We start from the raw sequence: 144,179 nt of genomic DNA, 5'->3' as shown, positions 1-144,179 counted from the left end.
TTAAGTTTTGAGATGATACAAGAAATACTAGATACAAACTTCCAGCTTGGGAAAGAAATCATTTGGAATTAGATGAAAGGGTCAGGTTACATAGGATCCTATCTAGTGTTTAGGATTTGTTTTCTGTTTCTGGGGTAGGAGTTTGAGGATGGAAGTCTCAGCACATATTACTGAACACTCTTCTCTCCCAAATCCTTGACAGGGTAACTCAGCCATAAAAATTACCTTAACTAATTGTCTTTAGCCTACTTTAAAAAAGAAAAATCTCCCATGTATCTTTCATTTCTCATCAATTCTCCACTGCCCAACAGACTCTGACAGCCTGATCTTCACAGGCATTAAGGGTTCTCACACCAGCCAACATAAGCAGAAAAAGAAAGATCTCAATCTTTCTACTTCCTGTGTGACATAGGAAAGACCACGCTAAATAAATACAACCACGCTAAGCAAACACAAGAAAATTTTAAGCAAAATACATGCGAGCCCTTGAGAATATAATTTCTAAGAAAGTACCAGAGAGGAAAATAGACACCCCAGGGGTACAATGGTCTGTTAGGCAGATAGGCAGCTCACAGTCAGGGGTAAATGAGGAAGCTGAAGTTCAGAACTCTGCTGGTGAGCAGAAGACTAAACCTATTCCCAAGGATAGGTTTGTGATGGACAAAAGGGCAGCAGATTTCTTTAGACTTCTCTAACTGTTTAGAGTAAATCTAATGAAGCAGAAAGACCTGGGTCTGGCTGGGACTAACCTGGCTGGGACAGACAGTTTCAGATAACACAAGTATAGTTGGAAAAGGGATAGATGGACAAACAGTACTTGCTGAATAATTCAAAACTTAAATACTCCCATATTGTCTCAATTAAATACTGAATTTTAGGGCTTCCCTGGTGGCGCAGTGGTTGAGAGTTCGCCTGCTGATTCAGGGGACACGGGTTCGTGCCCCGGTCCGGGAAGATCCCACATGCCGTGGAGCGGCTGGGCCCATGAGCCATGGCCGCTGAGCCTGCATGTCCAGAGCCTGTGCTCCACAACGGGAGAGGCCACAACAGTGAGAGGCCCATGTACCACAAAAAAAAAACAAAAACAAAAACTGAATTTTATTAATATGACTTACAGTATAATCAGGAAAAAAAGAAATGTCTACTATCTTATATAATGACATTTCTATTGTATATGGGCAATATCAAGTTTTAGAATAATGAAAGTGAGTTTCCCAGTATAATTTTTATGATATATAATTAGTATTCTATAATCTTTGTGTGAAATAAAAGGAATATGAATTACCGAATATAAAAGCAAGTGACAAAGAGAAAGACAAACTTTATGGGAGCACCACTGCAGTCTCTGAAGATAAGATTTTTGCAAGTACTAAGCTACAAGATTCTTAGGCACTCATGAATCTCAGGTCTGCAGTGTGGAACAATTGAAAACAGGAAGCCTATTTTTGCCTGGCTTTATTTACTGACAATTTGTAACACCCAGAATCCTGTGTAGTATTTGTGTATGATAAAAAGTAGACACTGGAAGTGAGGTAGTTCTTAATTAAGAGAGTACTACAGACAAATGTTAGCAAAATACAAGACATACAAACAACAACAACAAAAGTTATGAAAGCTCTCAGATGAAATAGCAGGTGATATTTTGCTGTCTGGGCTTATACTAGTGAGAGAGTCAATGTAGGACACCAGCAATCAGCAGCTCATAAGGCAGACTTTAGCGTAACAGGCCGAGGTCAATCTTCAATATTTTTCTTAATTAGACTGAGTTCTCACGTGATGAAAATTGAATGTACAAATTGATGTTAAAAACTAAAATGTATAGACATTTAGTAAACTTTATTCAATCAATAAGTTTGAATTTTTTATTTGTTTTGTCTTGCTTTTCAGATGAAGTAGAATCTTGCTTAAGTTCCCAACTGCCTGGGTTTGAATCCTGACTCTAAAATCTACTAGGTCCATGGATTTGGATAATTTACTTAACTTCTGTGTCTCAGTAAAAAGGCAATAATAGTGTAAACTATCTAATAAGGTTGCTATGAGGTAATCAACTCATAAATTAGTTAATTTGTATAAATTGCTTAGGATAGTGCCTGGCACAAGTAGTCACCATGCAAGTGTATGCTATTATTTTTATCACTATTTTAAGAAATTTTATGAATCTTACTTTGTACCAGGCACTGTAGGAAACATTCTCAGCTCTTCCTAATACCCACTTCTTCCTCCCCCTGAGAAATAATATTGAATTCTGCACCTAACATAATAATCCAATTACTCTTGAAACAGAAAAATAAATGTTTAAAGCCATCAAAAATGACCAAGGTAAGTGTGTGATGTCACTATATAATAGCAAAAGTAAGACTATTGTTAAAATTCTCAAAATTGTCCAAAGTTAGGTTGACATTTAATTCCCTTTCATCCCTATTACTGTGCTTTGTACTTTTTGCTGGTATTATTATCTTCTAGGACTGATGCTCCGTGGTCCACATGGGCTCCTTATATAGAGACAAAGGAAATAATCTAATTAATTAATTAGTATTAAGTGATTTATTGACTTTAGCTTGGTCTTCTCCTACAATATAATTAAGGAATTTTCAACTACGAGAGACATCCAATAGCATTCATTAAAGGATATTTTACAGTGTATTAGGCTGACCATTCCTAGTGCTCTTTGAAAGCAGACACACACCTATTTTTTGCTATTGTTGTGTGGCTAATCAATGTTCAGCAACCATTGATAAATGATCAATAAATGTTTCCTGTGGAACTGCACCTTTGTCTTAATATATGTCAATAATAGATATAGATTGTTGTAAAAACCAGGCATAGGCACATTTAAGTTAATCAAGAATAGTTTCCCATCTAAAGTTTCGGAAGCCCGAAACTGGTAAAATTTATAACCACTTATACAAGCTAAGAATGTCACTGTGTGATATCTGGCACAGAGAGAAACAGAATCAACGTGATTGTGTCATAACTTTGAATCATACCCTATGTGTTAGAGGGCATCTCAACATTATCTTTCAGAATTTTTTCTGAAAGTGTCAGTGCTATGTGTAATTTTTAAAGTTTAAATTTCACGGAACTGTAAATGGCCCTTTAAAAAATTACTATTGGGCTTCCCTGGTGGCGCAGTGGTTGAGAGTCCATCTGCCGATGCAGGGGACACGGGTTCGTGCCCCTGTCTGGGAAGATCCCACATGCTGCGGAGCGGCTAGGCCCGTGAGCCATGGCCGCTAAGCCTGCGCGTCCGGAGCCTATGCTCCGCAACGGGAGAGGCCACAACAGTGAGAGGCCCGCGTACAGAAAAAAAAAAAAAAAATTACTATTAAGGCTAAGAATTCAAATACTTTTACAGGAAATGTAGGAAAACGGTGTTCTTGCAATAAGAAAGGCAAATGCAGAACCACAATGCCACTTTTCAGCACATTACTAAAAACTCATAGAAATAAATATGTATTCTTGTGGTTCTGTTCTCCTGACAGAAAAAAAATGCCTAAATTCTACATCACAGCATCACCCCATAAAAGGGATATCAATCTCCACCCTCTGTTACTGCACCTTCAAAAATTCTGCTGACAAGAATATATAACATGATAGCACCAAATATCAGATAACAATCAGCCTACCTATCAGTCATGAAGTCTCACTGATATGCTTCTAAAACAGATTTTTTCAGGTCATTTTGCCAATAATATTATAAATTGAAATATTAATATGAGGGAAAAAGGTTCTATGCACAATAACCATTAGAATTGAATAAACATTTCATTATACACTTTAGGCTTCTTCTTGCAAAGAATTATGCAGTAAAAATACATTTGATAAAATATTCTAATCTTTCATTCTGTTTCCAGGCCAGTGGTAACTAGTCTTGTATATTTACTAATCGCAATAATAGGTCACAACATGTATTCCCATGCCACGTACTATCAGCAATCACTTAGAACAGCAGCCTCTTCAGTTGAGTAGATGAGACACAGCTGGCTTTGGAGACAGTAGCCAATGATCAGCACGTTTATTGGATCTTCCAGCAGGTAAGATCATTTTAAAAGTTGAACCTGCTGGGACTTGGTTTTCTGAAGAGTCTGTTGTTTTTGCAGTAGTGAATTTCACATTAGCACACAGTATCAAGAAATTCTGACACCTAGATCAGAGGGAGTTAAGTACTCACCAGTAGGGCTTATCGTCAGGGAGCTTGCACTTAACACTGGAGAAACAGAGATTGACAGCCATAATAATGCGGTTGCAGCAAACCAATCCTGGGAGCATATTTTCAGTATTTGGACTTATATGCATTTATTTATTGTATCAGAGTTGGGTGACAAGATAAAACATCTTCAAATACAACAAAGTGATAAATGAAGTAGATAGTGAAGAATAATGGTGAAAAAGAATAATGAACTAATCAGTGCTTCTTCTCAAATTTCTTAAGCAACATTGAGTCTGGCTGAGAAACAGCATTTTATAATTATGGTAGCCATTGGCTACATATTACTTAGTGTCACATGTATTATTTCTAATCCTCACAAGACTCTATCAAGGTAGTTATACTTTATTTTAGATATGGGAAAAATAAGTCTAAGTTAATTTAAATAACTTTCCCATAGCTAGTGTTTTTTAGGACATTATAAAATGGTTTTATGAAACAGAAAGTTCAACTACACCTGAATTAAACAATAAGGAATTTGTTGGCTCTAAAAGTGGAAGACCCAGACGCAGAGTTTGACCTAGAAAGTTAATAAGATAAAGACCTTATTTATTTTTATTTCTCCATTATGTCACCCGCAATTTTGTCTTGGTCCAAGGTTGCTGCTGCTGCAAATTTAAGACAGATCCCAGCAGCAACCCAGGTACATAGGCTTACTCATCATGTCCACAAGTAATGACAGAGAACCTTGATACAATCAACAAAGTTTTGAGCTTCGCATTAATTGGGGCTTTCTAAACAAATCTGTAAACACAATACTATGCACTAATTGTTAAGACAGTTCTACATGTCACACTGGCACAGGGAATGGGACTTAAGAACCTACTCCTAGACAAAGACTGAGAACTGAAGTAGAAAAATCTTGGTGTTTGTAAGAAATTCCCTAAGTGACAATGAGAAATGCCAATTAACATTAAGAGAAAAAACAAGAGCAGTAAACATTGAGGCTAAATACTGACATGAGCTAAATCATGCAAGGTCTCATAGGCCATATTAAAGATTTTAGGCTTTGCTCAAATTTAATGGGTAAGTATTCACAGATCCTACATAAAAAAAAAAACATATGATCTAAATTAGGTTTCAAAATGAGTAATCTGGCTTTTGTGGGGGAACATGATTTCCAGAGAATAAAAGCAGGAAGCCTTATTTGCAGTCTAGGAAACTGATGGTGGTCTCCGGGACCACAACTATATCAGTGCAGATAGAGATTAATAAATTGACTTGAGATATACTTTGTAGACAGAATCAACAGGACATGCAGATGCCTCTGTATATGTTGAATATCATGTATTTTAATTCAAAATAATTAGTGATACATTATTGGGTATCATATTTCCATCCGACAGTATGATGGGTTTCAAAAACTGTCTTCAAAGATAGATAAAAATACCCTTCAGATAACTTACGGTTAGGAAAATAGATAATTAATGAAAAACTATCTTTAATGTGGTCTGGTAAGAAATATAACTAATAGGTAAAAAAGAGTGCAATAGATACAAGTGGAAATAAACAGAAGTAACAAACTTAGCCCTAACTGGCCTGAGGGTTTGAGGAAAAAAATATACTAGAAAAAAGAAAGTAACACATTATTTACCTAGTTAGAAACAATCATAGATTTCATGCTTATCATCAATGCAAGTCTGTCAAAGATATACTTCAGCAATATGAAATCTTGAATTCTAACAGATCTACTTTTTTAAACAAGGAACATAACCTTTAAGTCACTGTTCCACTTGATGGTCACAGTCCATTTGTATAAACAGACTTGTTTGACCATGGATATAAACACAAATTCCAAAATTGCTTTTCATACATTTCAGGCTGACATTTATTGAACACTAACTTGATGCCAAGGTAAGTCTATTTCAGCCTCAATAAAAACACAATTTATTGCAAACCATCTCTCAACCAGTCACTGTTAGGTGTTCAGCCAGTCATTCAACTAATATTTATAAAACACTTATTGTGTGGGTCAGGTACTTGTGACAACCACTGATGATACAATAATGATTTTAAGAAAAACAGACATATCCCTTGCCATACTAATATCATTGTATACATAAATTAATATGCTATAAAGAAGAGAAACAGTTATAAATATTTGTAATAGATCAATTGATTCATAAAAGATATGTGGGAAAGCTCCATAGTTATGATTTCATACAAAACAGTGGAATCTGGTGAACTGAGGGACAGAGAGGAAAGCATAATCAGGCAGAGGGGACAGCACACATAAAATTATATGCTGAGAGAAGACATGGCGAATTTGAGGGGCTGAAAGAAAGCCACTATAGCTGCAATTAGGGACAGTATAATGTAGATGAACTTGGGGAGTTAGGTGGGTGCCAAAACATGCAATTTTAGGCATTGAGGTATGTTGTCTTCACTCTAAAAACAGTGAAAAGCCTTTGAAAGGCTTTATGTATTGAAGTGATACATTTTTATTTGATCACATAAAAGATTTCTCTGAGTACAAAAAAAAAAAATTGAAGGGGTAAATATAAGTGTTGTCAGACTTAGAGAAGAAATGATGGTGATGTGGACTAAGGGAGATAGAGAGATGTGTTCAAGCTTGCGATATTTTTGAAACCAACAGACTTTTCTAGGGTTGGAATATCAGAAGCGAGGCAGAGGCAGATGTCATAGATGATTTTTCAATTTCTCATTTACATAACTTGACGGTTATGCAGACATCTGTGAAGAAAAACAGTGGTAAAGAACTAGGTGTGGGGATAAAGATTATAAGTTTAGTTGTTGTCTTTATTATGGAAGAGGGTCTTTGAAATATCCAAGAATTTATTTCAATTAGGTAGTTAAATATTATCTGGAGCTAAAAGGCAATTCTGACCACAGACATCAATTTTTGAGTACTCTACCTAATGTAATAATGGCAGTCATGTATGTGAATGGAATTACCTAGGAGTATAGTCTACCTGTGATCTTGCAACTAAGATTTGACAAGTCTAATACTTTATTGTAGATCATAAAAAATGAGAAGTAGGCATAAAATATGGAGAATTTAAAAAATAAAATATAAAGAGAATGTTTCAAGAATAAGGGAGTGTTTGGCAGTAAAGACACCCACCCCACACACAAAAAACTTATTGAATATAGTGACTTTGGAAGTAATAAGTGAACTTGGGAGAATTTCAATAACAGAGAGATGGGGGCTAGAAGATAGATTGGTGTTGCAGTGAGTGAAGAGAACGAAAAAGAGAGAAGAAAAAGGAAGAAAAGAAAGATAAAAAAGAAAGAAAGAAAGAAAGGGAGGGAGGGAGGGAAGGAAGAAAGGAAAGGAGGGAGGGAGGAAGTGGAACATATAGATAAGCCTTTTGAGAGCTTTGTGCATAAACAGAAATAAGACTGAAACTGTAGAGGTATTTGTGGACAAGTAAGATTCTGTTGCCTTCTTTTTCTTTTTCCATTTCCCACAGGATATACTGGCATTGATTTACAGGCCAATGAGAATGATGCAATTGTGAGAAAGATATGGAAAATCAAAACAAGAATAGATGACAGATATCATAATAAGAAAGCAGATGAGATGGGATCCAGAGTAGAGACTAATTATCTTCAAACAGGAGGATGGATTTCATTGTGACATGAGGAAGGAGGAGAGAATGGGAGCAGATGATACTAATAATCATAAAAACGTTAATAATACAAGCTAACATGTGAGAACTTTACATATGGAAAAAAATAAGGCACAAAAAGTTTTGTGTTTCCCAAGGTCATCTATTTCAAAGTTAGTGGAAAGTTAAAAGTTGGGTATTTGAGGAGAGTAGAATAATGTTGAATAAGACATTTAGAAGAGAGGCAGGAGACGCAGTGAGCTGACCAGACATGTAGTGGGATTACAGAACAGTGTTGGAGACGCCAATTAAGTTTGGTGGTTAAGAATTTATAGTGAAAAATATTCTGTTCGGTTATATGAAAATCTCATGCAGAAATTGGATGATCAGGGTCAGTCCTGGAAAAAGATTATTAGGCTCAAAGGGGATGGAATTTTGCAATATGTGTGACAAAAATTCTGAGAAGTAAGGGAGATTTATATATACCAAACATTATTGATAAAAGTCACAGTGAAATCAATAAAGTTTAACAGAAAAGGAAATGAAGGGGATATCTAATGAATTTGTAGAGAGCAGCAAGTTCAAGGAACTGGAATTCCTGATAAAGTAAAATAAATAAAATAGTTAATGATAAATGATGGAAATGGTTGAATAAGTCATAAGGAAAGGAGACACTGGGCATGAAGTGGGATTACTGCATCAGTGATTTCTGAAGACTGATGAGATTCAGGTTATGAAAAGACTCAAGGTATGACCATGGAAGTGAGAGACTTAAGTGGAGAAGATAAAGAAGATCACTGAGTATCAGGAATTTTTAGAACTAAGGAGTTCTAGAGCTGGAAACACTGTGCATGTGAATGTTGACATTAATCCATTTGACATTGGGACTTGGAATAAAGAGAAAGTTCTAAAATCTTTGAGGAGTGGAGGAAACAAACTGGAACATCCACAGATGACAGTGTTAAAGAGAGAGGCTGGTACAATACAACCACTTAATCCTCAAAGAATCTGCATTTTCTTTTTGTTTTGAATAAGAATGAAGTACTAGGAGTCTGGAATTATAATGCAGAATAAGAATAAAGCACACTAATTGTTAAGAAAAAAAAAAAGTAAACAGGAACAGGCACTATTTATCTGTCAATATTAACCTTAGGGCTTCCCTGGTGGCGCAGTGGTTGAGAGTCCTCCTGCCGATGCAGGGGACACGATTTCGTGCCCTGGTCCGGGAAGATCCCACATGCCGGAGTGGCTGGGCCCGTGAGCCATGACCGCTGAGCCTGCGCGTCCGGAGCCTGTGCTCCGCAACGGGAGAGGCCACAACAGTTAGAGGCCCGCAAAAAAAAAAAAAAAAAATATATATATATATATATATATATATATAAAAACCTTAAATTTTCTACCATTTTCCCTGTCAAATGAATAAACCTTCCTTATCTTCTTTTGTATCACTCTTTTTACTTGCCTTCCTCAACAGAAATCAGGCCTCACTCTGAGAATACTATTTGCCTTACAGAGTGCTCATGCCCAGCAGAGTCCAACAGAGCCCAGAAGGACCCAGCAGAACTGCAGTTGAGAAACAGTTTGTTGGGGTAAACCACTGTTTTGTGACTATTTGTTATGCACTATTGTTGCAGTAAAAATTGAATATTTTATTTTTATCTTTTGAGATTATATACATATAAATATGTGTATATATGTATATAGGTACATATGTATGTACATATGCATATTGTGATATACTAGATTGCAACGCCTTGTAAAAATAGCTGAACAAATACTCTTTACCAAAACACATGTATGCATCTTTTGATCTGTTTCTTTTATTTATTTATTTTTTTGCAGTACGCGGGCCTCTTACTGTTGTGGCCTCTCCCGTCGCGGAGCACAGGCTCTGGACGCGCAGGCTCAGTGGCCATGGCCCACGGGCCCAGCCGCTCCGCGGCATGTGGGATCTTCCAGGACCGGGGCACAAATCCGTGTCCCCTGCATCGGCACGTGGACTCCCAACCACTGCGCCACCAGGGAAGCCCTGTTTCTTTTATTTTTAAAATATTTTTCTACAAATATAGATATCCTTCTTTCCTTTATATTTAAACTTTTTCAAAAACTCAGAATCAGTAAATAAGTTTTTCTTCCTCTGTAAATCTCCATAGGGCTACTCTGTGTTGACAATCTATGCTAAACAATTGATATTGACTAACTAGATACTTCTATCAAGAATGACTTTTCTGGAGTAAAGAAATCACAATGCTTATATCCTTGACAAGTGCAGACTTTGCAAAGTATGGAGAATGAAATAAAATAAACCACTTTGCATTAGAATCTGTATATTATTGGTTCCCCTCATTGAATCAGATTAACTTTAATACTTAATTTTCTTTCCAATGCATCAAATAGGATACTTTTAATATACTCTAAGATAAGGAAAATATTAGCTCTGCTTTTATACAAAATTATCACTTCACTTTTTCTGTTGTATCCAGCTCATTTGATGCAAATTCATGGTATTCATCCACTTGAACTTCATTGGTAACAGTGAGAAATTATTTCTGTTGCATTTGATGGAGTCTAACCACGAGTCACTCATTTTTCTAACGTAAGAGTGACCGGAATGGATTAAAGGAAAACTTCAGACTATAAGAAATGTTTCACGATTGCTTCTTCCTGACCTGATGACACTGATATATGACTTCTTGGTTGAAAGAAATTTCCTGTTCTCCCTACCCATGGACTTGATGCTTTTCTATATGAAAACATGAGTGGTTAAATGTTAGCCTTCCAAAGCTCTGACACCTTGAGATTAGTGATGGTCAAAACTTTGGATATGTGTTCTCTAAACTTTCAATTGCCTAACTTTTCTAAAATCCTACATACTTATTTCTCTTTCTTTCATCACCATCTGTCTTGACAAAGAAGAAAATATTTTGGCCTTTCAATGTATTATAATAATCATAGGAAAAACCCATTGATAAAACTTCCATTAAATTATGTTGTGAATAAACAGCTTCAGCAACATCATATTTTTTTCTCTTAAAATACAAAGTATGGAAGAACAATATTTACACTGATATGAGGGTCCTTACACCTTATATTTTAGAGTTTCTAGTCCAATGTGAAGGAAATGCTAAAGACCATGTGGGCAAATATTTTAATTAGCAAGGCAGTGACATAAAACTTAAATGATTTTAACTCTTAGAAGATTCTCGTACACTTGTACTTTGCCAAGACAGAAGAAAATATCATCAGAAGATTAGATTGTTTCATGGTCATTTTCTAGAGTTAATACTGCATATAAACCACTTATGTCTGTGGTATTGATCCCTTGAGTTGATAGAATTGATCTGCCCAGGTAAGTGAATAATTTCTTTCTCCTTCAACACTCCACATTTTTATTTCTTGAATATATACACTTCTTAGGAGACATTGGCTCTCCTGGGTAGAGAAACCTATATTTTCTCAAGATAAACAAAACCATGCTCTTCGTGTCAAGAACCAAAACAATTTTAAAAAATGGATCTAATTTAAACTAAGGGGAAATTATCACTTATTTAGGATGTTCTTAAACACTAACTACATTAAGATTATTGTGATAAAGCAGTTTGGAATGTATAAGATACAGTTCTATCTCTCCTAATGTGGTTTTTGGTAAAAGAAAATTAATTAATTATACTGTTAATAATCCTTCTGACACTCAAAAAGATGACCTGTCCTATGAAACCCCTTTAGATACAGAGTTGATACAGGGACCTTACAGAAGAACAGTTTAAAACTGACACAATAGATGGGTCTGTTGTCTTGTTAGGTCGCAACATTTTATTAGTTAGGTTAACTCTAGCTACTGTGATACACTAAAAATGGATGAAAGCTTAACATAACAGAATGCTATTTTATGTTCATTTAATAGTCCGAAATAGGTGTTCCTGGATGACAGGAGACTTTCATTTTATGTGTGATTCAAATACTCAAGCTCATTTAACCTTACAGTGCCATCATCTCTTAGGAGTACATGGTTACCTGCACCTATTTGGTGGGAGAACTTGTGTGTCGGTGGTGGCTGGGGCACACATATCTCTCTAAAGTCTTGGCTCAGAAACAGGCACATCAAATGTCTGCACATATTTACTGCTAAAATATAGTCACAACTTTCCCACTTAATTTTAAGGGAAGATAGGTATTATAGGCTAGGTTTTTGCCAAAGAAGAAAATCACCTTTCTATTGAAGAGCTAGTAATACCAACCATAATATAGAATTCTCATCTCCAGATCTACTTGAAGATTTCTTTCAACGTATGGAATATAATCAAATCCTCATGCAAGGAAGACAGCCCAAAGTACCATCCAATAACTACATCCAGTTCAAAGGCTACTATCTGTTAGTGATGCAGAGTAGGTCCTCAATATACTCAAGATACAATAATGAAGCAGCACTGGAATAACTGCAATAAAAAGTTCTATTTAAAAAAGAAAAGAAGAGAAATAAATAATAGTGTAGTTTATAACAATTTTGCTATTCCGCTGGTCAGATACTGTGAAGACACTCTTGGACTAGCTATGGAGAAAGTCATTGATTAGTCCTTGAGTCTTCCCTCTGGGAGGAACCTCCTTGACCATTACCCTTGTTATGTTAGAAAAGGTGGAGGTTCTCAGATTTTACCCCACTTGCCACTTACCAGATAACAAGTAAGCCTGACATAGTATTCTGACAAAACGGCATAGGAGCCCTGGATCAGTCAATCAAAATAGCAGTCATAGCAGCAGTTTTCATCAGTTCTTCATGGCCCAGATCCAATAGGCAATACAACGTGGGTCAGATATTACGTGCACATAAAATAGCGTTCAATACAGGAAAGGGACACCAACTTTTAAGAGACGCTCAGGTTTCATGGAGCTGCTAGCACATCCACCCACTATCTCTAACTCTTAGAAAGAGAGAGCTTGCTCATTACCCTAGAGTGTAAGTACCTCTCTGGAAGGGAAACAAAAGGGCTTTATCTTTATTATGCTGGAATGTCTTTTGGGAGGTAAATCACTAATTCTCTCTGGGGAAGGATATACTATCTCTATCTTCTAAGGCTGTTTTCTTTCAAACATGTCCTTTCTCTTAAGTCCCAGACATTGTAAAAACACATTGTCTCTAACGATTCACCATGGGCACATATGAAATAGGTGTTGGAATTAACTTCCCATAAGACTATAAAGTTTTTGTGTTCCATTTCCTATTATGCCAGTTTAGTGCCTTAGGATGTTAAAGCTGGTACATTCAAAAACACTTTAGCTTCAAACCATGGTTTTTTGGAAGTAAAATACCCTAAAATATTTAGTAGGCTTCCACTGTGTTTGCTTCTAGTTAATTCCTTTGGCCTATAACCACACCCATCATTATGTCTTGCATTTAATTTTCCATTCTGCTTGATTTTTTTCATTTATACTATCCTTGGCACTCCTGTACTGGTGGGCTACCTTAAGCCATATAGAACAACGGCGTTTGGCGGTTAGCTAATTACCGATAAACTGATTTTGGCTAAATCTCAACAGGTCCTTGTCTCAAAGTCTTTATCAGTCATATTTCCTACTTTGGTGGGTCCAGAAAGAGTTGTCACCACAAAATTGTGGATTCTTAATATTCCTTAATATCCTTTTTATTTCAGCTTATAGATAGTTCAATTCTGCTTGAGCTGATCTTTTTCTTATAATGTCTTACTATAAGGTTCAAAGAACAACTAACCCACTGTAGTAAACTAAGTCTGCTTAAAATTTTGCCTGGAGCTACAGTCTATAAACTGAAAATAAAAACCAGTAGGCAACTTCAGGTGACAAAGAATGTAGTTATAAGAATTGTCCCTGCTAGAGAATGTATAGCATTGTAGGCAATAAATCTTAAAAACCTGTTTTCAAGTTCCTAAGTGATAACAAAAGACTTGCCTTTAAAAAATAAAATAAAACCATAAATAATCAACTTTGCATAATTCTAGAACGTTAGCTTGATAATGGCAATATTTATCTTTGCAGTTTGTAATTGTTTTCACATGCACTAAAATGCTTATGATATTGTCTCTCTAGCTCACTACTGTATTCCCAATACCTACCAGTGTGCCTACCACATAGAATAAGACAGTAAGTACCTGAAGAATTAAAGAATAAATGTGGGTAACACTTTCAACAACCTTGTAGCATAATCAGCAACTTAAAGGTTCTGCACATGAAGAAACTGGGAAATACAAGATTAATTGATTGTTTAAAGTGAAACAGGTACTCAAAGAAGCAGTAAAGTCTAATTTACATGAATGAAAACCTGTGTTATTGGTTATAAAATATGGCTATAGTTGAGATAGAAAGAGGTTACAAGAGTATATACATGTATGAACATTCTAGATATAATTATAGACTACATGCAAATTATTAGGAAAAAAGCACATACAAACTGTACTTAGAATTATGGAGCTGAAAAAAACTCTAGATGGCATCTAGCCTACCTATTTCATCTTACAAAATGAAAAGAATGTATACATAAATATGTAGAGGGACTTCCCTGGTGGCGCAGTGGTTAAGAATCTGCCTGCCAATGCACGAGACACGGGTTCCAGCCCTGGTCCAGGAAGATCCCACATGCCATGGAGCAACTAAGCCCGGGGGCCACAACTACTGAGCCTGCGCTCTAGAGCCTGCAAGCCACAACTACTGAAGCCCGCACACCTAGAGCCCATGGTCCGCAACAAGAGAAGCCACCGCAATGAGAAGCCCGCACACCACAATGAAGAGTAGCCCTCACTCGCCGCAACTAGAGAAAGCCAGCACGCAGCAATGATGACCAACACAGCCAAAAATAAATAAATAAATAAATTTATATTTTAAAAAATGTATAAAAACTTGGAACTAGCCTATTTATATATGTTTAGCATTACTACATTCATCATTAGCCAGTTTAATTACAGTAACTGATATATCCAAGTGTGATATCACTCTCACAGAGCAGATGACATTTCCAGGTAGAGCAATCAAGCTCAAGGCACGTATGCCAGTGGCACTGTCACTTTTTTTTTTTTGAAACTCTTGTACTCAGGTTGTATACAAAGTTCATCTTCAATAAAATGAAGTGATTGGATTGGTTGTTTCAAAGGTCTAGCAAATTTTAAAACTCGGTGATTCTACTTGGAAATAATAGCTGCATATATGCCCTTAATAGTCATTGGTTGGAACCATGTTTAACAAAGTAAAATGTAGAAATATTTCAAAGATTAAATGGATGAATTTTTAATAATTACTGTATCTGGAAATAGTCACATACTCTGAACTTGGGAATTTAAAAGTAAAATATGTGCTCTTAGGCTGTGTAACAAGAATAAGTCTTCACTACCTCTGTAAGGACACTTAGAATATTAATAGAAAGGTAACTAAATATAGTCTTGTTCTATTGCTTCCATGTGTAATTTATTAACAACTGAATTTAATAAATAAAAATAACCAAAGGATTACTAACAAAACTGAAGTAGATCCTATGTTTTAGTGTCTTTTTCTCCTAGCAAAATTTTTGAAGTATTAATTTCTTATATTTTTGTCTATACATTTTTACTTTACCAAATGAAAGAAAAATAATTTCTTAAGGCAAAATTTTATGAAGAAGATGGAAATATCAATATAGCAGCAATTTAATAACTTACAAAAATAACATTTCTAAGGCCCAATGATACAACTAAATATTATACCCTTATTCTGATTATAAGAATCAATCTAGCACTGCAATAAGAAATTACCTCTAGTTTCTTTTTTTTCTCCATAAATGCTTTTGGAGTAGTTTTAAACTCTCCAGTGGAATCTCCATCATTCTTACCATAATGATGGCAAATGCAATTTTTATAAAGAAAAATACCAATGTATGAGTTTTATGGCTCCAATAGTGAAACTGTCTTGGGGGCTACTGTGGGAGCAGTATCCAATGCATTTTTTAGAATAAAAATGCTATATTGCTCTTCATCAATATGCCTAGATAAGCCACATTTAATGTTAATTTGATATTAATGAAACATTATTAAAGAAATGCAAGAAAATCATATGTTTTATTAATGAAATGTAGTTTATTCTCTTAATGCAGAAAAGAGGCATTAAAAGATGTCTTCTAAGAGCATAGGCCTTGAGCAAGACTGCCAAGATTCAAATCCCTACAATTACGTACTTATCATATGAAAATAGTTAGGGCTTTATATCACTTTGCACCTCAGATTTCCTTATATATAAAATGAGAATAATAAATGTACCAACTTTATAAAATTCTAATGGTTATATGGTTTAAAATAATGTCTAGTACATACTAAATACTTCATAAATGTTAGCTGATATTATGATTGGTGTGTCCAAAAGGAAATTAAAAAATAACGTTTCTGAAATATTTTCATTAATCTGCATCCCTTTTTACATGTGGCATTCCTTAATGGAAAGGAAAAAAAAAACACGTTCCTTTAAAGCAGTTGTCTTATATTCAGAAAATATTTAACTCACAGAAAAATTGACCTACTTTATGTAGTATTAATCTTAAAATGATTAAAGGAATTTGCAAAGACAAAATCTTATTTGATATTTACTTTTAATAGCATGAAGGATCATTTAAAAACTATGAGCATTCAATATCGTATTATTATAGTATCTAATCAAACTTGATAGTTACAAAGATAGTGACATATATGAGAGGGTAGAATTGTTAGCAAAGTTGAGTGATGGGGTGTATACTGTTCTTCCTCATTTACAGTTCTGTCTTGAAGGAGCAGTTGGAATTAGCCCAGCTATAAAAAGCGGAAGGGTTATAATATAGAATATCCTAGGCAAAGAAAACCTTCACAAAGTAGGATGTGCAGGGAATTTTAAGATATTTGATTACTGTACAAAGACATGAGAGGGTGGCAGAGTTTTGAGGGTACTGAATGTCATCCTAGAGAAATTGGGCACGGTCCTGTGAAGGAACAAGTTTGAAGGACTGGTGTGTCTTTTGACCATGGGACTTAATCAGAAGCATCTGTTCAGAGTTTTATCTTCACCTTTTTACATATTATTTCCTGAAAAATTGTCCTTGAAATTTACCAGCATTCATCTCAGTTCAGATTTGCCCAATAAACATGTCTTAACAGTCATGGCATAAACACATAGGAAAAGAACCCTTAAAACCAATTAGATATTTGTTACTGCTCAGAAATTCGCAGACTAACAGATAAAACTGTATTAGCTAATATTTCAAAATAAAATGATAAAAATGGCTAAAACTCATATTCCTCTAAAAAAAGATGCTTAATGGAATTTTGCATCCATGAATGGATGAGCAAAAGAATTAAAATTTAATTGCAATTTTGAATGAGAATAGCACAGTTAATATCGGCATTTTTTATTTTAAAGAGATTTCATTTCTTTTTATTTTATTTTGTGTCAGCTTTGTCAGGGTATAACTGACAAGTAAAAATTGTATGTATTTAAGACATACAATGTGATGATTTGATATAAATAGAAATTGTGAAATGATTAGCACAACCAAGCTAATCAGCACATCCATCACTTCACATAGTTACTATTGTGTGTGTGGTGAGAGCACTTAAGACCTACTCTTGTAAATTCCAAGTATAAAATATCGAATTATTAACTACAGCCACCATGCTGTACATTAGATCCTCAGAACTTATTCACCTTGTAACTAAAAGTTTGTGCCCTTTGATCAACATCCACCCATTTCCTCCACTTCTCAGTCCATCACAACCACCACTCTATTCTGTTTCTGTGAGTTTGACTTTTTTAGATTCCACACGTTAAGTTCACACAATATTTGTCTTTCTGTGTCTGTCTTATTTCACTTACTAAAGTGTCTTCCAGGTTCATTCATGTTGTCACAAATGGCAGTATTTTCTTTTTTATCTTTGAATTATATATATATATATGTGTGTGTGTGTGTGTGTGTGTGTGTATGTATAAACCATATATATACATATCCATATCAAAATTCCATTTTTCACAGAAAAAAAAAAGAATCCTAAAAATCCATAAGGAATCACAAAAGACCCTAAATGGCCAAAGTAATACTGAGAAAGAAGAACAAAGCTGGAGGCATTCCACTTCCTGATTTTAAATTACGTTACAAAGCTATAGTAATCAAAACAGCATAGCACTAGCATAAAGCCAAACATATAGACCAGTGAAATAGAACAGACAGCCCAGAAGCAAACCTGTGCATATACAGTCAACTTATTTTTTGGATAGTTTGTTGTCAGTGTATAGAAATTCAACTGATTTTTGTATTCTGATTTGTATCCTGTAACTTTACTGAATTTATTATTTCTAACAGTTTTGTTGTTGTTGTTTTTTGAGTTTTGGGGTTTTTTTTGGTGGAGTCATCAGGGTTTTCTACATATAAGATCATGTCATCTGTAAATAAAGACAGTTTTATTTCTTCTTTTTTGATTTGGATGCCTTTTATTTTTTCTCTTGCCTAAATGCTCTGGCTAAACTTCAAGTACTATGTTGAATAAAAGTGGCAAGAATGGGTACCCTTGGGCTTTCAGCTTTCAGCTTTTCACCACTGAGTACAATGTTATGGGCAGGCTTGGAATATACGGCCTTTATTATGTTGAGGTACATTTCTGCTATACCTAATTTGTTACGACTTTTTTTATCATAAATGGATGCTGAATTTTGTCAAATGCTTTCTTTACATCTATTGAAACAATTATGTAATTTTTATCCTTCATTCTGTTAATATTATATATCACACCCTATTTGTGTATGTTCAACCATCCCAGGGACAAATCTCATTTGATTATGGTGTATTATCCTTTTAATGTTTCATTGAATTAAATTTGCTAGTATTTTGTTGTGGATTTTTGCATATCTGTTTAACAGGGATATTGGTCTGTAATTTTCTTGTTTTGTCTTTATTTGGATTTGTTATGAGGATAACACTGGCCTTGTAAAATGAGTTTGGAAGTGCTTCCTCTTCTACAGTTCTTTGGAAGAATTTGAGGATTGGTGTTAATTCTTTAAATGTTTGGTAGAATTCACCAGTGAGGACATGTGGTCCTGAGCTTTTTTTCTGTTGATGGATTTTTGATTACTGACACAATCTATTTTCTCGATATTGGTCTGTTCATATTTCCTACTTCATGATTCAGTCTTGGTAGGATATATGTTCTAGTAATTTATTCCTTTCTTTTAGGTTAGCCAATTTGTTAGCAAAGAATTGTTGATAGTAGTGTCTTATGATCCTTTGTTCTTGTATGGTATCCGTTGTAATGTCTTCTCTTTTATTTCTTATTATCTTTATTAGAGACCTTTCTCTTTTTTTTCTTGGTTAATCTAGCTAAAGTTTTGTTAATTTTGTTTTTATTTTCAAAAAACCAACTCAGTATCATTGATTTTTCTATTGTCGGTCTAGTCTCTATTTTATTTATTTCCACAATAGATTTTCTCATTTCCTTCTTTCTGCTATATTTGGGCTTAGTTTCTTTTTTTTTTCTAGTTCTTCAGGTGTAAATTTAGGTTGTTTATTTGATTTTCCTTTTTTCTTAATACAGGCATTTATAGCTATAAACTTTCCTCTTAGAACTGCTTGCTCTCTCCTATAAGTTTTGGTATGTTCTATTTCTACTTTGGGTTGTCTCAAGCTACTTTTTGATGTCTGTTTGCTTTATTGTCTGACCCATTGACTGTTCATGAGTGAGTGTGTTGTTTAATTTCCTCATATTTGGGAATTTTTCAGTTTTACTCCTGTCACTCATTTCTAGTTTCATACCATTATGGTAGGGAATGATACTTACTTGGTGGTACAACATTTGCCTGATTCCTCATGATCTATGTAGCCTTGCATTGGTATCTGCGCATTTGAAGGAGCAATTGCCTTTTCCAGTCTTTACATACTGATTTCAGCAGGTAAAGACCTTCTCTTGCTGGTTCCCTAGGCTGATGGGATTATACCTGCAATCATAGTCCATTTGGGTTGAGGTCAGATCATGTGGCTACTGCTGGGTATTTAGTGGGTTGGCAAGACTGTTGCCAGGGCCTTGGGCAGGCATGGATTCTGTTAGGTCCCTGGGCAGGCTGAACTGCTTCTAGGTTCTTGGTCAGCAGGGCTGGTGCTGAGACAAGAGTCTGCTTCAGGGTCTGCATTTGATGGGCTTGTTACCAGGTGTGTGGATGGATGTGGCTCCCACCTGGCTTCTAGGTAGGTTCTCGCTGGGTCATTGAGAGGGTCCTTTGGCAGGCAGGATAGGACCTGGTCTGTGGCTGAGAGAGGCAAGAACCAAGACACAGGGCTACTTCAGGGTCTGCATCTGGGACTGGGGTCTGCAGACCTGCTTCTGGGGCATGGATGCGCATGTCTCCTGCCAGTTCCTGAGCAAGCAGGACTGTCCCCAGACCATGGCTAAGAGGGGTTGGAGTTGAATCACAGGACTGCTTCAGGATCTTCAGGTGGAACAAGGTTAGTGGGCCAACCTCTGGGGTAAAAGATGGGCATGTCTTCCACTAAGTCCCTAGGCAGGCAGGACCACTCCTGAACTGAGGTAGCTGAGGTGCTAGAGCTGGGTCTTGGGCTGCTTCAGAGTACAGAGCTGAGACCAAGTTTGGCAGGCCTATTACCTGAGGCTCAGGTCGGTCCAGAGGGTGCTGGTGGCAGGATCAAAACCCAAACAGGGTTGTAGCAAAGTCCACACAGAGATGGGGATTCTTCCAGGTCTGTAGCTGGGACCACGGTTGGCCAACCTGTCAACTGGACGTGAGTCTGCCTTCTCAAAACTGCCCTCCTTGGTCTTGATCTCCACCAAGGTTTAGCAACCTTCTTACCTAAATCCCAAAGCTCTCACAAAGGTAGGTTTGTCAATAGATGACTGCCACATTATTGTCGCTGTGTGTGGGACAATCATCAGAGGACCTTTTATCCTGCCAGTTTACTGACATCACTCCTAATTTTTTAATATGCAAATTTGATTGAAGTCACTAAATAAATGCAATAGAAGATACTTCGTCACTTTAGGCACATTTTTGTTAGCTCTTCATACCAAATTTCTTAATTGTAATATAGAAATTTTTTAAAAAATATTGACATTCCTTATCCAGTATGGTTTGTGAATTAAGTATAAGATTAATTAAAATTTGTAAAGAGTAAAGATTCTAGAAATTATTATACTTCTATACTCACTAAAAATCATTATTTTCTGGTGTTTTCTTAGCAGGTGTTTGTATCTCTTCATTAAAAAATATTATCAGTTAAAGCATATCCTCAGAGGTTTTAACAGAAGCTTTGATACCAAAGCTTTGATACCAAAATCCACTGGTACCAAATTACCTGTAATGTTTAACTGTCAAGGTTAATTACTTAAGTTCAGCTTTTCTTGCAACAATTCTGGTAAGAAACAAATTGATTCAGCTGAAGCAATTAACATTTTAACAACAGCATCAAATACACAATAAAAAAACAAATAATTCCCTAAAATCATATTATTTTTAGCTTTAAAATTATTACACAAAAACAAGTAAAAAACTGAGTGGTGTTTAATGTGATCTGTGAACATATTACAATCAGTTCTATTATAAGACATTTAAAAATTATCTATATTTTCCTGAGAGCAAACATATCCACATTCTTTAGAACTTTGTTTAATATTTGGGAGGTTAGATAAACTGATCTTTAAGTCTCCTTCCTTCTAAAAACTCCATGATTTTATCCTCTTATATTTTACTTATTTTGTTTTATTTTATTTTGCTTTTCCATTATTTTTTCAATTCCTACTTTCACACACTGGTCAAAGAGCTTACTGACAAAGGTTTTCATTTTTCTTGGCATTTTCAGGGTCCCTATACATGTTCCTACATTCATTTCTCTCTTGCAAATATCGTCAAGTCTGTACACTAGTCATTCGGAAGGAATTCCTTAAGGTCACTGACATGGTAGCTAGCTAAGAGCATTCTTAAATTTGCTCTATACAGTACTTGCCAATATTTGCTGAGGTACCTGGTTTTGCATAAATTCATTACAATTTTCCATCTTTCTTCTTAAGCTCACAATAGTTATCTAACCCACCATTGTTTCATTTAATGTACTTTGCTTCTGCATGGTTTTTGTCTTGGAAGTATCTAATATGTCTATGTCCATATCGCCAAGTAGCAAAATCACTTTGTATTCAATTTCTCCTTCCAGATGCTATTAATTCCAGATTCAGATGGAATACTTCCTTTTACTGAACCACATGAGACCATTTACTTTGTAACAGCTTTTCTTTTTAAGGCTTAACTTCATTTTATATATTTGGCAATGAAAATTCTGTCCTCAAAAGTCTTTAGCTTATATTATTTCATTGCTTGGGCTTTCTTAACTTGGATCTATGTTAAAAACGTGTCTTCTTTTTTACAAAGTGAGATAATTCTAACTCTATCTAAATGATCATATTTCGATTTTCCTTCATAACGAAAATGAGAAATGAGGCATAGAAGTATCTGGGTAACAAACTGAATATTCGTTTAGTTCTTCAATAGGCAGTGAATTAGTAAGAGGACATGTATTTACCATGGGTTATATTTTAAAATGCTTATTATTACTCCTTTCTTAAAAAATTCTAAATCAACAGCTCTTTTATTGAAGAAGTTGTACTGTCATAGTTTATTAAACTTTAAGTCCCATGTAACAGCCCACCTTAAACAAATTATATGTTTAAAAAGAAAAAATGGTTGATTTTAGCTGCAGTTTCTATTAGCTTAGCAAAGAGATGGGAATAACAGGAGTTGAATAAGACAGTTTTTGGTGTAGGAGACAGATTGACAGAAGGAGTGACCAGGGTAGTAAACCAAGCTTAGATGGAAAAGCTGGTGACGAGCGTAAGATATCTAAGATAATGGGATCAACCAAAAGGATCCTCAAAATTCAAGCACACAAGCTATTGCTGTGAACAGTCCTATGAAAATGCCTGGATCCAAGCTAGTAGAAAACAGAAGAGCCACTCTAGAGGCAATCTGGAGTGGGTATGGAGAAGGTGCAACAAATTATCTATGGCATTGTTCTTAAACCTCTTTGCCTTATTAGCCTCTGGCGTTTGAGGATACCCACATATCAAAAGGAGGCTAACGAATAAAATTAAATAAATATATTTAAGAAAACATCTGGATGCTATGTTACTCAAGATATAATGCTCAACACTGGCACAACACATTGTGTAATCAAAACATTAAGTGTCCTACCACTGTTGGGCCCCCAGGAAATACTTCTTCTCATCTCTTGCCACCATGTCTGAATTCCAAGAAGATTTGCTGGTTGTTCCACTGCTGTCATAGAAAGAGACAAAGTTTAATTAAGAAGAAAGACAAATTAATAAGTTTGACAAATTTTTCTCAGATTGCATGAATATAATAGTTCCTTGCAAAATAAATTTTTATAAAAATTTGAATAATTTGAGGTGAATTAAAAAAATTTACATCAAATATAGTACATGTGAAATATATGACTAAAGTAGCCTTCCAATATTCCCAGAAAATTTGAATAATAAAAAAAACATTTGTATGACTATGAAAAAGATTCATTTCCAAAATAATGATTTAAATTCAGATGATTTTCTGGCCATTTTCAATCAAGGTAAATTTTCTGGTTAAAATTTTTTGAAAAAAATTGAAAAATAAATTGATTTATTTCCTGATTTCTTTATAACACTGTAGCTTGAAAATATTTAAAAGAATTCAAGAAGTATTGTATGAATTTATACATTGCATGAACTAATAAACATGATGAAATTAAAATATTTTAATAGCTTATGTGATGATAATATTTTATTATATAAGATTTCTTTACAATCATTGAATATTATATCTGTGGTTAATGTCTGAATCTTAGTATTCCTTAAAGAATTCTATTGATAATTCCAGTTTTTCCTGTTTCAACGAAGTGTCTCCAAACTTGAACTTACTAGACTATCAGACTTTTAAGGACTCAGGAAACATATAAGTTTGCATTACTGTTAGTTGAACACAAATTATCTTAAAATATCAAATGTAATAATGTTAATATGATTTATCTTAAATATCAATATATAACAATATATATTTATACATATTTATAATTTATATTTTATTATTCATTCAGACATCATTGGCTCATCAAAGAACACTAATACATGAACAATAATATTTAAATGTAGTTATATCTGATATTTTGCTGACTTTCAGTGATAAATATAGTTTTGCATACATTTTTCAATTTTGTTTTATAGAGGTGTACTTTTCAAGGTAAGAGGATAGATGACATATTATTTAACAATTTATTAGCTTCATTCGTAACTTTTATGTGAGTTTGCATTTGTACTCGCCCAATGCCCTGAGGATATTAGGGGTAGGCCTGGTTATCTGAAAGAGTAATTTCTTTTGTTAGAAGTTTTTAAAATAGATTTACTCACTCTTTGGTCACTTTTTTTACATCAACTATTTATGAATAAAAACAACCAAAATGAAATATGTTTTAGAGATATAATCATGGTTCACATTTTAATGTTTTCTCTCTTATTCACTTCACCAATGTTCACCTCCATATGAAACTCATATCCTACAATATTAGGATGTATTCCAATTTTTTCCTATGTTCCCACTCACTCTGTGAGTAAACTGGCCCAATTTTTTTTAACCAAATACACATGAATTACAAAATAATTGCTGTATCTCATTTAAATTAATTGATGCAAAATTATATCACATTATAAAACAGTGGTATCAGTTATGTCCACTGCCTAAATATATTTTTCTAAAAATAATAAAATTTTATGAAATAATAATGGTGTTTGATAATTTGGAATCATATCCCTGATCAAATAAGGTTTTTTGTTTTTTTTTTTTACCAAGTTAAACCAATTATTTGGGGTGTATAGCTGGCTATGAAAGATTTGAAGAAAAATCTTGACATATTGACACTAAGTATATCTATATGTATTAGCACATAAAATCAGAAGTACACTTTCTGGAAGTAAAGTGTGATACCATAAAGTACATCTATAATGATAACTTGAACTGTGGCAACTTTCATTTTCTTCTGATAAAACAAAGTAATAGTTTCAATAATTTAATAATAATAATGATAGGTGCTAATGTCAATTTCTGTCCTACAAATGGATCCCCTAAACTCAAATTTAAAATATGCTTTCCAATTTAAACTGGAAATGTATTTTTTACAACATTTTAAGAGAACACAGTTGATGCAGCACACATACATTTTAAAGCAATACCCACACACTTTAAAGTTTGCAGTGCGTTATCACTCAAAATCTAACACTTTGTTATTGAATCTAGGAATGGCTTTCCAAACTCGAGTTTCATGCTGCAGTCAATGAAACAACCACTGATTCTTTAAAAATTAAAACAAGAACATTTTTATCATTCAGACATTTAATTAGAACTTCAAAAATAGATTAATTGTAATTGAGTAAGTAATAAAATATAGCTTGGCATTTTTTAGAGCAATCTAAATTAACATGGTTAAGTTACTTTATTTTTTGGTTTGTCAGTAAACTTAGTCCTTCCCATGTCCTTAGAGTTGAAAAGCAAATAATCTGTAAAAATAGATGATCTTTTTTCCCTTAACCCCCTTGAAATTGCAAAGTCTATTAAAGCAGGTTTCACTTTTTATAATAACTGCACTTTAAAATGAACTTTTAATATACGTTTTTATTTCTTTCCTTTGCCTACCAGAGATACTTCATTATATAACATCGTTTTTTCTTATCCTTCTTGTCTTGGTAAACAGACTATAGAAAATTTTAAATTAGCATAACTGTATTAATCTTTAGATAAATACAAAAATTAATGTGAATGATAAATATATGTATATAAAATATGACCCAACTGATTTCTTGTTTAAAATATCTTTTGGTCAATAGCTGCTAATCCAGCTGTTGCTAACCTTCATTCATTCAAACAAATTTATCAGTGCTCTACTATATTCTAAGCCCTGTTCTAAGTACAGGACACAACAAGACAAACTTTGTCTCTGAACTAAGGAATACACATTTTGTTCGAGAAGGGGTGGATGGACTACAAACAAGAAAAAAAATCACACACAAAACAACATAGTATCATCTAGGGATACATGCTTTGATGAAAACAGAAGAGAGTATTATGATATTAAGTAAAGGGGGGAAGTACCTTTAAATATTGGGAGGAGTATTACAAGCAAAAGGAACAGAAAATACAAATGCTCTGAGTTATCTGAAAGAAAACCAATTATAGTGGTAGTGACTAACGGGCAGAAACAAACTAAGTGTTTATGAGCCGCTGCAAGGAATTTAGATGTTATTATAAGTGTGGAGAAAAAGGTTCTAGAAGGTTTTAGACTCTTGAATGTCAGAAATTTCAAATATTTACTCTGATGCTTGGGGAACGGAGAGAGAAGGGTGCCTACGGAGGGACCAGAAGGAAGGCTATTGGCACAGACTGGTAGTCTGGTCTAGAGATAATCATGATCAGGTCAAAGATGTTAATGGTACAGTGGGAGAGAAGTGAAAGCATTTATAATATATTTTGGAGACAGGTCTGAAAATATTTGCCAAAAGAAAAAAAAAAACACAAACATCAACAAAGATTCTCAGGAAGTTGGTTTAAGCAGCTGAGTTAGTTTTGGTACCATTCACTAAGAAAGGGAAGCATAAGACACAACACATTCGGGAAAGAATATCAAAAGCTCCATTGGGATGTCTTGAGTTGGACATGCATATTATCTAAGTGGAGATGTCCAGTAAGCTGTTGTATGTATGAGTCTGGATTTCAGGTGAAAAGTTAGGATATGTTACTGACAGCGATAAGTGAAAGAGTCTGGATGATGGAGAAGAGTGCAAGACTGGATTAGATTAAATGATGTACAGAGCAGTTTGGAGATAAAAATCTGGCTAGCGATGGATGACCTGGGAGGCATAAACATGGTTGTTGACTCAAGAAAATAGGGAAAGGAAACAAAATGGTAGTAGTGCCAAATCTCTCAGATAGTACTTCTCAAACTGTGTGTGGTGAAAGACTATTTTTCCCCTGTGCATCACAGAAGAATATTTATTTATGTAAAAAAAAACTTTATGGGAAATGATTACATACTTGGATACTGTAGCAATATTTCTATAACTATTTACTCCAATTTCTGTATTACTTTTCTGTGGACCAGTAAAAAAAAAAATTGCTCACTGACAACAATTTGAAAAATACACTTTGACTAAGACTTCCTTAGGTTAGTGTGAGAAACCAGATAAAGCTATACTTTAGAGCAGCATTTTGTTTTTTGTTTTTATTTGGTGAAACCAACAATAAAATGTAGGCAAACTACAAAATTTTTACTTAGTTAGAAACTTTATTTTTACTTGTAAATTATATACATGCACTACTGTGCTAATATATCACATAATAACATTTAAATAAAAGGAACAAGATATCCACTTAAAGTGTACCTGTGAAGTCACTGAAGAAAAGATGAAAATTCATAATAGTACTTAAAATTAAGGCTATCAAAATGTAATGCAAAAACTGGCACCAATATAAAAGATTTGGATCTGAGTTAAGAAAAATTTTACTCAGGCTTCGTATTATGGCACACCCAAGCATCATTTAAGAAATACTATTTTGACTATGCTAATGTTGAGCTTCATAGCACTACTAATAAGCATCACCTGACTCAGTACATGTAGATTCCAGAAGCTGAGTAATAATACTTCCTCAGCCCTGAATACTATTACACCTGCCATATTTCTGCATTTAGACAGAAATTTCATAACACAAAGAAGAACTTGGGAAGGAGAAGTGGGACTATGAAGAAAAGCCAATGGCAATTGGGAGGAGTTGTGGGATGCTGATAAGAATTCAAGCTTTCTAGAAGTATTACCTTGAATAAAGCCAGAAGGATATGAGAAAACATAAAAAAATCCAGATATGGATGAACCGTACCGAACATTTGATGTATTTTCCCCCCTGAATTATATTTATTCAGAATTACACAGAAAAAAATAATCGAGATAGAAAGAAGTATGGAATTGATTCAAAAATCTAAATTCTATTAAAAATAAGGAATTGTCTTGAATCTTTACATATCACCTTGTCTTCCATGACTGTGACTCCCATTTCTGTAGCACTAATAGGTCACTAAGAATTGCTACTATGTGCCCAAGGAACAGTGAAAAAGACCAATGCTCACTGCCTCCACTGTAGATTTCAAAGCCTAAGTCATGCTGAAAATAAGTAGGAAAGAAATTTTAAATTGGATCAGAGATCTATTTTCTTATATTAGCTTGTATAGGACTTTATTTAATAATTGCAGACTGAGATATTTGCTATTTTATGCAAATGAGTGGAAAAGCTGTGGAAGAGATTTGAGATTTTATGCATATGTGAAGAATGATCCTACCAAACAGATTTCAGAGGGCAGTGTTGCAAATTAATATTTATTTCTAAGGATTCCCAACTGAGTCCATCTCATCCTGGTTTATATATTAACAAATCACATATTGCCTTGTTTGAGAGTCTCTCTGAGACCGCTACCAATTAACCAAACTCATTTCCTGTTCTTTGGCACATGGATGGTCTCACTTCTCAGGCTCATTCAGAGTTAGATGTATACATGTGACTGAGTTCCAACCAATAGCATAAAAGCAATAATGTGGCACATATATACAATGGAATATTACTCAGCCATAAAAACAAATGAAATTGAGTTATTTGTAGTGAGGTGGATGGACACAGAGTCTGTCATACAGAGTGAAGTAAGTCAGAAAGAGAAAAACAAATACCGTATGCTAACACATATATATGGAATCTAAGAAAAAAAAATGGTTCTGAAGAACCTAGGGGCAGGACAGGAGTAATGACACAGACGTAGAGAATGGACTTGAGGACATGCGGAGGGGGAAAAGGGTAAGCTGAGATGAAGTAAGAGAATGGCATTGACATATATACACTACCAAATGTAAAATAAATAGCTAGTGGGAAGCAGCCGCATAGCACAGGGAGATCAGCTCAGTGCTTTTGACCACCTAGAGGGGTGGGATAGGGAGGGTAGGAGGGAGACGCAAGAGGCGGGGGATGTGGGGATATATGTGTGTGTATGGCTGATTCGCTTTGTCGTGCAGCAGAAACTGGCGTGACAGCGTGAAGCAATTTTACTTCAATAAAGATGTAAAAAACAACAAAAAAGAAATTGTATACCTTCAACATGTGTAGTGTTTTTTTTTTTTTTGGTATATTGATTATATCTCAATAAACCTGTTAAAAAAAAAAAGAAAAGAAGAGAAAAATAACCTCTAAACATGACTCATTAACTACAAGTTAATGATACAAGTGGCCTCTACATTCTTAAAAATTAAAAAAATAATCTCTGAAAGACCTGTAGAGAAAACAGAAATGTCAGTTACATTTTCATTTCAATGTTCTTCTCAAACTTTGTCTCTTAGTATTCTGGGCAAGAAAAGAGCATTAAAGATTGGAAGAAACAAAATAAAAAAACAAAAATCATGAGCTAGACTTTTCTCATGTAGAAAATGAGTAAGACAATTAACTCAATTTTTACCCAATTTGTATACAGCTATACATATCTTTACACAGACTATAAAATAACTTCAAATCTACCTTCTCATTTGAAGATTTCTATTCATGATTATAATTTGCAAGTGAGATAATAAATGTAAATAAATTTATAGAATATCAGAAATCATTTCACAGATATACTGTGGCTTTTTATTTTGCTATCATATAAGTATATTTTAACCTACATACTTTCAAAGAATGAAGGTGAGGGTTGTTTCAAGAAGCAGTATTATTATCATGGAATTAATAGGAAATTTGTCAGTGGCTTCTAACAGAATCTAAACTGCCTAACTAACTTACAGATTCTTACATAATCAGGGCCATTTTTCTCTATTTTTCAATTTATAATGTTTCTTTATTGCTCACTACCCTCTAGCAAAACTAGTCTTCTCAAGGGGTCTAAATTATGCTGATTTTATTCCCACTTTAGGAGCTTGCATTAGTGTTTCTTTTATCTTTGATAGCTGACTCCTGGTCATTTAAACATTAGGCCTTCCCTAATCACCTGATCTAAAGTAGCATCTAACAACTCTATCAAATCACCTTACAGTGATCTTTTATAGAATACTCATCACCACCTGATATTTTCCTGTGTCCTCATTTATTTTTCCTTATTTATTGTCAACCTTCTCCTTCTAGGATTTACCTTCATGAATGCGGGAACCTTGCCTTTGTTCTTCATCTCAACATATGTTTGTTAAATAATCATAGAGAACTTCCAAGCTGAACACTTCTATGGTACTGGGGACTAGAGTCTCAGAGGTGTACTCTTTGTATGAATACACAGCCAGTTTCTTGGATCTGAGTTCCATGACCTCTCTACTTTACCCTGCTAATCAGCACTAATTAACTCTTTTATTGGTTTTCTTGTCACAATGTTATGTTCAAACTTACAACAAGCAGTATAAATCTACTATATTTCTATAAAGTTGAGAAATATTCCCAGTATTCTAAGAAAAGAGCTGGCATTCTGCTGACCAAATAAAAAGGAATGCTGAGAAGTTGATCTGGGTCAATCATCCCCTCAAGTAACAGAAGCAAAAAGTGTATGTATAAAAGAAGTACTGTCAGCCAGAAGAATCCTAAAGGCACCTAAAATTCCAGATGGAGAAGTGACATTGGAAAGAGTTAGATCAAAAGGCTTATTGATTATTATGATTCCAAAGTGTTATTTCTAGTAGTTTTGACACAGGCATTAAAAACGTGAATGAAGAATGGTCACAGTTACTGATGGATATTTAAAGATAAGATAAAAGTCCATACCCAAAAATGACTGGCTAAAAAGGTTAAGGAAAACAGTCATCTCACGTAAGGAAGAACCAAAAGCATAGGTACTTACCCATTCACTTTGAGTGTGAAGGAAAAAAAAGGAAGGTTACCAATTGTTAAAGTATTTTAAGTCTGATAAGAGTATCAAACACTTTCATAACATTTAATAGTTTATAAAATCAAATTATTTTCATTCTCAGATTTAATAATCCTTTGTAAATAGTATTTTTAATTTCCCTTTTAAAGATGAAGGTAGTCACCTCAGCTCTGATATATAAAGAGTTTGGAGATGACCACTCCTGTCCTCCTTATAAGGAGAAAAAGCTGGACAAGAAAAAAAATTAATGACTTTTCTTGGACCCATCAAAGAGCTGATGTCACAGCACAAAGACCCACTATGAAATCTGGAAAGACAGGAACATCCAGAGAGCTATAAGACCCAAGATTTGCTTATCTGGAACAGCACCTGCTGGGCACTGTAAGCTGGGAGGAACAGTGGGCAATTACTTAATTAGTAATTTTGGCTGATTCTTGAAAGCTGGGTATAGATCAGTGTGCAACTGAACAAATCCTGGGGCAACAGTCGTAGCTGGGCCACACACTTTCATTAGCTTTCCCTCCAGGAACGCCACCTGGTTCTCCCAGCAAGGATTCAAGGACAATCCTCCTTGTGGCCCTGGCAGTGGGAAGAAGAGTAGCCAATGCAAAAGCCTCCCACGTTCTTCTCCCTAATAAAGGCCATCTCTCCAGGGGAAGGATGCCACAAGTGGGCAATACTGGAAATTTACCCCAGTTAGGGTAAGGAAACTCCAATCCCACTCTAGACTGCTACAGTCTTCCTGGCTCAACTAAGAGGAAAAAACCCATAGTCAATAAGGGAGAGAGACTGAAGTAAACAGATTAAGAATGCTGCAGCTAAGGGAGGGGTAATGGGAAGGGGATAAAAAGCTAGACTCCTGTAGAGGAGAAAAAACACTTGTGAAGGCTACATTCCTGAAATGCAGTCTCAAGAGATTGTGATTTAGTCAGAGAATTATAGAAGACTCCTCCTCCCCACACTTCACCGCCATATTAACAGCATTCCAGCATAGCAGCAGTAAACTATAGCTGCAAGATATAGGCCCTCTTAAGAAGCAGTATAAAGGAAAGCCCCAAAACAAAGAAAGGAGCCCAAAATAAGGCCACTAGAGGAATCTGAAGTCTCTGATACCTATAACTACAACAAACATTGGATGCATCCCAGCTCTTAGCCAGGTTAACATAAATCCTTACATTAAAGGTCTATTTACCAGTTCCTATTACCCAATACAACATTACAAAATATGTCAAAAGGCAAGAAACAACAAAGTCTGAAGAGAAAGAAGCAGACATCAGAACCAGATTCAGATATGGCATGGATATTATAATTATCAGACAGAGAACTTAAAATAATTAGTATGTTAAGGCTCTAATGGGCAAAGTAGACAACACATAAGACCGGATGGCTAATGTAAGGAGAAAGTTGGAAACTATAAGAAATAATCAAAAGGAAATTCTGTAAATCAAAAACATAGTATCAGAAATGAATAATGCTTTTGACAGGTTCATCGGTAGACTCAGACAACTGAGGAAAGAATCAATGAGCTAGAAGATAGGTCAACCTTAACAATCTCATACAAAAGTAAGAAGCTCATTTTTAACTTCAGTTCCTCAGTATCCAAATTCTACTACCCGCTTTTACCTTTAATTATCTACTCTAGCATAGTTAGAATCATTACCTATCAAAAATAAACACAATGGGATATAATATTTAAAATAATAATTTACTTGAACATTTGGTAAGTGAATATAATTTAAAAATAAATCCATGGTTTTACCAGCATAGAGATTCTAATAAAATATCAGTTACATAAATGCTAAGAAATCTAATTTGATTTGTATTTTCTCAGATTTACATTAGTACCAATTTTATTAACCAAGGAATCACCAAGACCAGGGTACATGGAAGACCCTGCATGAATGTCTATTTAACAAGTGAATGCAACTCTGTGCAAGAAGAAAAGAAAATATCAGAAGCCATTATTTAGCTAATTATTTCTCTCATTTTAATTTCACTCAACAAATTATTACTTTATGCCTACTTTGAATCAGAGGTTCTGCTGTTCGTTGTTTTAACAAGAGTTATAGATTAATACACATAAAAAGTCATGGTACCTTCCCTTGAATTGGTAACTGTCAAGTAAGAGAAGGTGGGTGGCTGGTGATGCTGTCTCTTAAAGGACATAATACGACAGGTTCTGAAAGGTGGGGAAGAAAAAACCTCTGAAGACTAAAACCAACTATATCATTGCTGAAGCGACCTTGGTAGGAACAGGTGGCAATACAAAAGGTGAAATCTCCCCCTCCATATTCCAGCCTTTCTGTCTCCCATCAAAATCCTCTATTATTTTTGACCTTTGAAACACAACAAAACAAAAACACTTTCTCTTAGCCAGATATAACTACCCTTGATATGAACAAAGATTTCAAAGTCCAAACACTCACTGTTTCCATCTCTGGGTGACATGTATGGCATCCATGTCTAAATGATGTTAACTGATCCCTAAAATAGTAACAGTTCTACTTTTAATAAACTAAGGACTAAATTATAAAATTAAATACCAACAAAAATCTTTAAATAATGAGAAAAAATGGGAAGAGGGAGAGGGATCAGGAAGAAGATGACGATGAAGACAAAGAAGAAGAAGACAGTAAATATATAAACTAAACATATAACAAGCAAAGGAAAAATATTCATAGCAGCTAAAGTTCTCATTTCTGTAACATGTCACAAAGTCATGGTTTATATTTACCTTTTCATTCTTCTAGTATTCATTTGCCCTCTCCACAACTTCAGCTGGTCAGGTTCTTTACCTCATGGAGTAATTCATACCTTAATTACTGAATGTTTTGACTACTCAGTGGTTTTGACTTTTTATGCAGCTTTTAATATTTGATATAGAAGTAGTAAGAGGTGCCTAAGAGAATACCCTGCATTTCAAATCCTGTCTTTCCTTCTACCACATTCTGAGTGGTTAGGAGGAGATGCATGTTCAATTAGAAGGATTTTTTAATAAAACATTTTTGCTTTTTGATTTTTGCATTCTTCTCTTGTTCTATAGTTACAAAGTCACGCTTAGGGAAAACAAAACAAAAAAAAGTTGTTTTTTTTTAAACCAATTAATAGCAAATGATATGGAAGGAAAAATAATCAAGTAGAGATCCTTCCTCTATCTAATCAAACACAACTTCTTTTCTTATATTGATTGAAATGCTATTTGTTTACATAAACTGAGAACTTTTTGCACCTTTTCTACTTCTATTCCAGAACACTGAGCACAAAAGTGCTGACACAATCTTTTTATTTTTATTTTTCTTCCTTTTAAACATGCTTTTATGTGACAGGTCAAGACTATGGGTTATAGAACAAGATTCCAAAGAAATAAAAATATGAACTATATACAATTTCAGTGGCCTCTTGGGGCTTTCCAGAATTAAGGTCAACACAAAAATCCCACCTGTACTTATTACCTCCATCACCCGTTGTTAAGCCCACAATCTGCTTTTTTCTCTTCTTTCTGCCCCAGAGAGATTGCTATCACTGCACTTTCCATTCTCTCCCTCCTTATCACATTATGACTTCGAGGTCCAAAAAGGAGATGATTTACTCCCCTCAACATCCTAGAAAATCACAACAAGCTCTCCTGTTGGAGCCAGTCTCAGGGAACAAAGGCCCATCTTGTGTTCTGGTTATTCCTACACTATGCAACAATCAACTGACATAAATAAGAACAATAGCATCCCCAAAGAGTGACCATGTATACATGTGGGGAGAAAAAATGAAGTAAAACACACCCAAGGGCAGAAATTAACTCTATAAATTTTTGACCTCATATTTTCTAAATGCCTGGTAAGTGTCTTGTAAGACATATAGGTTCAACGAATAGTTGTTGATAAGAACTGAGTTGAAATAGTGTTGGGTGAAGCCATTAAGTTAATTTTTTCTAAAAATCTACTTCCTTTATATGCAGTGGGGAAGTGGGAAGGGAAAGCTAAACAATAAAATCATGCAATTCTATGATCTGCATGGAATTTAAGTTAAATTCACAAAAAAATTGTAGCTGTCAATTTACTCCATATTTTATATATTTGAAATGTCATATAAAAGGATTTATGAAAAATGTGTACCTTTTATCTATGGTTGAGTTTTCAAATTTCACATAAAAAGTATAGCCAGTGATATCAGCTTAGATTCATGATGAAGAAAACATTCAGGCATTCATAAACACTTTGATTTTTTTAATGCAAATTGATATTCATATATGGAGTGAGAATTCACACATTTCTCATAAAGCCTTTAGATGATAACAGCTTTGAGTTGATTGCCCTACGAATAAGGAAGTGTGAAAGGAGTTAAGAAAACACATCAATTACTTGCTTTTTATTCTTTCTTAAATAGCCTGAATGAAGACGATCTTTCAAGAAATTTACTCTAATTAGTGGAAGAAAATGTACATATTACTGATGTATCAAGAGAGCCACTTCTTTTGTTTTTCTTAAGGGGACTTTTTGATAAAATTATGGATATGTACTCATGATATATCTATAGCACTACCAATTTTATGCCTGCCTAGCTAGGTGTTTTCTTTAATTTCCAGGTGTAAATATTGATCTGTCTGCTTATTGAACCTTCCATAAACATTCAATAAGGTGACTTTTTTAAAAAAGAGTCTTTTAAATTAAGTTTGTTCACAATTTTGAACAATAATCATTATTGCTTTTCACAAAACATTTCTAGTTCTCCTTCTAGGCCAATAGCAGAATTGCACTTTCCTATTCCCATGTAACTTTGGGCCAGTGTAACGGAGCAAAAGTGACTCGTGTCACTCCTGGGCAGGGGCTTTAAGAACCAATGCATGAATCTGTGATTCTATACTTTCCTTGTCCGAGATGCAGTCTCTTGTTGCCTGGATCCTTTTGTTAGTACAGCTGACTCTTGAACAACATGGGTTTGAACTGTGCATGTCCACTTATACTTGGATTTTTTCAATAGTAAATACTACAGTACTGCACAATCCGTGGTTGGTTGAACTCATGGTGTGGAACCTGGAATACAAGGAACCACAGATATGGAGGGCTGACTATAAATTATACTTGGATTTTCAGCTGCAGAGAGGGTCGGTGCCCCTAACCCCCATGTTGTTCAAGGGTCAACTGTACAGAGAGTAGAACTTCCTGCCACCTGTTTTGGGAACATATAATTAACAGGAAATAAATTTTGATTATATTAAGCCACAGAAATTCAGAGGTATATTTTTCCAAAGCATAAGTTTATCTTAACAGGCATACCTAAAAATCCTATTTTCTTGTTTTCTTTGGAAAATGTTGACATAAAATGTGTAGTTGACTTTTCTGTACCATATGCTTCAAGCTTTGGTTAAAGACTGGGTATAGGGATAAGCATGAAATGAAGGGACAGGAAGTTAGAATGAGATAAGAGAAGGGAAAGATATTGGGGACAATGTATAGATGTACTATATTTTCTAACAACTATGGTAAAGTTAGTAAGAGCTTATGTGATCTACTGTAATTCTGATGACTAAAAAATTCTGATATAATATTTAACCATCAATTCTAAACTCCATTCCTCCCCTTTCTTCTTCTATGACTGTTTCTACCGTGCATGCTTTTTGAACATTTTTAAATCTTTCCATCTTAGTGACAGTGATAGTTCAATCCAGAAACACTTTACTTTGTTATATACAGCTCAGGCCTCCAAAAAAAAATACAGTATTTATAAGGTTACTGGACATATAGAATGCAATGTCTTCTCAGGAGAAATGACTCATGCTAATTTGGATGTTTACACCAGCTTCCATTCTCCTGCAGGGAGAGATGGAGAGAATTTGCTAGATTATAAAAATATTAAAGCAATGCAAAGCAAAGTAATGAAGAATAAAATACATAACCATCTTTTGTTTTTTGTAAGCTTGAACCTGAACAAAATACGTCAGTAGAAAGGAGATGGGTTAAAAGCAGAATGCTTTCCAAACTTTCTCTTTCTTTCTTGACTTACTTCATTTCATCTATCAAATTCCTTAGCAGCTGAATATGAATAGATTTTAGTTTTTAGTTGGAGGTTAATTTGGAATTTATGGTTTATAGCTGTGGAAAAAAATCAGGGAAAATTTTAAAAAATAGAATGAGGAGACTGATAAGGATTAAATAGCAAGTACTGCAGAATACCAAATATATAAAGATTGTAGAGGCTCCAACTACAATATGGATGACTTTCCAATTCATAAAATAAAATTTAAAGTGACATAAGTCACCATTATTAAATATATCATCAGTAACATGACTTAGCAGCGTATTTTGAGGTCTCTAGTTAACAATCTAGTTTCTGATGTCTAGAAACATTACCATCTTTAATGAGCAAGACTTCGACTATGATAAATGTAGTGACGACACCATACTTTAACAGGTGGTTTGGGATAGCAACCCTGAGATGGAGTAGTTTCTCTCTACTGCTCTTATTCATAGCCATTCTGATCGGCCTCTTTTTTTTCTCCTCAATGCAATCATCAAATAGATTATGTGTACTGCCATCCCAATTTTATTAGGTTCATGTTCTATGACTGAATTTTGGGTTCAAATTCTTTTATTAAAATCAGCAGCTTTATCATTTCATTTCATTCAAGAATAGAAAGACCATCATTTTACAGAGTTGGCAGCTTTTCTGCTTCAGAGATTCTGTAATTTAGTTGGCTACTCTAATAGGGTTATATTCCATGTATGCTGAATACACCCTTTATGCTTGTATTACTCCTTAAAGAACTCACAGACAAAAATAAAGTAGTTTATTGCATAAGAGATGGCAATTGCATTGACCATTAACCTCAATAACTTGCAAAGACTATAGAAAAGTTTATAAAACACTTTGTAGTCAAGTTTAAACTGGTACAAGATGTTTGTTCACACCAAAGCACTGATATATAAAGGAAACTCTTACATTCTCTCTCCCAGTGAGCAGACCTATCATTTCAAACTTAAGTGTATTTTGTATGTGTATATAGGAAAGGAAAGAAATTTACCTAGGTTTATCTAAAGCATTTCGGCTTACACATCCACCTTCAGTGTATGTGGAAAATATTTATTCACAGAGCACAATATTGTATCAGATTTTCAGAGTTCTAATTAACATGCAGATATATTTTACACAAATAGTAAATTGCCTCTGTTAAGTTTTAAAGCAACTATATTAAAAATGCACAGATACATGCATTCTTTATGTAACTGGAAAATCAAGTAATTATTCCTAAATAAATATATCATTTATACTTGTAAGAAACCATTTAAACAACAATTTTCTTTAGATTACCAATGTCCATTTAATTTCTGCAAGCAAAAGCATGTATTATGTTCCAATTGCTTTACAAGAAAAATTAAAGTTATAAGTTTTTAAAATTACACTATTTTCTGAATATAGTACCTATTGATACTAACTTAGCATTTACTTTAGAGCTATGTTAAAATAGCTTCCATACAAAACTTAAATAAGACTTTAAACATTAATAAAATAAACCATTAGCAAAAGTAGATTTAATAGGAAATTAGTAGTTTGCAAATGGAGACGTGTTAGCCAAAAGAAAATGAAAATCACATACTTTCAAATGTGCATTATATAGCATCACTATTTTTTAATTTATAAATCAGGTTATGCTCCAATAAATACAAAATGGATAATCTGAAAGATTTCTCAACAGCATTTTGATTCTCCTATGTTTAGAAGTCATAGAATCATTCATATAATAGAAACTTTGTACTATTCTTTAGAAGAAAAATTTGAATTTGGTAATAAGAAAGATATAAAGGTACAGAAAGGAGGATAAGTAAATAAATAAATTTCTTACATATTATCCTAATGTCTAATTGTCAAATCTCAACTATCTCAAAAATCTGAATAAAATGTGACTTATAGTAAAGAGGGAGCAAGAAACCAAAATGAAAATGTAATGTTATAGCTGCCTTTAGGACATTTTAAAAAGAGCCTTGATTTTTAAAGGCTGCTCTAAAGAAAAAAGCCTTGGTTTTTAAAGGCTGCTTTGTGAATAAAGGAAAAGACTTTGAAACCAAGAAAGGTTTTAAGTTGGAATTTTGAACTCAGCATAAAGTTAATTTGCTCAAAGATCTATTATAGATGAATGAGTGTACCATAAGATCCACTCAACTGGCAAGAAGGAGATGACAAGAGAAAAAATACTGTCTGTTCAAGCCTTACCAGTACATGGGAAAAAAGAAACTTCTTATGAGATATAATCCTCCTTTACATGACTTTTAAGATTTAATGTATACTCTCAGGATTGTAGAAAGAACTCCTGAGCAAAAGAAATAATTCAATGTATCTTTGTATCCACTGAAAGGTAAGCTCCATGATGATCAGATTTTTTGATGTTGTGGTTATTGATATTTATTGATATATCCCCACAATATAAAACATTCTATGCCACATGGCAGGTGCTCAATAAATATTTGATGAATAAATGAATGAACTTAGTCCTAAGTTAGGAAGACAGAGACTAGAAAACTCGATGTATTTTTAGAAGAACACAATCTCAAAAAACCTCTTCTGATTCTCAGAGAAAGCATCAACAAATCTGTTTAAGTCCAAATTATTTTTTAAAAAATGAAAATAAAGGTAATTTGCCAGTATTCAGGATTAAAATTTTAAAATATCTGATAATAGTTATTAGATAATAACAAAATATGCATGGTTGAATGTTTAAAGTTACGAAAGATGGATTCAAAATGTAAGAAATATATAAAAGAAAATTAGAAATATACCTTCTTATGCACTCACCCATGACACTGACCATAATTTTGTGATTATTAAAATAATACCTGTTTATTCCACAAGATATTTCTCCATTTTGTACAAAGCACCTAGTATACTACTTGACACACAGTGAGTGCACAGAAAGAGTTAATAGATAAGTTAATGAAAAGAATCACTCAAAAACACAATGAAGCTGAAGTGTATCATAAATAACTGAAATTACTGTAGACAAATGAAGTCTACAGTTTGTTTTGTTCTGGCCCATCAAGTATAGACTGTCTTTAAATGTTTTTGTAGTCTATTTTGTATGGAGATTTTGTGAATCCTCAGTAAGTTTTTCCTAAAATTGCAAAGGAAATCCAGAAGATTGAACTTTTTATGTGCAAAATTAATCATAATATTCAATGAAGCACTGCATGTTATACTTGTGCTCATTGATATATTATTCTTGAGGTCAACCTTGGCAGGACGAGTTTTGGTATCTCAGTTTGCCATTCTTAATTTTTCAAAGGGTAGACTAAAGAAAAGGTTAAATTAGGAAGAGTAACTGTGATGACAGTTTTATTTATTGAGGGAAAAGAAAATATTTGTATATAGAGCAGATGGATAAATATTTTATGATGTAATGAAAACATACATGTTCATAATATTTATTCCAAGTTATCAAAATTGTGTGATATGTGTCTGTGTATAACCTTAGAATAAAACTGTGACATGGGTCATATATTTTAGAGATTATTTATCAAAATCATTTAAATAATAAAATATTTTAAAACATCTATTTAAAAATACCTCCTACTTGTGATAGAATTGTTCTCTACCTTAACTGTGGTGATGGTAGTTATATGCATCTACACATGTGCTAAAACTGCATAGAATTAAATACACCTATTGCATGTAAACTGGTGAAATCTCAGGAAAGGTCAATTTCCTGGTTTTGGTACAATAATCATACAAAACATTACCACTGAGTGAAGTTATAAGATCTCTCTGTATTAATTCTTACAACTGCATATGAATTTACAATTGTCTCAAAATTTAAAAGTTAAAAAAATTAAAACATTCTCCACCCACCAGCCACTATAAATTCCTTGAGGGCATGGACTCTGTCTTTTTCACCATTGTATCCTAACATCTAACAAAGTACCTTGTAGTTTGTAGCCAATAAATAAATAAATAGCTGTTTAATAAATACATGAATTCCTGTGAAATAAGCATATGTGAAGGGGGAAGCTTCAATACTGGAAAATGTAATCATATAGCATACTTCATTCTCTACAAATGACCAATGTATATTCAACGTTCGTATTATTTAGTTCTGCTTTTTGAAATTATTAGGATTAGAACTAGATATAAAATAAAAGCTCTAGTTTAGAGACAAAAATATTTCTCTCTTTTTTTGGGGGAGGGATGGTACGCGGGCCTCTCACTGTTGTGGCCTCTCCCGTTGCGGAGCACAGGCTCCGGACGCGCAGGCTCAGCGGCCATGGCTCACGGGCCCAGCCGCTCCACGGCATGTGGGATCTTCCCGGACCGGGGCACGAACCCATGTCCCCTGCATCGGCAGGCGGACTCTCAACCACTGTGCCACCAGGGAAGCCCTCTCTCTCATTTTTAAATTAATATTTCTTTTCTTTAAAAACGTGTAATAAAAAGAGAAAACATTTTATGTACCCCTAAAATTCTTAGGTGGGAGATATATATATATATATATATACACACACACACACATATATATATATAAAACAAATTAAATATATTTTATATATTATAAAAATTTTATATATTAATTTATAAATATATTTATATTTATAAGCCTAACATGGATATGGCTTCCTCAAGGAAACCTTCTTCTGATGGTTAAATTATTTATAATTTAATTTATATTTAATTTTATATACATTATTGGTTTTATATATAACCAATTTTATATATATATATATATATATCCAATAAACACAAGACTCCAATGCTTTTTTACAACTTTAAATATAAACTGTCACATTTTGCTAGAGTAGAGCTCGTATTTTACTGGTGGTAGAATGTATTCATAAAAACTCCAAACTCCATGTACATCAAAATGCAAAGCCCTTAGCTATCTTTCTGTTATTTTTTATCAATTATTATTTTATCTGTTATTATCACTATTAAATTTTATCATATAAAATGTTCCCTTAAGTTTTTTACACTAATTGGCTTTCTATAACAGCAGAATAATTTTGCTGTTTTATATACTATTTAAGACATTAATAAGTGATAACATCAGCCATCAGATTTCTGAACTTCAATATCAAAAATGAGATCATGTCCCCTGGTATGAATCTTTTCTTCTGTAAACTTTTTATCTCTTTAAAACAAAGATTATCCAAATTTGTCCAATGTTCCAATTTCATGTAAATATCAAAATGCTATTACATTTCTAGGAATCATTTTTCAAAGTTTTATTTTCTTTTAAGGTCCTTCATATTTAAAAGTTGTATAATCTCTACACAGAAGTAAAACCATGAAGAAAAATATAAAACTATTTACCAGAACCCTGTTTATTTATCATACCCCCACTGTAAGCATTCTTATATCATGTTGATCTATTCATTTCTAATAATTTTTTCTGCTAACCTAAAGATGACATATATTTGTTCTTTTTTATGCATTGATGTTGCCTAATTTAAAAAGTAGTTAATAATCCAAGAATATAGATGTTAGATAAGCATTAAAACATATCCATAATAAATTTCTGTGCTATTATTTAAAATGAATATTAACAGGCTCTTGAAAAATATAATTTTGTATATGTTTGACAAAGTGAATAAGAAGAACACGATACCAAATGTGTTCTAAATTCTCTGTAGCATTAAAACGAGGAGGGATATTCTATGTAGTGGGCTAAGGGCAGAGAACATTCGGCAATTTCACCCACAGAAAAAATATATATACAATATTTATATACTATATAACATATATTTGCATATTTAATACCTGTTTGCATATTAATGTTTGCACATACGTGTATAGTTATTTAAATATGTTTATACATTTAAATATGGGTATATAATACATAGAGAGTGAGAATTAACTTTTTACAATCACATTATCAGACTGCAAAAAATTTTTAAGTTAATTTTTAATTTACTAAAATTTCAAAAAATTTTAATCAAAATCAGTGTCCTATTATTAGAATAGACATATAAAATATAAAGTCAATATAAAGTCATATTGCTACAGATACTGTTGGCATACGGTGGAACAGTTTTAGTAAATTTCACATATTTAACTCAAGTAAGGGCATTAATATTTTCTTCAAGCACCAAGCTATGTCACACATAAACACATTTATACAGACAAATAAAAGCTGCCACTCATTGAGAATGGGCATTATAACTATTTCAATAAGGTTATATATGTGTTCTGGCTTGCTTACTTGATAAACACCCTTATTAAAATGGAGGCAATACAAAGAAGATGAATCTTTGATTATGGCTTGTGTCTAATGGAAGACAAATTATGTTTAAGTTGTGAAACAGTATCTACTCTGGTTATAATTTAAAAACTTTAAAAAATTACTTAAAGAAGACCAAAGTGAAAGAAAACAATTTGTTTGATAAGGCCGACAGCTGTATCACTTTGATAAGCACTGAAAAAGAGAAATCACAACACAGGCATCTCTCTGTTTTTGCCTTGATACTCCAAGTGGAGAAATTCATTTTGTGTCAATAGGAACCACAGAAACCTTACTCAGTTTCTCTGCCAATATGGCAATTTGTATAACATTACCCACAATGCCTCACACTGTGATTTTTGCCTTGAAAGCAGATTTAACTGAGCCTTGTTGAGCTCCATTAATGTGTCCGTTTAAACTGAATAAACCTAATTATCTCACACGAAAGTTATGCCACCTCTGGTGCGGTAAAGCTAATGCAATTAAAGTCAGCCAGATGTATTAACTGAGTATTGTAAACACGCAGGCTATCTGGTAAAGAACAGTTCATTATACATTAGTACTGGACAGTTTGTAACATATCCACACCAACTACAATATACCTTTCTAATGCAACATTATCCTTGGTATAAAATCCATAAACTCCAGAATGAGAGGGCCACCATATGTCTTAGGAGTAAATATCTAGGTGGATTTAAGATGCTCTATCTCATACATTTTGGTTCTCTACTTTGAAAACCAAAGTTTCTGAAGTATTCATAAAATATGGATTTTAACTCTTCATATTCTTTAAAACAATTAAATCAAAAGAAACTGATCTCTCATTTCTGTTCCACATGTAAGGAGCTTAGAAGCTGTGACTCTACCCTAACAAGTAAAAAGTTAAACTGATGGGAAAATCAACAATTTTTCTAGGATCTCTAAGAGAGGGAAGGACACAGGACAACTGCTGCCCCAAGGTTTGAGAGGTAGACATATAAGGAGTGAGCTTACAGAAGCAGAGACTCACAATGGGAAATCACTGAAGGAAGAAGTACCAGGATAGGAAAACCTGAACAGTAATCAATGAATTATTGGAGGCTCAATACGGATAAATCTGACAGTTAAATACTCCAGAGACACCCAGTCATAGAGGGACCCCCACAATTTTGTGAGACTTAACTCAAGGAAGTCAACCATGTTCTCAAAGTAAATTATCTGAGAAAAATCCCCTCCTGCCTGGGTAGAATGAGGAAAAAAGAATCATTTTGAAATATACCATTTCACTCTATTCTTCTAACAAGAGATGTCTTCAGGAGGAACTAGCTAACCAGAGCTTAACCTGCTGGTGTCTTATCAGAGCCAAATACACCTGGAAGAAGAGGTATATTCAACTCCAGCTCACTCTAACCATCATGCCCCACCTAAGGGAGGAGAAAAAAAAAAGGGAAACACTTGTGAAGTTCACCATCCAGACATGCAGGCTTAACTAAAAGACTGAGACCTAATCATAGGACTATAGAACACTTCCTCTCTCCCAACATCTCACAACCACATTACTAAAGATCTATTTGCACTTCCTTTTACTTGGCAGATCATGTCCAGTTATCAAGAAAAAGTAACATGGTATGCCAAAAAACACAATTTGAAGAGACAGAGAAAACGTCAGAACCAGACATGACAGGGATGTTGGAATTAGACTGGGAATTTAAAACAACTATGATTAATATACTAAGAGCTCTAAACAACAGAGTAAACAACATGCAATAAGAGATGGACAACGTAAGCAGAGAGATGAATATCCTAGGACAGAACCAAAAATAAATGCTAGATATCACAAATACTTTTATAAAAATGAAGAATGTCTTTAATGCAGTTTATTAATAGACTGGACACAGTGGAGGAAAGAAATTCTGTGCTTAAAGATATGTCAATTGAAACCTCCAAAACTGAAAAACAAAGTGAACAGAGAATAAAAAAAAATAAAAACTAAAAAGACTCCAGGATATCAAGGACTGTGTGACGACTATAAAAGATATGCACACCATGAGAGTACAAGGAGATAAAAAAGACAAAGAACAGAAGAAATATTTAAAATATAGGAATAATTTTTCCCCAAATTGATGTCAGACAATAAACCACAAGTCCAGGAAGCTAAAAGAACACTAAACAGAATAAATGCCAAAAAGCTAAATTTGGGCATATCATTCTCAAACTACAGAAAATTGCAGGTCAAGAAAAAATACTAAAAAAACAGAGGAGAAAATACACTATATAGAGGAATAAAGATAAGATTGCAGCTGCCTTTTACTCAGAAATCAAACCATCAGGAAGAGACTGAAGTGAAATATTTAAAGTGTTGAGAGAAAAAAGAACACAAAAACCTAGAATTCTATATCCTGCAAAAGTAAAGGAGAAATAAAGGACAAATTTGAACTTAACCACACCATCAATCGACTGTATATAACTGACATCCATAGACTACTTCATCCCATAACAGGAGAATTCACAATCTTATTAAGCTCAAATGGAACATTCACCAAGACAGACCACACTCTGAGCTATAAAACACTGTTTTAGCAAATTTAAAAGAATAGAAGTAATATAATGTCTGTTCTCAGATCACAACGGAATTAAACTAGAAATCAATAACAGAAAGATAATTTGAATATTCCAAAATACATGGAGATTAAACAACACACTTTCAAATAACGCACAAGTCAAAGAAAAAAACTCAAGATAAATTTTTAAATATTTTGAACTAAATAAAAATGAAAGTGAAATTTGTAAAAACATGTTGGATGTAGTGAAAGAAGGGCTTAGAGGGAAAATTGTAGCACTGAATGAAAATATTAGAAAAGAAGATAGATCTAAAGTCAATATACCTAAGTTCTTACCTTAAGAAACTAGATAAAGAAGAGTAAGTTAAATGAAAAATAAAGCAGAAGAAAAGAAATAATAAGACTTAGAGGGTTTCCCTGGTGGCGCAGTGGTTAAGAATCTGCCTGCCAATGAAGGGGACATGGGTTCGAGCCCAGGTCCAGGAAGATCCCATGTGCCGTGGAGCAACTAAGCCTGTGCTCCACAGCTACGGAGCCCGTGCACCTAGAACCCGTGCTCCACAACAAGAGAAGCCACCGCAATGAGAAGCCCATATACCGCAACAAAGAGTAGTCCCCGCTTGCCTCAACTAGAGAAAGACTGAGTGCAGCAATGAAGACCCAATGCAGCCAAAATTAAATTAATTAAATACATAAATTTAAAAAAAGAGCAGAAATCAATGAAACTGAAAACAGGAAATCAATAGAGAATATCAACAAAACCAGAAGCTGTTTTCTTGAAAATATTAATAATATCAATAAGCCTCCATCCAGGCTAAATAAGAAAAAGAGAAAATAGAAACTACTAATATCAGAAATGAGAGTGAGGCATCACTACATATCCCATGGACATTAAAAGGATAAAAAAGAAATACTATGAACAGCTGTATGCCCACAGATTTGATAACCTAGATGAAACAGACAAATTCCTTGAAAGACACAGTTGCCAAACTCACCCAAGAAAAAATAAGCTGTCTGAATAGGCCTGCATCATTAAAGAAATTTAATAAAAAATTAATAACCTTCCAAAACAAAATGTACCAGTCCCAGATAGTTTCACAGTAAATGTTATTTCTAATGTAGAAGAAAACCAAGATGACCTTAGGTATAGTGATAACTTTTTAGATGTAACACCAATGGCATGACCCATGAAAGAAATAATTGATAAGCTGCACTTCATTAAAATTAAAAGCGGCTGCTCTGTAAAAGGCAATGTCAAGAGAATGAGATGACTGGGAAAAATTATTTCTAAAAGGCACACCTAATAAAATATTGTTATCCAAAATATACAAAGAAATCTTGAAACTGAAAAATAATAAACTGATAAAATAGAGAAAAGCAAATTTAAATAGCAATGCCTATCTATTCAACCTTTAGCTATTGTCAGATTTAATACATCTGACAATATAAAATGTTTGCACAGATGTGGGAAAGTTATTAGGCACTCTATCCTTCAAACAGTACTTGGGGGAAAAGTATGATGTATTTTACTTAGGGACAGTTTAGCAATATATAATTCTACCAAAAATGTACCTATCTCATAATAAAGCAACTTGACATTTAGGAATTTACAAAGAAACATTTGGATCAGGGCTTTGAAGTATATTATTGAGCATTGTTTGAAAGAGTAAAAGTGAGTAACAACCTAAAATGTCCCTCAGTAGGTGAAGTGGTCAATAAAGTACAGTATACATGTACTATGGAATGTTAAATGAAATAGATGTATCAACATGGTTACATCTCCAAAACATAATGTGGAATGAAAAAAAAAACAAAACCAGAATAAATCAGACAATGTGTCCATACATTACTGAAAAACAATATTAAGTATAAACATAACTTAATAGGTTCAAGGCTGGAAGAATTCAGCACAAACTCATGACTGAGTTTGCTTCTATAAAAAGTATCAGCACGTGTGTGAGAGGCTAGGGAACCTCTGATTATATGAGCAAATGCATGAGCAAACGCAGTACTCTACTTGTCAAAGAGAACTTGGTTTTCAGGCATAAGGAAGATACCATGCACATATTTTTTGGTTCATTTTTTAGAATAGACTATTCATAAGAAAATTACAAGAATGGATGTTAAACTATTAACAGATGTTAATAGTAGATGGGGGAAATTCATGATTATAATCTATTTTATTTTTCATATACCTTGTTTTTTCATTTATATATATTCTGAACTAGATGTATATAAATTTAATTATAAAAATTCTGAAGCTTTGCATTTTTAATACTTAAAGACCTACCAAAGATTTTGAAAAAGAAAAATTTTAATGTAACATACTTATCTAATAACTGGAAGTACTATTTCGGAAGGAAATTGGAGTGCAGAGTAAATGGAAATGTCCCTCTTTACTGCACATACCTCTGTATTTTTTTTAACATGAGAGTGGATTGATATATAATATGTATAATTAAAAATGCAATAAAACTATAATAAAGAAGAAAAACCACTTAAATTATAGCAAAAATGTACAACAAGGACAGAAATATCTAGCGCTTCCAGAAATGAGGATAATGCTGCTTGACATAATTTTATACCTATTTGCTGTGGGAAAGCCCTATTTCTGGCAATGTGAACTTTAAAAAAGATAAGGTGATCAATTGTATGGCTAACGATGCCTAATAAGCTAAAACCAAATCTAATTGCTTATGAGTACATCTTTTCTTTGTTAAAAAAATTGAGTTGAAAATAATCTTGCAAGAATCCTCATAAAGAGGACTATTTGTTTTGTACCAAGCCTAGAAATCTGCATTTAAGAAACATCTTACCTGATATTTGAAGGTCATTGATTTTGAAGAACTGAAAGTGAATGAATGGCATAACTTTCACAAAATCCTATGTGAATGGTAACGATGTTGTAAGCTCTACTAATCAGATGCCCTCTCAAGATAAAATATGTCAATAAATCAATAATAGGTACTACATATGATCAATGGTTCTATCTACAGATTTCAAGATAAATGGATATACCTTGTGATAAATAAGTTAATTTATAAATGAAATATAGTTGTATCATGTCTACATAAAATAATTTTGTCTTTGAAATGATAATATTGATATAAAGTCTTTCATGCAGACAATAATTACATATCAAGTCCATCTGGTTATTCAATCTATTGTTAATGTGAATAAAAACTACTACTTACAAATAAAGATTACTTATATTCCTCTATTCTACAGCAAAATTAGTTTCAAGTCATGACAAGTGGTAACTTTTTAAAGGTTTGTTTCAGTGTGGAATGTGAAAGCATAGCCATGAACTTTTCAGTCTATTTCATTATTTTGATATTTTATATTTTGAATGGGCCTGGTACTCATGCATGGTTTTGTACCTTGATGCTTTCTTTTTTTGGAAAATATCGATATACTAAGTTACGCAGGCATTCCAATGATTGAGGCATTTCTTATCAAACACTATTAGTTATTTTCCTTGAAATGATAGGCTCTCATTATTCACTTTAGAGAAAATGTCTACCAAATACCCTATCTGAATAACCACAGTGTGTCTGTTGATCTCTCTTTCTACTAAAATGGTGTTCCATGCATAAAGCAGATAGTCAGCCTGTAACTCAAAAAACTGTGTAAGTGATTTTCATCAAGACAAACATCGTAATGTGGTATGTTGCAGATCTGCTTTCTGTACATTTCCTATTTTTTACACAGAATATTAAATGCATATACAATGGATGAATTTTAATAAAATTATATTTTTAATACTTCATCAAGGACATTTTAAAGGCAGGTTTTTTTTCAAATTGCAATTATATAGCAGTAAAAAATAGGACTAAGTACTAGTACCACTATGTTGATTCCCACTAGAGCCAGCATTTTTACTCACTATTGCTTTTGTACCATTAGTGCAAATGTCAACCCAGAGAAAGAGGTAATTAACATCTTAGTATTACTATGAGAATAGTTTTGATTTCATGAACCTCCTGTAAGTGTCTCAGAGAACCCAAATATCCTGAGAGTTTCCTCATTTTAACTATTTTGGGTAGTCTTAGCTTTCTTTTCATTTGTATGTTATAAATTTCATAAAATAACTACGAATTTTTGTGAAAATTTATATTAAAATAAGTTATGCCCCTAGAAAAGTATAAACAGATGCATAACAGGAAAAGAGATTTGAAAATGCACATGTGAGTAGGCATCATGTTTGCACAGGATGTGTCACTGGCTATAGAGAAGTAGTCTGACTTTTAAAATAAAACACTTTGTGTAGTGTATGTGGATGAGGGGTGTGAGAGAAGCATCTTCTTTGGATTTTTTAAAGTAACTTCTTTATACATCTTTTATGAAACCCACTTATGTTGATTGCTGTGTAATTTACATGCAAAAAGGAAATGATTCATAGTCTTCATGACTGCTTGCATTCATTTTTTTTTTAAATCTTAATTGTCAGCAGAATTGGGTATTCTCTGCAGCTGGCTCTTAGTCCTGTGATGGTAGACACTGCAACCTAAAATGAAACCATGGCTTTGAGATCAGACAATCATGGAGACAAATCTAACTATTGACTAATCTCTCTCTCTTGCTCTCCTCTTCTTCCCCATTTCCCTCCCTTCCTTTTTTATCCCTTCCTTCTTCCCTTGTTTCTTTTTTCTTTTTTTTTAAAATAAGTATCGACCTCATTATGTGATAAGACTTATGCCAGCAACCAAATATAAGGACAAATAGAACATTCTCCACGACCTCAAGGACTTCAATTTAGCAGGAAAATCAGATAGGGGAATATTCAACATGTCAGGAGATAAATAAGATTAACTCTTCTTATAAAATGTCTGAGAAAGCGTCAAAAGAAGAGGAGAATTTGAGCCAATTTGACCCATCAAAGGAGGTTATCTCCTTGAGATACATGACAGGATTTCATAAATATTCTTTTCTTAATTATTACTTTTCTTCTCTAAGTAACATATTATCCTGGGAGATTTTCAATATTTCTTTCATGAGAATCAGGTTTCAAATTAAATCTAAGAAAATCATGTTTCAGAAATTTAATTCAGCATACATTCCTGTGTCTACGTTTTTAGGTAATGATGGTGATACAAAGACTAATAACATATGTGCCGTACAATCTAAAAACTTACAGTTTCTCATGTAAAAAAAAAATGGGGAAACATGCAAATAACTCTATTAGTTGGCAGACTGGAATAAATTCTATTACAAAATTATAAACAGTGCTATGTAAACACAGGAAAGGAAAAACTAATTCCAAATGAAGGATCATAGAAAGTTTTCCAGAAATGATGATCAGTTTAGTTCTTGATATATTGGTCATACTTTGGTGAGTAAATATGTGGGGACAAAAACTTATCAGGCCCTGAGTGCATGTTGAATAAAGATATAGAGATAAGTGTAAACCAAATATATTCTTAGATACTTGACAGTAGGGCAAAGAACAAGAGGAAAATGAATCCAGTTTTGGGAAGTCTGGCGCTTATAGAACCAGGAAATGGGATCCTTAAGAAAAAACAAAATAAAACTTACAAATACAAGTTAGGCACAAATGTGAATTTTTATTTAGAACGAGAAGAAAATTGTAACAAATTATATATTTTTTAAAAAAACTGACAAATATCACTTTTAAAGAAAAATCACTCTGGAGACTTGTTTAAAAAAAAAGGAAGATTTTCTCAAGACTATTGCAATAGGGGAGAGAGATTGAACCCACTCTGCTGGGGAGAAAAAAAAGGCAGGAGGATTATTAAATTCTGAGTTGAGCTAGTAAAATAATACAGGAGGACATTAGTAGGGAGATTGGTCAGTGTGATAGGTCAATGTGTTTGCTAATTGCTGCTTATGGAAGTTAGGCTCCTACATTCCCATAAGGACAGGGAGACAGGAACCCTATCTTTCTTGACTTCTACATTCCAAACGCATGACTCCCATTTCTCCTTAAGACATTTCTGGAGGTAGAGGATTTATACCTCAAAGAAGCAGAGAAAAAGTTTACAATTTTAAGTTTTCTAAAGTAAATGCTCCAAGAATAGGGAGACGGGAAGAAATCTGTCTAAAGTTTAGTCAAGAGTAGGGAAAGGTAAAGCTGTCTTGTTCACTAAAAAAAATCATCAAATCCAGAAAAATAAATTAACAGTTATTTTAGTTAAATTTCTTACAAGTTGTATATTACCTTTTCTATAATCATTAGATACATTATCTTTGATTATATTTTCATGTGACAACAATTTTGTGATACCATTTCTTATAGAAAAATTTCATTTTCCTTCCAGCAAGACTGGCTAAAATAAATTATTATTAATAGTTTAAAGACGTTTATCTTAGATTTGTAACTCATTTTTGGTAATATCAAGAAAATTTTAGGAGGGTTGCCAAATTTAAAGAAATTGCTGTCAAATTTCTTTCATATATGTGCTATAAAATTTCATAGAATTTCAGAGTTTTTCGTGCAATAACTAATCCTAAATACTCTCTGAACTAATTACATTCATTCATTAATCTGCCAACAATGTCCTTGTTGTAGTTGTATACTTTGAGTTTTATATGATTTTTGTCAGTGTTACTATTTCCTGTCAAATAAACAAGAAATTAATAAGAATCTGAATAGTGTGATTAGGCAAGTCCAGCTCAGGCCAGTAGAAAAAGCACGAGCAAGTAATGGTCTGGTATTGTCCACTTTGGCTATTGTATGGTGTGTAACCTGAGCACCAGTTTACAGAACACTGGTGAAGTATTAGGAAAACTGGGCAGACAAGGACCAGGCATGGTTGGCTGACAGAAATGTGTACAGTATGTTCACAAAGCTAAACTTAAAAACTCCCTCTACCTTTGAAATCACTAAACTGAGGAACCAAATATCAGCTGGCTATTTATGTAGGGATAGTGATCTTTTTTATTTAGTTATCTTTTCAAATAAATTACCAAATGGAAATAATAAGTCTGGAAATTTTTTTTAGAAAGACTAATTTTGTAACTGAAATATATATTTTTAAAATCTCATCAGAGAAATTGTTACAAATATATGCAGGGCAGATAATATTCTTGCCTTGCTGAGCAAATAGAAGAAAAGAATCAAAGAGAAGAAACAAAAAAGAAGTTAACTGAAAGCTGATCTAGGAATTAGTTTGAACAGAGTCCCGTTACCAGCTTTATAACTATGCCTTTGCTAAGTATAGGGAAATATTTTCAAGGACAGTATAAAGCAAAATGTGCATTACGTGCCATCTAAAGTAATTTCCATTTCAGTGCTTGAATGGATAAAATGCTGCAAATTGAATACAGGAAAAGACCTACAGAAAGACTTGAAATGATATTTTAAAAAGGCCTTTAATGTCACTGAGGTAATTACTTTTCTTATGAAATAAGTGCTATACTTTGCTAGTCTTGTCTTGTTCATTGTTGAAACATGATTTATCACAGTTCATTTATGAGAGCCTCATATTTTCTTGTCATATTTTGACCATTATTTTTTTGGGCAAAAAATGATTTCACTTTTCAATTTAAAAGTAGTATACAATCAGACTAGTCTGTAAATATGTTGAATACCACAACAACAAACTTGAAAAAAATTAACGTTTAGCTTGCCTTTTTTTTTTTTTTTTAAACCAAACTACACACGGGAAAATGAGAAGATAAGACTGAAATGTCTTCACATCATCTGGAAAGAGCCATACACATTTAGAAAAAGGAATGACAGTATTTTAACCATACCAAGTTCATAATGGCCTGATTTATCAAATCAATGTAGCTTATAATGTTATGATTTTAGTATAATATGGAAAATTAAAATCATTCTTTCCAAAACTATGTTCATACATAAAATAAATTGCATTTCTAATCAAATAAGGAATAAGCTCCTCAAATATGTAAAAGAAAGATGACTTTAGGTTAGTATGTACCCTTTGAAATCATTGGCTGTTCTAGTCTTCAGGCATATCCTTTCACAGTTAGTTTGAGGTTGTTTATAAGTTTATTCAAGAAGGTTTTAGGTCTGCCACTTCTGTGTTACATTTTAAAGCATATTTTCTATCCAAGTGCACAGAGTCTAGAATATTCCTAATATTTTGCAAGTTAAGATGATTTACAACATAAAACTAATTAAAATCACATGTTGCATAAAAAGATATCAATTGTAAAATCAAATTTAGCCAAGTCCTTTTCAACAAGAAGTTCTATCAAGTATTAACAGTACCACTGGGTCTATAGGTTGGTAGAACTTTCCTAGAGGGCCAATTTGGCTCCACATATCTACAATTAAAATGTACTTACTTTGTATCCTAGCAATCTCATTTCTATTAATTTATCACAAGGCAACAATTAGATGCACTTACCAAATATGTATACAAAACTTCATTTCAACATTTTAAACATATCAGAATATTGGATGAAACCAAAATGTTAAACAACGGTTAATCTTCCAAAGTTTGGTGTTACTTGGCAATAATTAAAAATGATATTAATGATATATATAGAAAAATATGTCAATAATATTTAAAGTGATAGTTATACATAAATTATCAAATGTTATATTTCATTAGCTTATTTTTTGGATATGTTTTAAATGTACATAGAAAGTTTCTGGAAAGGACAGAAACCAAAATATCCACCAATGATTGACATATTATTTAGCAGTAAAACCCAAAATTCATTTCCAAGTACATTATATGCACTGAAAAATATTTGTGACAGAATGAATAAATCAATGAATACAGTAAATAAAGACAATAATTAGATAAGGATGTGTATTCCCACCCATAATGTCATTTTTCAATGACATTCCTGCAAATGCAGTAAGTAAAATACTGCAGTAAGGAAACAGAAAAAAAAAAAAGAAAAGAAAAGAAACAAAAATTTTAAAGGAGGAAAACTATATTTATATATTTATTTATATAAATATAAATCTATATTTATAACTAGATTTATAAATGATAGTATTTCATACAGACAAAACACAAGAGAATTAATTAAAACTGTATACATTTTGAAGAGTGTGACTAGGATTAAATTTATGGAACCTTATAGCTTTGTATATAATACAAATTATGTACAAATACTACATACAGCAATAAAAGAAAATTAATGGGAAAAAAAGATGCTTACACTCAAAATGGTAATAAAATAAAGAATGAAATGCCTAACACATCTTACAAGTTGAGTCTAGGGCATATATAATTCCAACCACGTAATTTTTTACAATACATAAAAGAAGATGAACAAGTTAAGCAATCTATCATTACTATGAATGAGAAGACTTGATATTTAAATATATCAATTCTCAAGCTGATCAAAATATTTAAAACAATTATATTATTTCCAATGGTGACATTTTTGGATTTGAACATAAGATCAATATACAGGAGTCAAGTCAAAAGAGTAAAGACAATTTAGAATAGAAAGAAAATGAATGCGACCTTAAACAATTAGATAGTTTGTTACATTATACTTCAAACCTAAAATTATTTTAAAAGCACAGTACAAATTCAAGAGTAGGCAGATATATAAATAAAGAGAACATGTAGAGAACCAAGTAATATAAAATGTGGTATGTAACAAAGTTAGCATTTTTAATATTAGATAATGGTTTATTCAATAATGCAGATGGGATAGTAATTTTTAAAGATATGAGGTTAAATTATCCCACACATATATCACAAGAAACGCTAAATGGATGAACAGAATTAAAAAAAATAAACCAGAAACCAAAATGGCACTAGAAAAAAATATAAATCAATAATACACATACTATCGAAACCAACACAGAATATTTTAATATCACAGAGGAGGTTAAACTATATATAAATATATATATATATGCACATGTGAACAAATAAATTGTTAAGTAACCATAAAAAAATCTTCAAAAGATAAAATGCAAACAACAGGGAATTCCCTGGCTGTCCAGTGGTTAGGACTCCATGCTTTCACTGATGAGGGCCTGGGTACCATCCCCCGTCAGGGAACTAATATCCCACAAGCCACACAGTGTGGCCAAAAAAAAAAAAAAAGCAAACAACAAGCTAGAAAATACTTAAAAGATATATGGCATGATAGGGTGCTGGAGCTGGCTCCACTGGCTCATAAGCAGCCATTTTGCTCATCTTTTCCCAACTCTGCTTTCACAAGTGATGAGAGGTTGATAGCTTGAAATGGACTACAGTGGGACTGATTATACCATAGAAACAGGCAAACACTACAAATCAGGGCCCACCTGATCAGGGCCCAAGCCTGTTAAACACTTACCAGTATACTACTACATATACATTATGTAGTATACTACTACATATACAGTAATATAAACATGGATAGCATAGCGTGTGGTAGTGGTAGACAGGGGAAAACAGAAAATAAAAAGATTAGGAGGGGAGAGAGAGAGATAGAAAGGGAAAGAGAGAGAGACTGAATTATTTAATGTTAAAATAATTATGCCATTATCATTTGTATTTAGAATTTATTGTCTTTTTTAGTTATAAAAGAAAAAAGCAGGTACCTTTCTGTATTTTCTAAATATGTACAATTTGTGTCATAAGAAGAAGAAATAATAACTAATTTCACTTTTAAAAAGTGCATATTTGTTCTGTCAGCTTTATTTCTAGTCAAATTCACCCTACATAAATTGTTACAGATATGAGAAAACTATGTATGTACACATGTATATATCATATTTTTTTCGGGAAAGTTTATTCCAGCCATATTTATAACAATAAACTGTTAATGCAATCTGAATATAACACACTAGGGCATTTGTTGATATGGAAAAACATCCATACTCTATGGTTAAGTGAAATTAAGGCCAATTAAATATTTTCAATTAAATATATTTGATTATCTGCCCTCATTGTACTTCCTTCCCCAAACTCTACTAATGACCATAGAGAGACTTGTTTTAATATTAAAATATATGAATAGAGAAAATAGTGGAGATAAAAAGTTGGAACACAAATTAACATAGCCTACTGTAAAATGCAGAATTATAGTAAGCCCAGAAAGACTCGGGAATTAGAGGAATTATGTAGTAAGCCAAGAAACAAGAAAATAGGGTTCTAGGGAGAGGACAGAGCACAGGAGGAAAATGGGGGAAATTTCCAGGAAAATAGTGAAAGGATATTCAAAGATGATAACTTGGTGAGGAGCCAGTCCAAATTGGATTAGAAAGACATAGGGGCCTGGCATGTGGGATGTGGGGAGAAAATAAAGAATTTAATGGATTAATTATTATTTGAATGTGCTGAGAAGAGTATTACTCTTCAACAGAGAGTTTGGGAATTAATTAATGATAGATCCATAAAAACTTAAGCATATAAACATATTAGACAGCTTTGGGAAGATAAAAATAGTGTACAAGAAAGGAAGTGAAACCCAGTCTTAGTGTATTACATGACTGAGTGGAAAATAATAGAGTTACAAGAATATAAACACTGAATACTGGTCTAACCAAATCTGAAAATATGGATTGAATCGGCTAATGGGAAGTATGTTTATGGGCATATGTGTATTGTGTATCTGTTTGTATACAGGAGGTACGAAAGCTAAAAGCTTCATTTTTCATGGTAAGATGCCAAATGATAGTATCCAAAATCAAAAAGCAAAGTGTTTGTGTTCAAAAACACGTTACCTGGAAAATAGGGAGCTAAACATAGTGGGCGTGGGAGGGGAGTACAACCGAAAGACTTGAAAGTGGTTGCCACTGAGAAACGAACACAAGAGTGAGATAAAAAGGCTTCTATTTATTCGTTCTGAACCTTAAAGATCTAGTTGGCATTTAAAACCAAGGAGGTTTATCTTTAACAAAAATTTAAAAACTAAAAACCTTAAATAATAAATGTTTAATAAACTTAGCCATCATTGACATGTCTAGATAATTGCCAAAAGCCTCTTCACTTGTTGCCCTGCTTTTGCTCTTGCCCTCTTTGAGTTTATTTTCAAAAGGGATCTAGAGTGATTCTGTAAATATATGTCAGATCATAACTCTCTAATGGCTCCCAAGCTATTCGGAGTTAAGGTCAAGAAGTGTAAAATGGTTTGCAAGGATCCAGCCACCTTTTACATCCCCAGCTTCATCCCTGCCACTTTCTCTCTGGCTCCCCCTCCTCCAGTTACACTGACCGCTCCTATTAAATGTGTAACACACTTACACTTGTTCTTCCACTGATAGCCGCAGAGCTCACTCCTTCACTCCCTCAGTTTTGTCCTGACACTTTCTCAGTGATGTCCCTCCCACCTCTATTCCATCTTGTAAACTGCCACCACTCCAGGACTCTTGATATGCCTTCCTTGCTTTATTTTCCTTCACTAAACTTCTAACAGTGCAGTTCATCTGTTCATTTTTTCATATCCCTTCCAGTTAAAATGTACTCTCTACAAGAGCAAAGATTTTTCATTGCTTTATCCTCAGTGGCCAGAGCAGTGTCTGATATATACAATTCAATAAATAGTTTTTAATCAATGAATAATTGCAATAGCTATATATAGATTTAAGAATAAAGTTATTCAGCAATGTATAAGAAGTAGCTATTTCTGCTTATTTCTCTTATAGAATTTTAAGCATTTTTTCTATTATCTTATTTTTAAGTGTATGTACAAATAACATATATACATTGTAATAAAGAGGTATATAAAATTAACTTTAAGAATAAATCTATATCAGCAAAGTGCTAAAAAAGAGTTCATACTGATCTATGGTTTAGGTAGAATGTGAAGAACAAATACAGAACAAATGAAATTTTTTAATGAGAGAGTTAAAAACTAGATTACAATACTAATTTTAAAAAGAAAAAAGGAAAAGCTTTCCAATACTAGTATAATAATTTACATTATGTTGCCATCTGTTTTTTTTTCCTTATCCACAGACATAGATGAACACAATAATGGTATTATTATTATTGTTTTAGTCATAGTTATTGATCACTGTTTTCTTGGTCTCTTGCTATGTCTTTTATGTGCATCCTATGACTTAATCGTTATGGAACGTTGTAGGCTCTATTAATTTTACATTTTATAGATTAAAATTTTGATATTGAAAAGCTGTTTTCTTCCAATTAAGCTGCATTTCATTAAGTCTAATTACGGTATCATCATTAAATTTTTCTCTTTGAATCCACTTCGTTATGAAATATGTTTCAACCTTCATACGTATAGGCCCAAAGTCTTCAACCTTCCCCAAAATCTGTTTACCCCACCTCTGTCACCAGCAAAGTCCATTAACAATTCCCGAGAAACGAAAATAGAATCTGGGTAATAAGATAAAGTCTAACCTTTTTTTTCCTTTGTGCTTCACCCGGTTTCCCTTGCTCAGAGGGCGCGGGGCTCAGAAGCCTAGCCCCAGGCACTTCAGCTCGGAGCTTCCGGCGTGAAAAGGCTGCGCCGACCTCTTACGGCGGAACTCCCGCCTCAGCTCGGAGGGCCGTGCGCAGAAGCGCTGCGCACCACACAGCAATTCAACATGGCGGCGGCGGGCTGTGCGCAGAGACGCTCTGGCCGGCACTCCCGTCTGGAGCCCGAGCAGCACAGCTGTGCACGACCCACAAGAACTCTGCCCTCTTCCGGCTGACAAGAAACCTATAAGGCAGCCTGTTCGGGAGAGCGAGTAGACTAGAGCGACTGACTAGAGCAGGAGCTTACACCTCTGCCGCCTCTGATCAAAGAATCAAGCTTTCTTTTGCTCCTGAACCGAATTTGGTCTATTGGCGCGAGCAACACGGACACTAGGATCCTTGCTGGGGACCAACTCAGGAGGGTAGGTAATACCACCTGAATCTTTTTTCCTCAGTAAATGTCAGTGAACATTTGCAATTGCTCAGGCAAAAATCCTGGAGTCGCTTTTTTTTTTTTTTTGCGGTATGTGGGCCTCTCACTGCTGTGGTCTCTCCCGTTGCGGAGCACAGGCTCCGGACACGCAGGCTCAGTGGCCATGGCTCACGGGCCATGGTGGCTCACGGGCCCAGCCGCTCCGCGGCATGTGGGATCTTTCCAGACCGGGCCACGAACCCGTGTTTCGTGCATCAGCAGGTGGACTCAACCACTGCGCCACCAGGGGAGCCCCTTGGAGTCACTTTTGACTCCTCTTTATTTATACGCCCACATCAATCCTGTTGCCCCTACCCTCAAAATATATCCACAGTCTAACCACTTCTCAGTATTCCCTAAACCACCAGAGTCCAAACACCAGAATCTCTTGACTAAATCTGATTTCAAATACCCTGACCTTTTTTTCAGTAAGTCCTGTTCTTTATTTTGTTGAAGGAGGTCATGGAGAGGACGTCAGCTGTGGTTGAATTGCCAGCTGGATGGGGCAATCTGAGGCTCCTCTCCCCCTCCCCTGTCCTTGGAATGTACCACCGGCCTACGCTTCCTGCACAAGGAGCTTTTCCAAGGATGCAGCCTCTGAAAGAGTGAGGCAGTGTTGAGACCATCGGCACTGAATGTGCGACTGAAACCCAGTTAAAGCGTCTGTATAAACTTAAGATTCTGGCGGGCAGGTGCAGAGAACTACTCGTCTTAACAGCTGCAGGAGACAAGTCTCTTATGTAAGTTCCCTTGCTTATTTTTTTTTTACTTTAATTTTTTTTCGAAACACAGAGCTATTCCTTCACCACAACTTTCTCTTGTGGCTCTTTTGAAACTTCACTCACATCCCTCCCATTCCTACTGTTACCGACCCTTTCGGAACAGGTGGACCCTCAAGTGGGCACCCTTCCTTGCAGGGTGCCTCTCATGTCAGTCAAAAGAGACCAGGTTCTGCAAAGCAGAGCAGAAGGCTTATTTGTGTATCAAGGAGTGGGGAAGGGAGAACCGGAGCTGTAAAGAAGCCTTCTCCCAGAGGGAGGGAAGCGGGAAACTTTTAAGGGGTAAGAGGAGGGTGGGCCATCAGAATTCGAGGAATGGGAGGTGATTTTCAGGAACAGCTGGAGCATGCGCAGTCCTTCCGGCTCCACGAAGAGCTACTTGTGCCTAGAAAAGTGCAAGTCCCTCTTTTGGGCAGAGATCCTAGCATGTGATGAAGCAATGGCAACTTTCGGACACTTTGGGTCTCATCTATGCAGGGGCTGCCCTCGTGGTCAGGCTGGAACCGGTTCAGGGCGGTTGACTGTCCGCATCTTGGGCCTTTCTGTCTCGGGCTGGTTCTGTGGTTTTACTTACATGGCGTCTGCCTTCGTCTTAGTTTCTGTTAGGCAAGCACAGCTGTGGGAATAGAATAACAGATGTGGTGTGGAAATAAAAGGAAAGTAGGTGTGGGTCCTTTCGCAGTAACACTACCTCCTCCTCCTTAACCCTGGCAATGATTAATCTGTTCTCTATTTCCATAATTTTATTTGAAAAATATTATATAAAAGGAATCATACAATATGTAACCATTAGGATTTACTTCTTTTCGTTCAACATAATTCCCTGGAGACACCTAAGTTGTTGTGTGTAACAATAGTTTGTTCCTTTTTATTGCTGAGTAGTATTCCATGATATGTATGTACCATAAATTTGTTTAATCATTCACCCATTGAAAGGTCTCTGGGTTGTTGTCAGTTTTCATTTATTAGGGACAAAGACTCTATGAATATTTGTGTACAGGTTTTTATGTGATTTGTTTTCATAATTCTGAGATAAATGAATACCCAAGAGGGCAATTTATGGTTGGTATGGAGCTTTCATATATATTTTTATAAGAAATTACCAAACTGCTTTCCAGTGTGGCTGTATCAGTTTACATTTTCACCAGCAGTGTATGTATAATCTAGTCTTTCTGCATCGTTGTCAGCATTTGGTGCTTCACTAATTTTTATTTTAGCTATTCTGGTAAGTGTGTAGTGATATCTTATTGTGGTTTTAATTTGCATTTACCTAATGGCTAATGATGTTGTGCTTTATTGCCATCTGTATATCCTTTTTGGTGAAATGTCTATATACCTCTCTTTCCCACTTTCTAATTGGATTGCTTTTTTTTTTTTTTAACTGTTGAGTTTTGAGAGTTCCTTTTATATTCTAAATATTAGTCTTTTGTCAGCTATGTGGTTTGCAAATATTGTCTCCAAGGCTACAGCTTGTCTTTCATTATCTTAATAGGGTCTTTTATAGAACATTTTAAAACTTTTTTTCCCTAGCTTTATTGAGATATAAGTGGTATATGACCTTGTTAAGTTTAAGGTGTACAATGTGATGATTTTTTACATGTATATATTGGGGACATCTTTTTTTAACTTTGATGAGGTTCAATTTATGTGTTTTGTTTTGTTTTCCTTCATGGATCATGCTTTTGGTGTTACGTGTAAGAACACATTGCTTAACCTCTGGTCATGAGGACTATCTTCTAAATTTTTTATAGTTTTACATTTTACATTTATATCTATGGTACAATTTGAGTTAACTTTTGTATATACTGTGAGGTTTAGGTTGAGGTTCATTTGGGGGCATATGGATATCCAGTTGATTCAAGATCGTTTGTCGATCACTGTTCTTTCACCATTGACTTGCCCTTGCAACCTTGTCAAAAATCATGTGACCATTTTTTGGTATGGAATCTAGTTTTGTAATTCTCTGTTTGATTTCATTGATCTGTGCGTCTGCAATCTATCCTTTCATCAATACTACTTTGTCTTTATTACTGTAGCTATATAGTGAGTCATAAAATTGGTTAATATGATTCCCTCAGTGTATTCTTGATTTTCAAAATTGATTTAGATATCCTAGGTCCTTTACTTTTCCAAACAAATTTTAGAATCAACTTTTCTATACCTAAAAAAAAAAAAGAAAAAAAGAAAGAAAAGAAAACTTGCTGCAATTTTGACTGAAATTTCATTAACTTTCTAGATTAGGGGAGAATTGGCATTGTTAATACATTTACAGACTAGTTCAAATAATACATTTACTAACTAAAATGATTGTATTTATGTAAGAATAAATATAGTAAACAATGTTGATTCTCACTTGCTTATGAAACCTGCTACCTACCAATCTGAAGTGGTCTGCCTCTTTCTTTGATCTCTCTGTTCTTCATGTATGGGGGCCAGTTTCGAATTTTACCAGGTGGATACCTGTGGTTGTGAACCAACGGTCCCCCTTTCCTCTCTAATGATTTTTCTGTCTCAAGATAAACACCAAGATTTTTTTTTAAATTTATTTATTTATTTTTGGCCATGTTGGGTCTTCGTTTCTGTGCCAGGGCTTTCTCTAGTTGCGGCCAGCGGGGGCCACTCTTGATTGCAGTGCGCGGGCCTTTCACTGTCGCGACCTCTCGTTGTGGAGCACAAGCTCCAGACATGCAGGCTGAGTAGTTGTGGCTCACGGGCCTAGTTGCTCCGAGGCATGTGGGATCTTCCCAGACCAGGGCTCGAACCCGTGTCCCTTGCATTGGCAGGCGGATTCTCAACCATTGCACCACCAGGGAAGCCCCAACACCAAGATTTGATTTGCCCCTTCCTCTCCTAGTTACCCTTCAACCTCATCTGCTACTATTTTTTTCTTTGTTCATTCCACACAGCAAAATTGGCTTAATGGATGAATAAAATATTGAGATTATTTTAATTTAATTTATACTAATTTAACAAGTATTAAAAAAAATATTTAGTTTTATATATCTGACTAGTAGTGAGTTCAACATTTTTAATGATGTGCATTCCTCAGTGTTTGCTTATGAGAAATATCTGCATATAGTTGTTCCCCTTTATGTCTGTTAGAAGCCCATATATATCTTGCTATTTGTGTAAGTTCAGTTTTTAATAATAGCCCTTTGTCATATTTCTATTTCTTAAAATAAATTTATTTATTTTTGGCTGTGTTGGGTCTTCATTGCTGCACGCAGGCTTTCTCTAGTTGCAGCGAGTGGGAGCTTCTCTTCGTTGCGATACGTGGGCTTCTCATTGTGGTGGCTTCTCTTGTGGAACATGGGCTCTAGGCGCGCAGGCTTCAGTAGTTGTGGCATGCAGGCTTAGTAGTTGTGGCTCATGAGCTCTAGAGGGCAGGCTCAGTAGGTGTGGCACACAGGCTTAGTTGCTCTGCAGCATGTGGGATCTTCCCAGACCAGGGCTTGGACCCATGTCCCCTGTATTGGCAGGCAGATTCTTAACCACTGTGCTACCAGGGAAGTCCTGTCCTATTTCTGACCTACTCTTAATTTTAAATTTTTTCAGAAGTTTTACTTTTTAAACAGAATGTTACTTTAATATTTTTCTCTATTGTGTAAACTTTAATGATTAAAAAATATTACTTCAAATAGAACACTTTCCATTTCTATTGCCGGTTAAAATTTATGTCACTCTTAGGAACGTATTTCACCAGTATGGAATTTTTTGCCTATATACAATAAGGTATGAATCTGAACGTGTGTCTTTTCAATTAATACTCAGTTTTGCTACCAACTTTTATTAAATTTTACCTATATCATCATATTGGTGTGTTGTATTTGTATGAGTATATGTGAAGTTGCCTGTATATAATAAACACTTTTTTAGACTGTTAGTATATACTGCAATTATTTTTATTTATATAAGTATCTATTGAATATTTTCCTTCATATCAAACAAATATAATTATCGTGTTAACTTAAATTTTAATATTTGGTAGAGAACAATCAGTATGCCATTTTGAAATATTATTTTATTGTTTCCATACATTTTCTTTTCTGGGTAAATTTATGATCCTTCTGAAATTGTGTTTGAAATTGCTTAACATTGAAATTTTAATTGAAAATTAATCTGCGGAGAATTTTCAAATTTCTGCTATTAAGTTTTCTAAAGAAGAACCATTGATGGTCTTCATACCATTCAAGTTCATATTTTTTAAATTTAGTGATCCTGAGTACATCACGAAATATTTTAGTTTTGGCCAAAATAAGTGGGAATTATTACTGTCATATTTTTGTTGTATTTGCAATCACAATTGATTTTCAGGCTGATTCTTTTATTTATTCAGAGATGTGTATGTGTTTATTCAGAAAATATTTATTTTGCTCAGACTATGTATTAGTTGCTGTTCTTAACATTGAGGATATTGCATTCCACGTGGGGAGAGATGAAAGAAATAATGAATAAACATCATAGTACCAGAGAATAATAGTGGTGCACAAGAAAACGAAGAAGGATATGAAGAGAATGATTCCAGATAGGGGTATTTTGAATACAAAGATCAAGGAAAGACTCTCAGAGGTTTTCACAGTTTGCATTTCATTTCTAACATTTTAATTGGAATTGTTTATGGTTTTTAATCTCTTTTCTTCTAGTTAATCTATAATTCTACATTTAAAGTATTTTTATTCTAATTTAATTCAAGGCTCAACCCTGCTCAAACACTGGATAAAGCTTAGAGGTTTTTGTAGTTTAGTTTTGTTTTTGTTTTTATGATTCTGCTATGATTCTCATCTTCCTGTTTGGTTAATATGCTGATATAACTAATGGATCTTCTTCCTGTTTCAGCTACCTGTAGCTCTTTCACATGACTCAGATTATATCGGCCTTATTAGTGTGATTTATTCTTAGTTAATTTACTACCTAACCCTAAAGTGAGACAGAATTCTTAAATCATTATGCTGCTCTTTTTTCTGAACTTCTGCCCTTGACAATTTTTTCTTAAACTGTTCATCACTTTATTGCATTGAAGGTGTACTGAAATGATAATAATATCTACTAATAATAATTCAGGTATTTGCTAGACATTCTTTTGAGTGTTTCCACATATTATTTTAATCAGTTAATGAAATAGATTAATGGATGGCATCGTTACCCAGGTTTACACATGAGGAACTCAGAGAAAAGTGGAGTAACTTAAGATAGTATCATAGCTTCTACACTACTGTGGATCTCACATGCTAAATGAAACATTGACACCTGAGAGCATAATTTTTAGTTTCACTCTATACTTCCTTTGAAAATATAGACTATTTGAATATATAATATTTTTAGGACTTCTGATTTAAAATTGAGTCTAGAAACAAGATCCTTACACAATCTATTTTAACATTCACTTAAATAACCATTAAGATAGAATGAAAATAAGGAAAGGGAAATAAAATAATGAAAGAAATGAGCTCAAAAATAATAAAAATGAGAAAGAAAGAATCCAGGAAAATATCTGGTAATTCTAAAACCAACTAAACTCTATTAAAGAACAGTATAGCCATTTTGCTTTTGGACATTGGATTTCACCTCATAAAATGGATGCTTCTAAAAATATTTTTTAAATGTAAGGAGAGGAATTAAGCACTCTTCACATCCCTAACTTAAAAACTAATTGCTTAAAACAAATGGAAAGTGAGGTAGCTCTTCTCTACTGTGTGGATGCAACTTTTTGATCCATGTAAAGCCTTCATCTCTTCTATATCTTTCCACATCCATTTAGGTTTTTAAGTCCCAGAAAACAATGGTGGGAGATGGAAGTAGATAGAATGACTGGCGTGAACATGTTACATCCTGGAAAGAGTTCCCGGTAGATTTGCGTGTTCCAGGAAGGTAGAATTTTTGTCTGTTTTATTACCGATAAATCCCCATTATTTAGCATATGGAAGACACTAACCAAAATTTTGAATAAAAGGTATAAAGCCATGTAGGTGGTGTTGGAAACATGTCAGCTGTTGACACTAGAGATTTCTGTATTCCTTTATTCTGCACTGGAATATTAAGCCATCAGCAGTAGAAGCCTTCACTCTTATAGAGCAGAAGAGGAAAGCAATCTGGGAGTCTTCATCCAGCAACTCTGCATATTTAGATCCGTGAAACAATTTTGACTTCACTTCAGCCAATCCTCATACCCATTTCCACAGACCAACAATGGCTAGTAGTTCACTGATCAAGGACAAGTAAAGAATGAAAAAACTAGATGCAGTAAACAAACAAACTGTAAAAATAATGAAAAGAGAAAGCTATATTGAAAACTCAGAATAACATGCATATTGAGTTCTATGAATTTAAATAAATTTTTCATATTTTTAAAATAAGAATATTTGTCCTCTCTGAAACAGAAGCAGAAAATTATAAGAAAAGTTCAATGAAAATTAGAAGGAAAAACAATAGGAAACTAAAAATGCAATTTCAGAATTAAAACCACTTTAGAAGTAGTAAAGCATTGAGTTGGCAAAGTGGCAATTTGAATTAGTGCTAGGCAAAGAACATCTTCCAGAACACATTAAAACATAAAAATACTTCAGAAAAAGAGAACAAAATAATAGATTTGGAGAATATGACTTGAAATTGAGGATACTCACTGGAGTTATTTATATGTGCTCTTTAGTTTAGGGAGCTAATTTTTCTGCATATTGAATTTGCTGACTCTCAAGTTAGTTCGTTTCCTCATGTGGTTAGGAGACTTTGCTTGTGATCTTTTCTTTACTAGGGTTGACAGTATGTCTGTATGTGTGTGTATGTGTGTGCTTTCGTGAAGGTGTTTGTGAGTATGTATTTTTTGTAGGAGTTCCCAGCTGAAAGTTGATGTTTTAATTTACTTCTAACTACGCATCAGGCTTTGTACATATTCTAGTCAACTTTTAAATTAATTCCTAGGTTTACCTAGAACAATCCATGTAGAAAGGTGTATAAATTCAGACCTTATCTAACACCTTTCCGTAGCATAGACCAAGGCTAATTGATGGCATTAATCTAATTCCCATACAGAGTTAACTCAATTTTCTCTGATGATCATGTATTTTATTTATAATAAAGTTTAATAAGAAATATTATTTTTAAATATGTAGACTCATCTGATTTTATAAATAGCTTAGAAAAGCACATAATAAAAGGTAGTCATTTCTGGTGATGGTTATAAAACATCTAGTGATTTATACTTTTCTCCATTTTTTATGATTTCAACAAGCATCATTTAATTAACAGGAAAGCTATTATTTTAAATGCACGTTAATATGCTTTTACCATCAATTCCAAATCTATGCACACACTTCAATGAAATATTTGAAAATTGTGTTGAGAGTTAATTCATTCAGCATGTATTTTTTGAGGTTTACTAAGTGGCGACCACTGTGATAGTAGCTGAGATACAGAGGTAAAGAGGGGAGACAAGATCCCTATTCTCATAAGATTCCAAAATGGTGCGGTAAAAAGATAATAAATGCAAATAAATATTCAGTTCTATTTATAAAATAGGGATATATAATGCAATTTAAGGGTATAAAACAGGACTAACTAACTTGGCCCAAGATTCATCTATACTTCCTTTCAGGAGATGTCATTTAAACTGACACTTGATTTATGAATAGGAGTTGCCCAGGAAAAGTCAAGTGGCCTAGTTCTATTCTAGACTAGTCTTTTTGTTTTTGAGTAAGTTAACTAATGTCTCTAAACTTCTGTGTCCTAATCTGTAAACATACCAAAGCATTATATTTAATCGACCTACTGCACAAAATTGTTGTGAGTATTAAGTTAGTATTTTAGTCTGTGCAAACTGCTATAACAAAACATCATAGTTTGGGTGGTTTAAACGACAGAAATTTATTTGTCATAGGTCTGGAGGCTGGTAAGTCCAAGATCAAGGTTCTGGCAGAGTTCCATTTCTGGTGAAGACTCTTCCTTGCTGCCTCTTACTGTATCCTCACATGGCAGAGAAAGAGGCAGAAAACTCTGGTGTCTCGTCCTCTTCTTATTCCTGTCGTATTAGGGTTCCACCCTTTTAACCTCTTTTAACTGTAATCCTTAAATTTTGGGACCTCCTTAAAGGTCCTATCTCCAATACACTCACATGGAGGCTTAGGACTCCAACGTATGAATTCGAGAGCAATATAATTCAGTCCATAGTGATCACTTTTTTTTTTAACTAGTAGGTTGAGAAAGACTGTATAAGATTTTCAAGAGTATTAGCTACTATTCTAGGTGTTGGTAGCTGGGATAATACCAGTGGAGGTGTTATTATATATAGCCAGAACAACATCTGTGAAAGCCCTGGGTTGGGAAGGAGTTTGACCAATGTAATTGGAAAAATGGTGAAAACTGGTACACTGATTAAGGGAATTGCAAGGCAATCAGGGGTTAATTCATGCAGTACCTGGTAGGACGTAAAAAGATTTCAAAGTGTTTACAATTGTCCATCCCTCTGTATCTGTGAGGGACTGGTTACAGGACTGAAGGTATATGCCAAAACCCAGGATGCTCAAGTTCCATAGTTGCCCCTGTATCACAGGTCCCACATCTGCAGATTCAACCAACAGCAGATGTTGTAGTACTGCAGGTATTTTTTTTTTAAAGTGTATATGTGGACCCTCCTACTTCAAACTCATGCTATTTAATGGTCAAATGTAAATCTTGGGGAAAATAGACAGCAATTAGGGAGGTAACAACATCAAGACTGAATTTGAAGATGACTGACTCCATATAGGAAATGCATTGAAGGGGGGGAGCATTTATGCTGTAGGGCCAAATATAGGAGAGTAATAATGGAGATTTAGGGTTATCAGAAAGCATATGAGGTATTCCTATGCTGAAAGAAACAATTTGAAGTTCAGTCATTGAGGAATGGTTGTATCAATCTTGCTATATCAAATTTTAACATTTTTGTATATTTTAAAGATGATTTTTAGTAGTATTTTAAAAATAACTGAATAGCAGAAAAGTTTTCACAAAGCCATGCTAAGCTAGGGAGATAATATTTAAAACAATGTTTTAAAGTTTGTAAGTTTTTTTATACATATACGAATGCTACAGGTACATAGGCACGTGTAAAATATTACAAATATTTATGAACAATATGGCACACTTAAAAAGAAAATGAGTGAAATATAAATGTGAAATACTGCATATTTGTTATCAATTTTAATTATGAAAGTAGCACTTAAACTATTAATAATTGTTATTTTGGGAAAGACTAATTATAAGAATGCTTAATTTTTTTCATCTGCTTTTTGTACATCTCCAAATGTTTTATAATATTTATTATGTTACTAGGTATTACACATATTGTATATCTATCTTGATTTTATGGCCTTGATGAGACTAATGAAGTTAAAAAGTGAAGCAAAAAACAATAATTCAAACAAGAATTTTTAAGTTGTGATTTTTAAATTTTCTACTCTGATTACATTATTACAATCCTGAAATTATCAATATCTCACAACAGTAAGAAAATGTTATGTATTAATGTGGTGAAAAAGAAGCTCAAGGTTTGAAACAGAAAGAACTGTAATTGATTCTAAATGTTCTACTAGATAGGCATGGGGTTTTTACCAGGTTAGCTAAGCCTCATTTTCATTATCAGTGACTAAATGAGAAAATAAGCCCCGCTCTACCTATTGCATGTGGGTGTTGTGTGGAAGATGTAAAATAATGTGTGAAAGTTACTTGAAAGTTATTTATTATGCAAATCTAAAAATCCTTGTTTTGACAATGAAATTAATGATCACAGGGAAGCAAAGAAAACAATAAATAAATTATATTGAAAACTTGAAACAAATGATTAAGCAATATATGAGGAAAGCCAAACACTAAATAACTTTCTTTTCTTTGGGGTTAACTAATATCTCATACTCATGTAGTCCTAATAATCACTAACAAATTAGTTAACTTTCTCCCTAATGGCTTGAAAAAAACAGGCCATTTGATCAAAGACTTCATTAGTAGATTTTAAATTATTTTTATTGTAGCACAGTAAATTATTAACTCAACATAAGTAGACCAGAAATAAACTAGATCTACTCAGTTTAGATCTAAATCACACCCATATTTATTCATAATTAATAAACATCATTTAATAATATGCTAAGTATATGCAAATATAATGTGTACACTTGGGGTAATTATAGTGGATATAACAGATAAAAAGAATGGTTTAAAAAAGTTTCTAACAATGAAAGGGCATTTAAGTCTCTTGGTAGAGCAAAATTGAAAAATTAATTAGCATCATGCATTTCTGTTGTCGATGAAAATTGTGTGTGGCTTTAAATTGATTTCTTCAAGTCTCTCATAATCATACAATGTTCTGCTAGACTTCTAAAAATATGCCTGTAAATTCCTGAATTTCTCTTTTTACTAAGTGTGATCAAGAATGACAGGAAATTCTCTTTGCAGACTCACATGGGGACAGATCAGTAGTGTGAAAGAATGTCCATCCTGTTGCATCTGGTGCTGGCTTCTCTTGCCCTTGATTTTAGTTTCTTCTTTAACCGTTCTGGGCCCAACCTAACCCAAAACTCCTTCAGAGGCCCTGAAATGACTTTAACAGGGGACCATTTATTTTCTGCATCCTATTTCAGACTTAATAGCCTTAATATTTTGAGGGGCCTAAAGTAATTTCTTTAATTTGTTCGTGGTCAATCAAGCTGAAATCTATACATGGCTCATTTTCTGCAAAATGAACAGCATCAGATTAAGATATCTAAATGCCGTAAGGATTGAAAAAATATAGATCCTTGTTTGTGTGACATTGGAAAGTAAACACTAATCTCCAAAATGAATTTGAAGAAATACCATATCATATCTCTCGTGTGTTACTTAGCATGTTTTGCAATATCAACTATCAAATTCTTTAAAATGTTTCTAATTTTTCTGCTGATTCTTTTAACTGGCACACAAGTAAGTGATTATTATAACAAATAGGTAAAGCCCCATGGGTTACTCATTATAATTGTATCTCTATTAATTCCACATGGATTTCTCACCCTATCAACATATACATTCAAGTAATGTATCCTTATACTTGTGACAACAACTAATTTTTTTAAAAAAAGAGTTTTGAATAGAATATGGAGAATCTACTTGTAGTAAATAAATACTTTTTCTCCCATAAACAAATCTTTTAAGATAGGCATTTGACTGATTAACATAAAACGTCATTGTCAAAATAATTATATCTTTTTTGCAAAGTACTAATCATTCAATCAGTACATTTTAATATAGTGACAGGAAGATTTCTGAATTTGATTTACTTAAATTTTTCTCACCATATGTAAATTTATTTCTTCTGTCACACTTTTTTTTTTTCTGGAAATGGAAAAGTAAAAAAAAACAAAAAGCAAACTTTACCTAATTGTTTATTTATTTATTTTTTTATTTATGGCTGTGTTTGGGTCTTCGTTTCTGCGCGAGGGCTTTCTCTAGTTGTGGCAAGTGGGGGCCACTCCTCATCGCGGTGCGCGGGCCTCTCACTATTGCAGACTCTCTTGCTGCAGAGCACAGGCTCCAGACGCCGCGCAGGCTCAGTAATTGTGGCTCACGGGGCCAGTTGCTCTGCGGCATGTGGGATCCTCCCAGACCAGGGCTTGAACCCCTGTCCCCTGCATTGGCAGGCAGATCCTCAACCACTGCGCCACCAGGGAAGCCCCTAATTGTTTATTTTTAAGAGTTATATTATGCCCCTTGCTTTCAAGAGCCATATCATGGAAAAAGGCATGATAGATTGTCACTATATTATCTTTAGCTATAGAACCGACTAACCATTTAATAATATCAAAAGTAAGATTTTCTATTTTCAAAGATTTAGTTTTCTATTCAAGTTAGATCTTAGCTAATTAGTTAGGTGTATCTGACTGAAACATGCGTTTTATCTTCCTTTTCTGTGTGCTGCCTTGCATAGAATTCAGCTGAAACATTTTAAAACCATGGAGTTATTACATAGCTAATATATTGAGTCAGTTAAATGGGTACTGAGAAATATGTGCTATTTCTTTCAGTCTGTTCACTTTTCAACCAAAGAAGAAGAAAGGGTGAGCAATTGTCTGCAAAGTATTTGCTGGCTGTCCTTTGACTTATAAATTAAGAATAAATTTAGACAGAATCAAACTTATGTTTCCCCAAATTATGTAATAGTTATTCAGCAAATTTTTCTAATATTAAAAGCAAAGTACTTAAATTTATCATTTGGAAGCCATAATATCAGAATATTGATTATGAACATGCAAACAATACATCTTTTTTGAAAGAATGGGGAAAAATACAGCCAACAATTATTTATCTACTTTCAACACCTAATTCTACCAATCTCATAATTACAGCTAATATTTATTGAGCTCCTATGTACTATTAATGATGCTAGGTACATAATGTGATCATTTTGCTTCATGTTGATAGTAATTTGATAACAGTGTTACTAGGCTAGATTATTATCCTTATTTTACACATTAAGTGACAGACACCTGTAAAGATGAAATAGTTTGTCCAAGATCACTCAGGTCAGAAGTAGGTGCTGAGGGAATCGTTCCCAGGGCTGGCTGGGACCCCCTAAACCCTTTCTGAGAGAAAACTGGAACTAACTCTGCCCTACCTCCCTGCACTAACCTGCTTTGAGGATGGCAGTGAAGAGCCCTGGGAGGGAACGCACCTCCCATGTGACTCCCACATTGACCATTAAAGTTATTTTATTTTATTTAAATTTTATTGATGTATAGTTGATTTACAATGTTGTGTTAGTTTCTGCTGTACAGCAAAGTGACTCAGTTATGCATATACATATGCTTTTTCATATTCTTTTCCATTATTGTTTGTCACAGGATATTGAATATAGTTCCCTATGCTATACAGTAGGAACTTGTTGTTTATCCATCCTATATATGTTTGCCTCTGCTAATCCCAAACTCTCAATCCTTCCCTCCCCTACCCCCTTCCCCTGGCAACCACAAGTCTGTTCTCTATGTCTATGAGTCTGTTCTTATTTTATAGATATGTTGATTTGGGCTGTATTTTAGATTCCACACACAAGTGATATCGTATGGTATTTGTCTTTCTCTTTCTGACTTACTTCACTTAGTATGATAGTCTCTAGGTCCATCCATGTTGCTGAAAATGGCATTATTTCGTTCTTTTTGATGGTTGAGTAATATTCCTTTGTGTGTGTGTGTGTGTGTGTGTGTGTATAAAAAACACATCTTCTGTATCCATTCATTTGTTGATGGACATTTAGGCTGTTTCTATGTCTTGGCTATTGTAAATAGTGGTGCTATGAACATAGGAGTACATGTATCTTTTCAAGTCACAGTTGTGTCTGGGTATATGCCCAGGAGTGAGATTACTGGATCATATGGCAACTCCATTTTTAGTTTTTTGAGGATCCTCCATACTGTTTTCTATAGTGACTGTACCAATTTACATTCCCACCACAGTATAAGAGGGTCCCCTTTTCTCCATACCCTCTCCAGCATTTGTTGTTTGTAGACTTTTTAATGATGGCCATTCTGACCAGTGTGAGGTGGTACCTCATTGTAGTTTTGATTTGCATTTCTCTAATAATTAGTGATGCTGAGCATTTTTAATGTGCCTATTGGCCATCTGTATGTCTTCTTTGGAGAAATGTCTATTTAAGTCTTCTCCTCATTTTTTGATTGGGTGGTTTAGTTTTTCATTGTTGAGTTGTATGAGCTGTTTGTATGTTTTGGAAATTAAGCCCTTGTCAGTCACATCATTTGCAAATATTCTCTCTCAATCTTTTCATTTTGTTTATGGTTTCCTTCCTGTGCAAAAGCCTACAAGTTTGATTAGGTCCCATTTGTCTATTTTTCCTCTTATTTCTGTTGTCTTGGGAGACTGACCTAAGAAAACATTGGTACGATTTATGTCAGAGAATGTTTTGCTTATATTCTCTTCTAGGAGTAAAAGACCCTTTGTTAAATTCTCCTGAATATACCTGAATCATTCTTAATGCTTACACACAATTTCCTGAGAATTGAAGAGAGAGAGATCAAATTGGTGTGTTGTTACAAAAGCTGTAGTTCCCAGAAAGATTTGCTGGTCTCTCCAGTATTGTAGCCATTAGCTACATGTATCTATTGAACACTTGAAATTGAAATGTGCTTTAAATGCTTCAAGTGAATAGTTGAAGTTGAGATGTGCTTTAAGTGTAAATAGACACTGAATTTCAAAGACTTAGTATGAAAAGAAAGTAAGATATATCAGCAATATTTTAAAAATCTAATTACATGTTGAAATAAAAACATTTTGGAAATAGTGGCTTAAACAAAATATATTGATAAAATTAATTTATTTAATGTACTAGATATTTTGGTGGCTGCTTTTTACTGTTAAGTTGGTTCATATATGTATTGTCTCTGCATATACTTTTGTATTCTTATGTACATTTTGATTTGCCCCAAAGATCTTACATTTTTAAAGAGCAGAAATTGTCTTCTATTTAATTTTTAATAATTCATCTGCTGGCCTGAAATACTAAAGACAGGTTGGCACGTGGCTCTGTGATAAACTGGCTGTGGGTGGCGATCACTTCCCTCCTTCCTTGGTGGTGTAATCTCATGATTATATTTGGGCAATCCTCCCTTTTCTAAACAACCATAGGGAACCAGTCATAACAACTGCCGTTTTCCTTAACAGTGATTTGTTTATATATGAGCCAATGATGCAGTGCAATCCAAAAAGTTTTCTGAGAGCAAGCCTGGTGAGACGATTTGGGGATTTTTTTTAGTATAAAGAGATTAATATGGTGGGGAAAGGTGTAATTAATTCTTCATTGATTGGGTGCTTTTCTTGGTTAGGAGCCTGGAGCTGTGACATACACCCTCCTGCATCACAATGAGGGTAGCTAAGTTGACACAGTAAGATTCAAATGAACCTGGGTTTCTGATGTCATTAGTTTTATTTTCTTTCTTCTTTATTTATTCATTCATTTATTAGTTATTTTCTTTATTCTTTATATATCCATACATTGTCATGCATTTCCAAAATAAAGATGAAAATTGAGCAGTTTTAGATGGTGATCAATATTATCTAAAAATGATAGGGCCTGGATTTACTATAAACTGTTATTAAAAAAGTATAAGATTATCTCATTCATAGATTTTCATTAACCCTAATAGTCATATATTTTATAGTTTTATCCTAAACGTGCTGCAACTCCTGACGGTGTATAGATTCCTGTATCTAACATCACCATGCCTTTATATGTTCCATTGTATATTTTCCTGATAATTATGTATATTCTTATTGTATTTCTCTGTCATTCATTTGGAACATTTTTTCTTTATTATATATATATATGCTTTTTTATATCTATGCTTTTAGTCTACCTAAATATTTATATAAAAATACATATCTGAAACCTTAAAAATAAATATATTTTCCCTAAACTACAATACAGATTCACATGATTCAGGGGTTGAAGGATTATAGGTGATATTTACTCTAAATTCCTCCTTTTATAGTAAGTACATTGTCACAAAGAAGATTGTAGAGCTGGTAGTAGCAATGTTAGGATAAAAAAAAAATCTCCTGATATGCCCAGCTTAAAATTTTTTCAAAATAATGACAAAATCTTGGCTATCCTTCAGTTTTATATTTTCTAGACTATTGCAGATTCTAACATCATGCACCCAAATTTATGGTACCCATGCCCTACCCAATCATCAGTCTATCTCCTTCACATAAGTTATCTCCACAACAGTTCTGATTTTGACCAGGACTCCCCTATCTTTCCACATAGGCAGACCTCCTGATGTGCTGAGACTGTGTTCTCAATATTTTATTTATTAGTATAATTCATGAGCCAGGCCCAGGAAAGGTAGACAGAGATATGGTAATAAAGATGGATACAGAACCCACCTTTGATTGTAATTAATGTGATGAAACTAAAATGAAATAATTTTGACTCCCCAAAGAAGTGGGCTGTTGACTTTAGAAAAGCTTGTATTATAGATGGCAACATTATATTGATTTCCTCTGATCATCTTAACTCACCTCTATTTAAGAGCTGAGTTATTTGATAGGCTTTGATATCTATTCCCCAATCCCTTAATCATTCCCAGCCTGTGATCATACTTTTGCTTTGCATGCAAAGAGTGTTAAGCTTCTTTTGCTTATTTGTTATTAACAAAAATAATATTTTACCTTACAAAGTAAGTTTATAACATGTACAATACACACAGCGAGTAAGCCTGATATAAATATGGTAGTTGAGGAAACAGGAAGGGGTCTTTTCCATTCCTCTGCTTTAATCAGAATTACTTGCACTAAAGAAAAACAAAGTGGTTCTGAAGAACATGGGGCAGGACAGGAATAAAGACACAGGTGTAGAGAATGGACTTGAGGACACGGGGAGGGGGAAGGGTAAGCTGGGACAAAGTGAGAGAGTGGCATGGACATATATATACTACCAAATGTAAAACAGATGGCTAGTGGGAAGCAGCCACATAGCACAGGGAGATCAGCTCGGTGCTTTGTGACCACCTAGAGGGGTGGGATAGGGAGGGTGGAAGGGAATATATGTATATGTATAGCTGATTCACTTTATTATAAAGCAGAAACTAACACACCATTGTAAAGCAATTATACTCTAATAAAGGTGTTAAAAAAAAAAAGAATTACTTGCACAGATTACCACATTGGTTTAGGAAGTCAGGCACTTTCCAAAAATCACAACTCTGGAGTCGTTCATCGTAGACAAACCTCAGAAAGACCTTCAGCCTGAAGACATACCATAAAAACATAAACAGCCTCCTAAGTTTATCTCATTGCCTCCATTCTTGTATAACATCTAGCCTGCTCTTATACTATAAAGTTGTTTCTAAAAAATCAAATTTAATCCTGTCTTTTCTTATGTTTAAAATATTTCACCTTTTTCATTCATTTCATAATAAAATTGAAAACCATATCATTAAATCCAAGGGCTTTTATAATCTGAACCTTTTGATAATTCTAGCATCATTTTTCAATAATTGCACTCCCTGAACTCTGTACCTTTGCCAGATTCAGTTGATGTCAGCTGTCTGACATCCCCTGGCCTCTCACCTTGTGGTGTTTGTGTATGATATTTGTAACAATTCCCCATTCCTGGCTCCTCATGGTTATGCTCAATTCATTTTTGCTTACTCGTGTGACATCAGTTCCTTCACAAATCATTTCCTGAAGTGGTATGACCAGAATAGCTCTTTCTTTTATTTCTACCCAAAGTACCTTCTACTACCGAATGCACTTTTACTTGTGTTGAGGGGAGAGTTCATAAAATAGCTATTTATTAGTTTTTTGTTATTTTTAGAGAGAGAAATTGACATTTAAACATTTCAAGGATATTCTAATTTCTAGTAGCATAATCATCCTGGAAAGAATTATTTGAATGATAGCTTTCAGTTATGCATATGTGAGAAATGTAGACTAGACAGATCAGCCATTAAGTCAGAAGTTTTGCACTAGATACTATTTTTGTAAGTCAGTGCCTATGCCACAAGAGTAGTTACAAATTTTGCTATCACACTTACATTAGAGCCTCCATTATTCTCGAGAAAGGCTGGAATGCAGAAGCCTGCCCTTGCTTCTCCCTCATTGTCAGAGAATTTTAATATTACCGGGATGAGGTGGCCCAATCTGCATAAGGGTCAATGAATGCCCTGGGAGAAAAAATTTCAACACTTCTACCACACCACTTTTGAGATTCAATTTCATTAGAACATGTCTGGTGCATTGTTATGATCTGGAGAAATGAGCCAGGATGATAAGTATAGGCCCAGGAGCTTCTAAAGGGGAATTCACCATAAAAGAGAAAGGAGTCTGGACTGGTATCATAAAAGATTGCTAAGAGCCAACCATTCTGGGGCTATACATAAGTATATTGTAAAGAACGTGGTGGAGTGTATCAAAATGTAAAAACTGAGAGAGTTGTATCACAAAAGTAAGACACCTTGGAATCTCAGGTCAATTTGGTTAAAGTGCGAACAGCACCCAATCGCTCTTATAGGATCTTTCAAATTAAAATTTCCATACATGAATGCTAGATTAAAAAAATTAAGTGAAGTGAGAACAATCAGAATTGATTCTTTAAATAGGACATATAGAAATAAAGCACTCAAATATAAAGAATTACCAGAGTTTTAAGTCTCTGGTTTGGGTGAAAATTACCACAGCTGCACCCTTCTTCTTGGACTATCAAGGGGGTGGTCTCAGCTTTGGTTTCAGCAACCTGGTATGGGAAAGCAGCTTGTCTGAACCAGTCCTTGATTTCTTGGCTTTATCCATGTGGAAGAGAGAGAGAGAGAAAAGAAACGATGTCATTACAATAGGGATCACAGTTGTAATGATATAAAAACTGATTTTTAAAAAAATTCAGTCCTGTATATATTGTTTAATAAAGAATTTCAAAATATATTGTAGGGCTTCCCTGGTGGCGCAATGGTTCAGAGTCCGCCTGCCGATGCAGGGGACACAGGTTTGTGCCCCGGTCCGGGAAGATCCCACATGCCGCGGAGCGGCTGGGCCCGTGAGCCGTGGCCGCTGAGCCTGCGCGTCCGGAGCCTGTGCTCCGCAACGGGAGAGGCCACAGCAGTGAGAGGCCCGCGTACCGCAAAATATACTGTATATTTATTTTTCTCTACCACAGTGACCAGAGATCATCTTTGTCTTATCAGTTGTTACATATCTGGTACCTATACGTAGTCTAGATCTGAACAGACACTGAATAAATGTCTGTGAAAACAATGAATGGTGTAACATATTTTCTGAATCTAAGATGCCTTGGATTTTTTAAGAGGACTATAATTAAATTATAGCTTTGATGAAAACAAGACCTAAATACTATCACATAAAATACATTTTTAAATTATAAAACACATATTCCCTTTAGAAAAATTTTAAAAATAAAAAATATGTCATTGATAATTAAGAAAATATGCTAAGTAATTTGGCTAAAATAAAACTTCCTGGCATGTGGAATACACGACACAAAAATGCAAATCCGGTAACTTCTGTTTCAGAACCGAAATATGATCCATCACTTTTAAGTTTTATAAATGTTTAAAATCCCATTTGCATCATCTCATTTCAATTTATAAACTAGATAAAGAAAGTGAGACTCAAGGGACTATTTTATGAAGGTTGTACACTTCTCTAGGTGTATATGGAAGTGAAAATATGGTCTCCTTTGGTTGAGTAGTTTCTGAATTCCCCAATTGTTTCATTGAACATATTTGTTATCGAGAAATTTAACTTTTTAACTATAAGAAATCATTTAAAAATTATACTCAGAGACATGAACCAAGAACTTCTACACCAAGCTGGAGAAGGGTATTTTCTCTCCTAGTTTGTGGAGCTGAAAGACCCTCTTCTCTGTATCTTGCAAGAATTTCATGCAGAAATTATTAGAGCCCAAGTGCTAGAGCACCTCACAACTCCTACCCATCACATTATATCATCTGCCTGCCTATGATGTAATTTGCTAAGAAAATATCATTGCCTACCATGGAACAGAAAGACAAGTTAGACAAAGCTCATGCTTATAGGAAGTATAGCAAACTAAATATTAATAAGAAATGTTGTTTTGATGGAGAAATGTCATCAGCAAGATGGTGGAATATGAGTTTTCTGCTGTCATTCCCTCATAGAGCATTGACTTTGACTACCACCCACAGACAAGTGTACCTTTGTGGGAGTCTGGGAGCTCAGAAGAGAAGTTCCAGCACACTGATGGAGGAAAAAAAAATCAGAGAACAGACACATTGAAGAGGATAAGAAGAACAGATTCACTTTATCCACATCATCCCTCCTTCCACAGCAGCACAGCTCAGTGTCAAGAGACACAACCTCAGCCTGTGATTTCTCCCATGGGGGAAAGAGAGAGTAGCTAGTGAGAACTCAGCTTCCCAGACATATGGGATGCTGGCCAAGAATCCACTTCTTTCTTTCCTCACCAGCAATAATGAGGCAAGCCATGAGTAGCATGGCTGTGGATTGTGAGAGACTGGGAGTAACCAGGCTTGGAAAACATCTAAGGGCTGTGGATCCTACTAAACACATCATGGATCCAGTCAGGGAACCTGACCACAAACTGCTTGGGACACTTTGCCTATAGACCCCCCCAACTAGACTACAGGAACCCTAAATGCTCTGAGTGTCTCACTCATCATCCCACCTCCCACCCATGGCAGACTTCCATGAACCAGTATGGATAATGAGTGAGTCTTTGCAGTTGGCTCATGAACACATGCAGAAAGCCAGCCCACTCTTTGGGATTGGGAGAAGGCACACAAAATTAAGAATTTAATGGCATTACCATAGCAAAAGCAAAGGCCTCTGAACCTAGCCTGGCCTTGGGGGATTGAGAAAAAGCATACAATTTAAGAATTCTCGTGCCAGAGGGAATAAGTGTTTGCGGGGGGGTGGGGGGGTGGGGGTTAGGGGGTGGGGGAGTGGGGGGGTGGGGGGTGGGGGGTGGGGGGGTGGGGGGGTGGGGGTGGGGGTGGGGGGTGGGGGGGGTGAGGAGGGTGAATCCATGGAAAAGCCCTGAGAGATGGTCAGAAGCTCTAGCTAGCCTGATTGGTGAAGGTAATTTTATTCCCAAAGGGAATCAGTAGGACTGGAAAAGATGACTATTTCTTTAAATGTGAAGACAGCAACATAAGATTTCAAGGAGCCTGAAAAATTAAGAAAATATGACATCACTAAGAGAACATAACAATTTTCCAGTAACGGATCTCAAAGAAATGGAGAGCTACAAATTTCCTGACAAAGAATTCAAAGTCATTATTTTAAGGAAGCTCAGCAAGCTACCAAACTGCAAATAAATCAGGAAAACAAAACAAGAACAAAATGAGTAGTCCAATGAAGAGATAGAAATCATAAAAAGAACAAAACAAATTCTGGAGTTGAAGAATACAATGAATGAAATGAAAAATACAATGGAGTATATCAACAGCAGATTTGATCAATCAGTAGAAAGAATCTGTGAACACAAATACAAATTATTTAAAATTATAAAATCAGAGGAGAATAAAGAAAAAAGAATGCCCATTCTAACCACTTCTATTCAACATACTACTGGAAGTCAGAGCAATTAGGCAAAAAAAGAAATAAAAGTCATCCAAATCAAAAAGGAAGAAGTAAAATTGTCTCTCTGCAGATGGCATGATCTTATATATAGAAAAGCTTAAAGAAACCAGAAAAATATGTTGGAACTAATCAATCAATTCAGTAAAGTTGCAGGTACAAATTTAACTTAAAAAAATCTGTTGCATTTCTGTACACTATAAACAAAATTAAGAGGCATATACTGTTACTAATGTCACAATTTTTTTTGCCATCTTTCTAAAGAATTTTTCAAAACCTATATATTTCCTGAATTCAATAGTGACCTAGTACAACACATCCATATTCTCTTTCTTTCTCTCTCTCTCTGTCTCAGTCACACACACACACTAACACACAAACACAAGTCTCCATTACTTCTGACATTCAGAATCTACTTAGCAAAAGATGAATCAATATAGTTACATCTAATGCCAATGCCACACCCACACCCAACAGAATGAGGATCCATCTCACATAGCATGTATTTATTACATTTACTTTTTTTTTTTTTCTGGCCACATGCCTTACAGCATGTGGGATCTTAGTTCCCTGACTGACCAGGGGTTGAACCCATGCCCCCTGCATTGGCAGCACAGAGTCTTAACCACTGGACTGCCAAGGAAGTCCTTAGCGTGTATTTATTAAAAGCTAATTGTCATCTCATACCATGCTAGTCGCTCCAGGGAACACAAAGTCAACAGAAGTTATTTGAATAGTCACTCAAATTATTTCAAATGCGGTTAGACAAAGACAGGACATACTGTATATTATTACTATTATGCCTGGTGGAAAATGATTAAACCAGCTGTTGATATAGTATAGCCATTGATCTGAACTCTCTCTGTCCCTTGAGGGGCATTAGGAAATATGTGAGGTTGCTAGAGGTTGTCATCGTCACAAAGAGTGAGGTATACAGTGGGGGGGAAGCAGAGATTCTATATATCTATCAGAGTATGAGACAGTTCTGTACAGCAAAATATGAATTGATTCAAAATGCCAGTATAGTCCCAGAAATAAATAATACAGACTACTTATATACATACATGTATGTATATATATTTGTGTATATTCAGTATAACAATTTTATAGCATTTCTTGCCATGTAGAAATATATATGAATTATATATAAATATATGTATTTTACATATATGTTTTTCCTTCACTATAAAATTAAGGAAAATATCTTGAGAAATTTTATTTCAAGGAAAGAAATTTTACAGTTTCTTTATATATTTCAAAGAAAAAGAGACAGCAAAGGCTACACAATTTTACTGCTCTTCTAGGAAAAACAAAAGGAGCCACATTGGGAAAATATTATCTCTTATCAAAAATTTAAAAATTGTTTTCAGTGACTACCATTCACCTTACACATACTTACAGAATTCTCTCACCACCCTCCCCTATCGCTGCAGTATGCACATTAATGTCTTTTTCTCCAGATAGAAAATTAGGGAAATGCCTTCTTATGAAATTGAGCTTGGGTTTCAAGAATGTGGCTGCTGCCCCCTAGGATACTGTGTGGTGTATGGATTGGTCACTGTTTTTGGTGAAAGAAAGCTAAACCTACCTGAACACTGAAGTAAAACATATTCTACATATCTTTCTGCTGCAAATAAGCTTATAGATATAGTTCTCTGGTTCAGAGAAATGGCCAGCTATGCAGAAGAAACTATGCCAGCTACCTAAATTAATAAACCTATGCTTTTATTCATAAATATAATTTGACAACAAAAAATTAGCAGATATTTAGAAAAAATAAGTACAAAAACTTAATTTACCTAGGAAGAATAAGCAGACTGTGGAAGAAATTCAGAGTGGAGACTATAACTTCTTAAAAAATTAAAATAAGAAAAGCAAACAAAACATTCTAATCAGTAAAATTAGAGGAATATGAGAAGATAATATTTCTGCTAAACAAGAACAAAAATTTATGATAAAAGCAATTAGAGAGCAATAAAATAATTCATAAATATTAAAAATAAAACTCCCCTATAAGTAAAAAAATTGAGGCTATCTCTCAGAATGAAGAGTTAAACAAAAAGAGGTGCAAAGCATGTGACGATATCTGAGACATAACATATTCCATATCAGAGGACCAACAAAAGACGAATAGACATTCCAGAATAAGAAAATTGGGGGAAAAAAAAGGCAGAATGTTATAATTGAAGAAAGAGTAGAAGATAGTTTCTCAAAGTTGAAACATGTCATGAGTCTATTTTCAACTCTGGTTTTTGATAGAAAGAAATAACTTTCAGGTAAACTACAGTGAAAAAAAAGAACTAAAGAAAGAGAATCTAAGAAATCTGAGGAATCTAGAAAGATTCCAGAGGATCCAAGAAAATACCAATCTTCCATTATACTAAAATGGAAATAAATGTCAGGCCTAGAGGTAAGAAGATGTTAGAAAAGTCCATGAATTTTATAATCAAAAACTGATCAAAAACTGCAACTTCTTAATGATATGGTAACTATGGTATATGTTTTATCTGCCAAAATGAAAATGAGATTTAATTAGATTAACCAGAAAAAAACACACCCAGAAAAGTAATACATTATTTGAATATAAAGTAAATTAAGACATGAAATAATTTTTACATTTTATGTAAATGTGGCTTATGGCTTTCATTCTCTGATAGATACCTGTTATATAGTGAGCACTTGATAAAATCTGTTAAAGCAATTAATTAATTAAATATAAGTAAAGAAAATTCATTTGACGCTGGTGCAAATAATTAATATATGGTTCAAATATATATATTGCTGAAGAGGCTTTCTGCTACTTTGTGGATGGAATTGCTGGTTTAGCAGTAAATCATATTTGCATTGTCAAAGAATCATAAATAATGTATATTCTCAGGCTTCCAGTTTTTACACAATGATCTATAGGCAAGATATACAACATTGTATTAGAATTATAGAGTTGATTGTAAATGTTTTAAATTTATTGCTAATGTAAATGTGAAAGAATGGAGATTTAAAATTCTATTAGTAAAACTAAAGCTGCCTCTTACCCTAACTGTGTAAGCTTATGGTATACCAGACTGATGCTCAGAGTAGGAGAGAGAAGCATAGAGGAGGAGGAATGCAAAGAGACACTAGTTTCCTCTTCTCATATACTGGAGTGGCAAGCAATGTAATACATAGTTGATAGGCCATAATATATAGGTATGCACATATTACAAAAAACCAATACAGTCTTTTTTTGGTGTTTGTGTATGTGTGTGTGTGTGTGTTTCCTGTGGTAACAAATTACCACAAATTTAGTGGCTTAAAGTAACACAAGATTATTCATTTGCAGTTCTGTAGGTCAGAGTCAGGTGTGAGTCCCATAGGGTTAAAATCAAGGTTGGCAGCAGTGTTATATTGCTTTCTGGAAACTCTGGGGAAAGTACTGACTTTCTTGTTTATTCAGATTGTTGGCAGACCTAAGTTTCTTACCGCTGGAAATGACCAAGGTCACCGTTTTCTTGGTATCTGCAGGCAGTCTGCAATTTACAAGCTGTTGCGTTCCTTGGCTTGTGGTTTCATTCCTCCATTTTCAAATCCAGCGATGGTGGGTTGAGTTCCACTTACATTTCAAAAATCTTCTGCCTCTTTTTTAGTCTCATCTCTCTGACTGAAGCTTTCTTCCACTTTTAAAAGTCGTAATCACATTTAATCTACCTAGATTATCCAGGATAACTTTCTGATTTTATGGCCCATAAACTTAATTCTATCTGCAAAATTCTCTTTGTCATGTAACTTAACATACACAGACATAACACCAGGGTTAGTGTGAGGATATCTCCGGGGGTCTTACAGGAGATTTCAGTTCAGAAAAGTGCAGAATAATTAAGCAGATGCTGTGAATAATTGATTTTTTCATTAGGAAGTAGGCAGAGGTATCTACCTCCTTTGAGGAAGCATTCATCATGATTCTAGCATCTAGTTCCTAGCATTCTATGCAAATACCCAACCGCGGTACCCAGATATGTTTGGCTAGACTAGTACAGTATCTGTTTTGAGCATAGTTCCTTCATGTTCTCTGAGTTGAGTCATCCACTGCTATAGTAATGCTTCATAATAGTCAACTCCCAAATTCTCATTTACTGTTCTCTCATGTTTTTTTGGGTCTTCTGGGGTAGATCTGCTTTAGGCTAGGCCATCAATTTTAAGTCCTGAATCTCCTCTGCATATTTCTCATTTGAAAACCCAGGGTCAAGGAACAACAACTAATTGGGTATGTTCTTTTCATAATGACTGGTAGAATACCACGAGGCTGGCAGAGAATGTGTGTGTTGGTTTGTTTTGGGTTTTGTTTATTTTCATTTCAATATTTGTTTTTAACTAAAAACCTTGAATGATACAGAGGATACAGCAATACGTGGCTGAATTTTCATTGAATGATTTTGGAACAAACTATAAATGCTTCTTATTGGTTATTTCACTTGAAAAAAAGGTAATCCATGGGTGATACTGCTGAGTCAGACACTATTTGAAGAAGAGGCAGCCTAAAGATATATATATTTTTTAAATTTTATTTTATTTACTTATTTTTATACAGCAGGTTCTTATCAGGTATCTATTTTATACATATTAGTGTATATATGTCATATATTTTAAGTATGATCTTAGAACCCCTTTTCTCAGAATAACGTAGTTATTTTTATTATTTTTAATTAATTTTTATTGGAGTATAGTTGATTTACAATGTTGCATTAGTTTCTGCTGTACAGCAAAGTTATTCCGTTATACATATACATATATCCACTCTTTTTTAGATTCTGTTCGCATATAGGTCATTACAGAGTATTGAGTAGACTTCCCTGTGCTACATAGTAGGTTCTTATTAGTTATCTATTTTATATATAGTAGTGTGTATATAGTAGTGTCAATGCCAATCTCCCAATTTATTCCTCTCCCCCTTCCCCCTTGGTAACCATAAGTTTGTTTTCTACATCTGTGACTCTATTTCTGTTTTATAAATAGGTTTATTTGTACCATTTTTAGTAGTTATTTTTAAAAAATCAACAGAAAACTTTTTTGCCCTATTGGAGAGCTACTTAAAAATATATGGGGCTTCCCTGGTGGCGCAGTGGTTGAGAGTCCGCCTGCCGATGCAGGGGACACAGGTTCGTGCCCCGGTCCGGGAAGATCCCACATGCCGTGGAGCGGCTAGGCCTGTGAGCCATGGCCGCTGAGCCTGCGCGTCTGGAGCCTGTGCTCCGCAACAAAAAAGAGTATATGGTTGCTATGCCTGAGAATCTGATTTCAAATTAATTTTTCAACGGCAATTTCCATGCACCTTTTAAAACACCTTATTACTCTTGAACTAATATGCATTTAGTTAAGTTACATCATTGCTTTCTCTTAATGAAAGCAATTGATTCCTAATCTTCTAACAAAAACGTTGTTAAACCGTACTATCTTTAATTCTTTAGTCATAGTAAATTATTGTTTTAGGTCATTGTAAAGTACTTATCATGTATTCATATATTTGATCTCATTTTCTCTACTCACAGCACTCCTCTCTATTAGGCAGAAGAAAGAATAGTGGATCTAAATTTTTCTACTCTAAATCTCAACCTATAATGCCCAGATGCTTTAGAAAATATTGTAAATTCCTAAGATTCCCTTCAAAACAGAGTGCTTAAATTTAAAATTTTCTAACAATTTTTGCTTTGAAAATTGTTTTTATCATAAATTTTAAATATTTAATCTATTTTAGGTTGTAGAATGTAACATGTAATGGAGAGATGATTGCCCCTTTTTAAAGAAATATCTTTAAAATTACTTTGATGGTGTAGTGGTTAGATGCAAGACAAACATTGGCTCAAATCCCAGCTACTTCACTCACTGGCTGTATGATTAAAAGGATTTACTTAATTCTTAACATTTATCCTTTTTCATCAAAGGAGGTTAAAATAACCATAATATTATAAGAATTACTTTAGAACAGTCTTGTAAGCTTTTAGCATATATCCCAACCCCTCAGCTGTTATTCCTGTAGCTCTGGCATTTTTTTTTCCTGTTAATGGAATAGCATGACATTTAGCCTGACATGAATTTTGAAATAAAAAAAAAAACTTAAAATCTGAGTATCTGAGTTCAGTTCCACACTTCCATCTAGATTTTAAAGGTGGTGTAGTATATTGCTTAATACTGTGGATCCCAGAGTCAGGGTTTCTTGTTTAATTTTTTACTTTTTCACTCAGAAGATGACTGACTTGAAGAAGTCACTTAATCTCTCTATTCCTCAGTTTCTGCATCTGTAAAATTAAGGGAGTAAATTAATATAGCAGAAATTAATTTGTAAGGTTATGAATCTTTAAGACATAAATCTGTGTAAAATGCTTAGGAGCATGTCTATGTTAAGGGGGTCACTCATGTAAAGTTGGTTCTTATTATACAAGTTTTTGTACAAAAGGGAAGTATTTTACTTTTGCGTGATGTCAACATTTGACATTAGGTATAATATTGTAGTCTTGCCCAGCAGGGATGGGAGATGTGAGAAAGAAAATTGGAGAAGTGCTACCAAAAAAATCCTTATTAAGTTTTCTTTGGACATAAATGGCTTTATGTCACTGTCAAATATATTTTGAGTATACAATTATGTTTATGATTCATGAACCATATGAGACCAATGACAATATTATTGCTATAATTTTACTTTGCATTTGCATAGCCCTTTAAAATTTAGAAATCTTATTCATGTACAAAATTGTGTTTAATATTCACAAGCATAATGTGTGAGATGGGTTTACTTAAATACGTTTACTGATAAGAAAACTAAAGCTCAGAAACATTAAATAATTTGATAACATTTAAACAGACAGTAAGTGGAAGAGCTTAAATTTAAACCCTGGCCTTCTGACACTCATAATAGCGAGTTTTTCTTTGGAATCTAAAAGAAAATATTTTATTTAGGGATAGATGTTATCTCACTTTTTATGACAGGAGTAGAATCTCACCATACTAACTTTATGTAAGCTAAAGAATCTCAAAAAAAATCCAAAAAAACCCCCTGACAATTCTCAACAATGTCCTAAAATGAGGCCATACAGTCTCCAGAAAAATTAAGCCATTTTCTTTGTGACTTCTTTTTTTTGTTTTCTCCTTGAGATGAAAAATATTTATACTTATAGCCAGAAAAATTTACTTGCACTATAAAAACATAGGCCATGTGGCCCATTTGGCTCTGCTAGGAAACCTCACATTCATGTAAGCCACTTATTTTACAGATGTACAAAGCAAGCTTTATTTCCTTGTGTCATGGATGAGAAATCTAGCCTTTTTTTTAAGGGAAATATACAGCAGATCTAGAGATATCAATGAATATTCCATGTTAAGATAAGAAATATAATATTTAAAATAACTCAAAAACAAAGCTACTAGGCACATATGCTATTGGTTTCCCATGTAAAATAAAACTTCTCCCTGAAGTAATTGTGTGTGTGTATCTTCTCTGGATACATATAATTTTTTCTTTTCTCCAGAGGAGGTCAAACTACAGGCAGCATATTGTGAAATTAATCAAGCATCTCATTTATTGTGTCTGATTGAATTTTTTTTTGTCTGATTGAATTTTAATGGAGCTGATAATCTAGTTTGACAACTTGCTGAATTATTGTCAGATATATTAAATAATCTCTTCTGATTATGTATGACAGTTAGTTAAGTGCTGTAAATTATGGGGCTCTGTAGGAGTTGGGTGTGTTATAAAGCCAAGTAACAAGCACTTCTGGAGAGGGAGGAACTGTTCTTAAGTGACCTCTGATAATAATTCCCAAAGAGCATTCACAGGCAATTCTACACAGCCTCTTTTATTCTAGTCAGAACAACAGCTGCTTACTTGAACAAGAAACAAAGAGCTAGAAAGATAGATAGAACTCTTTTCTAATATTACTTGAATTTTATCCAAACTTGAAGACCCAGTTTCTAGCAACCTTGTTCAGCTATTTCAGTCCAAAATTCACAAATATAATAAATATTTGTTGATTAATGATCTGGTAAATTGTGGTATTTAATAAATGAGAGTTATTAATATATTTTTATTTTTTATTATTATAGGGAAGAATCAACTAAGTTTTAAGTTAAAGAAATTAATATTTTAATTTAATGACATTAATATATTATAAACATAATTATATTGGTAAATTTTACATATAATAATTAACTTATATATAAATGTAATTGTGTATAATTTTATAATTACAAATATTTATTATATAATATGCTTGTTATATATTATAAGTATTAAATATTTATGAAATATATTTATATATAATTATATAGAAATAAAATTATAAATGTTATATATTGGTAAATGTTTTATATATATATAAAATGATTATAGTTTATAATGTGTGACAATAAATTAACAAGTACTCATTAGAGGTCAGTTAGGGCAAAAATGATGTAACATTATCTCGAACAATATCACTACCTAGAAATAACTGCTAGTTTTCTATATTTCAATCCGTCTATAACAACTGTCTTATATGAATGAGATCATGCTTTATACATTATTTTCCTTTTTTTAACTTTTTAAAATTTTATTTATTTTTAATTTTTATTTTTTTATATTTGCATATACCATTTTATCTCACTTTTTTGACTTAACATTACATTGTAGATATTTCCCATGTCACTAAAAATTACTCATTAATAATTTAAGTGTTTTAAGATTAAATAATAATGACTTTCAGTTTCATATCTGGCATGTAAAGAACTTGAAAGTTGCCACTCCCATTCTTATTACAAGAAAAAGCAGGTCAAACTGAAAATTAATGACTTTTCTTTGATCTAACAGAAAACTAAGTTTCAGGGCAAATTGCTTTCCTGAAATATGGAAAGACATGTTCATCCAGAGAGACATAGCCAGGTCAGCTTACCTGGAACAGGAGCCTCTGGAGCCATAAACTGATAGGAACACTTAAGTGGTAATATTGACGAACAGCTAGAGACTCAAGGTGCACTAGGGTGCAAGTGAAGAGCTATTGGTGACCCTCATTTTTCTGAGCTTAATATCAAGTGACCATGCTTGGTTCTCAAGATAAAGATCTCCCAAATGACCTCTTTGGGACAGGGGGAGGGGAAGGGTAATTGTGAAACAGACCTAGATACTTCTCCAGTACAAAGGCCTATGTTCATGGAAAGACTGCTGGAGCACTGTCTCATTTGAGGGAAGGGCATTCTTCCAACCTCATTCCCCTCTAGCTTCCTGTCTCACCTGAGTGGGGGAAAAATTCCATATTCAATTTTGGTCAGGTCTTCAAGGAATTAGAGAATGCCACAGCAGGGAAAAGTAGAGGATGGGGGCGGGGGGAGTTATATCCCTGGATAAACACTTGTGATTGCCAAAGCTCCAAGACACATACCCACTAAAACTCCGAGATTTAATGGGAAGATTATAGTGTGTAATATAGCAGGACTCCAATATTAAAAATGTCAATTCAGTCAATAGAGCTACAAGACATAAACTCTCTCTAAGAAAGATTAGTTAGGGAAACCCAAAGTCAAAAGGGGAAATAAAAAAAGTCAGTCCACCTAAGGAAATTGAAGACTCTGTCACATATAGCTATAGAAAATATTACACATAGCTGAACTCCTAGCCACATTAACTTAACTCTTCACACTAAAAGCTTTTTTAATCTCAATTCCTATCACCCAATACAGTATATTTACTTCTCAACAAAAAATTATGCCATGCCAGAAGGCAAGAGAAAACAATGTGAAGAGACAAAATTAAACATCAGACCTTGAATCAGATATTATGTTAGAATTATCATACAGGGAATTTAAAGTAGCCATGCTTAATATGTTAAGGCATCTGTCTGATGGAAAAAGTGTACAATATGTATGGACAGATAGGTAATTTAAGGAGACAGAGAGAAACTATAAGAAAGAATCACAAGGAAATATTAGAAATCAAAATGAGAGTGTTAGGAAATAAGAATGGGCTTATCTGTACACTTGAAAAGACTGGGAAAAAATCACTAAGCTTGAAAATAAGTCAGTAGAAACTTCCCAAACTGAAATAGACAGAAGGAATTAAAAACAAATAAACAAACAAACACAACATCTAAGAGCTATGAGACAATTTTAAAGGTATGACATATGCATGATTGGAAAATCAGAATGAGAAGGTAGAAAAAAGATTAAAAGTTGTGTATGGAATATTTGTAATAATAACAGAGAATCTTATAAAATTTATCACAGACACCAAACCACCTCAGAGAACATAAAAAGGATACTTCCAATGAAACAAAATAAATAAACAAACATATCATATCATATGAAACTGCAAGAAACCAAAGACAAAGAAAAAATCTTAAAAGAAACCAGAGGAAAAACCGGTTTTCTTATAGTCAAATAAGGCAAGAATACTAGTGGACTTCTTGTCAGAAACCATGCAAGCAGAGAACAGAGTGAAATACTTAATATGTTGAAAGAAAAAAAAAAGAACAAACTTAGAATTGTATATACAGCAAATCATCCTTCAAATGTAAATGAGAAATAAAGACTTTCTCATTGAAAAATGGAAACAAAACTGAAGGACCTTGTGACTAGCAGAAGAAACGTAAATATAAGTTCTTTGGAAGGAAGGAAACAAGCTTGGATCTATATAAAGAAAAGTAAGATGTCAGAAATGGGAAAAAATGAAGGTAAATTAAATATTTTTCTTACTCTTAATTGATGTAAAAATAATACTGTGCAAAGAGATAACAGTAAAAATGCATTGGTTGATGATAACATATGTATAAGTTAAATGAACATCACTAGGATGAAAGTGCAGAATTGGAAATTATGATAAAGGTCCCTGCACTACATGTGAAGTGGTATACTGCTATTTGAAGATATACAGTCTCCATCTCCCTCTCTCTCTCTCTCTCTCCCTCTCTCTCTCTCTCTCTCTCTCTCTCTATATATATATATATTAGTTAAAAAATAACAAACACCTAGGGCAATGACTAAGAAAATGACTTTTAAAAGTCTGAAGAGAAATTTAAAATATTCTGAACTAAATGAAAATAAAACTACAACATTATAACTTGTAAGATGCAGTTAGTGCAATGCTTTAGAGGGAAATTTTATAACACTAGGAAATACATGTATTAGGAAAGGAGAAAGACATAAAATCAATACCTAAACTTTCTCCTCAGGAAATGAGAGATACGCAAGCTTAAATCAAGCAGAAAAAAAGAAAGAAAAATCTGAGAAGAAGTCAGTGGAATTGAGAAAAAGGAAAACAACTGAGAAAAATGATAAAATCAAATGCTTGTTCTTTTGAAAAGATCAGTAAAACTGACAAACCTTTAGAAAACCAAGAAATAAACAAAGATGAATATTACCAATCTCAGAAATGAAAGAGGACCCATCACTTCTGATGCCATGGATATTAAAAGAATACTTAGAACTACTTTCTGATAATAAATTGAATAGCTTATGTGAAATGGGCCACTTCTTTGTAGGACACAAACTATCAAAACTCATACAAGGAAAAACGGATAATACAAATAGCCATATATCTATTTAAGAAATTAAATCGGGAATTAATAACCTTCCAAAAGAAAACATCAGACCCAGATAGTTTCATTGGTGAATTCTACCAGAATTTTAAGTGATAAATTCTACTAATCCTTCCAAAATTCTTCCAGAAAATGGAAGCAGAGGGCATACCACTAAACTTATTCTATGAGGTCAGCATTACTCTAATACCAAAATCATATAGAAAGGAAAACTACAAATCATTATCTCTACTGAACATTGATGCAAAAAATCTTCAACAAAATATTAGCCAAATCCAAAAATATTTTAAAAGAATTATACACTATAACCAAGTGAGATTTTTTGCATAATACAAGGCTATTTCAACACTGAAATACCAATTGATGAAATTTACTACATCAACAGGCTAAAGGAAAAAAAATATAATCAAATAAATTGACACCAAAAACTTAAAAAAGGAACAAACGTTTGACATAATCCTAAACTCATTCATGACAAAAACTCAAACTAGGAATAGAGAGGAACTTCCTCAACTTGACAAAGAAAATCTACAAAACCTATAGCTAACATCATACTTAATGATGAGAAATTAAACATGTTCTCCTTCCAATTGGGAACAAAAAAAGTATGGCTTTTTATTGCTTCTATTCAAAAACATACCAGAAACTACCAAGATTTCTTTCAATATATGAATGAATAAACAAACTGAAGTACATCCATACATTGGAATACTATTTGGCAATGGAAGGGAATGAGTTATCAAGACGTGGACAGACATGGAGAAAACCAAAACATTTATTGCTAAGTGAAAGAAGCCAGTTCTAAAAGAGCACACAATATATGATTTCATTGATTTGATAACCTGGAAAAGTCAAAATTATAGAGATAGTAAATACAACAGTGGTTGCTAGGTTCAAGGAGAGAAGGAAAGGGTAGGCATTGAACAGGTAAAACACAGGAATTTTTAGGGTGGTAAAACTATTCTGAATAACACTGTAATAACTCCATGTATTGGTCAAAAACCATAGAACTTTACAGCACAAAGGCTGACCTTCAATGTAGGCAAATTTTTTAAATTATTTAAGAAGTCAGGGCATCCTAGGATGGAATGCAGAATGGATCAGAAGAATTAATTTTAATGCAGCAAAAGGAATGGTAGTCAGAACTGTACTCTCATTGATAACATTGTATCCCATGGAAATATAGGATAACAAATTTGAAACACACACATACACTCACATATAGGCACACATATGCACACTATCATTGAACACTATTAATTGGTGGATGGTGGGGGTCAGGTTTCTCACTTTTGGAATAGAAATTTACAGATAAAAAAAGAGAGTAAACTAGCATGATTTATGTGGTAATGGATTAGAGTTTGAAACATCAATATGAACTCATTTTCACTGAATATAAATACAGATGTATGGAATTATTTATAAATTTATATATATGCGTGAGTTAGTATATACACTTACATTTCCTTGCTCTCTCAGCTGAGAGAGCCTAGGAGCAAAGACAACCCAGTAGCAACAAGCACACCTAGCACAAAGAGTTTGTTTTCTAATACCATTCTCCAGCAAAAATAACCAGAACACCTTGGAAAACTAGCTGCTTTTAGAACTGGGACAGGAAATACCCAAGATGAGCCTGGAGCATCTTGTAGTACCAAAAAACAAGGAAGTGCTCAAAAAAACCCTACAATAATTATAGTATGTCAGATGGACACAAGAGTAAACCTAAAGAACTCCCAACAGCCAAAGCTGGAAAAATTTGAACAAAAAATAAAGCAGTATTTTATTGAATTATAAATGAATTATGAATTATAACACAAAATATATAAAAATCCATTAATACATACTAATATATAAAAATAATTGAATACTTTAATAAATGGGAGAGAATAGACAAATATTCCATATAGAAAAATTCCAAATAGCTTATATAAATACTTCACTATCAAGAAGGTGGAGCATGACTTCCAACTCATTAAATATGGGTTGCATATAGTGACTTCCAAAAAGTACAGTATGAAAAGAGGAGAAAAAAATCAGATTAATTTAACAGTGGAGAAACCTGAAAGACACTAACTCAACCAGTTGATCAAGGTTAAACTCAACAATGTTGATAATATATACCCTCGTTGTGGTATGATGAGAATGGCACTTCACCTCCGTGATCTTCCTCCCAAAATACTATATAACTCCATTCTAATCATGATAAAGATATCAGAAATATCATCAATGAAGGACATTCTACAAAATACCTGGTAAATACTTCTCAAACTGTTAATATCAACAAAACCAAGAAAAAATTGAAACCTGTTACATCTAAGGGGAGTCTAAGGGGACATGATGACTAAATATAATGTGCTTTCCTCGGTGGGATCCTGGCACAGAAGAACACTCTGTTAAAACAAAACAAAACAAAAAAACCTCTGAATAAAGTATGAATTTGAGTTAATAATAAAGTTTCAATACTATTTCATTAATTGTGATTAATTTGCCATACAAATGTGAGATATAAATAACAGAGGTTACTGGGTTTATAGGGTGTATTAAACCTTGTGATATCTTTACCACTATTTTATGAATCTACACTGTTCTAAAATAAAAATCTTATTAAAATATAATATATTCATGGGACTTCCCTGGCAGTCCAGTGGTTAAGACTTCACCTTCCAGTGCAGGGGGTGCAGGTTCGATCTCTGGTCGGGGAATTAAATCCCACATGGCTCACAGCCAAGAAACCAAAACAGAAAACAAAAGCAATATTGCAACAAATTCAATAAAAACTTTAAAATATATGTATATAATATATTCAAATTAGTTACATATATATTATTAGCAGATACATATTAGGCTGTCTTCAATGCCTTTCTGTTTTTTTTGTCTTTTGGTTTTTATTTTGCTATGTAGAAAATTATTATCTATATGTGGGTCTGCCTGAATATTTCAGACTTACATTTCTTTTTGAGAGCCAACATTACTTTCACTAATATTTTAAATAGAATTTAAAAATATGAGATAAGGTAGCTATTAGCATATTCCAGAAACACAATCTTTTTTTTTTAATGGGTCAAAAGTTATATAAAGAGAAAGATGACTATAGTATGATGTTGACTTATCTACAGAGTAGGTGTAAGTGTGGTATACATTCTTCAAAGCAACATTTGTCTCATTCTTCAATACTAAGAAACATTTGAGAGAAGCTCAATATCAAATTGTCCATGCAGCCTGGGAGATGATACAGGAACTAATGTTCTACATAAGCCTGAAGTTTAAATTTTACATAGATATGATTATTCCATTGAGTGTGTGTGTGTGTGTGTGTGTGTGTGTGTGTTTGAAGAATATTTTTTCTATTTCTCGTTATTCTTTCTCTTCCACTTTTTCTTTCAACTTGTGTAAATGGAATAGAAAGTGCACACCCTCAAATATGTATGGTTTAGCAGGAACTGTCAGAGAAAGAAGTTTTTAGGTTCATTCCAGGATGAAAATAATGGAAATGCCAAAAGGAAAAAAAAAGGATGTTGAGATTCCATGTAAAAATTACATTTTGATGGCTCTGATTGTGTGCCTTCATGGAAATAATAAAACTCTATGATTTCAAAACACATTTAGATAGCACTTCTTTTTTCGACAATCCTCCATAATTCTTGAGAAGTATGCTATCATTTGTGTGTGTGTGTGTGTGTGTGTGTGTGTGTGTGTGTGTGTGAAGATGGAGGGAGACTTTGTAAAACAATAACAATTTACATAAATTATCATTTGTAGAGGAAGGGAGAAGGGAGATTTCATAAAACAGTAAAAATATACATACCAAAAATGTATAAGGCAGGAAGAAAAGTGGAACCTAACTCTCAGTGTTGGGTAGTGAATATCTCTGCACTATTCTCCATACATTATATATAAATCATAACTCAGATTACATTGTCTATATAGATTGCTTTGTACAGTATTTTACAAAAAACAGCCCATGCAATGCTATTGTTATATACCTTGCTTTATTTTGATTTTACCATATAAGATGGCGTTTGCCATGGTGAATTTTATGTTATAATGAAAGTTTTTATCCTATCTACTTGTATTTGAAATTTTATCTCTTCTTGCTTTCAAAACACTTTTAGCTACAACTATTCACATTTCTTTATTGGTCACATATGTTTGTTTATTTTTTATTAACATTTAATTTCTCTTTGCCATACATTAATTCTTAACTTTGAATGTTATTAAATGTATTCTTCCATGGTTCCCATTCCTTGATTTTTATCTTTTTGTATTGTTTGGTTTGAGTATGTTATTTTAAGTTTCTGTGTTTTGATGATATATTTTTCAACCCAATTTTGAGTTACTTTTTCCTCCTATAAACTGAGAAATTCTACCTATTCACATTTACTATGCTCACTGATTTATTTAGTTACTTGTCTGCTATTTCTTTCAACATATAATTCTTTCTACTTTCTTCAAGATTAATAGGATTTTTAAAAAATTTTCTTTATACCCTTTTCCCTTGTAGTGTGGAAGTTCTACCTCTGTTAATGGGCTGAACTGTGTTCCCTGACCCCCAAATTCAGATATTGAAGCCCTAACCCCTATTACCTCAAAATGTGACTGCATTTGGAGACAGAGCTTTTAAAGAAGTGATTAAGTAAAATTGAGGCCCTTAGGGTGAGCCCCAATCCAATCTGACTGGTATCCTTATAAGAAAAGGAAATTCAGATTCAGGAGAGACACCTGTGCATTCACACAGAGGAAAGACCATGTGAGGACACAATGTGAAGGTGGCCATCTGCAAGCCAAGGAGAGGCCTCAAAAGACACCAAACTTGCCAACACCTTGATGTTAGACTTCTGGCCTCCAGCATGTGTGAGAAAATGCATTTCTGTTGTTTAAGCTACCAAGTCTGTGGTATTTTGTTCTGGCAGCCCTAGCAAATTATTATAACCTCTACTGAGAGTTGTTCTTAAAGCTCTTAAATATTTAACGTCCATATTTTAGCCTAAATTAATTTTTCAATATTAATAATTAAATGCAATCAGTAATGCTTTTCCATAGCAACAATGGTTTCAGCATGCTTTTACTTAGGGCTTTTCCCTTCCCCCAGTCTGATGGAGTTGTAAATCTAGATATTATGTTTTTTTTTTTTTTAATAAATGCTTCTGTTTTCATAATGTTTTCTTATTATTGGCATTAAATTTCACATCTGCATTGTCAACTATTATTGAGATTCAAATATATTTTTAAAACCTTATTCCTAAAATATCTTTCATTTCTCACATTCCTAAATTTAATATATGTTTCCTTTGGCTAAAGTACTTTCTCTATTCATGGCAATATTAATTTTTAAGAAAAATATATGTGGCTGGTATAATTTATTTCAGTCCTTGTCACAAAATTGCTTTAATTTTCAATCTTCCATATAAGAGTATTTTGCTTAGATCCAGATTTTTAAGTTAGCAGTCTTATCCTTTACAATTATGTAAATTCTGATAAATTCTAAAGGTTAGAAAGCCAAAAGGAAAAGGAAATCTGGTCTTAAATGATAATATTAAAAAAAAAGAAAAAGCAGTGCTTTGTGATTACTGTCTCTATACCAAATGCTAGAGAATTTCTTGTTAACTTGAAGTAAAAAAGAGGATTTTAATATTATGACCATCTTTTCACTGCTATTTTTTGCAAACTATTTGCCCTCTGACATGTATACTCACATGAAGTGTTTTTTTTCTTCATCATATTGTCATTCCTTTGTGTACCACAGAAATCCTTTCCTAAGTAAATTAATAAGAATGAAGTATATTTCATCAAATTAAATCTGACAAGAGTGATAACATGCTGCTTCTTTAAGTTATGGTTAATAGATGCAAGCATGCTGATTGCATGACAATTACAAAATGTAGAACACTAAATATTAAACAATTTAAATTGTTGACTGTAATAAAGTTAATGTAATCATAGTAGTCACTTAAAGGAGGCCCTTTTACATTTAAATAGCTATAAGCTAAAAAATAGTTCTTCATAGATTTTAGAATATAGATATGTGTTCATTTACATAATATTTTATAAATATTTCTTTATGCAAATAAGCACTTCTTTATTACTGAATTTCCAAATCTGTGCCGGTTATAGGGAAAAAATGAGGTACTTCTTTCCTTGGAATAAATTATCTAATGTTCTGAATAAATAAACATTAGACTTTAACTTGCCCACCTACCACCACACACATGCACGTGTACACGTGTGCGTGCACGCACACACACACACACACACGCATATACCCTTTAAGCACTCAGAACATCTGTTTCACTAAAATTTTAAGTCTTACTTAAGCCAGTGATGAAAAAATGGCTATATTGAGGCAAAATGAATAATACTGAGAGATGTGTATAAACTTTCCATAAATGTTAGTGGCAGAGAATCCCATTTGGCTTCTGGACCAACTGACATTGTTAATGAGGCACAGCTAAACCATCAAATGCACAGGTTGGGATTATTCTATCTAAATGCACATACTAATAAATGAGTGTCTTTATAAATGTGTTCTCAACTATGCAACTAGTGTCAGAAACATCAAATTACATTTCTTTTACGAGAGTCCTTACACTCTGGAGTTGGAACTTAATAAACCCTACACACCTCACCTTATGTAACTGGACTATTACCATAACACTGATCAGATCCACTCAGAATTAGGCACTAAATTAAATTTGTTCTTTGCTCTTTCACAATAAGTATTTAAATGACAAAAGGCAATTGTCAGAAAGTGTTGAAAATTCAATCAAGAAATTTATATTGAGATTTTATATGCTTCGGTAAAAGTGGTAGACACTAATGGATTTTGTTCTAAATTATTATATTAATACAAGTGAGCAGAATTTATCTAACAAACATTCTCTTTTTCAGAAATTTTGAATATAAGTAATTGTTCTAATCTTCAATTTTGAGCATTTTGAACTCTGGCAGCAGAATTCTGGTGCAGAGAAGTAAGCTAGACAGGGAGTATCACTGAAAATCTTCATGAAAGAATGATCCAAATATTAAAACATCCTAAGGTAATCTTCAAAATCAAATCTAATAACTTATGGGAATTAATCATAACTTGAGAAACCCCTAATAACTGACTTTATGGTTTTCTAGTCAACTGCAGTGATCCCACTGATTCTATTCTATACACTTATTCTACACAGAGAAAGTATTGGATTGGCCGAAAAGTTTGTTCACTTTTAAGAAAAATAAAACACGCATTTTTCATTTTCACGAAGAACTTTACTGAACAACGTATTCACTAACTGAAAGAACTTTTGGCCAACCCAGTATCTAGCTCACTTAAGTTTGCAAAATCCATTGCCAATGGTTTCATTAGAGCCTCAGAAGAATATTGAAACCCTGTTAAAGGTATGATATTAGGTATTTTCAATACCTCACTAGTATCCTATGGTATGATCAAGATATTAGACGTATCTGAAACACAATACTTATTATATTTTTGATTTATAAGTAAAACATATTGTGTGTATATATTTCTCCTAGGAGAAAAATGAAGCAAGTTGATTTTGAATAAATTTTTATTTGAAATATATATTATTATATAATCAATTATACTGTATAATAAAGATAATACAAATAAAATGGAAAAATGTTAAGTCTACAAATTATAGATCACCACAATTTTCTGTATATAGGCAAGGGCTCTGGCACAAACTAGTTGGTGTTCAAATTCTATTTTTGCCAAGTACTTGCTGTATAACCTTGGTTTCCTTATATCTAAGTGACAAAATAATGTTTCTTAGAATAGTGAGAAAGAGAATCATACAATTATTTTTGAACATGCTTTTTCCACTTAACATGACATAAATTAATTTTCATACCATAAATATACACCTATGTCATTTTATTTATTTTGCTTTTTTCCAGTTTTGAGATAAAATTGACATATGGCATTGTATTAGTTTTAGGTATACAACATGATGATTTGATATATGTATATATTGTGAAATGATTACCACAGTAGGTTTAGTTAATATCATTCACCTCACAGAGTTACACAATTTTTTTCTTGTGATAAGAACTTTTAAGATCTACTCTCCTAGCAACTTTTAAATATACAATAAAATATTGTTAACTTTTGTCATGAAGCTGTACACTATATACCCAGAGCTTATGTATCTTATAACTGGAAGTTTGTACCTTTTGACCTATGTTATTTTAATGGCATTCTGTTATATAAGAATATCATGCTTTAGTTTCCAAGTGGATTTTTAGTTTATTTTGTTATTTATTAGTGATTCACTGCATTTAGGTAAGATTTGGTTAGTTTGTTGTTGATTCTTTAATATTTGCTGAAACAGTGTACTCTAATAAATAGCCATTTTAATCAATATTGTATACATGGTGCAGATATAAATATATTTTATTTGGTAGGAGGGATATCTTATTCAATGTTTTTTAAAATTTTTTCAGGTTTATTAAGGTATAAGTGACATATAACATTGTATAATTTCAAGATGTACAACATGACTTCATACACGCATGTATTGTGAAAGGATTACCACAATAAGGTTAGCTCACACTTCTGTCACCTCACATGATTATCGTTTTGTGTGTGTGCATGTGGTGAGAACATTTAAAATCTACTCCCTTAGTGCTCAAGTATATAATGCAGTATTGTTAACTACAGTCACTATGCTGTATATTAGATCCACAGAACTTTCTCATTTTAGGATTGAAAGTTTATATCCTTTGACCAATATCTTCTCATTTTCCCTATCCTCAGCCCCTTGGCAACAGCTATCTTACTCTCTGTTTCTGAGAGCATTTTAGATTCCACATAGATGTGAGATCATATAGCATTTGTCTTTCTCTAACTTATATCACTTAGCATAATTTCCTCAAGGTCCATCAGTGTTATTGCAAATGAAATAATTTTCTTCTCTTAATGGCTAAATAGTATTCCATTTTAATATATACCATATTGTCTTTTTTTCCCCAGCTTAATTTATACTTGACAAATAGATTTATGACATTAAAATGTACAGCTTGAGGCTTTGACATTCACTGTGAAAATTCTCTCTATGGAGTTAATTAACATATCTATCACCCCATGGAGTTTATTAACATATCTATCACCCCACATATTTACTTTGTGTGTGTGTGTGTGTGTGAGAGAGAGAGAGAGAGAGAGAGAGAGAGAGAGAGAGAACATTTAAGTTCTACTCTCTTACCAACTTTCAATTATGTTATACAGTGTTATCAACTATAAAAATGTTAGAATCTTAGACCTTATTCATCCTATAACTGAAAGTTTGTATTCTTTTACCAAGCTCTTCTTATTTCCCCTAATCCCCCCACACCCTGCCTCTGGCAACCACTTTATACTCTTTATATGTGTAGAGTATATGTTTGAATTTGGGGGCTTTTCTAGATTTTACATACAAATGATATCATGCAGTATTGTCTTCCAGTCTGGCTTATTTCACTTAGCATAATACTAAGCATAATATAATACTATTTATAGCATAATCCATATTCATCTATGTTGCTGCAAATGACAGGATTTCCTTCTTTATAAAGGCTGAATAATATTCATATATGTGATATATTGGAGTTATATCAAAAAAATGCTGCCAAGAACAATGTCAAGGAACTTTTACCCTATCTTTTCTTCTGGAAGTTTTATGGTATTAGGTCTTACATTTAAGTCTTTAACCATTTTGAGTTAATTTTGTATATGGTATAAAATAGAAATCCAATTTTTTTTTTTTTTTGCATGTGGATATCCTGTTTCCCCAACACTGCTAATTAAAGAGAATACTCTTTCCCCATTGTGTGTTTGTGGCACCCTTGTCAAACATTAGTTGGCTGTATATGCATGGGTTTATTTATGGGCTCTCTATTATATTGATTGGTGTGTCTGTTTTTATGCCAGTACCATGCTGTTTTGGTTATTTGTGCTATATAATACAGGTTAAATCAGGAAATATGATGCTGGCCACTTTATTCTTTTTTCTTTGGATTACTTTGGTTATTCAGGGTCTTTTGTAGTTCTGTATAAGTTTTAGGATTGTTTCTTCTATTTCTGTGAAAAATACCATTGAAATTTAAATTGAGATTTTATTAATTTCATTGATCGTTTTGGATAGTGTGCATATTTTAGCAATATTGATTCTTCAAATCCATTTAATATGGAATACCCATCTATTCATTGATATATTCTTCAGTTTCTTTTCTCAAAGCCTTATAGTTTTCAGTGCACAGATTATTCACCTCCTTCATTAAGTTTATTCTTAACTATTTTTAGTTTATGATGCTATTGTAAATTGAATTGTTTTCTTAATTTCTTTTCAAATAGTTCCTTGTTAGTGTATAGAAATGTAGCTGATTTTTGCATGTTGACTTTATAGCATGTAACATTACTAAATTCGTTCATTCGTTCTAACAGTTTTTTGGTAGAGTCTTTAGAATTTTCTATACATAAGATCATATCATCTGTAAGCAGAGACAGTTTTACTTCTTCCTTTCTGATTTGGATGCCTTTTACTTATTTTTCTTGCCTAATTGCTCTGGGTAGAACTTCAAACACTATGCTGAGTAGAGGTGGTGTAGTTGGGCAGCCTTGTTTTGACCTGCTCTGCCTTTGGAGCTTTCTTTTAAATTCTTCAGTTCAGTCACTATATTCTTCAGCTCTAGGATTTCTTTTCTTTTTCTTTTTTTTAATGCTTTCTGTTTCTTTTTAAACTTCTCATTTTCTTTATGCATTTTTCCCCAATTTTGTTTAATTGTGTGTTTTTGTAGTTCACTGAATTTCTTTAATAGGATTTTTCTATTTGTCAGACAGTTCATAGATGTCCATTTGCTTATGATCATTTATTGAAGCTTTATTAGTTTCCCGTGGTGGCATAATGTTTACCAGACTTTCTGTAATCTTTGTATTTTTGCCTTGATATTGGTGCATTTGAGGATGCAATGTCCTCTTCTATACTTTACACACATTCACCTCAGCAGGGAAAGACCTTTATCATTCGGCTTAGCTTGGGATTCTGAATGGGTTAGTTGGTAGTGTCCACAGGCAAGATGGGATTGCTGTCAGATTCACTAGTTAAGTGAGGCCACTGCTCATGCTCTGAAGTCAGGGGGTGTCACTATTTCAGCTGCATTGTTGGATGGGCCTGCTGGCTGTAGTCTGTGTTCAAGTAGGCATGCTCTGTGGTCAGGTGTGGCCATCAGTGGGGCTCTGCAATTACCTTTGTTCATGTGGGTTTGCAGGCTGTGTTCCCCAGTAGGGCAGTGCTGCTAGTTGGACTCCATGATTGCACAGGTCTTTAGCCTGAGTTCCTGGTCAGGTAGGACCTCAGTCTATGCTCCCCACCCAGATGGTACTGCTGGTTGGACTCTGCATTTAGGAGGTGCTGCAGGCCGGGCTTCCTGTTCGGTTGGAAGCCTTAGGCTATGCTCTGCTATCAAGCAGGACTGCAGTCTTTGCCCTGAATTTAGCAAGGCTACTGGCTGGGCTCTGCAACTGAGCAAGCCTCTGTCTTTGCTCTCCTGTTGGGCAAGATCATCAGCTGGGTTCCCTGTTTAGGTGGGACTTTCAGCTGTACCCCACAGTTGGATGGGGCTGCAGCGGTTTCCTGTGGTTGGACCAGGGAGCTGTCCAGGCTCCGTAGTTGGGTGGATCTGTAGGCTATCCTCTGTGATTGGGAGGGGTCACTGGCTGAGCTTCCTGACTGGGCAAGGATGCAGGTTGTGCTCAGCAATTGGACAAGACCATAGGCTGGGCTCTGTGGCTGGGCAGTACAATCGGCTTGACTCTGAGGCTACCTGAGGTCACTGTTCAAGCTCTCTGATCAGGTGGGCCAGAGGTCATGCCCAACAAATGGGCCTGAGAGGGCTGTAGGGTGGGTTTCATTGCTACCTGGGTTCTCTGGCCAGGCTTCCTGATTGGGCTATACTGGAGGGCATGTCCAGCAGTTAAGCAGAGCTCTGAATTTGCTTCCCTGTCTGGGTGGGATGAAGGATGTACTTTAAGGCTGCCCAGGGTCTCAGGCCAGACTTCCTGGTTGAGCAGATCTGGAGGCTATGCTCAACAATTGGTTGGGGGATGCTGATTTGTTTCTCTACTCTGGTGGGCCATAGGATGTGCTCTGAGGCTGCTGGGCATTTGTGGCCAGGCTTCCTAGGGCTTGGGAGTGAAGGGTATGCTCAGCATTTGGTCCGGGCTCCAAATTTGCTTCCCTGCCCAGGTAGAGTCGTAAAATGGGCTACCCAGCAAATATGGTCCATAGGCTGGGGACCCAAGCCAATCAAAACTGCCAACCGATCCCTGTCCAGAAAGGGCCACCAGCTCCCCTCTAAAAATGAATAGAGCTGTTTGCCGGCATCTCTGCATGGAAGCCACTGCCTGTAGAAATGAGGTCCTCCAAGACCTGAGTGCTGGTCGCTATAAGCCCCACCACCTTCTCCATTCCTGATCCCCAGTGGTCCTGCCCTGCAGGTTCCCTCAGTGATCCCCATAAAGTGAGACCCAAGTGGGTCTCTCAGGAAGTGTCCCACAATGCTGGAGAAGCTAGATGTCCATGTTGGGTTCTCTCTGTCCTACTGGAAGAACTGTATGACCAGGAGGGGCCTCTCCGTACAGTACTGTGCTGGCCTGTGGGAGGAGTGATGTGGTCAGTGTGAATCCACTCTTCTTACCCTTCTGCTATGTTCCTTCTAGGTCTCTGTGGTCCAGGTGTGTGCTTCAGCCTCATGTCCAAGTTCTGGGATTTTCACAAAGGTGTCTTGTCTATGTTGGTCCCTAACAAGGGTCCTCCTGCCCGGTGTCATTCTAGCCAATAGAACAAGACCAAATCCAGTTTGGAAGCAAAGAAAAACTTTATTCTTTGATCAAAGAATGGAGAGGTGCAAACTCTGTGCTCTAGAGCAGTGGTCCCCAACCTTTCTGGCACCAGGGACTGCTTTCGTGGACGACTGTTTTTCCACAGATGGGGGTGGGAGGATGGGGATGGTTCAGGTGCTCATGTGAGGGATGGGGAGCGAGGGAAGCGGCAGATGAAGCTCTGCTCGCTCCCCCGCAGCTCACCTCCTGCTGTGCGGCCCGGTTCCTAACAGGCCATGGACCTGTAGCGCTCTGCGGCTCGTGAGTTGGGGACCCCCGCTCTAGAGTACACTCTCTCCCAGCCAGGCCAGTGGCAGGGCTGCTTTCTAGGGATCTGGGGAGGGGCTGGAGTTCTCAGGGATCTGGCACGCATCTGTGCTGCTCCAGCACCAGATCTCGCAGTGCCAGGCCCAGTGTCTCTGCGCACAGCCCACAATCTTGTATTGCCGTGTGGTGCGCAGCTCTTCGCTAACAGCCCACGGAGCTGAGGTGTCAGTTTAGCCGTTAGAGGTCGCACCCCTTTGGCCCTGGGAAACTCTGGTCTGAAGTACCTGAGGCAGGGCCTCTGCACACAGCATGCTATGAGCAAGTGAAACTAGATGAAGCACAAAGGACTTTATTTTATTACCCAGATTCTAGTTTTATTTCCTGGGAATTGTTAAGGGGCTTTGCCAGTGAATAGGGATAGCTGCTAGGTGGTTTTCTTGTGAGGGGGACCGAAGTTAGGAGTCACCTACTTTACAATCTTGATAATGCCACTCCCCTAGTCATAGCTGTTTTAAATTCCTAGTCTGATAATTTCAACATCCCTGCCATGTCTGTTTCTGATGCTTGCTCTGTCCCTTCAAATTGCATTTTTTGCCTTTGGTATGCCTTATAATTTTTTTTTTTTTGACAGCTGGACATGATATATCAAATAAAAGGAACTGCTATAACAGGCTTTTTGTAATATGGAGGTGAGGTGTGGAGGGAGGGGAGGCATTCTACAGTCCTCTTATTAGGTCTCAGTCTTTAAGTGACCATATGCCTCTGGACTGAACTTCACAAGTGATCTCAGTTTTTTCTGCCCCTTTAGGTGGGACAGGATGGCTGGAGTGGTCATTTCCCTTCTCTCATGTGCAAGGATAGAGCTGACTGGAGTTGGGTATTTACCCTCCTCCAGGTTATTTAAGCTCTGATAATACCCCAGCAGGTTAGGCTCCAGTTAACTAGTTTCCCCTGAGGTCAGGCCCTGCTAAGAAGAACAGAGTGCTCTGGTATATTTCAAAATAATTCCTTTTCCCTTCCCCCTGTTGGAAGCATGAAGGGATTTTTCTCTGATATTCATTTTGAGAACCTGGTCAAGATCCTGGAGATAAATCACACAAAATTTCAGAACCCCTTCAATAATGGGGGAGCCCCTGGAGTTTTTAACTCTTAGAGTTGTCTGTATTTGAGCCTCCAGCAATTCATCAGTTACAGTTCCAGTTTTCCGACCCTGGCACCAGTTGCTGCAGAGGTTTCTGCTTGTACATCTCTGCTCCGATAAGTTGAGACTCCTTATATTTGCCTGTCTGTCTCTCCATTCATGGAGGGAGCAGTTTGTCCTATGTGCGTCCCTGTCCTCTCCTATGGATCCAAGAAGAGTTGTTGATTTTTCAGTCTGTCAAACTTTTTACTTGTTTTTTGGGATGGAGTGGCAACTTCCAGGCTCCTGACATGCAGAAATGAAAACTGGAGGTACCTCTGCAATAATATGTACACAATAATATATACTGAAGTCTACTTAGCACACTGCCTACTCCCATTCTGCAGAGGCTCACTCTGTTCTTTCTTTTCCAGATGCTTGCTCTTTATCTTTCTCAAACCTCCAAATCACTGACATTATCTCTGTCACCTTTACAAAACTACAATATTTTTACCATAGCTCATTTCCACTGTTCTTACTTCTCTCCCCCTAGTGTTATCCTGCGTGTTTTATATATCTGCATCTTTTGAAAAAGCTGGTCTTTTGTTCATAGTGGAAATCAGTCATAACATGACAGGATAAAGTGGTGGTTGAGAGCTCAGACTTTGGGATGAGTCATAGAAGGTAATACTTCCATCATTGAGACGATGAACAATTATCAAATTATTTAATCTCTCGTATTCTATAAATTGATATAGCCCTTACCTCATGGAGTTTTCAATAAGACTGTATTTGTAAAATACTAAGCAACTAGCTTCTCTCAAGTGTAGACAATCAGCTCCTTGCCTCAGTTGCGCCCAACACCTAGTTGGATGTTTCTAACACTTCTCGGCACTTCCTTGTGCTCTATCTGTAAATGTTGAGGAGTCCCCACCCTATAATTGTATGGGGAGATTCTTGAAAACTGGGGAATAAGAGCTATTATATAAAATCTTCCGTTTTCAACTTCTCCTGTAAATCTCTTTTATAGAACTTCTGAGTTGAAGGTAGAATTGGCACCGTTCACTCCCAGCAGTCATCTTTTCACTAGATTTACATCTTTCTCATTTTACTACAATTCATTTTTTTTTACATGCTCCCTTTACCTCCCTGTGGAACATTCTATATGCATTGTATCAATATTCAGGTCTCTATGATTTTGTGAGTGTGTATGTGTGTGTTTTTTGTTGAGTCATCAGAGGGTTTACTTCTCTCTAGAGTTGAAGTATTTGGAAAAAGTTACATTCAGTAAGTTTCTTCAAAGGTCTGAGAATTCTGGGAGACTGAATAGTAAACTAAAATTTTACTATCCAACCAGTTGATAATAAAAATTCAATTCCAAGTGTCTGTTCCTGCAGTTTTATAATTCAATAGATTAACCACTTTCATTTCTTTTTTCCCCTCTGAATTCCGGCGTATAGAATACAATTTTGCATTAGAGTATATTTTGTCAATATTCCTTATACAGAAAACTAATCATATGGTAACACACAATTCCAGAATACACTAGTAGCTGCTAGAATACAACTATTCTGTAATTCGCAAATTTTTATTGGTGGCTTTGTTTCACTGATCAATGAGATGACAAATAATTGTTTTATTCTGCATTTTTTAAATACATGTATTTGTCTGAAAGAGGCCAATACCTCAGGAGTTGAGTAATGAAAGCTGTTTGCATATGCACATAAAATTCATGATTAAGTGATAAATTCATGGTCAAGAACATAAATATTTCTTTTGAAATCCATATTTATCCAAAAATATTGTCAATATTAATATATTATAGTATATTCAATGATATAATTATTTTAATCATAGGGATTATTTAAATTATACTGAGATTGATATTATCAGTAGAGGATACTCATTAACAATTGTAATTTGAGAGGTAATAGTGACACATTATAATACAAAAATCAGGCACGTAATGTGTTGTTTTCCTGTGTGTTACACATTACATGTGTAATAAACATGTAATGGACAACAACACATTACATGCCTACATTGTTTTTTTTAGTTAGATGTTTTTGTACCTTACTTTTTAATTTAAAATAATAGCACAAAACAAATCAGTTATATTCAGTACCAAATAAAATTCCAATAATCAAGAGACTCCTCAAATGTTGAAGATATTTTTTTCAATCTTTTCTCTAGTTTTGTTAATTTAAAGCTCTTTGACCTTTGCTTTGAGAAACAAAATAAATATAGGTAATTTTTTAAAAGAAAGGCATTTAAATTAGTCATACTTAAAGGCTCATGGTGCCCAAATGCTTTAGTTTATGATGAATAACAGTTATTATTCTAAGCTTGCAGAAACACTAGGTACACTGCATAAGCATGTTTTCCCCACTGAGCATCAAGTTGTCCACTAATTTGTCTTTGAAATACATCCTGGGCAAGATGTGCTCTGGAAATTGTCCAAATTAATCAGGCTTCTTGATCGTGTAGATGAAAATGCCTTTATAGTATATTCAAAGTATATTACATTAAAGACACTGAACAGTCCTAGATTCCCAGCCAGCTTGTGATGACTATTACGTTGCCAATTGATTAATCCAATATAAAGGTAATAATTCAACTTTTTAATTCCCCAGCCTTCCACATCCAAGTAAATGGAACCATCATCCAGTTGCTGAAAACAAAACCATTCAGTATTCTTTGACCAAATTCTTGATATGATAAAGCACTTACTTCATGGAGTTTTCAATGAGTGTTCTTTGGTTATTCTCTATTCCTCAAAATCTAACCCAGTCTGCGATCAAGTCCTGCAGACTCTGGTGCCACAACACATTCAGAAAAATCTACTCCTTTCCAACTTCACTGCTACAGTGTTGGTCTCAGTCACTGTCAGCTTTCACTGGAATGACTACAGTAACCTCCAAACTTGTCTCCCAGCTTCCTTTATTAATACCCAACATAGCAATTGGCATTATTTATTTAAATTTAAGCCACACCTTGATCAATTCTCAGTTTATAATTTAATACACTTCCATTGCAATAAGAATGACTGCAAACTCTTAGTTCTGTTTTAATTTGGTTGATTTTATCTCATGCCAGCCTACATTTTACTCACTACAGTACAACAGCTACTGGCCTTTTTTCTGTTCCTTGAACCTGACTAATTTAACCCACTTATTGATTCTTCCCTCTGATCTTCAGATGGATGGTTTCTTCTATTCAAACGTCCATTTATTCCTGGCTCATAGAAGGCTTTCAACAAAACTTTTGAATGAATAAACCTAGTATATAATGCAGTATTGCCTAACAAACCCTAGATGGCACAAGAAAGAAAAAAGCTCTAAGAAGGGTAGGCATCAGCAGTAACCATACAATCAATTTCAAGTATTCTTATAAGTCTGTTATTTTGTTCTTTATCTCCTGCTAAAATAAAATAATGTATACAGAGAACATAGCCCTATTGATAATCGTGATATAGTTAATTAACATAAGTAATACATATAAGTAAAATAACCAATATAATAAAACATGTAATGAAAGTTGACTACATGAAAGGCACTGTCCTAGTCTCTAGGGACAAATTTGCTTTCTCTTAATATGTAGCAAATGGGTAAAATGATTAGTTCTTTTTTTTCCTTTTAGCATCAAAATTTTAATTCTTCATGATGATTTTAATAGCCTATAACATGATGTTAATGGCTCACCATTTGTCTTTCTTTCCTTCAAATTTATTGAAACAAAAAGATGGTCAGTAATATAGTAAAAAGTTTAGATAAAATTTCTTCTTGAAAAAAAGTTTGTCAATATTTAAATCTATACAAATCTATGTTTTAAATTTTATTGGTTTTTTTTGTTTTTACTGTTGCCTCTCATGTATTATTATGAATCAAAATTACCTTATTTTATTAGCCAAAATTAAGAAATATTTTAAAGAATAATTAATAGTAAAAGAGACATTATTAAATACAATGAATGTTAGAGTCACTTAGGAAATTAAAACTGAAAAGACTTCAGTCATCTTTATCAAAACCCAGTAGTTCCAGATTTACCTAAACTCACCTCCCCTCCCCCAGAAATATAGCGTACACCTGCATAATTTGGGGGAAAATATTAGTATAATTTAACCTGAAAAACAGAAAAGTTATTATTACTAAAGTATAAAATATGAATTAATTCATTTGTCAGTTTTCTCAGCAAACGTTTATGAAATACACACTGCATTCTAGTCATTAGGCCGTGTATACAGAGCAATTACCAAGAGAAAGAAAACATAAGAGAGTATGTAAGATTTTTTTTTTAAGCAACAGAGTGTGATATTTCAAATAATCATTCTACTTATGTTATCTTGCTTTATTCACTTCACCACTCTTATGCCATAGATTTCTGGTAGGAAACAGCTAACACGCTTCTTGTCTTGATAGTAAATCTAAGATTGTAGCTCCTTATCTGATCAGCCACTTAATTGTACTACATTACAAAGTCATCTCCACAGAAAGAGTTCCATCTGATGTATTTGTAGAATCTCTAATAAAAAATTATTGCCCTCAAAGGATTAGCTATTTAAATTGAGGGGAAAAGTGTCTACCCTATTTCAGTTGAATTGCCTAAATAATCATCTGAAATCATTATTTGAATTCTTAAGTGTAAGCCTGGCCTTTTTGGTGCTATTTTGTATATTTTCCACATCGCTATTATTAATATTTTTAGACACTTTGTCTACTACAAACAGCAATGGGTGGCTTTATTGTTCCATTCCAGTGCTTTCTGGTTGAGGAGACTAGGTGGGTATTACTGGATATTACTAGGCTGGTAATATCCCCAGAGATACAAAAAGTTCTCTTGATTTCAACATGAGAATTTTGAATAAATTAATCAAATTATAGCATTTTTTTGCTTGATTGACAACCCATAATTGTAATGTCTACAACACACTTATGAATAAAGAGCCTTATATGCCCAACATAGGTACATTTAGAATTTTCAAGTAAAACTTTACCAATAACAATTTGAAAACACATTGCTTCTTTATGATAAAGATTATAAATAGTTTTATCTATAAAATATAGTTATAACTTTATAATTAAATGTACCTTTAATGTGGTATTATTTTAATTGTTGTTTCCATTGTTTTTTTAACTTCAAAAGCTGAAAACTTTTATTAAATATATGAAAGGTCTTATGGTATCTTAAATCTAGAAAAATGTTATATATTTTTCTTTTTTTACAAATATATTTTTTCTTTGAACTATTTCCTCTTGACAATAATAAACTTTGCAAGATTCACTATAGATTTAAAAATATTTTCAGTCTTTTGCTTGTGATGAGGATGCAGAAAGTCACTAGAGATGGATGCTTCCATCCTAACAAAGATAATAAGCTAGGGAAGCTAAAATATCAGATATTTTTCAACACATAAGGGACTTAAGCAAAGAACCTTAAATTAACTAAATTTCAAAAAGTGATGTCATTTTTAAGAATTTTTATTGGAGTATAGTTGATTTACAATGTGGTGTCAGTTTCAGGTGTACAGCAAAGTGAATCAGTTATACATATACATATATCCACTCTTTTTTAGATTCTTTTCCCATGTAGGCCATTACAGAGTATTGAGCAGAGTCCCCTGTGCTATACAGTAGGTCCTTATTAGTTATCTGTTTCATATGCAGTAGTGTGTATACGTCAATCCCAATCTTCCAACTTATCCATCCCTCCCACCTTACCACCTGGTAACCATAAGTTTGTTTTCTACATCTGTAACTCTGTTTCTGTTTTGTAGATAAGTTCATTTGTACCCTTTTTTAGATAAGTCTTCTCTTAGAAGATTGTCACAGCCAGAGAGAGGGGAATTAAAGGAATATTCCACATAAGGTACAAGAAGAAACCTGTCAAATTTTGAATAAACTTTTAATATTAGCATTATGATAATGTACTGTAAAAGATATGAGTCCTGAACATCATGGACTTAACGCTTGTCTGTAATGACCACCAATACTTTCCCACAGGGCTTATGTAGTTCATGGGAATAGGGTACAGGAGGTTGGGGCACATCAGGAGAACTGTAGCATGAGGGCCTTGTCCCAGTGCAAGGCAGCAGTCTTCCAAGTGTTGAGTGCGTCTACAAAAAAATTATCTGCTAACCTTGTATGCTTTTCTTCTAAGATCAGAACCAACCCCAATAATTCCACTTTCACAACTTCTGTTCAACATTTATTTTTCTGGAAGCCCTCCCTAGTACAATAAGAATGATAAAATTAGTAATATATGTAAAGCCTCTAAAGGAGATAGTAAAACTTTATTTCTTTTTCAGATGTTTTGTTGTTGGTGTATAGAAACACAACTAATTTCTGTATGTTGGTTTTGTGTCCTGCAACTTTACTGAATTTGTTGATTAGTTCTAACAGTTTTTTGGTGGAGTCTTTAGGATTATCTATAGGCCTACCTCGGAGATATCACGGGTTTGGTTCCAGACTACTACAATAAAGTGAATATGGCAATAAAACAAGTCACACAATTTTTTTGTTTTCCCAGTGTGTATAAAAGCTATATTTACACTATACTGTAGTCTATTAAGTATACAATAGCATTATGTCTAAAAAACTGTACATATCTTAGTTTAAAAAATACTTTATTGCTAAAAAATTCTAACCACCATCTGAGCCTTCAGTGAGTCATAATCTTTTTGCTTATGGAGGGTTTGAAATATTATGAGAATTACCAAAATGTGACAGAGACACAAAGTGAATAAAAGCTGTTGGAAAAATGATGCCAGTAGACTTGCTCAATGCATGCTTGCCACAAACTTTCAAGTAGTAAAAAGGCAATATCTGAAAAGAGCAATAAAGTGAAGCACAGTAAAATGAAGTACAGTACATCTTTGTAAGACCATATCATTCACAAGCAGAGGCAATTTTTTCTTCTTTTTTTCAATTTGGATGCCTTTTATTTCTGTGCCTTACCTGATTGCTCTGGCTAGGGCTTCCAGTAATACGTTGAATAAGAGTGGTGAGAGTGGGCACCCTTTTCTTATTCCTGACCTTAGAGGAAAAACCTTCAACATTTCACCATTGAGTATGATGTTAGCTGTGGGTTTTGTCATATATGGCCATTATTATATTAAGATATGTTCTTTCTACACCCAATTTGTTGAGAGTATTTATCATGAAAGAAAGTTGTAGTTTGCCAAATGCTTTTCTTGCATCTACTGAGATGGTCATATGATTTTTATCTTTTATTCTATTAATGTGATTTATCGCAGTTATTGATTTGTGTATGTTAAATCATCCTTGCATCCTTGGGATAAGTCTCATTTAATCACAGTGTATGATTCTTTTAATGTGCTAATGAATTCAGTTTACCAGTTTTTGCTGAGGATATTTGCATCTATATTAATAAAAGATATTTGGCTGTAGTTTTCTTTTCATGTAGTATCCTTAACTGGGTTTGGCATCAGGGTAATGCTGACCTCATAAAATGGATTTGGAAGTATTCCCTCTTCTTCAGTTTTTTGGAAGAGTTTATTAAGGGTTGACATTAATTCTTCTTTATAAATATTTGGTAATTCACCAGTGAAACCTCTGGTTCTGAGCTTTTCTTTGTTGCAGGGTTTTTGATTACTGATTCACTCTACTTATCATTATTAGTTGGTTTATATTTTCTGTTTTTTTATGATTCAATCTTGGTAAATTGTATTATTCTATGAATTTGTCCATTCTGTGTTATCTATTTTGTTGACATATAAATGTTCAGAGTAGTTTCTTATGATCCTGTGTATTTCTATGGTGTTAGTTGTAATGTTTCCTCCTTCGTTTCTGATTTTATTTATTTAAGTCTCTCATTTTTTCTTAGCTAGACTAGCTAAAGGTTTGCCAATTTTATTTTATCTTTTCAGAAAATCAGCTTTTAGTTCCATTGATCTTTTCCATTGTTTTTCTGGTCTCCATTTCATTTATTTCTGCTCTGATCTTAGTTATTTCCTTCTGCTAACTTTAGGATAAATTAGTTCCTCTTTTTCTAGTTTCTTGAGGTGTAAAATTATGTTGTTTATTTAAGATCTTTATTTTTCTTACTGTAGGAATTTAATGCTATAAACTTCCCTTTATAAATGCTTTTGCTGTAACCTGTAGGTTTTGGTATGTTTTGTTTCTATTTTATTCGTTTCAAGATATTTTTTTATTCTTCTTTTGATTTATTATTTGACCTATTGGTTGTTCAGGAACGTGTTGTTTAATTTCCACATATTTGTAAATTTTCCAGCTTTCCTTTTATAGTTTTATACCGTGGTGGTTGGAAAAGATACTTGTTATAATATCAACCTTCTTAAATTTAAAACTTGTGTTGTGGCTTATCTTGTTTGGCAATATATCCTGGAGAATGTTCTGTGAAAGCTCAAGATGTGTATTCTGTTGTTCTTGAATGGATGGTTCTATATATGTCTATTAGATCCATTTGGTCTAAAGTATGATTCAAGTCCAACATCTTGGCTGACTTTCTGACTGGATGCTCTATCATTGAAAAATGGGATACTGAAGTCCCCTATGATTATTTGTCAATTTCTTATTCAAATCTGTTACTATTTACATAATATATTTAGGTGGTTCAGTGTTGAGTGCCTATATTTTTAAGATTATTATATATTCTTGATGAATTGACCCTTTTTTAATTATATAATGACCTTCTTTTTCTCTTGTTACCATTTTTGGTTTAAAGTCTATTTTGTCTGATATAAGTATAGATGCCCCTGCTTTTTCTTAATTTCCCCTTGCATGGACTATCTTTTTCCATCCCATCATTTTGAGCCTATGTGTACTCTTAAAGCTGAAATTAGTCTCTTGTAAGCAACATATGGTTGGATCTTGTTTTGTTTTCGTATCCTCTCAATATATGTTTTTTGATTGAAGAATTCAATCTATTTACATTTAGAGTAATTATTGATAGTTAAGGACCACTAATACCTTGTTATCAATTGCTTTCTCACTATTTTGTAGTTCCCTTTTTCCATTCTTCAGCTTTTGTTGCTTTCCTTTGTAAATTGGTGATTTTTTTCACAGTGGTATACTTGGATTTCCTTTTTGTGTTTTTAAAGATTTAATTTTTTAAAATTTATTTTTGGCTGTGTTGGGATTTTGTTGCTGCGTGCAGGGTTTCTTTAGTTGTGGCGAGTGGGGGCTACTCTTCCTTGTGGTGCCTGGGCTTCTCCTTGCGGTGGCTTCTCTTGTTGCGGAGCATGGGCTCTAGGCATGCGGACTTCAGTAGTTTTGGCACACGGGCTCTAGAGCACAGGCTCAGTAGTTGTGGTGCACGGGCTTAGTTGCTCTGTGGCATGTGGGATCTTCCCGGACCAGGGATCGAACCCGTGTCCCTTGCATTGGCAGGCAGATTCTTAACCACTGTGCCACCAGGAAAGTCTCTGTGATTCCCTTTTTTTTAAAATCATTCATGAACCTATTATAAGCTTTTGCTTTATGGGCACCATGAGGTTTACATAAAACATCCTATAGATATTACAGTCTGTTTTACACCAATAACAAATTCAATTGTATACAAAACTTCTACCCTTCTATTTCCCCTATTTTACTTTTTAATGTCACAATATACTTTTTTGTTTGTTTTTCTTATTTTTAATTTATTTTTTCTATTGAAGTATAGTTGATTTGCAATGTTGTGTTAGTTTCTGCTGTAAAGCAAAGTGGTTCAGGTATACACACATATATATATACATTCTTTTTTATATTTTTTTCCACTATGGCTTGTCCCAGGACATTGAATATAGTTCCCTGTGCTATATGATAGGACCTTGTGTTTTATCCATTCTATATGTAATAGTTTGCATCTACTAACCCCAAACTCCCAGTCCATCCCTCCCCCACTCCTGTTCCCCCTTGGAAACCACAAGTTTGTTCTCTATGTCTGTGAGTCTGTTTCTGTTTAATAGATAGGTTCATTTGTGCCATATTTTAGATTCCACATATAAGTGATATCTTACGGTATTTGTCTTTCTCTTTCTGACTTACTTCACTTAGTATGATAATCTCTAGTTGCATCCATGTTGCTGCAAGTGGCATTATTTAGTTCTTTTTTATGGCTGAGTGGTATTCAGCATCACTAATTATTAGGGAAATACAAATCAAAACTACAATGAAGTACCACTTCACACCGGTCAGAATGGCCACCATTAAAAAGTCTACAAATATCAAATGCTGGAGAGGTTGTGGAGAAAAGGGAACCCTCCTACACTGTTGGTGAGAATGTAAGTTGGTGCAGTCACTATGGAGAACAGTATAGAGGTTCCTCAGAAAACTAAAATTACCATATGATCCATCAATCCCACTCCTGGGCACATATCTGGACAAAACATTAAATCAAAAAGATACATGCACCCCTATGTTCATAGCAGCGCTATTCACAATATCCAAGATATGGAAACAACCTAAATGTCCATTGACAGATGAATGGATAAAGAAGATGTGGTGCATATATACAATATGCTTCTTTTTATATTATTTGCTCATTGAAATTTTAAGGTAAGTATAGTTATTTTTAATACTTTTGTACTTTAATCTGTATACTACAATTAAATTAAAAAAACAAAACAAAACCACAGTTCAGTTGGAGGATCCATGGCGCTTTCCATCACTCTTTCCCAGTAACTTGTGTGCTAGATTCCTGATGGAGTCCACAATGCAGTCAGCAGGAACCATGTCCCTTTAATTCCCTCTGAGAATTTTTCTGCTTCCATCCTGATCTCCTCCCTCACCCCAGTCATGAAGATTTCAGTTTTGTAGTTTGGATGCTGCAAGAGAGAAATGAGTCTCTTTGGCACCATCTTCACAGCTGGGAAACTGGGAATTCACTCACTCACTTTCCTTCTTCCCCCACAGTGGAAATCATGGGCCCAAAAGAACTTGTTTAGCCCTAAACTGTGCCACCATGGGGGATGGTTGACGTAGACAAAGTCAAGCAGTTCCTTTTACCCATTCCAGTGCATCAAAACTTGTAATTTGTTTTTAGCTCCAACGGAGGGCTTCTCTGGAAACCTGGCTTCCAAAAAGCCTCTCTTGTCCATGGGCGATTCCCAAGTCAGTATTCTCCAGGTGCTCCCAGACCATGACTGAGAGCCCCTGGAACCAGTTCACAGGCTACTGCAGGATCCACAGCAAATACTGAAGTCTGTTTATTACACTATGCACAGGTGGGCAAGACTCCTTCCAGGTCCCTTGGTATATGGTGCTGGATCCCACAACTTTCACAGAGGCACTTTCATTCATGATGGTTGCCAAAACTTTGTTGTTTAAGGGGGTACAGATCAAACAATGTCTTATACCAGCATGATGCTGTGATCCCTCTCTTTCATCTGACTGTCTTAGTTTTGATGATTTTGACAATTTTAAGGAGTATTACTGGTCAGGAATTTTGTAGAATGCCCTTCTATTAGGATTTGTCTGAGGTCTTTCTCATAATTAGACAGGAGTTATAAGTTTTGAAGAGAAAGTCCACAGTGGTACAGTGCCATTTTTATTTTATCACATCAAGCATACATTACTATCAGCAAAACAACTCAGTTGATATGACAAAGGTTCTCTCCTTGACCAAACTCGAGCCAAGTTCTGAGCTCCCTTTTGGACTAGGCCTCCATCTGGACCTATTAAAAACTACACACTCTCAACACAAATGGTTTCAACCACTCTCATTCCCCACATTAAAAGACTGAAAGAAGCACTAACAGTTTCTAACAGGTTAAGTCCATATCCCTAGAATGACCCTAGCCACCTTAAAGTATCTGCCTGAGAAAGCTCAAGGCTGCCAAAAGAATTTCTTGTTTGTTCTAGCCAATGTCTGACAATAAGCCCCATGACTACCCTTTCTTAGAACATTTACTAAGAAGGGCTTACAACTGTGAATTCTTCCTCTGTTCCTTTGAGATGTGTATATATATCCTACAACTCAGGATTGTCTTTCTCAAGGACCTGAGAGCTCTTTCTTTAAAATGTTGTCATCAGGATATATAGGACCTTTGTCTTCCAGTCTCTATGAAAGAATAGAATTGTAACTTTTAATAATTGCTAGCTAACAGACACAGCCGAATCAGTATTTATACTGACTAAAGCTTTATAATTTTTCATTTCCCTGATTCTACTGAGTCCCTGTCTGCCCCACTTCCTACTCCTCATTCTCCATTTAAAATGCCCAGGCACCTCTGTACAAATCAAAACTGAGTTCCGTTTGTGCTGGACCCTCTCCCTAGTGCAACAAAAAAGTATTGATTAAAATCTGGCCTTACCACTTTAGTGTCCGGCCTTCTTTATCTTTGACAGATATCATCTTGATTATCTTCAGAGTAGGGTTTGTCTAGTTTTTCCACTATATATTTACTCTTTTATTCCCCTCCTTTCCATACTGTACTATTTGGAAGGAATTCACCATGTGCAGCCCAAATTTAAGGAGTAGGGGGCTGTGCTTCACCTCCTTGAGAGTGAAATATCTACATAAATTGTTTGGAATTGTTCTGCATGGGAAATATGTCTCTTCTCCCTACAATTTACTTATTTATTTATTTATTTATTTATTTCCGTTTGAATTGAGCCCAATATGAACTGATATAAATAGATTCATAAGAATAAATACATCATTTAAAATTTTTTTTGTACTTTGGTTTATAATAAAATACTACTTTTAAATTTTTTGCTCAAATTATTTCAGCTTTTTTATTTGATTCCTGTGTTCCTCTGACATACTCCCGTCATTTTTGTTTTTGCTTTTGTTTTGTTTTGTTTTGGAGAACTTTCTTACTTTTTGGCATTATAATATACTCCAGGATCATCTTGTATATTTCTTGCCTTAGTCCTACAAGCAGCCATTTCTTTCAAGAGCTTTGATTGCTTTTATTAAAGGCTGGTTTTTGAAACCAAGATTAGGGATCTAGATGTATATACTATGACTTTTGTATATTGAGCATCTATCCCTTGAACTGGTTAATTTCAAATATTAGTTCTAGTATTTTTTATGTAGATTGTTTAGGATTTCTTTGCAAATAACCATATTTGTGAATAAAGAAATTGTTTATGCTGGTAAAGGGCAGTCTGTGAAAAATCTACATCAAGCATTATATTCTATTACCTAATGTTTTTCTTTAAAATTAGGATCAAAACAATGACCACCAATTTTCTTCAACATTGTTCTCAAGGTCCTAGTCAATACAGTAAGAGAAGAAAAAAACAGAGTACTAGCAGTGGAAAGAAAGAAATAATGTTGTTATTAATAGGTTTGTAATTTTTTTTAAATCCCCACATAAATTACTAGAATTATTTTGTGGTTTAGCAAGTTTACTGGAAAAATGTCACTGTAGAGAAATTTATTCTACACTCTATACACTCTCAACAAAAACAAAAATGAACCTAAAAAATTCTTTACAATAGCATTAAAATAGCTTGAAAAATTTTCAAGACCTCCGTATAGAAAACTACAAAATATTTATAGAAAACAATTTTTAAACTATATTAATATTTTATTGCTGCTGCAGCAAATTGCAACTCTGAAGGTCAGGGAGTCAAAAATGGGTTCCACTGGGCTAAAATCAATGTGTCTGCAGGGCTGCACTTCTTCTGGAGACTCCTGGGAGAGATCTGTTCTTTTTCTAGAGGCCATGAGTATTGCTTGGCTCACAGTACCTTCTTGCATATTTAAAACCAGCAATAACACTTCAATTCTTTCTCACATTGCATCACTCTAATATTAACCACCCTGCATCCCCCTCTTTGGGGGTTTTCTCTGCCATGTTCCTCATTGCTTCCTGGATACTCACTACCAGATTCTTTAATAACTGTATTTCTACTAACAGTTTGTTCAAAACAATCTATGCTTTTCTTTAATGCTCTTTAAAATCCTTCCATCTTTTGTTTATTTCCCAATTCCAAAGACACTTCCACATTTTTAGGTATATGACACAGTAGCACTCCACTTCCAGGCACCAATATCAGTATCAGTGTCCTATTGCTGCTTTTACAAATTATCATAAACTTTGTGTCTTAAAAACCACAAGTTTATTATTTTTATAGTTCTAGAAGTCAGAAGTGTTGTTGCCATGGCTGTGTCCCTTCTAGGTGAAAATCCATTTCCTTGCCTTTTCTATAAGCCTCTATTCCTTGATTCATGGCCCCATCCTTTGTAAAATATGTCATCTCCTCATGACCCCCTCTTACAAGGACTCTTCAGATTAAACTGGGCTCACTTTCATAATTTACAATAATCTCCTCATCTCAAGATTCTTAATTATATCTGCAAAACCCTTTTTGCCATAGAAGCTAACACATTTTCTTATGATGGGGATTAAGGCATGGATATCTTTGGAAGGTCATTATTCTGCCTACCACAAGATATAAATAAATGAAGGTATTACCATGTCATTGACTGGAAGGCGTGTAAAGATGCCAATTTATTCCAAATTGATTTATAAATTCACTGCACTCCTTAAAAATATCCAAGGAAGTTTTTAATGGAAATTGGCTAGTTAAATCTAAATTTTACTTAAAGGCATAATTCAAAAGTAGCAAAAAAAATAATCCTTCAGATAAAAAACAAAGCAAGGATGTAGGACTTGTTAAACGAGCTATAAAATTTTACTGTGGGGGTCTTCCCTGGTGGCGCAGTGGTTGAGAGTCCGCCTGCCGATGCAGGGGACACGGGTTCGTGCCCCGGTGCGGGAAGATCCTACGTGCAGCGGAACGGCTGGGCCCGTGAGCCATGGCCGCTGAGCCTGCGCGTCTGGAGCCTGTGCTCTGCAACGGGGGAGGCCACAACAGTGAGAGGCCCGCGTACTGCAAAAAAAAAAAAAAAATTTTACTGTGAAGCCACATATATGTATATACACACATATATATACATACATATATATGCTTGTGTCAAGAAAATATAAACAACTCCTATCAAAAACAAACATACTAATAGAAAATGCAGGCAAGAAATGTGAAAAGGCACTGAAAAGGGATATAAAATAGCCTAAAACTATGAGCATGTCCTCAACTTCATTAGAAATGAGAGAAATGCAAATTGAAGGCATTCCTGCATTCCTACCAGGATGGTTAAAGTTAAAAAGACTGACAATATCAAGTATTAGCAAGAATGTGAAGAAATAAGACCTCTCATAATCTGCTGGTAGGGATATAAATCGGCACAGCTATTTTGGATAACTCTTTGGAAATTTCTATTAAAATTGAATATATGCATCTTCTTGACCCAGCGATTTCACTTCCAAATATATAATCAATAAAAATGTGATGTGGTGATGGTAGCACAACATTATGAATGTACTTAATATCATTGAATTGTACTCCTAAAAATGGTTAAAATGCTAAATTTTATGTGTATTTTACCACGATAAAAAAATGGGGAAAAAAAAGACATAAGGGAACTATCCACAAAATGCAATGTTGTATCTTTTTTGGAACCTGGCTGGAACAAATCAACTGTAAAAGTCCATTTTTGAGATAATTCAGGAAATTTGAATTTTGAGTGGCAATTAGATGATATTAAAGAATTATAGTTTCAGAAAGAATTATCCACATGGGCACCAATAGATAAGGACAAGAACATTAATTTCATCATTAATTACAATTGCTCAAACTTGATACTACTGAAATGTCCATCAACATTATAATGAAGGTGTACTGTAGTATATTCAGACAAATAGAATATAGCAAAAGAAGTGAACAATGGGTAAAGCTCACACACAAAAAACAAGAGTAAAAGAAATCACAGAGAAAAGTATTCATAATATACCTATTTCATTTCACATAAAGTGTTTCTCTTTTCTTTTTTAAGGCCAAACTAATTTATGTTGTTAGAATTAAGGAGAAGAGGTTGTCTTTAAAAGTGTTGTCAATTTAGAAAAAAAAAATGCAGGATACCCAGGTAAATTTAAATTTTAGATAAACAATGAAAATCTGTTTACTATGTACCAAATATTACATTTTGTATTTTGTCTGGCAGCCGTACTTTGGGGAAACTGTAGATGATGTGGATAGGGAAGGAGTTTGAGGACTTAGGTGATGCTAAAACTTTTTTCTTTACTCGATTATGTTACATGTGTATTCACTTTCTGATGATTCACTGAGCTTCAGCTTATGAGCTATGCATTCATATTTTGTGTACTTTTGCTGATGTATATTTTACTTCATAAAAACTTAACTATTCATGTTTAAATGTAATAGGTTCACTGGAAGTAGTCAAAATAAAAATGGACTTGTCACGTAAATTAAAGAGAGGATTCAAACATGAGAATGGTGGAATTCCAGGAAATGAAAGATCCATTTTAGTGCAAAGAATGCATGTCCCGTGATTTCTTACAAGTGTTTGTAATAGAGAAATTCTAGTAAACTTTTTGGTTGTGATCTTTCTGTAACTCACCAGAAACGCAGGTGTATTCTGTCTTAAGAACAAACCCAATTCAGTATTTATTTCTTTTAGCAAATGAGTTTTAAATTTACTAATATATCTTACAATAAACCTGCATTGTTTCTCAGTCAATATTACTTTTTAGCAAATGTTAGTAGGCCTGACCAGTCAATTCTCTATTCTGTAGAAGTAACTAACTAATCAGAACATGCCTTTACCTGCTAGTTACACTTGACTAATTAGTTCATGTAATACCCACGTGAGGTAGGAAAGTAAGCATTTTACTTCCAATTTTACAAATGAGGAAACAGATGCAAATGTGTTAGACCATTTTCCTGAGGCCATTCAGCAAATCAATTGGAGAAGCAATATTTAAACTAAAAGTTTCAATCCTTTCACTAATTTTCTATTGACTTGTTTTTGTCAGGCTGTTTTCAACACATAAAAGCTAAAAGTCAAAAGTATTATTTTCTACAAAAAGTATTCTGTATTCACATGAACAATTAGGGTATTCAAAAATTATTCAGCCAAAAAAGAAAACATTCTCATTTTTATACATTTGAATGAATGCTCATTTTCTTATCTAATTTCTGAATCAGTAGGAATATGAAGGTAAGATGTCATTGCAGTTTTTATTGAAAGTTACATTTAAAGCACTGGATTTAGAATTTAGTACAGCAGACTGAGTTCTGGTCCCTCCTCTGGTAGTTTCGAAGGCTTTTGAATTAGGCAATTATTTAATAATGTAGAGTTTTAATTTTACCATTTCTAAATAAGTGGAAATGGGAACAACTGACCTGTTTATTTTAATTATTGTGAAGATTAAAGAAGACAGTTTTTATGTTTTTATCAATGTGCTGTAAAATGCATAGCTTTGTATTTTTCTGTACTTCAGTGAGAATTTTTAGAAAAGGAAATAATTTACTTTAAAATAATCCTTAGGAAAATATTTCTGTAGTCATCCTGCTTTGTGTGTTTAAACTATCTTAAAGTTTTAATGAATCTGTTTTTAAGTATATTTATGGAAAAGTAGAATGGTTTTAGATGGTCAAGTGTAGAACTGAATACACATGAAAAGCTAATATAGGCACTTTTTTTTTCAGAATATTTTAAAAATGTGGCAAAGCAGCTGAATAGTCATAATAGCTGGAGTTTACTGGGAACTTGCTATTTTAAGACATTTTCATCTATGATATCATCTGATCCTTTCCACATCACTATTAGTTTACTATTATTTTCTCCATTGTCCAAACGAAGACACTGAGGCTAGGGAGTTTAATACCTAGTTTTACTCCTCTAGTATTACTTCGGTTTTACTCCTTCAGTACTTAGTAGCTGAGTAATATGAGCCAATTTTTTATGTCTCAGGTCCTCATTTGTATGCTTGGAGTAATAATTTACATTGTGTAAAGTGTTTATTTTAAATTTTTTAACACTTTAAAGAACTGATATCTTTTTTTGAAGTAGTAAGCTATCAATTAATAGCTATTGTTACACTCTATCACATGTAAATCGATATTCTTTTCAATGAGATATATTTTTTTTAGTAATTCAAATTTATTGTGACCCAGAGAAGATATTTATTTTATTTTATACTGTTGGGATGGTCAATTTCTCACTCTTCCTTAATAACAGAACCTTAACTTTGCACAGTGCAGCAATATTCTGAGTCCAAATTGCTATCTTTCTCAGACGCTCTTAGCTAGGGGAAGTATATGTCACATTTCTGGCCAATGTAATGTAACCTGAAGATATCTAGAAAGTTTTTACCCCCGATCTGGGTTCAGTATTTATTCTCTCTCTCTTGCCATTCTTTTTCTACCTATAACACCAATGTATGATTTAGAACAGCAATAGCCATCTGGAGACCATGATACATTAAACATGGGAATAGAAGCTAGCACACTGATGTTTCACTAATGGTTAATGAAAAAGAAATTAAAAGATTGTAGGTCCCCGGTTGTATCAGTGAGCTGCACAATATGACTACTGAACTCTGGGTCTCTTGATTTCTTTTTGGTGATTGAAATAAACTCCCATGTTCTACTATTTCTGGCTGAACACATTGGTAACTGATTCACTCAGTATGCTGACTAATGACTTAAGAATCATTGAGTTACATGATTAAATTTTTCCTTTCCCTTAATGGATCCCCATAGGTAAATCTTCAGTCATATTAAAGTTAAAATAATGACTGGTGATATGATTTAGGAGCAGCTCAAGTAATTAATAGATCGACTGTGGGTACACCATTAGTACTTAAACTATTCAAGGGAAGTTATCCTAACCTGGAGAAGTTCCCATTTGGAAATCAGCACTGCCATCTGCTGCAGATGGAAGCATATGATCCCTTATAGTTATTTAATAAAGATTTTAGAATTCTGTGAGCATCACATGACATATAAATTGCATGAGTGCACACTCGACCTCTTTGCCAGTTTCATGACAATATTATCCTTATAGCCAAGATCATTCACTTGAAAACCTTTAAAATTAATTCTAAGAAAATAATAGCCTTTATGAATCAGTGCAGTGTTGTTCAAAAAAATGATCATTTTATAAAAAAGCATTTATTAATTAAAATTATAGTATTCCAAGGAAGCTGTCCCCAAATCAGAATATTACTCTATGAATTACTTCCTACAAGGTTGTAAGTACAAAGCAGTTCATCTTGCTCCCTTGAAAAGCAGACAACGTCCTTATATATTTTGCAGTGAAATTAGACTGTCTTCATATTTCTACTATATAAGAATGTGTGTGTGAAGGTCAAAATTTTCTTTAACCCACTGCTGGTTTTTTCCCGTGTTTTCTACCAACATTTTGACCGAAAAGGAATTTTTTATTTGTTAGTTTTAAAATTACGGGACCAATGTATTAACATTGTATGTCCAACCAGATTTTAACCATGTTCATATTTATATTTGTTTCAGACCTTATTTTGTTAAAATAATACACAGTTGTAACTCCTATGTATACTTCTATCTGAATGTATTTCATATACCTATATTTGTTAATATTATCCTAAATTCAGAAGTGAAGTTTCTGAAGCAAAATATATTATTTACTTAAAGCCAATAATTTTACTGCTTTCCTTTTGCCCCAATTATTACACCTCAGGTGATGCAATGAGAACCAGATGTATCCTACGTGTAAGAGGGTCTACAGTAGGCAAGAAAACTTCAAAAAAAAAAAAAAAGAAATCTTGATGGTTACATAGGATAGAGAGGTAGCTCTTACCCTCAGCTTCTGAGGAAATACTCTTGAAAACGTAACGAGAATAATCCTGTGTCCTCACACTTTGGAAAGTAAATAAATCTCTCCAGAGGAGAAATAAGGCCAGTGTCTCCAACTTTAAAATCAAAGGATGTCTTTATGGTCCTGTGACTCTTCCTTCTTAGAAATATAACACATGCCTGTCTCTGGAATTCTCTATTCAGTCATAAATTAACCTCAAAGTCTTGTCTTTTAGTTCAGGTCCCAAATTTCAGTAAAATTTGCTCAGGAAGCCCTAGTGGTAAAGAAACATAAAATATTTTCTCTGTAACTTCATACTTCCCTCTTTCTTGCCTCTGGAGAAATAACTTCAATTCTACAAGTTATTGTATATCCTTCCAATGTATGTGTTTAGAATTAATACCAAAAAAAAAAAAAAAAAAAAAAACTTCAGAACTCTCTTAGTTCATTCAAGCCACCATAACAAAATATCATAAACTGTGCAGCTTGTAAACAACAAACATTTACTTGTTTGCTTAGAGCCTGGGAAGTCTAAAAAGGCACTGGCAGATTCAGTGTCTAGTGAGGGCAAGCATTCTGGTTCACACATGGTCCCTTCTTGCTTTCTCCTCACATGGTGAAAAGGATGAGCTAGCTCTCTGAGTTCTCTCTTATATGGGCAATAATCCCATTCATTAGGGCTCTGCCTCCATGATATAATCTCCCAAAGTCCTCACCTCCTAAAACTATCCCCTGAGGGGTTAAGATTTCAATGTATGAATTTGGAGGGGACCCAAACATTCAGACCATTGCAAGAAACTTTCATTTCATCAATTTTATGTATCTATTCAACTATTTCACATATACTAGCACTTAGAATTGCTGGGATGCTACTAATATTAGCTTATAAAAGATTATAATTTCAGTCTTGCTTGCACTTTCTTCACTCTTGCTTGAAGCCAGATGCCTATTTTGAACTGCCTTGGAAAAGTCCACACTCAGGTAACTGAATAGAAGTGATAAGAGAGGACTTCTTAATCTGGTTCCTGATTTAGGGGAAACATTCAGTATTTTACCATTAGCTATGATGTTAATTGGAGGGTTTTTGTTCTGCAAAAAGGATAAAGGCCTATTCACTCCTATGTAAGTATCTCTCTGTGCAACCCAATTGATTTAGAGAAGTGGCAAGAAAAACAAGAAATAAAATGTTATTTTCTATGGTGGCCTGGACTTAAGATTTCCTAACCTCAGAGATGCCTCCATTCTTCCCGCATCTTGGTAAAAATTTATTGTTCTGTAGGTAGGAAAGGAGAGAAGGAGGAGCTCAACCATACATAGGAAGAAAATACAATCCATGGCCCAGATAGTTGGACTCAGTCACAGGGCATTAAGACTCTTCAGAAAAAAAGAGTTCTTCATAATCTGTGTATGACTGCTGAGAAAGTGGCTATAAAAAGGATTTCCACCCACGTTAGAAAACTGTGAAGAGACAGATAATAAATAATATTAAGGTTTGCAGGTCAAAAGGCAAAATAGAGGATATTAGACAGGTACTTTAGGTAAAATCCCTTCCCCACCTTATTTGCCTGGGGTTGGTCCACAGGGGTAGTAGGAGTGCTTTGCACTTAGTTGCCGTCAGCTGTAGACATTCTCTGTGAAAGAAAGACAGGATGAACAGAAGGGGTCTGGTGGGTGAGAGGGTGGGTACCTGGCTTAGTTTCTGACCCAGTTACTCCCAGATCCCCATGGTGTGCCCTTCTCTCCTTCCAGAGAGCTTGGCTCTCTCAATTTGTACAGCTTGGCTGCAGGTGAGTCATCTCCCTTGGACTCAAAGTTCCAACTCAAAGTTTGGGCCCTTGCCTCATCAGTCAAGTCCCCAGTGTATAGACAGTGGCCCTTGCAGACCTGGGGCAGCAGTGGGATACAACTGCCAGGGAAGCAGGCACTGGGATCCTAAGGGAAAGATGGGCCAGGCAGCCTGCTGGAGTGGTGCCAGGAGCCATGCAAAAACAAGGAGAGCATTGTATTTGGCCCACGGTCTGTAGTTTGCAGACCTCTGGTCTTTTCCATTCCTCTGATTTTACATGTGAGGAAATACACAGGAAATTAAAGCAACTACTACTATGAAACAAGTTATTTGACAGGACCCATTACCTCAAGCATACATACCATTCATGAATTTGAAGTGTAATTTGATTCCCATTATCTGTCTGTATGTGATAAATGCTGTGATTATTCTGATGGAAGTTTAAGATTACTAAACTAACACAGTGAATCAGGAACGACATGACATTATTTCTTTTATCTCTGGAAGACTGATTACTTCCATGAAGAGCAGAGGAAGAAAGCAAATATATACATTTATTTTCAGTTATTATTTTCCAGGCTTTGAGCCACTTCAGATTTACAATTTTTCTATAATATAATTATTACCAATCCAATTTTATAAATGAGTAAACACACGTACACATAAACAAAAAGTTTGGCTAATATGTGGTAGAAATGGAATTTGAACATGGATCTGACTAGTCAATTTTTAACCCAGTACTCATCCAATAAAGCAGTGGTTTTCAACATTCTCAGTTTTGTTAAACAGTCTAAAATATAGTTTTTGGTTCTTAATCATTATTTTACTCTTTACTACTTTGTTTTTGTTTTAGTATTTACTGCCGTGACTGAATTTTCATAACATTGTGAGTGAAAGTTCTCACATATCTGAATAAATATAGATTTTTTAGTGTATTGATATTTCACCATGCATTTTATTTCTTACTTCCTATACGTTCTACTAATACATTCACATCACATGATCTGTGTAATTTGATATTACTTTAGATAAATATCACCATGGTTGTACATATCCTCACAGTAGGGCCTATCAAATCACACATGTTAACACAGAACTTTAAGTGAATGTTTAAAGACCAAACCTCCAGCTACTGCTAGAGTATATGATAACCATTTGGGGATTACCAACTATAGAAAGAAGAGACAGAAAGCTTAACTTTTGTGGCAAAAGTTTAGAGATTAGGAGAGATTCCTTGCCAGATAATTTGGACACAGGCTTAGATGTTATCTTAATTACATGTGCAAGAGTAAGAAGTATATTTTACATAGCTTCCAGAGTTTTATTTTTGAGAACTATACAGTATTCTGCATATTTGATTCCCAGCAATGATGTTCATTCACCATGATGTGTGAACAAGGAGAGCATGAGTATCCAAAGCTGGAGGGCTTCTGCGTTGTATTTGCTTTAATTTTAAAGTACTTTGGAGACCAAAGCATAAAATGTGTTCGGCAATTGTTTTACAACTCACAGGTTTCTGATTGTACCAGTATAATCACAGACGTAAAATTTTGGTTTCTATCTATACTCAAGAATAGAAAAATAAGGGGCTTCCCTGGTGGCGCAGTGGTTGGGAGTCTGCCTGCCGATGCAGGGGACGCGGGTTCATGCCCCGGTACAGGAGGATCCCACGTGCCGCGGAGCGGCTGGGCCTGTGAGCCATGGCCGCTGAGCCTGCGCATCCGGAGCCTGTGCTCCACAGCGGGAGAGGCCGGCCACAACAGTGAGAGGCCCGCGTACCGCAAAAAAAAAAAAAAGAATAGAAAAATAAATTTTCAGTATTGATCAACAATTTAAAGACTATGAGATACCATGCACAGTCATCTTTTGGAAGATTATGAAAAAAACTAGAACTGTATTAATGACAGAAATTTACCTAAATGTTCTTTCCTGAATTAAATTCATGAGGTGAATAAAAATGTATTTTTTTAGATAAAACTAAAGATTCTAAAGAAAAGAAACAGATAATATGTTCCATGTGTGGAAATAATTGGTAAGAAGCATTATTGTTATTGAAAAAAATATATTATTGAATATTTAAAATTTACTGATGAAATAGAATAAAATTATACTACTATTTGTAGAAGGCTTACTTTTTCTTATGGCTCCTGTAATCTCCTAAAAAATAACATTGGATTTGATATTGAATAATAGTAATAAATATTTATGCTTGTTTGAACAGCAGAAGCCATTTGACTCCCATATAACCTCATTTTATACTGCACTTTTTGTGTTTACCTTGATACATATTTTAAGAATAAAAATTTCAAATGCAAATTAACAACTCTATTATTTTATTAGGAAATAGAGGAGTTGTTAATATTTATAATTTTAGTGTACATTTGTGATCCTTTTAATTCTGAAAGCAACCATTAATGTGAAAACATTTTGTTTAAATAGCATAAATCAAAGCAGAGTCAACCTCATCTTTTTCCTTCAAATTTTAATATTTCTGCTGCCCAGAGGATATATTTCATAGTGTGGTCTTCAAGTACTTTACCACGTACTTTGTACATAGTTAATCAATATAAACTACTGACAGTTATTGATCATTAGCTTCTCAGAGGTTTCTTAACCCTTAAATCACTCTAACAATGTCTCCATAAACTATGGATTGTTTACTATTACTCTTCCTTGTGCACTGTAGCCATCATGCTACTGAGTCATTATTATCTTTGCCATCAGTGGAAAAATATCATCTTTGTGTAAAGGACATAATCCCCATTTCAACCAACATTGGTATTCTCTATGCAATCAAGCCTCTTCCCTCTCTCTCTTTTAAACGACTAATGACAATTGCATATTTAACATCATGGGTTACATTTAATTCACAGTAAATGATGAGCAAATGTGTAGAATTCTTGAAATTTTTGAAAAATAATTTTATCGATCAATATTACTAATGCATTTTCATAATTTGTTGAAATTGGATAAAATAACTTTGAAACAATTTTACAGAATCTATATAAATATATATCAAGGTCTGATGAAATATATTTACCTGTTCATTTGATCTACTCAGTCTTTAGTCATTTCTAGAAATGGGGAGCTATTCATATTTCAGAGAAGTAGATAAATAGTCCCAAGTCAATTTTAGGACTACTGACTCTTTGATAAAGCTGCTATAGAAACTTAAGACATACTATATATACATATATATATATATACATATATATATATGTTTTAGTAAGGAAGATGTTTTGAAGTATTTGTAGCTCACCCCTAAAATACAAAACCCTAATAATAATATATATATACACACATATACACATACATATATATACATGTACATATATATACTTCCCTCGCAGTTTAAGACTCTGCACTTCCACTGCAGGGGCCGCGGGTTCCATCCCTGGTCAGGGAACTAAGATCCTGCATGCTGTATGGTGTGGCCAAAAAATAAAAAAAATAAAAAAACTATGAAACTCAGTTCTAGGAGGGGGTAGTACCATGGTACCCAACTCCACGAGAGTGCCCGCAACACTTCAGCCTGTCAGCATTGATTATTGCAATTAAAAGAACAAAACAAAAGCTTTACTAATTAAAAAATATATATTCAATATATACACACATATATACATGTATATATGTGTGTATGTACACATATATGTATATATATGTACGTGTGTATGTATGTATATATATTCTTAGGGTTTTGTACTTTAGGGGTGAGTTACACACACTTCAAAATATCTTCCTTGATATTTTACAACAATCTATTGTTGTTGGAGCTTTGGACTAAAAAAGCAATGAAAGTTAGAAATATTGAAGGCTGAGGTCAGTACAAGTGAAAAGAAGATGAAGAGGGAAAGTAGTTTTTAATCCTTATATTACAAACTTCTCTGTTCCTCTTACTCCTTCGTTTCTTTTTTCCTTTTCTTTTCCTCCTCTATCCTAGCCTCTTCTTCCTTTTCTCCTACTCTTCTTCATCTTTTTCTTCATCTTACTTTTTATATAGTGAATTACTTTTGACACTGTCATGCCTGAAGCAATTCATATTTATCATCTGGAACTAATGTAATGAATCATATGACACTCTTATATTGAATAAAAATGAAGACATTATTTAATTTTTTTTAATGAAAAAACTAGTCCCAAGTCAGGAAAAAAAAATTTACATAATTATACTTTATTTTAGTAATTGTTTTAGGAACTGGGGTTTTCTTGTGAACATGATACAGCTTCTATCTCAGGGAGTTTTTAAACTAGATAGACATTGCTGCATCATATGCTAAATTAGAATAAGAAAGAACTGATTGCAAGTAAAGCACAATAGTAGGGGAGCACTTTACTAAAGTTTTGGTTCGAAAGATATCCTAGTCAACAATGTATAAGCTAAGATATGAAGGATGCATTGTGATTAACCAGATAAAGTGAGAATATGAAAGGGAAGAGAAAGTTTTCCACATAGGGTAAATAGCACTCGTTTATTCATGCATTCAGTAACAATTTCTTTTCAATACCTACTATGTCGTATACATTTTTCTAGGCATTATGGATCCAAAGTTGGAGGAGAAATAACATTGAGTCTCTGCCATTACAGAACTTACAATCTTGTAGCAGAGAGGCATTTATAAAAGAATCACAGTAATATATGTATAATTGTATCTGTATTATATTAGTACATATAAATATGAGAAAATATTTAAGTGGAAGATCGGGAGTTGATAGGCGAATGTTGTGCTTGTGGTGGTGGTTGCATAGGAAGTAGGGAGTGGGAGTAGGGCACATCATATTCAGATGTGCTGTGGTGGAAGTGTAAGTAAGGGTCATATCTTCATTTCCAAAAAGATTAATGAGTCTAGAAGAAGGCAGTATTATTGAAGCGGATCCCGTGTTGATTCAGAGAGGAGATTATTGCAATAATTTAGTAATTGTACTTTCTTAAAAGTTGTATGAATATAGTTGAAGACAAAGAAAATATTTAAAAATTATCCAAGTGTGAAAAATCAATGACTGGTCATTATCTACCATAGTCTATACATACATTATAATCCAAAAATTAGACTTATAGATAAATCCAACAGACTTATATGTACATATGGGCACCAAAAAGACTCACAAAAATTATTAACGCTAGGCTCAGTGTAACAGCCAAATATTTGAAATAACTGAAAAAGTCATCAACAGAATAATGGATAATTAAATTTTGTATATTCATACAATGGAATTATATACAGAACTGAAAAATTAATGAACCACTGCTGTAAGCAAAAATATGGTTGAATGTTGCAAACATAATGTTGAGTGAAAAAAAGACATACAAACAAATACATAATATATGAATCCATTTTATAAAGTTCAGAGCTACTCAAAACTAATTCATGGTGTTAGAGATCAGCATAGTATTTATTTTGGTGGAGGATAGAAGGATAGTAACAAGGAAGAAACATGAATAGGTTTTTCCAGTGCTGGTAATTGTATGATAATTTACTGAGCTCTATACTGATGATTTGTATTTTTGTATTTATATGCATTGTACTTTAATTTAAAATAAAGGTTTTTAAATAAATAATGAAAATTAGAAATAGTTTTCATACACAGAAATGGGTAAAGTGGAGCCAAGGAAGGTCCTAGTGTTCTAGAATTATACGTGTTTTTGACATTCACTTAGAGGATATTAGAGGAAGCCCTGGGTTCAGCCACAATAGAAATGATTATTTTCAGTTTTGAATATTTGGAGCTCAGTGTGCCTTTTTCACATCTAAGTGGAAATGTAAAGGAGGCAGGGAATGGGTGTAAGTTTCACAGCTCATAGAGGAGCTCTGGGCTAGAGAAATAAATTTGTAAGTTCATGTGCATATAGGTATAAAAATAAAATCATGTGAATACCTAGGGTTGGCAAGTGAGCAAATTTAGAGTTTGAAAGAAAGTGGGTGTGGAGTCCGCATATATAAATAATTTTTTTAATCCAGTTCGTCTCGATGCGGAAAAGAAAGCTAAAAGAGGAGACCAGTGTGTCTGGAGTAGAGAGAAGGGGAGTGGTAAGAAATGTGATCAGGTTTGTTATTGGTGGGGACTTCATTTAAAAGCTGTGGTATTGCACAAAGGGAAGCAAAAAGAGAAAAGAAAAAAATGCTGGATGACAGACCCTGGGGCAATCTATCATTTAGAAGTCAGCACTGAATGGACCTCAGGTAAGACAAAATCCAGTTAGTTTTGATATATAGAAGAAGGCAAGAAACATTATGTCCCTGTCTTTCAGAGGCTGACTACATTAAGGATGCATGAATGTAGGTAGATCTAAAGTTCTACTTTTGAAAAAAATAAGAAACCTCACATTTAATTTCTCCTCTTGTTGGTAATGTGGTATGGTAGACAAGCTTAGAAGTATCTGGAATTTGAGACTAAAATAAATCAACATAGCTGAAGCATAAATTTTGGATGATAAGGAGAAAGAACAAGGGCAAGAGGTAATGCTTATTTATTAGAATGAAGTAAGAACAAGCAACAACCAGAGTAAAGAACTTGAATAGCATGGGAAATAGTGTGCTTATTTATAAGCATATTGCCTTATAAAGGCACTGGAGAGAATATTAAAATGCTTAAGGAGGGAATGGACATATTGAAGGATTTTGTCTCTTCCTATATCTGTTCTGTATGTTTACTGCAGAAATTCACTATGGCTTATAGAACTAATATGCACATGTTTTGCATACACGCTTCTCCACTGCATTATAGTTTTTAAAAGAATATAAATGGATGTAAACTGCTGATTAAAAAACTGAAGACATTTTTCGTCTATAATTGGTGTGTGTCAGTTAAGGAGAAAGTAAGCTAATATACTCAATTCCTACATGAGAGAGAGCTAAAGCCAATATCATATATAAGTTAATAAAAATGTATATAGAGAAGAAAAATGCACATCCCAGTGTCATAGGGAGCACTGATAAAAAGAGAGAATCTTCAGAAATAATTCTGATTAAGAAACTGAACAATCAAAAGCAGTGAAGAATTACTGATTCTGCCAGCTACATATTGTACAGAGTTCAGGAGTCAAGATAAATATACCTAATATTGCTATTCTCTCTCTCTCTTTTCTTCTCTTCCTCTCTTTTTCCTCTTTCTTAAAATATTGTTTCTTTGCCTGATTTCCAGTAATTAAGAAGCAAAAAGTGGAAAAAATGAAATAAATAGATAAAGCACTTCTCATAAACAATTTTGTGAGGAAAATGTGAAAAACATATACAAAAAAATATGCACGCATATAAGCATCATGACTAAGTCCCTGTTAATGAAAAGTAGCAGAAAAGTAAAGAGCTGAAACAGACCTGAATATACATCAATACTGGAATTATCAGACACAAATTACCTAAAAATAACGCTTTACCATATACAAAGAAATGTGTTTTTTTTAATCTTCAATTTTTTTAAATTTTTTGAAATTTATTTTTGACTGTGTTGGGTCTTTGTTGCTGTGCGTGGGCTTTCTCTAGTTGCAGTGAGCGGGGGCCACTCTTCGTTGCGGTGTGCAGGCTTCTCATTGCAATGGCCTCTCTTGTTGCGGAGCACAGGCTCCAGGTGTGCAGGCTCAGTAGTTGTGGCTCACGGGCTCTAGAGCGCAGGCTCAATAGTTGTGGTGCACGGGCTTAGTTGCTCCGTGGCATTTTGGATCTTCCCAGACCAGGGCTTGAACTCATGTCCCCTGAATTGGCAGGTGGATTCTTAACCACTGCGCCACCAAGGAAACCCCAAAGAAATGTTTTAAAAAATCTGCTAGGATCTAAAAATTACCCAAAAAACTAATGTATTTGAGGAAAATAAGTAAGCCTTCTAGAAATATATTTATCTGTCTTATCTATCTACATAATAATTGAAATAAAAATCTCCAATGAATTTATTTAACATCAGATTAGACAGAAACACATGAAAAGGAAATTGGCAATCTAGAAGGATTTTTACAGAATGGAACACATAAAAGTGAAAAGATGAAAGGTAAAAAAAAGAGTTAAGAAGAACTAGAGGGCTTCCCTGTTGGTGCAGTGGTTGAGAATCCACCTGCCAGTGCAGGGGACACGGATTCGAGCCCTGGTCTGGGAAGATCCCACATGCCGCGGATCAACTGGGCCCGTGAGCCACAACTACTGAGCCTGCACATCTGGAGCCTGTGCTCTGCAACAAGAGAGGCCGTGACAGTGAGAGGCCCGCGCACAGCAATGAAGAGTGGCCCCCGCTCGCCACAACTAGAGAAAGCCTTCGCACAGAAATGAAGACCCAACACAGCCCAACATAAATAAATAAATAAATAAATTTATTTAAAAAAAAAAAAAAGAAGAATTAGGGATGAGGTAAAGATCTAACGTATATCTAATTGGATTTTCAAAAAGAAAAGAGAGAAAGAATGGGTAGATGAAATATTTGGAGGGATTGAACATCTGAAACTTTTCTGAAGTTGGTAAAATTAATCAATCTATATATTCAAGATGACTAACAAATCACAAAAATAATACATACAAAAGACCTCCAGACTCCTGGAAGAGAGCTTGGAAGTCACCACTCTATCCTAACAAAAAAAAAAGCTGAACAAATGGAAAAATCAAAAATTGATCTTAGCTCTACCAGAGAAATGAGGTCGCAGGGCATATCACTGCCTCCAAAATTGAAGAGACAGGAGGATACAGAGAATCACAACTTAGCTGAGAAGAAACTCACAAGCTGAAATCTCCCCTGAAGCCAATGCTTTGTAGCAAAATCTGAACTGTAATTGATGAATTTCCAGAGGCTCAGTGTGACAGCCTGAGAGGTAAAAACTTGGGGAGGAGCCCACAATTTCATGATTAAACAAACCCTAGAGTTCTACCAGGTTGTTACAGAAAATATCATAGACAAATCCATTCTAGCTTCTATCAGGAGGAGGGGGAAAAGTAACCATTTTGAAATAGCCAGAGCATTCTATTCTTCTAAAAAAGGCCTACCCTCAAGAGAAACTATTGGGTTGAACTTTTTGGCCAACCCAATATTTTACCAGAGCTTAACCTAATGGAGTTTTATCAGAATCTATCATACCTGGTGAAACAGAAATACCCAACTCAAAGCCCCTCTAGCCATCCTTTCCCACCTGAAGCAAGAGAAAAGAACTGAGATGCACTTGTGAAATTCATAGCCTAGGGGCATAGCTCACTAAAAGATTGAGACCTAATCATAATACAGGAATATCCCCCTCTCCCACATGTCTTACCACCACGTTATTGAAGGCCTGTTTACCTGAGTTGCTTTTACCTAGTATATCATGTCCAGCCTTTACTCCCCAAATTACAAGACATACCAAAAAGCAAAACAAACAAAGAAACAAAAAAACCCACAGTTGTAACAGAGCAAGACTGTTAGAACTAGACTCAGACATAGCAGAGAATTTGAAAATATCAGACTGTAAGAATAAACAAACAAAAAATTATGATTGATATGCTAAGGATTCTAATGGAAAAGATAGACAACATTTGACAGCAAATTGGTAATGGAAATTCTAAGAAAAAAGATGTATTAGAGATATTAAAAACAATACCTTATAACAGAAAAAAACATCTTTAATAGGTTCATTAATAGATTGGACACAGTTGAGGAAAGAATCTCTGAGCATAAGGATCTGTCAATAGAAACTTCTAAAACTGAAATGCAAATAGAAAAAAGATTAAAAAGAAAAAAAAGAACAGACTGTCCAAGAACTGTGGGACAACAACAAAAGGTATATCAAATGCACAATGGGAATAGCAGAAGGAGAGAAGAGAGAGGAACAGAAGAAATACTTTAGGAAATAATCAGAATTTCCCCCAATTAATGTCACATACCAAACCACAGAGCCAAAAAGTTCAGAAAACACTAAGCAGGATAAATGCTGAATAAACTACATTTAGAATATCATATTTAAACTGCAGAAAGTCAAAGATTAAAAAAATTCTGAAAGTATCCAGGGGCTGGGGGTGGTGGAGGGGGGAAACCTTAACTACAGAGGAGCAAAGATGAGACCATCCAAATTCTGCTTATAAACTGTGCAAGCAAAAAGAAATGAGTAAAATATTTCATATTCAAAAACAAAATCTCCCAACATAGAATTTTTCAAAATTATCCTTCAAAAGTAAAGGGGAAATAAAGACTTTCTCAGACAAATAAAATTGAGATTTGTTACCAGTAGATCTGTCTTGCAAGAAATATTTTAAAAAGTTCTTCAGAGGAAAGGAAACTGATATGGGTCAGAAACTTGGGTCTACATAAAACACGGAAGATCATCGCAGAAGGAATAAGTGAAGGTAAAATAAAAACTTTAATTTTATAATTCTTAATTGATCTAGCAGAGAATAATTTGTTTAAAATAATAATAACAATGTATTGGATGACTGTAACTTACATATGAGTGAAATGAGCATCATCAATGTTTCGATGGATGGGAGAGAGGAATTAAAGATAGTTTGTTATTATAAGGTAATTTCACTACCTGTGAAATGGTATAGTTTTATTTGAAATTTATCTGATAAAAGACTTATCTAAAATATTCAAAGAACTCTTAAATCTCAACAATAAGAAAATGAACAACCCAACTTAAAAATAGGTAAAAGATCTATACAGATGCTTCACCAAAGAAGATACACCGATGGCAAATAAGCACGTGAAAAGATGTTCCATATCATATATCATTTGGAAAATTAAAACAGTGAGATACCACTACACACCACTATAATGATCATAACTCAGAACACTGAAAATACCAAAGGCTGATGAGGATGTGGAGGTACAGGAGCCCTCATACACTGCTGGTGGGAATGCAAAACAGTACAGCTACTTTGGAAGACAGTTCAGTGGTTTCTTAGAAAACTAAACATACTCTTGCTATGTTTATCCAGCTATTGTACTCCTTGATATATACCCAAAGGAGCTGAAAATTTATGTTCTTACAAAGATCTGAATATGGATGTTTATAGCAGATTTATTCAGCATAGTTTTGGAAGTCCTAGCCATGAAAATAAGAGAAGAAAAAGAAATAAAAGGAATCCAAATTGGAAAAGAATAATTAAAACTGTCACTGCTTGCAGATTACATGATACTATACATAGAAAATCCTAAAGATGCTACCAGAAAACTACTAGAGCTCATCAATGAATTTGGTAAGGTTGCAGTATACAAAGTTAATACACAGAAACCTGTTGCATTTCTATACATTAACAATGAAAGATCAGAAAGAGAAGTTAAAGAAACAATCCCATTTATCACTGCATCAAAAAGAATAAAATACTTAGGAATAAATCTACCTAAGGAGGCAAAAGACCTGTACTCTGAAAACTATGAGATGCTGATGAAAGAAATCAAAGAGGACACAAACAGACGGAACGATATACCATGTTCTTGGATTGGAAGAAACAATATTGTCAGAATGACTATAGTACCCAAGATAATCTACAGATTCAATACAATCCCTATCAAATTGCCAATGGCATTTTTCCAAAACTAGAAAACCTTAAAATCTGTATGGAAACACACAAGACCCCAAATAGCCAAAGGAATCTTGAAAAGAAAAAAATGGAGCTGGAGGAATCAGGCTCCCTGACTTCAAACTATACTAAAAAGCTACAGTAATCAAAACAGTATGGTACTGGCACAAAGACAGACTTATAGATTAGTGAAACAGGATAGAAAGCCCAGAAATAAGCCCATGCACCTATGGCCAATTAATCTACGACAAAGGCGGCAAGAATATACAATGGAGAAAAGGCAGTTTCTTCAACAAGTGGTGCTGGGAAAACGGGACAGCTACACGTAAACAAATGAAATTAGAACACTCTAACATCATACACAAAACTAAACTCAAAATGGATTGAAAACCTAAATGTAAGATCGAATACTATAAAACTCTTAGAGGAAAACATAGAACACTCTCTGACATAAATTGCAGCAAAACCGTTTTTTGATCCACCTCCTAAAGTAATGAAAATAAAAACAAAAATAAACAAATGGGATCTAGTTAAACTTAAAAGCTTTTGCACAGCAAAGGAAACTATAAACACAACAAAAAAGACAACCTCAGAATGGGAGAACTTATTTGCAAACAAAGTGACCGACAAGGGATTAATCTCCAAAGTAAACAAACAGCTCATGCAGCTCAATAAGCAAAAAAAAACAACCCAATCAAAAAATGGGTGGAAGATCTGAATAAACATTTCTCCAAAGAAGACATACAGGTTGCCAAAAAGCACATGAAACGACCCTCAACATCACTAATTATTAGAGAAATGCAAATCAAAACTGCAATGAAGTATCACCTCACACCGGTCAGAATGGCAATTGTCAAAAAGTCTACAAACAATAAAAGCTGGAGAGCGTGTGGAGAAAAGGGAACCCTCCTACACTGTTGGTGGGAAAGTAAATTGGTATAGCCACTATGGAGAACACTGGAGTTTCCTTAAAAATCTAAAAATAGAGCTACCACATGACCAAGTAATCCCACACCTGGGCATATATCCAGAGAAAACCATAATTTGAAAAGATACATGCACCCCAGTGTTCATTGCAGCACTGTTTACAATAGCCAAAACATGGAAGCAACCTAAATGTCCACCAACAGATGAATAAAGAAGATGTGGTACATATATGCAATGGAATATTACTCAGCTATTAAAAGAAATGAAATAATGCCATTTACAGCAACATGGATGGACCTAGATATTATCATACTAAGTAAAGTAAGTCAGACAAAGACAAATACCATATGATATCATTTACATGTGGAATCTAAAAAATGATGCAGATGAACTTATTTACAAAACAGAAACAGAGTCACAGACTTAGAAAATAAACTTTTGGTTACCAAAGAGGAAAGCTACAGTGGAGGGATAAATTAGGAGTTTGGGATTAACATATACACGCTGCTATATATAAAATAATCAACAAGCACCTACTATATATCACAGGGAACTCTACTCAATACTCTGTAATAGCCTATATCTGGAAAACAAAATATATATATATATATGTATAACTAATTCACTGCTGTACACCCGAAGCACAACATTGTAAATCAACTATATTCCAATATAAAATAAAAATTTTAAAAACAGAAGGAAAAACATCAAATATAAGAAAAAGGGAAAAAACATAAAATTGACTAGCATAAATGTAAAGACTGATCAATTCATCCTCTTTAAAATTTAGTAATTTCTAGTTCATAATAATATACCTACTTTATTTGCTTTTCTTTATGAACTATTGTATATATCTCATAAGAAAATAGAAATGAAAGAAATGAACAGCATAGAAAATTTCTATCATGAGACTTCTATTGAAAATATTAACTCGAGTATAAAATCATTGTTACCTCCTGTTGCAACTATTTAGACTCTTATTAAGTTTACAACAGTTACTCCTCATGGAATTTGCTTCTCTCCTGAAGAGAATGTTAACTCCAGTCAGGTATTTCATGTGTGCTTCTCTTCCTCCTCCCACGCCCGCTCTTCCTCTGTTTTAAATTTCATAGCTGTGTAAAGTCATTCAGAGCCATGGATATTCCTAACATAATGTATAGGACAATATATGTAAAAAAGATAACATACAGTGCTTTAGAATGGACACTGACAAATTAACATAACCCATGGCTATGAAAGGGGGTCATTTCTCTAAAGTAAATGAATATATATTCACTTATGAACATCTTGCAACTTTGTAGGAGCTAATAATTTCTCCAGCATATCATGAATAAAATACCTATCAGATATATAAGTGCAAACAAACCATAGCAGATGGACTTGTTCTTTAAAAAGATTATCAACAACATGTAAATCATATTCTGCATTTCTTTGATGGGATTAAATTGTTAGAATGGGAAAGCTAGAGGTATTTATTTACTTATTTCTGACAGCATCACTTGCTTCACGTTGCACTGCTTCCCATAGGAATTGCTGCTGGCTGCTACATTCATTTGGCTCTCTTCGCATGACAAAAAAGCTAGGCTCCATTAAAGTATCATTTGCAATGAATTTAGATCCTTCCTCAGGGATATATCTAACCATTAAACATTATGCAGGAAGACTGACTTTTAAAAAAGACCTCTATTCTTTGGATTCCAAGCTGCATTCAAAAATAGTCAAGGATAAAATAGAAATATTTGACAGAGAAAATGAGATAAATTAACTTTCACATGATCTTGAGAAGCCACTTCCAAATTCCAGTTAAAATTGCTAGAGAAAGTCTATGAAATTTAGGAGATAATCAAAAGGCTATTATTTTATATTTATCTGTTTGTGTTCTTCACACAAAAAACCTAATGTTGTAGCATTAGATAGAAATTAAGAATAGCTTTAAAGTTCAAGAAATATTAAGTTAAGCTTTGTTAATATGATCATTTCTCTTATAGAAAGTGGAGATATCAACTCAAATGTGAACAAAAGCAAAAAATTTTTTAATTTAATTTAATTTTTTTATAAAGCATGTTCTTATTAGTTATCTATTTTATACATATTAGTGTATCTATGTCAATCCCAATCTCCCAATTCATCCCACCGCCACCACCACCACCACCCCACTGCTTTCCCCACTTGATGTCCATATGTTTGTTCTCTACATCTGTGTCTCTATTTCTGCCTTGCAAACCAGTTCATCTGTACCAGTTTTTCTAGATTCCTCATATATGCCTTAATATACGATATTTGTTTTTCTCTTTCTGACTAACTTCACTCTGTATGAGAGTCTCTAGGTCCATCCACATCAATACAAATGACCCAATTTCATTCCTTTTCATGGCTGAGTAATATTCCATTGTATATATGAACCACTTCTTTATCCATTCGTCTGTTGATGGGCATTTAGTTTGCTTCCATGACCTGGCTATTGTAAATAGTGCTGCAATGAACATTAGGGTGCACGTGTCTTTTTGAATGACGGTTTTCTCTGGGTATACGCCCAGTAGTGGGATTGCTGAGTCATATGGTAATTCTATTTTTAGTTTTCTGAGGAATCTCCATACTGTTCTCCATAGTGGCTGTATCAATTTACATTCCCACCAACCATGCAAGAGGGTTCCCTTTCCTCACACCCTCTCAAGCAATTTTGTTTGTAGATTTTCTGATGATGCCCATTCTGACCAGTGTGAGGTGATATCTCATTGAGGTTTTGATCTGCATTTCTCTAATAATTAGTGATGTTGAGCAGCTTTTCATGTGCCTCTTGGCCATCGGTATGTCTTCTTTGGAAAAATGTCTATTTAGGTCTTCTGCCCATTTTTTTGATTGGGTTGTTTGTTTTTTTGATATTGAGCTGCATCAGCTCTTTATATATTTTGGAGATTATCCTTTGTCCATCGATTCATTTGCAAATATTTTCTCCCATTCTGAGGGGTTTTTTTTCATCTTGTTTATACTTTCCTTTGCTGTGCAAAAGCTTGTAAGTTTCATTAGGTCCCATTTGTTTATTTTTGCTTTTATTTCCATTACTCTAGGAGGTGGGTCAAAAAAGATCTTTCTGTGATTCAAGTCAAATAGTGTTCTTTGTATGTTTTCCTCTAAGAGTTTTATAGTGTCCAGTCTTATACTTAGGTCTTTAATCCATTTTGAGTTAATTTTTGTGTATGGTGTTAGGGAGTGTTCTAATTTCATTCTTTTACATGTACCTGTCCAGTTTTCCCTGCACCACTTGTTGAAGAGACTGTCTTTTCTCCATTGTATATCCTTGCCTCCTTTGTCATAGATTAGTTGACCATAGGTGTATGGGTTTACCTCTGGGCTTTCTATCTTGTTCCAGTGATCTATATATCTGTTTTTGTGCCAGTACTATATTGTCTTGATTACTGTAGCTTTGTAGTATACTCTGAAGTCAGGGGGTCTAATTCCCTTTTTTTCCCTCAAGACTGCTTTGGCTATTCAGGGTCCTTTGTGTCTCCATACAAATTTT

Source organism: Pseudorca crassidens, chromosome 11 (assembly GCF_039906515.1).
Source record: "Pseudorca crassidens isolate mPseCra1 chromosome 11, mPseCra1.hap1, whole genome shotgun sequence".
NCBI lineage: Eukaryota > Metazoa > Chordata > Mammalia > Artiodactyla > Delphinidae > Pseudorca > Pseudorca crassidens.
The sequence above is the reverse complement of the archived record's forward strand: the minus strand, read 5'-3'. Positions refer to the sequence as shown.